General features: G+C 45.9%; 3 protein-coding genes across 17 annotated transcripts in view; all 3 read right to left on the bottom strand.

The window, feature by feature from the left end:
• Positions 1–24,746: 24,746 nt before the first annotated feature.
• Positions 24,747–110,838, bottom strand: LOC118364833 (septin-9-like). Of its 10 annotated transcripts, none has more exons than XM_052490384.1 (11): positions 110,655–110,838; positions 71,259–71,912; positions 39,545–39,721; positions 37,888–38,016; positions 37,702–37,783; positions 37,463–37,600; positions 31,877–31,994; positions 28,348–28,443; positions 28,138–28,234; positions 26,448–26,499; positions 24,747–26,325 (listed from the first exon to the last, which is right to left on the bottom strand). In XM_052490384.1, exons 1-11 carry the CDS (start codon positions 110,677–110,679, stop codon positions 26,142–26,144), a joined length of 1,752 nt encoding a protein of 583 aa, XP_052346344.1. In that variant the 5' UTR covers positions 110,680–110,838; the 3' UTR covers positions 24,747–26,141. The 10 variants fall into 10 exon arrangements, with proteins under 10 accessions (XP_052346344.1, XP_052346345.1, XP_052346342.1 ...); XM_052490385.1 differs by lacking the exon at positions 110,655–110,838 and adding an exon at positions 90,265–90,402; XM_052490382.1 differs by lacking the exon at positions 110,655–110,838 and adding an exon at positions 81,050–81,305.
• On the bottom strand, positions 76,827–78,556 carry LOC127914435 (glycine and tyrosine-rich protein-like). Of its 2 annotated transcripts, none has more exons than XM_052490393.1 (3): positions 77,997–78,556; positions 77,641–77,676; positions 76,827–77,464 (listed from the first exon to the last, which is right to left on the bottom strand). In XM_052490393.1, the coding sequence occupies exons 1-3, from the start codon at positions 78,172–78,174 to the stop codon at positions 76,971–76,973; spliced, it is 708 nt and encodes a 235-aa protein (XP_052346353.1). In that variant the 5' UTR covers positions 78,175–78,556; the 3' UTR covers positions 76,827–76,970. The 2 variants fall into 2 exon arrangements, with proteins under 2 accessions (XP_052346353.1, XP_052346352.1); XM_052490392.1 differs by having other exon boundaries at positions 76,830–77,464; positions 77,641–77,784; positions 78,069–78,554.
• Positions 110,839–121,970: 11,132 nt separating the features above from the next.
• Positions 121,971–144,179, bottom strand: part of LOC118364832 (uncharacterized) — a 24,098-nt gene continuing 1,889 nt past the window's right edge. Inside the window, exons 3-7 of one of the 5 annotated variants that reach the window (XM_035746577.2) lie at positions 139,627–139,760; positions 139,196–139,297; positions 133,632–133,713; positions 133,336–133,487; positions 133,065–133,240 (exon numbers count right to left, since the gene is read on the bottom strand). In XM_035746577.2, the coding sequence (XP_035602470.1) occupies positions 133,642–133,713; positions 139,196–139,297; positions 139,627–139,760 (308 nt within the window). In that variant the 3' untranslated portion in view covers positions 133,065–133,240; positions 133,336–133,487; positions 133,632–133,641. Of the gene's footprint in view, positions 123,170–123,790; positions 123,961–133,064; positions 133,241–133,335; positions 133,488–133,631; positions 133,714–139,195; positions 139,298–139,626; positions 139,791–144,179 lie in introns of those variants that run through there. The other 4 variants (XM_052490379.1, XM_035746576.2, XM_052490381.1 and 1 more) reach the window with 4 other exon arrangements.

Genomic DNA, 144,179 nt, shown 5'->3' with positions numbered 1-144,179 from the left:
TTACAGTGTACACACCCACCCATACATCACCCAGACCCCCTTAGGGGACCCATACACCACCACCTTAGCCCTCAGGGACGGCAAAGAGGACGAACTGAGGAAGACAATACAAGCTCTCCTTAACTTGGCTCAAGGACGGTGAAGCGAAAGCCGCACATTTCACCTGCCAGTGTAACCAAACCTGAGACCTTGCAAAGTGTCTCTGACGTCACAGAACCACTGCATTCTAGCGTCCGTCTGTGTGATTTCACTCTCAATTTGTCTTGCAATCGTCACACAACACATTACTACAGTGTTAGCTTCACCCTCCAACCAATGAGCCAGTGTGGTCCATCACCCCCCAAAGCAGGCCCCGGGCAGCACTTTTGTTCCACTCTTTTAGCTCCCTGTTTCCATCTGAAAACAGCAAACACTCACAACATTCACTAAGCGAAACAACCCTCCACCTCCCTGGAGATGCAGCATGCCTCATCCTTGCTTCCTGTGTGTGTGGTGCCAAGTTGAAACGAATATGCAGCTGTCTTTTAATCAAAACTAGGGTAATTTGTATACCGGCAGGGCGGGGGCGGCAGCCCCTCTTCTCCGAGGGCCGTCTGAGGGCTGGCTATTAGCCAGGAGATGGAAACCAAGGGAGTGTCCTGGCGTGGTTATGAATGCCGGTAATGAGGTGTGTGTGTGCATGTCGAAGGGTGATAACATGGCTGGAAACAAGCAAAATCAGAATTAAGCAAACGAACAGATGGACGATGGGGCATTAACATAGATCAACAACAAACAGGGGTACGGAACGCTCTTCTGTTCGCGGAGCTGGGCTCTCAAGGGTAAAGTGGGCAGAATAAGGGGGCGACTGGGTGTCTGGGGGGGCGGGGTCCCGCTGCCACCAGACGAACCGGGGGTGTCGAAAACCACACAAAACACAGATTTTCAAGCTGCTTATTAACAAACGGCGAGGGACAGAAAAAAACCGAAACATTCATGCTTTAAATGCGATGCCATTAACAATCCCGCAATTAATTAGCGACAAATTACCTTGTGTTGATTATTTGCGTCAGGCGGGGGGAGAGGAGCGGGCGGGGCTGGCGATCTTTTGTTTTGGTGGCGATCGTTTGTTTTGGCTTGAATGGGCTGTTTTTCACAGACGAGGGTGGGGAGTAGTGTCGACAGACTGACTAGACGGACTTCTCCTGTGCTGCGTGTCTGAGCCTCTGGAAGAGAGACTGAGGAGACTCACTGAGGAGGATGTGGGTTAGTTAAACATGGGAGAAAAGAGAAGGAAATGTCCAATACAGACCGCGTATCAGCCTATGAACTCTGCCTAGCAACGACATAGCGAGCAACCAGTACGACTACATGCAGAGTGATTGTAGAGGCACCAGACAGTCAGCACTGTGACTGTATATACGCCATCTTCCCTCTCTACCACCCAAACAACGCTTCCTCTATACGACGACACGTCTGTGTATATACGATGACGGGTTTCAGAAGCGAACCGTCTCGGTGCCAAACGACCATGGCACAATGCCACATTAAAGCAGTGCGTTGTGAATATGGTGTGGCTGGCAGTCTGGCACGCATTGATGCGGTGTATGAGTCCCTATAGACCGAACCCGCTGTTAAACTTGGCATGAGTACCAACGTTGACTCAGCACTGGGGGAAAAAGGTGTGGTTTGGTCAGTTCCCCCTTCCTGAAGGCCACCCTCAGCTCAACATTGGTGCTCAGGACGCCATCCCTCACTTTCCCATTGCATAGTTTCTCATGACAGACTGACTGTTGACATAAACGTTAAACAAAATCTAGATTTAGTTCTGGGTTACCCAAGACTACCCATTGCATTTATGTCGTAACATAAGTATCAATTTCAATGCTTTATTTATGCGCAACGATACTGAATTATCCTACTAACTCCCATCCATTACAAAAGACACAGATTGTCAACCACAGACCACACACTCTGTCAAAAAATAACTGAAACCCTATTGAAACGCTGCCAAATGTGCAATGACGACGTCTGCTGCCCCCAGCCTCCAGCGTGTATACATTAGACTGTGTGATTGTCTCATTAATGCAGACCACCTAGTGTTTCCCAGTGTACCACAGCATGTTGACTCCCCTGGTACCGTGTAACAAACACTGGTACTGCAGCAACATGGGGGCATCGCCCTGACACACACAGCACGCGGGCATACACACAGCACGCGGGCATACACACAGCACATGTGCACACACACAGTGCCAGAGAGAACTGTCTGGGAGAAAAGACTAGGGCTCCCTTGAGCGCTATAAGCTCAATGGGGTTTCTCGCGCTGTCTGACAAGGGTCGCAGAAACATGGTGGAAAAACAAACCAATCTACAGCTGTTTGATTACTAACTAACAAGTATGGCGCTACAATGCCCAGCCTCTCGCGAAGCACACACACACACACACACACAAAACACTCCATCGGGTCTCTGCTCTTTAAAAGTGTCACTGAATGGCAAATTAATAGAATTACACCGTCACACAAAAGCGGTGTTTTGGAAAATAAAAAGTTAGGGGAGGAGGGAGTGTATGTGTTTGGGCACTGAGTGAACACTCTGCTGCTATGGATCTGAGAGCAGCACGTGTCCCTCTCCATCTCTAAGGGATACGCAGGCGGCACTGTGCTGGAAAGAGTGTGAGATAATGAGCTGCTCTTTACCTGGCAGTAGCAGACAGAGCAAAATCCAAAACGTACTAGCCAGAGGAAAGGGTGTGAGGGAGGGAGGGAGCGAGAGCACCCACCCGGCTGGCTGGTTCGGGGGAAAAAGGTGAGAGAAAGAGCCACACATAGCGGGCGCCATTTTGACCCAGACGTCTCGCCATTTTACAAGAGAAGAGAGCGGGTATGAAAAGTCCCTGACCCACACACACTTCTAAACAAAAGCATTTGCATACCAAAACAATAAGCTTCGCTCTTCACTGCCAAGAGGATTCCCTTAATTAGCCAACAGACGACTTGGGTTGAGTACAGAATGTTTTCAAGGTGTCCTTCAACGATGGTTGTGGAGTGGTTGAGATAACTACTAAGTTATTCTGCGTTCATAACAAGTGGGGAACTAAATGTAGACTGGGAGAAACGAGTTGTGTGCGTTCACGTGCTTTGAACTCGTTGAGAATGCCGTTTGGCTAATGGCAAACAGGCTCCGTCAACGAAAAGTACAGCTTTCGTGCTCGTAAACAATTTACAGTGTTTACATACACTATAAATAGATTGTCATACATTTCATAAATAATGTTTTGTTGTTCCATTTAACTGCTGAAAATGCTGTTACCAAGGTAATTTCCTTGGTAGGCTCAGCCTGTGGGAGAAGTTGGAGCTCAGATAGGAGATGAGTTCCCCCTCTAGTAATTACGAGTTGGAGGGGCATATGCTCATATCTGCGAATTTACGAGATGTTTTAAGCACAGCATTTAGGTAACAATCTGTACATATATGTACAAATATATCTACAATATGGCAGGTGTCATTCATATACACAACATTTACACAGCCTGCACACCTTATCAACTTGAACAAAGTTGTGTATAACCCATCACCCACCTCTTTTCCCTAGTAGTAGTCAGCATCTGCATCAATGTCAGCAGAGTAGATGATTAGGCTTATTCAGGCAGGTCTTTCAAAACTAGCCTGGGAGGAGGCAGGGAAAGGCAGAGAGCAACTGTGAGATGAGATAGACTGACCAGCTAGTTAAACATGCCAACATGGATTTAGGAACTGATGGTACTCGGCAGCTGAGAAAAGATGACAGGAGAGGTATGAATGAGTGTACCCAGTGTTGCGTGAACAAGGTGTGATTCGTGAACCTCCGGTTTGATGCGTTGTCACGCCGCAGCTAGTTGCTATTTTCCCACTCTACAGTACCTGCCTGGCGTTGACAAATGTATAGGCTACTGTGAAATTAATACATCCGTTCTAGAAAACAAAAAGTAGCCTATAGACCTACACATTTGCCTTGGAACATTTTGGAATAACATTGTAGCTTCTCTACTGTAGTTTATTATCCAACATTGTTTATTAGGCCTATGAATGCAGGTAAATACAATGACCACCTTCCAATACTAGAATGTTTCCATTAATTATATTCGCCAAAGATGTGACTGCAACGGTACACCTACATCACCAAACTTTAACATATTTACAAGTTGTTGACTTTTTCATTGCAATTTGGTAGGAATATTTTACCCCCATCAGACCACTTCCAGTATCATATTGTTTTCGAAATACCTTGTAACTTGGCTCTCCTCATTTCGACATTGAAAAAATACTTTGTTATGACAATGAAACCCAAACTTCAGTGGTAAAAGCTTTGGCAAAAAGCCTTTTTGGTAGTTTTTCCGAAATGAACACGTGAACTTGTTTCGCAGGGTTTCAGACACGCCAAATTGCGTATGAGGAAAGGGGCTTTTGTGATTGGTTGAGTCAGGTCAATAATTGGCCATCAATACTGAATAAGTGTAAACAATAAAAGTCTTTATTTCTTTGAGGTAGGTTAAGATGCGTCTTTGATATGCTATCATACCATAAATTACACAACAATAAACATTGCAGTAACTTTTGCCATTTATGTTATGCGAGCTACATGGCTGAATGAATAGTACTCTCGGTTTTGACCTCAGTCCATGAGTTTTTAGCTGAGTGATGAACTGTGTTTGGCTGAATGGCACATTTATAACTTTTTGGAATAAATGTTTAGTAGGGAAGATAAGGGAGTTATAGGTCGACTACACCCAGAATGCAAAACTGTCAGGGGAACTAAATATGATTTCAAACTGTGTATACAGGCAACATATTCTTCCTCCCTGTCGTCCTGCATCATGTCCAAAAAGACAGAATATAAATCTAGATTCATACAATTCCCTATAAATAAAGGGGACATAAAGTATGGAGATACTGCTAAATACAACCAAAGAGGGTCTACATAGGTTTTCCTTGCCTGGCTACCCAGACTCAAAGGCTACGCCAACGGATGTTAGTTTCTTCTCCGTAGCGAACGACAGAGCGGGAGAATGTCAGGAGAACAAGGGGTGTGTTTTGAAGCTTATGAGCGTCATCTAACTCAAAAGGGTACATAAGAAGCATAAACAGAAAGGATATTTATTTGGTTTGCAGAAGAGAAAACACATTAGGGAGAAAACAGGTGTGTTCCCTACACCCAAATCTAGCTAAAAAAAACAACGCAATAATATTATAATAACAACAACACAACAATAAATGTCACAAATATGACATTGGCATATTGGTACAGACGGGATCATTTGGCAAGAGGTCTTACTGCTCCACACTGCATTGCTGTTTTACTGTGCAGCGCAGACGTGTCAAAATTGACAAAGAACCTACACCCTACCTCCCAATATCTAGACAACACAACACTACGTAGACCAGGTCATCTCAACCAGGTCTTTCTAGTTTAACTAAATGTTGGTCTGCTATACTTAGATAGCTGGTCTGTACACTTCTTCTGTGTGTTAGAATACAGTGGCATCCCGTCTCCCTTGGGGACATCTTGTACTGTTTACCCAACAGCTCTGACCGACAACGACCTACACTAGAACTTCCAGCTAACAGAAACTCTGTTTTGGCAGTTGATCATGTAAAAATGGTTGTACAACTTGATATTGGTATGTACAGTCCTTTATGTCACGTCAGCCAGTGATGATGGGGAGGTGTCAAAGGAGGTTCAGTGTGAGTGGATGTGTGTGTCACGTGGTGTTTGCATATTTGGGTGTATGTGTGTGTGTGTGTGTGTGTGTGTGTGTGTGTCACATTAGTTGCCAGCCATTAAAGTGATGGGTTGTTCCACAAAATGAGTCCCTTTTGCATCCCTTTGATATTTAAAGTTGAAATTGTGCACCAATTAAAAAACCTGTTTAAATGAATGAAATCAAATTAGATTTTTTAAAATATGAATAAGACTTGACAAAGTGCCAACATTCTGCATTTTGACATGTCTCATAATATTTAGACATTGATCAGCTTCCATACTCATTGCATAGACTACCTAAATAACGTTGAATAGTTGAAAGTAGCCTAACTAACTGTTCTTACACAAGCTGTATGTGAAAGTACATTTGGAGTGAGATTGGGTTTATGTAGGCTATTGACATCTGATTTGCCCAAAGGTATACTATCATTCATCCATGGTTGATTGGAACTTATCATTAGCCCTATGAATAGGATGCCATATTCATTATATTAAAACTAGAATCCGCAGTTGAAACCACAACAAAGCCGCAACCCCGCCTCTGTTTTGATTAAAAGCTGAGGGATGGGCCTCTAGAAATGTAATCACTTTTAAATGCATAGACCGAGCTATGGCTTGCAAGGACCATTATATCCATTATATCAAAAAGATAGTTTTAACCATGTTTTGAGGCTATACAGTGTTGCATACATGTATGTTGTTTACAAATATTGGAGTAAAACAATTTTAGATTTAGGGTTCTGATGGGGTACAACAGTTGAACTAAGCTCATATAAGTTGTATTCTCGAGGAATCAAATTGGTCCAAAAATGTATCAAACAACTGCAGATTGCCACTTTAATATGACACTTTTACATTTAGATAGTATTTTATGTGCATTCAGCAAGTATTAACACCCCAACTTTTTCCTACGATGGAGGTGCAGACGTGCCCAGCAGCTCTCTTCCTCTCACTCACTCTCTCCCGTCATAATAGTTTGTAGCTCAAAGTGTTCAGATTCTACAGACAAAAGTTGCCACAGTCAGTACAGACTTCAGACGAGTCCCGTGAAGCTAGTGGGGTCGTGAAGCTAGTGGGGTCGTGAAGCTAGTGGGGGTCGGGAAGCTAGTGGGGGTCGGGAAGCTAGTGGGGGTCATGAAGCAAAACATGCCCAGACTCTTTGGACTCTGCAGACGTTTTAGTGAGAAAAATAGATTTTCGGGGATGTCTCCTGGTCTGACAAACACCGCTGTAACTCTGACACCATCCAGCGCAGATGCGGAAGGACGATTGAGAAGCAGGCGTCTAGCTTGAATAGAAAGAGTTGTATTGGTATGCTAATTAGATTGAAGCACAGGCACGTCAATCGACTATGGGGTAGGAGACCTTGACAGTTCCAGTACAGCAACTAAGTACCAGAACACTAGAAAGCTATGTATGCTAAGCTCTGGTTGGTTGGTTCTTTGAACAGACCTAACAGAAATAGAGGTCCAGAATAATATAATTGTTCTATACAAGTGTGGAGTGATGAAAGGAGCATTCACCAAGGGCCAAGAGGGGCCCTGAAGGGGCCAGGTGCAATCTGGGAAGGAAACAGTCGGTCCTCCAGTAAACAGGTGCTTTGACATTCCTCTCTTTCCCCCTCCTCTCTCTTTTCAGACCTCCTCCTCATATTTGTTCACCCCCCCCCCCTCCCACCCCCCTATTCCCCCCAGCAGTGAATCAAGGACGCTCACTTGGTACGACCCCGAACTTGGCAGTAAGAATGCTCAGCGCAGTCCAAAAACCATAAACACTACGATAGCTCGTGTGAGCATGCTCTCAACTACAGTATAGTACACCCGTGTCTGTCATAGACATTCAAACCAGTAGATGGTGAATTGCGCTGACGTCATCCACGTATTCCTATGGAAAACTCCCGATGGCACATGAAGCCGGAAATATCAGACTTTGAAGCGCCGCCATATTGCTACATGGGGCTGAACGGCACCAACAACAACATAAATCAGCTAAGGATCACGGTGAAAGTGACCGTAACTAGCAAAGGAACATGGCCAATGTAGTTGTTTTCATCCTGCCTGAGAGAGTCAACCGTAATGTCTACGGCATGGGGGTGCAAGCCTCCTCGTAGCCTGCCGGCCCTTCATTTTGGTCTGTGTCAGCACCTGGTCCTGTGTGGACAAACGTAGTAGTCAGAATGGATCACTACATAAAATATATATCTCGATTTGTAGCAAACTTTAAAATAATTCACAGTGGGGATTGAACTCGATCATAATAAACACATATTAGAGCCCAAAACGATTTTTTTGGGGGGGGGGGGTCGTCCTGGCAGTTGTAATTTACATAGGCTTTCTTCGGCAGACCAGGGCTTTTGGCACCACTAGGTTGCTATGCAGTAGCCGACCAGCAGAGCTCATGACCTCACGCTCCAACCCCATTGTTCCCCGGATTCAGACGGTTCGGTAAATCGTCGTCCTCGCGTCTATTACTCCTAAATCTGTTTAGTCAAAGACAGACCAGAGAAATGTGAATGAGTGAGGCGGCAGATGTTAAAATCAGTTGGCTGGGATTTAAACATGTACTGGCAGGAGTAACATGCATGATTGATCCGCTGTACTGTGCAGTCCAGTCAGGCAATGGCAAATCTGCTTCAACCCATTTGACATGATTCGTTTGACAGGGATAGTAAGGGTTGTGTGTGTGTGTGTGTGTGTGTGTGTGTGTGTGTGTGTGTGTGTGTGTGTTGAATTACCTTCTATGGTTCCCCACTTAGTTTTTCTGCCCAGAAGCCTCTTTCCATTGACCTGGTACTCCTGGTTGCTCTCCAACACAGCAAATGGGATCATCTCCAGACGATAATGAATCCATGTGTCGGTCGGTTGGTGTGTGTGTATTTACAACACTGTAAACTCACCTTTATTCATTCAGTCATCAGAATCCTCGTCAAACACCTTCAGAGGGTAGACGTCGATCCCGTTGGCTCACAGTCCTTCCCTGATCTGCACAAACATAAAAACAGAAACACGTCACAATCTGACACCATGTTGCAGTGTCACATCAAATGTACTGTAGAACAGCAGTCAGGGCAAAACAATGGCTGTTTCCACCTCATGTCATCTACCAAGTCATCCTGGTAGTCCGGGAGGTGGAGGAGTGTGTGTCCTGCCCAGTGCATCACCTTTCACTCACCACCAGGGGAAAGCCCGGGGGAAGGGAAGCTGAGACTTGTATCACGTCAGAATCCATCGACAGTAAATAAGCCTACCGGTACTCATTCTTCCAACTCAACTTTCACTGGCTAACTGCCAACAATAAAAACAGAGGGAGGCTTGGTGACGTCATAAATATTCTTCATGTAGATCTCCAGATACACTGGTCCAAACAATCAGGGTAAGGTCACCATTACTGAAACGATAAATATACAAGTATTTAATCTCAGAGAATATGAAATGATTGACTACATTTCGACCGTACTGTAGCTCACTCGGATTCCACCATAAATACTCTATCATGCTGTTAAGGCTGGTGATGACCTTAAACAATGTGATGTGGAGGTTAACAACCATTAAACAAATATACAGCCGGACACAAAATGGCCGCCTTTTTTATAATGACAAACACAGACAGGCTTCTCCTGCTAGCGGTGATGGCCTTTAAATGAACGAATGTTCCGCTCACAGTTTACACTTGGCCGATGATCAAACAGATTTTCTAAATTTCTCTGTTTATACTTTTTGAAAAGTTTAAACTTGTAACTTTTTTAACTTTCTCAGCCTTCGGCCTACATTATAGGATGAAATGTAAACTGACTACATTTTTTTTTTTAAAGCTACAACAGAGCACGCACCCACACACTGTTGGACACAGATGGCAAAACCATAATAAAAAGCTCTCTAGTTCCCTTTGCTTGCAAGTCAACTGCTGCAGGGAACAAGAAAAAAAACGTCCAAAAAATGTTAATATCACAATCCCAGGGTCGTACATTGCCCAGCCCATGCAGCCAACCAAAACAAGCAGGGTTACAAGCCCCAGAGCTTCCACCTCGCTCGGCCTTGTTCTCATTGGCCGTTGTCGTGGGAACGGTAGTCAAGTCGCCCAATGTGTATCCTCCTCCAGAATTAATAAAGCTGTCGCAGGATGCCAGAGAGTGGAGACTAGCGTCCCTCTAGAGAGTGTGTGCGCGTGTACCTGTGCATGTTCCTTTTCTTCTCTGTGTGTGTGTGTGTGTGTGTGTGTGTGTGTGTGTGTGTGTGTGTGTGTGTGTGTGTGTGTGTGTGTGTGTGTGTGTGTGTGTGTGTGTGTGTGTACATGTTCCTTTTCTTCTGTGTGTGTGTGTGTGTACATGTTCCTTTTCTTCTCTCTGTGTGTGTGTGTGTGTGTGTGTGTGTGTGTGTGTGTGTGTGTGTGTGTGTGTGTGTGTGTGTGTGTGTGTGTGTGTGTGTGTGTGTGTGTGTGTGTGTGTGTGTGTGTGTGTGTGTGTGTGTGTGTGTGTGTGTGTGTGTGTGTGTACATGTTCCTTTTCTTCTCCCAGGCTGACTACTGGCCAACAGAAACAGAGGGACAGAGGTGGGGTGCAGAGGCCTCTTTAGACTGAACTAAGCAGGTAGTTTAGGCCTGTGTATCCTGGTATGGTGTAGAATGGAAGTGACAACAGGAAGAGAAAGCAGCATTTGAGAATTCCAAATAATATAAACTGCATTTAAATCGGCAGAGGGCCTCTCGTCTCTATACCACAAGCATGACTCAGTCATCAACAGAAAGGGTTATGCTTTCTATCGTGGAGGAGTAGCTACTAGACAGCCTTTACCACTAGACAGCCTCTACCAAGTAGCTACTAGACAGCCTCTACCACTAGACAGCCTCTACCAAGTAGCTACTAGACAGCCTCTACCACTAGACAGCCTCTACCAAGTAGCTACTAGACAGCCTCTACCACTAGACAGCCTCTACCACTAGACAGCCTCTACCAGTAGCTACCAGACAGCCAAGTGCTGCATAAACCTTACTCTAAACTCTGGAGGTGAACTCCTCATCTTAGGTCCTGTGTGGTTTCTCCATCTCCTGTACCCAGTAGCTTATTGCTAATAAGAGACTCGCCTGCTACAGTAAACTGGCATCTGTGCAGACGTCAGCTGCCTCTAAGGTTTACAGAAAGCTGCAATACTGTAAATAAATCACTTCTTAAAATGCTCCTTTCTGGCTAAAAACATCCGTTAAGTTTTCCAGAGATTCATACCACTACTCCCCAGACTGGGCAGAGTACAGTAGTTTATCCAGATGGCTGCTGTTTGTAATGCCTGGCATCGCTTCATACCGGCCTGTGTGTGATCTTACCCTCTCGTTAAAAAGCAAATCTACTGATCAATGTCATAGGCTTTTTGTGTACACACACGTGCATGTATACACATCACACACACACACACACACACACACACACACACACACACACACACACACACACACACACACACACACACACACACACCTTACCGTCTGTTTGAAGAAGTCCCTCTCCTCCAGGGTGAGTGTGTCTGCCTTAGCGATGACAGGGACTATGTTGACCACTTTACTCAGACGACTCATAAACTCCACATCCAGGGGCCTCAGACTGGAGAAACTGGAGAGAGAAGAACATGGAGAGAGAGAGAGGGGAGGGAGAGAGAGAGAGAGGGAGAGAGAGAGAAGAGAAACAACATGGAGAGAGAGAAGAGAAGAGAGAACAACATGGAGAGAGAGAAGAGAGAGAGAAGGGAGAGAGAGAGAAAGAGAAAGAGAAAGAGAAAGAGAAAGAGAGAGAGAAAGAGAAAGAGAGGGAGAGAGAGAGAGAGAGAGAGAGAGAGAGAGAGAGAGGGAGAGAGAGAGAGAGAGAGAGAGAGAGAGGGAGAGGGAGAGGGAGAGGGGAGGGAGGGAGAGAGAGAGAGAGAGAGAGAGAGAGGGGAGGGGAGGGGAGGGAGAGGGGGAGGGAGAGGAGAGGGGGGAGGGGAGAGAGAGAGAGAGAGACAAGGGGAGAGAGAGAGAGAGAGAGAGGGGAGGGAGGAGAGAGAGAGAGAGGGAGAGAGAGAGAGAGAGAGAGGGAGAGAGAGAGAGAGAGGGAGGGAGAGAGAGAGAGAGAGAGAGAGAGAGAGGGAGAGGAGAGAGAGAGAGGAGAGAGGGAGAGAGAGAGAGAGAGAGAGAGAGAGAGAGAGAGAGAGAGAGGGAGGGGAGGGGAGGGGAGAGTATGAGAGAGACAACATGGAGGGAGAGAGAGAGAGGGGAGGGGGGAGAAGGAGAGAGAAAGATGTTAATAAGATAACTTCCAGAGAAAAGGAGGTATTTTCTGATTGGTAGGTTATATTGTAATGCAGCACTGTGGTATAATTGAAAACATGTCCAAAACGTGTATTCAATCACAAAGGACATTTCTTTTGAGTATGATAGAGCAGTTGTGGGGCAATGAATGTCACATCCACTGATTACTTTTCAGTCATGGATGTTATGAGACATATATACCACTAGGGGGCAATGATGGTCCATTGTCTATTATTTTCTGATCGATGAGCAGTGTGCCAGTATAATCCTAATTCTCAAATTTAAAAGATGAATCTTTCCAAGGATAAACACAAAATGCACAAAACTGTTAAGTTTTAGGAGGTGAAATGTGGGGATAATGCAACTGAATACATATCTATATTGAGCATCATGTGATGAGAGATATTGTCCTCAACTGTTGCTGAATGTGTAATCCTAAAAGGTGGGATGTGATTGGTTAATGACCTATAATGTTCATTTCTATGTATAAAATGGGTCGTACCAGAGAGCCAACTCTGGAAATGTGATGTGTATGAAGACTATAGTGTCCCACACAATAGGTATAAAATTAAGGGATAAAAGCTAGGTCAAAAACGGTAGTTTGGAGATATTCCTAGTTTTAATGTTGAATAAATGAATGTGAAAATGTGTATTTCAGAATCTGAACATAATCCATGTCAGAGCACACTATAAATTGTATAAATTACTTCAAGATGCCTGTATCATGTACTGTTCACAGATCATTGGTCTTACAGGAGGCATGTATAGGTCTAAATATGGCCTAAAATGGCCACTTTCATCATGATTTCCTAAGAAATAGTTTGTGATTCGAATGTAAAAAGCATTTCAAAGCAGCCATTTTGGATGCAACCATAGTCATGTGTATTTATCTCAAACCGCTCTAGCTGGGCTTTACAGAAGGGTGGCCAAAAAAAGCCATTGCTTAAAGATAAAAATAAAACACTTGGTGTTCACCAAAAGGCATGTGGGAGACTCCCCCAAAATAATATAAGGTACTCTGGTCAGATGAGACTAAAATTGAGCTTTTTGGCCATCAAGGAAAGCTCTATGTATGCTGCCATCCCAACACCTCTCATCATCCCGAGAATACCATCCCCACAGTAAAACATGGTGGTTTCAGTCTTCCAGAGATTTGATACCGGGACGAAGGTTCACCTTCCAGCAGGACAATGACCCTAAGCATACTGCTAAACAACACTCACGTTCTTCAAGGGGAAAGATTTAAATGTCTTGGAATGGCCTAGTCAAAGCCCAGAACTCAATCCAATTGAGAATCTGTAGTATGACATAAAGATTGCTGTACACCAGCGGAACCCATCCAACTTGAAGGAGCTGGAGCAGTTTTGCCTTAAAGAATGGGAAAAAAAATCCCAGTGGCTAGATGTGCCAAGCTTATAGAGACATTTCCCAAGAGACTTGCAGCTGGGATTGCGGCAAAAGGTGGCTCTACAAGGTATTGACTTTGGGAGGGTGAATAGTTATGCACGCTCAAGTTCTGTTTTTTTGTCTTATTTCTTGTTTGTTTCACAATAAAAAAAATATTTTGCGTTTTCAAAGTGGTAGACATGTTGTGTAAATCAAATGTTACAAACCCCCCAAAAATCCATTTTAATTCCAGGTTGTAAGGCAACAAAATAGGAAAAATGCCAAGGAGGGTGAATACTTTCACAACCCACTGTAGTTCACTACTTTTAACCAGATACATAGGGGCTCTGCTCAAAAGCAGTGCACTACAGGGAAAAGGGTGACATTTGGAATGCACAAATGGCTTTGGCATCAAGTCTATGTAATTGATTACAGGCCCTTCTTTCAAACCTCAACCGACTGATGATAATCCATTTGTGAAAGCAATGAATAACGAGGGAAGAAAAAGGGAGAAAGAAGAAATGGGGAGTATTTGGGTTTTGGGGAGAATTTTTTAAATAATTCCAGAGCTTCTCAAGTCTAGACCATAAACCAGGTTCCACCCACAGTAAGATAGTAACACCAAAACACCAGAATTCAGAGTTATACCCTCACATTGCTCTAAAGAGCAGCATCGGCTACTCAACCCATTATTTTAGTGTCTCTCCCCTCATCGCCTGTCATGCCAGCTGTTTTGTGACTAAGTGTTTTGTGACTAAGTGTTGCGTGACTAAGTGTTGCGTGATTAAGTGTTGCGTGACTAAGTGTTGCGTGACTAAGTGTTGCGTGACTAAGTGTTTTGTGACTAAGTGTTGTGTGACTAAGTGTTGTGTGACTAAGTGTTGTGTGACTAAGTGTTGTGTGACTAAGTGTTGTGTGACTAAGTGTTGTGTGACTAAGTGTTGTGTGACTAAGTGTTGCGTGACTAAGTGTTGCGTGACTAAGTGTTGCGTGACTAAGTGTTGCGTGACTAAGTGTTTTGTGACTAAGTGTTGTGTGACTGAGTGTTGCGTGACTGAGTGTTGCGTGACTAAGTGTTGCGTGACTAAGTGTTGTGTGACTAAGTGTTGCGTGACTAAGTGTTGCGTGACTAAGTGTTGTGTGACTAAGTGTTGCGTGACTAAGTGTTGTGTGACTAAGTGTTGTGTGACTAAGTGTTGTGTGACTAAGTGTTGCGTGACTAAGTGTTTCGTAACTAAGTGTTGTGTGACTAAGTGTTGTGTGTTGTTTCTATTCATGTGTGTGCCTCAACACCAGAAAGGCCCAACCACCACTCACCCCTGTCCACACTGCACCAAAATATGTGACTTCCGGCTCAACCTCTACAGCCATCTGAAGACCCACAAATACTAGACCCTACGGGCACGTGTGAGACTAACCGGGGTGCACACAAGGACACTTTCCTCCCGGTTAAATGAATCTAACAAACTGCAGACGTGAGTAATGGGAACATTTGCTAAGTCACTAGCAGAGCGGCATGAGGCAATGTGGTTGGTATTACTGAGACATTAAGAGTGTGTGTCCATGCAAACGTTATGAAAAATTAACAAAATAGCCACCACCCGGGTGTTTAATCTGATTATATTTGCTGCTAGTTGCTCACTAAATTAACTGTGATGATTCACATGCATGCTGATGTTTTGAGGTTTAATGATCCATTCCTGAAATCACAAGAAACAGCACATTTTAAGCATTTAAATGGTTGTGGCCCCGTTCCTAGTCATTTTTAGGCACCTCACACACTATTCCCACCTGAACATATTCCAATGTATTCTAAATGCATTGTCATACTCATTGCCTAATGTTTTCTAGACTGGGTACTATAGTCTACAAAAGTATCTGCAGTCAAAGGGAGTCTTTGTGAAACTTGACTCCTAAAACGATACCTCAGTGTCTCTGTGGACAGAATGAGTTCCACATGTGGTCGAAAGAGACAGGGAAGGAGAGGAAGGGGGAGAGGAGAGTGTAGGAGTGAAGAGGGAGGGGAGGAGAAGGAGGGAGGGTAGGAGAGGGGCAGTTTAAAGGAAGTGGTGAGGTGCATCTCATTTGAAAACATTTCTACGGTATTAAAGTTATAATTTGTTTCAATTCCACAGGGAATTAAGTTCTTCTCTTTCTTGTGATGCAAACGTGTCGACATGATACGTTAAAAGCAACGGAAAGACAATATTTGTTTTTTTTAAAAGTTGATTTTTTTTGTACTTCCTTGAGTGTTTGACAGGTCATTACAAACATTTCCACAGTCGTAGCGTTAACGTGAAGAAAAAAAACTACAGGCACAAGCAAGAGCATGAAAGAGTCGCAGGAGTAAAATTGAAGCAATCAATCCAAGATTTAAGTGACAATTAGATTTTGCACCCCTCAAACACAGGAAATAGATGGCTGAAACATACAGATCCTCAGGTGGGCATGGAATGTGCACTGCTAGTATAAGATTTATGCCATATTTCATTGTCGCCTACAGTATGTATATCTGTATAAACATTTGAGAATACTGTTCAAAATTACCTGATCCATGACTTGGAGGTGGGGAGAGGGTATTCGTAGCAGGGGTGTCTTCGACCCAACTCTATGGTCACGTGAGTACAGAGGGCACTAGTGGCAGGTGTGCCCTCTATATTACTCAGGTATTTATACGGGCAGCCATTGAGGGTGCCTCCTTTTCAATCCGGGTGTTTCGCCCAGACAGAGTTGAGCAGTTGAACATGCCAAACAACTCCTTCACAAGAAACATAAGGTTATTTGCATAACCCCGGTTCTCAGGTATTATGAGTGAGACATCGCAGTGGGATTCACCAGAATCTAAGTAGCTCGAAGGACCAATCCTACACATCTGTCAGAGACAGACAGGTCAAGTGGTGAATGAGGGAGCCCCTCCCCTCATACTAAAGAGCCACTCGCCTTCTCTCTGATCATTCTTGAGCGTGCTGAACTTCCTCACATTCGGGTGAGTAGGGAAATGTGGCTAGATGTCTCTCATCATATCAGACAACCGGGGTTACGCAAAGTAACCCCAAGTTCTCTTTAAGTATTTCTTTTGACATCGCATAGTGGGCTTTGGCCAACTCCCATATCACACATCGTCTCTGGAGCCAAGGAGCACACAACCATTTCTCTTGAGGCAAGCCGAAGTTCGGTAGCCGAAGTCTACGCCCCTACGTTGGTGATTGGTCAACAGTAGGGATTCTTCAATTAAAGTGTTTGTCATTCAACGACAGACGTCTAGTTTAAAACCTCCTCTGCAAAAACGTCAAAATGAATGACATATTTCTTGACTAATCTTTGATTAATTATAACTATTTTGAGGAAGTGTTACTGTATTTTGTTTTGTATGGCGTCTCAAGAGCGACTAACAGTAATGTTGCTGTTTTAATCTTTTTTTAATCGAATGTCTATCTAAACTCAGCAAAAAAAGAAATGTCCTCTCACTGTCAACTGCGTTTATTTTCAACAAACTTAACATGTGTAAAATGTGTATGAACATAAGACTCAACAACTGAGACATAAACTGAACAAGTTCCACAGACATGTGACTAACATAAATGGAATAAAGCGGAGGGGGGTCAAAATCAAAAGTAACACTCAGTATCTGGTGTGGCCACCAGCTGCATTAAGTACTGCACTGCACCAGATTTGCCAGTTCTTGCTGTGAGATGTTACCCCACTCTTCCACCAAGGCACCTGCAAGTTCCCGGACATTTCTTTGGGGAATGGCCCTAGCCCTCACCCTCCGATCCAACAGGTCCCAGATGTGCTCAATGGGATTGAGATACCCCGTCTTCGCTGGCTATGGCAGCAGACTGACATTCCTGTCTTGCAGGAATCACGCACAGAACGAGTAGTATGGCTGGTGACATTGTCATGCTGGAGGGTCATGTCAGGATGAGCCTGCAGGAAGGGTACCACATGAGGGAGGAGGATGCCTTCCCTGTAATGCACAGCGCTGAGATTGCCTGCAATGACAACAAGCTCACTCCGATGATGCTGTGACACACCGCCCCAGACCATGACGGACCTTCCACCTCCAAATCGATCCCGCTCCAGAGTACAGGCCTCGGTGTAACGCTCATTCCATCGACGATAAACGCAAATCTGACCATCACCCCTGGTGAGACAAAACTGTGACTCGTCAGTGAAGAGCACTTTCTGCCAGTCCTGCCAGTCCTGTCTGGTCCAGCGACGGTGGGTTTGTGCGCATAGGCGACGTTGTTGCCGGTGATGTCTGGTGCATTACAACAGGCCTACAAGCCCTCAGTCCTGCCTCTCTCAGCCTATTGCGGACAGTCTGAACATTGATGGAGGGATTGTACGTTCCTGGTGTAACTCGGGCAGTTGTTGTTGCTATCCTGTACTTGTCCCGCAGGTGTGATGTTCGGATGTACCGATCCTGTATAGGTGTTGTTACACGTTGTCTGCCAGCTGTCCGTCCCTGTAGCTGTCCGTCTCCCTGTAGCGCTGTCTTAGGCGTCTCACAGTACGGACATCGCAATTTATTGCCCTGCCCACATCTGCAGTCCTCATGCCTCCTTGCAGCATGCCTAAGGCACGTTCACTCAGATGAGCAGGGACCCTGGGCAGAGACCCTGAGTCAGTAGAAAGGCTTCTTGTGTCCTAAGTCTTCACAACTGTGACCTTAATTGCCTACCATCTGTAAGCTGTTAGTGTCTTAACGACCGTTCCACAGGTGTATGTTCATTAATTGTTCATTGAACAAGCATGGGAAACAGTGTTTAAACCCTTTACAATGAAGATCTGTGAAGTTATTTGTATTTTTATCTTTGGAAGACAGGGTCCTGAAAAAGGGCCGTTTCTTTTTTTGCCGAGTTTATTTAAGTGAGTGTGCGTGGCACAAATCTAATCTCCTTTTAATTGTATTTTCAACCTGTGTCTGTGGATGCCTTGATACAGCAGAGGCTTTATTAGTCAGAAAAAAAAGAGTGAATGCATCAAAATGGGTGGCTGCACAAAGGGAAGGGTTTTAGGAACACAGGTGTGCCCCTCCCCCCATAGTGGGTTGAACTGTTGGTTGTCCCTCTCTGCCGTGTACCCCCAGGTTGGGCACCCATTCCCCCCGGGGGAATCAAATGAGCGGGACCTCGATGTGGCTGCAGGGAAGGAACATTTTCCTCACTGTCAGCCCCTGTTAGGGGATCCGAACGGTCGAAGACCGCTGTGTCGCTGGGGGGCTTCACGCAGAAAGCTCTGGTGCCAGCAAATTTCCCTCTCTCTGGCACGAAGCCTTGGCTTCTGGAGGGGGTTGGCCGGGTAACCACGATTCCCAGATCTACAGAGTTTGCACTTCTTCCCGAATGCTGGCGACAGGTGGTCCAAACAGTCCTTTCATCTCGACAGGAAATGTGCTTTTCTCCTTGTCTGTTAGCCACACCTCTCCCCTACCACGGCAAGGCTCATGGCACAACCACAGGCTTGAATGGCACAACCTGGAGGCTCGGAGGTTGAGGTTTGTGACCACATTTCTGAAAGGTTTGGGTTAGGCTTGCCAATCAATAGGAGATTATGCATCTCCAGCATCAAATTGGCCTGGTAAGCCAGTAGTATGGGGCGTAACGTTCAACGCCCGTAAATAATGTGCAGCAGACACTTACACATTTTGGTAGATAGATGCTGAGACGCTGTTCGTCTTAACTGGGATAGAAGTATCCATCTTTGACAAGGTACTGGGGTTAAAGTGGTTGGCCAGTGACTGCTCAACCACCGGTGGCTTGTCCTTGACATTCATTTTGGCAAAAAGTCTGGTTTGGACATTGCCAGTCAAAGGTTTTCAAAATTGCATTTGGCTTCAGCCATGCAGACTGAGAGGAGTTGTTTTCCTGGGACAGTGCTAGAGGGGAGTTTACTCCTGTCATACCAGTCCCTCTCTGATGCCACCCCCCATGGCTTCAGGCCACTCAATATGCTGCCTGTTTGCTGACATCAATGAGCGAATATCTTATCCGCCATCGATGCCCAGCTAAGCTAGCAGGTTCTATGGCTCCAAAAAACAGCTAAAAAAGTTAAACGTAACTAGCGTTCACCACTTGGGCTAGTAGCCTAGCGAGTTAAGACAGTGTTGGCCGGAAAAGCTAATCCTTTTACAATGTGAACATAGCTAGCGTTTGCCATGAGGGTTAGTAGCCTAGCTAGTCAGCAAAGTTAGCGCTAGCTTTCTTTGGCTATGTTGGTCTTGCAAAGTTATCTCGACCGATAAGCAGTGACGCTAGGATGGTCGGTCTAGCCAATGCCGATGAAGGGTCGACCTAAACGAGAGAGCAAACTAGTAATTCTACCCTTCCAAGTAGAAAAGCTAGTCGTAGGATAGCTAGCCATGTCTCCGCAGTTAGCCGTGTGATGCTAGCTACAAAAGGAGACAAAGGAATAAAGGCACTGAAGCTAATTCTTACCCGAAATGCACATGTGAACAGTTAAACAGGAAAAAGTATCAAGTCGAGGTGAGCTGGGAAGAGCCAAGTAGAACTCTTCTGTTCTAGAGAGAGAGGTGAGAATGAGAAGAGGGAAGGTGAGTGGCTCTTTGGTATGAGGGCTCCCTCACTCGCCACTTGACCGGTCTGATTAGTCCTTCAAGCTACTTATGTCGAAACAAGTAATTGAAAGAGAACCAGTCTTTGTCATTTAAGTACCTGCCCTTTTTTCATGTAGAAGAGGATAAGAAGAGAACTCCCTCACCATTGTTGTTCATAGGCCAAAGAGCTACCTTATATTTTCCTCTCATCCAACAAGTGTAAACAGAGTTTGCATGGAGTTAAACTTGAATTTTCAAAACAACATTGGCATTGAGTAGAACAGGTTAGTCAGATGACATGAAAATAGAGCTCTTTGGCCACACACAACAGTGGTGGGTTTGGCATCAAAATGAGAATGCATGAGCAGAAATGAATCCCATACCAACTTTAAAATATAGTGGTGAATTTGATTGAACTTTTATTTGATCAGGGAGTCATACTGAGACCAAGGCTTCTTTTTACAGAAGAGGCCTGAATTACACAAATTACAGAAAATAAACATCAATATAAATACGAAATGCAAGAAGGAAACCAGGCCACAAAATATAAACACATGAATCAGTAATACTGTCCTCAAATCAGCTTCCTGACTTAGAGGCACCACAACATCACATTTAAGAACATTTTGAAGATTGTTCCAGAAATAAGGTGTAAGAAAACTAAAAGCTGATGTACCTAACTCAGTAGAGACCAAAGGAGTTTCCAGAGTTAACCATCCCGGAGACCGGGTGTTGTAACTTGTATGTCTAAAGTTTAGTAATGATGTTAGGTACAGTGGGACTTTTTGTAAATGAAAACATAGCAATGCATCAACCTACATGTTTGGGCCATTATGCTTCCACTGGTCCTGGGGCCCTTGTTAAGGTCAACAGCATAGGGAACTTCACCATGTACCAGGACATTTTAGCCAAACAGCTGGTTATCTCTGCCAGGAGGTTGAAACTTGGCCACAACTGGCTCGTCCTGCATGACAATAACCCCAAGCACACATCAAAATCCACTTAGAAATGGTTAATTGGCCACACATCAACATTTTGAAATGGCCATGTCAGTCTCTGGACTTGAAACCTATTGAAAACCGGTGGTTTGAATAAAGAGGGCAGTCCATTGGCGCAGACAAAGGATATCAAGGATCTGTAAGGATTCTGTAAGGAGGAATGGTATAAGATCACTCCCAATGTGTTCTTCAACTCATAACATGTTTCCAAAAAAAGCTCAGTGCCATTATTCTCAGTAAAGTAAGGTATTGACAAGGTATTGAAAACAGGGGTGTCAATCACTTTGATCCCTACGTTTTCAGAATAAAATGTATTGTTAAAATAAATTCTCTCTGAGACATTGTATTAGTATAAAACAATATCATTTCCACATTTTTTGAACATACAATATAGCTCAGTATTAGAATTATTTATTTTATAAAGTAATTTTTTGCTCATCTTTATCAAGGGTGTCAATATTTTTGGGCACCACCGTATGTGTGTGTGTGTGTGTGTGTATGTGTGTTACCGTGACTGATGGGCTTGATCTCAATGGTCTTGGGGATCCTCTCCTCGGGGGTGGACACCACACCCAGGGGTTAGTTAGCCCGTCTGCCCGTCTGTCCGGAGCCGCCCGTCTGTCCGGAGCCGCCCGTCTGTCCGGAGCCGCCCGTCTGTCCGGAGCCGCCCGTCTGTCCGGAGCCGCCCGTCTGTCCGGAGCTGACCGTCTGTCCGGAGCTGCCCGTCTGTCCGGAGCCGCCCGTCTGTCCGGAGCTGCCCGTCTGTCCGGAACTACCAGAGCCGCACGTCTGTCCGGAGCCGCCCGTCTGTCCGGAGCTGCCAGCGCCGCCCGTCAGTCAGGAGCTGCCAGAGCCGCCCGTCTGTCCGGAGCTGCCAGAGCCGCCCGTCTGTCCGGAGCTGCCGCCGCCCGTGTCAGGAGCTGCCAGCGCCGCCCGTCTGTCCGGAGCTGCCAGAGCCGCCCGTCTGTCCGGAGCTGCCAGCGCCGCCCGTCTGTCCGGAGCTGCCAGCGCCGCCCGTCAGTCAGGAGCTGCCAGAGCCGCCCGTCTGTCCGGAGCTGCCAGAGCCGCCCGTCAGTCAGGAGCTGCCAGAGCCGCCCGTCAGTCAGGAGCTGCCAGAGCCGCCCGTCAGTCAGGAGCTGCCAGAGTCTCCCACCTGTCAATTGTTGTCTCTGATTGAGAACCATACTTAGGTAGCCTGTTTTTGTTTGTGGGTGGTTGTTTTCTGTTTTGTGTGTATTGCACTTTGCAGAACTGTTCGTTTGTCGTGTTGTTTTTTGTTCAAGTATTCGTATTCATTAAAAGTATTATGAATACTTACGACGCTGCACCTTGGTCCTCTTCTCCTTCTCCCAACGACAATCGTTACCCCACCTAACATCAGGAAAGCAGAGACCCTGCCCATCTTCCCGAAAACATCTGAAACCCTACTTCAAATTGTTAATGTCACTTGCGCCAAACACAACAGTGTAGACTTTACCGTGAAATGCTTACTTATGACCCCTTTCTCAACGACGCAGACTTAAAAAGAAAAATTAACAAAATAAAAATTGAAGTGGTAACAACAAGATAGCAATAACAAGTAGCTACTCGTTCCCTAGCCTCGGGCTCTCCTCTGGCACACAATTAGCTCATACTACAACCAGGGTGCCCCAACTGGGGCATTTTATTTGGCCTCCCAAGTTTGTTATTGGACATAAGACTAAAAACACCAGCAAATCAGCTCCAAGTGATTTTAATTCAGGAAATGTGTTACGAAGTATTCCCAAGCATAATAAAAATAGATATATGCAATCGCATACAAACGTTAGCAAGGTTTGAAATTATGTTTTAGTCAAATATTATATCCGTTTGGGCTTTTTGGGGTCAATTTGCAGTCTACAAAGGATTTGTAATGATGTTCCAGCCCCCTGACCATCCACTTAAAAAAGGTATAATTGGCCCGCGGCTGAATCTAGTTGATGATCCTGGTCATACACACACACACACGCAGACGCCCACACACCCACACACCCACACAAGAAGTGCATGCAACATTTAAAAAAGGCGAAGCTGTAAGAGCCCCTATCATGTGTATGTGAAGGGCACAGATTTGGTGGTGACTTTTAATTGGCCCTTTTGAGCGGTTGATGTTCTCTTAACGAGAGTCTGCTAGAGCTTGTTACAGTATGGGCATCATTACTCCACCATATCTTTGCCTGACAGCTTTCTTTCATCTACTGAAGGATGCATGCCACAATGTGTAGTGTGTACCAATCTCAGGGGCACTCGGGGTAAGGGCTCCATGCGAGTACTGAAAGAACAAACTGGAGTGTGTGTGTGTGTCTACGTGCATATTAAATGCCACTCAGCCACAACCATGTCGAACAAGAATCCAACTGTAGCCACAGGACTAAACACTCATACTCCAACACAAAACATTGAATCAAATGACTCAGACGCCCCCCCCCTCCTTTAACCGACTAAAATGGAAGATTCCAGATCCCCGAGGGATCAAACCGAGCCAACAACCTGTTAAAATGGAAGATTCCAGATCCCCGAGGGATCAAACCGAGCCAACAACCTGCAGAGATCAGTAAATCACACAGAGCAGCTTACGAAACACATCCGCTCCCTAAGCGTCGCATCAATCTGAAGATGTATATTCAACTCGTCATGCCTTACAATAGCCATTCATTTTGTTTGGATTCAGACTGTTGCGTTCCCCAGGAGGACATTTGGTGAACAATGGATGGGAAGCTGTAAAGTGGAGCGTGTGCGTGTGTGTGTAACTGGCTACAATGTGCGTTGTGGGTGTGCGTGTACACACGTGACTCGGCGTGTGGCACTAGGAGGTGGAGCAAGGTCCCCTGCTGCAGTGGTTCTCAAAACCTCTCCTGGGGAACCGCCAGACGTTTCACCATTTTGCTGTAGCCCTGAACTAACTCATCTGATTCACCCACAAGTCAAGGGCTTGATGAGTAGTCAACAAGTTGAATCAGGCGTTAAAGCTCTCGAATAGTTCAGATACATGGAACGGCTGGGGGTCCCCGGGGAGAGGTTTGAGAACCCCTTTGAAAACGGAGAAAGAGACAGGATACAAATAGGCACTAATGATGATAAAGTTCTATCTATAGCCCTGGATACCACGACGGTGCCAGTCAGCTCCCCCTGTGCCATCTGCTGGGTTATGTGACATCTGTGTTCTCCAAGAACACACTTTACACATAACACACAATACTGTATTCCCAGCCCTGAACATTCAACTGTCTATGGCAACATTTCCCAAACTCGGTCCTGGTCGACTCCAAGAGGTACACGTTTTGGCTTATGCCCCAGCACAACATAGCGGATTAAAATAATCTAAGTTTGATGACGAGTTCTTTATTTGAATCAGCGGTGTCGTGCTAGGGGCAAAACAAAAAGTTCATCCCTCTGGGGTCCCAAGGACCAAGTTTTGGAAACGCTGGTCTATGGGCCCTTGGCTATGAGCTTGTAAACATGAAAAACATTGGCATTTAAAGATCCAATCACCTGATTAAAACAGACCAGTGAAAATATGACTACTACTCATTCTAAACTAAGCTCATGCTAATGACCCTAATTTGATTTGATTTTACCTCAATTCACCCACAGATTGTTTAAAATAACTTGCAGCTTGGTCTTCCCCATTATGACTTTGCAAAGATACTTTGACACTAAAACCTAAACTTTGATGGCACACTAAATAAAGGGGTACCCTTCTTCCAAATTGCACTTGCGCAAAGGGTCTTTTGTGATTGGTTAAGAGAGGAGTCACCTGCACAGGTGAAATGAATTGGCAATCAAGACAATTGTAAACAATAAAAATATCAATCTTTATTTCTTTGACATAGCATATCAAAGATAAACCATACTCTCATCATACTATAACAAGTCACACAATAACTATACAACAATAAACATTGCATTAACTTTTGTCATTTATGTTATCGAGCTACATTGCTGAATGAATAGTACTCTCGGTTTTGACCTCTGTCCATGAGATTTTAGCTGAGTGATGAATAGTAGGGAAGATAAGGGAGTTATAGGTCGACTACACCCAGAATGCAAAACTGTCAGGGGAACTAAATATGATTTCAAACTGTGTATACAGGCAACATATTCAACCTCCCTGTCGTCCTGCATCATGTCCAAAAAGACAGAATATAAATCTAGAATCATACAATTCCCTATAAATAAAGGGGACAAAGTATGAGGGCAAGCAAATACAACCAAAGAGAATCTCTGTAGATTTCCCATCTCTGACACAACTACTCTCTGAGAACAATGGGAGTGTGTAGGCTATGTGAATATCAAACTCAATTAAAAAGTGAATACATAACAAGCATAAATACCTATTTATAAATCAATTCTATATATTTGCTTCTCTTTAAAACAGAAAGGACATTTGATTTGGTTTAGAGAAAGGTCTGAGCGCATAGGGATGTCTGTTCCCTGCGTCCCCACCATCCAGACAATAAACAATACAATAATATAACACAACAGTAAATGTAAAATGCACTTTATGCATTAACGTGATACGTCTAACAACATATGACATTGGCATATTGGTACAGACAGGATGGTTTGACAAGAGGTCTTAAACATATGAAAACACAATGGAAAAAGACAAAAGGGATTTCAAAGCTGCTCCACACTACATTGCTGCTTTTCAGGGCAGTGCAGATGTGTCCAAAAATATACAAAGAACCTACCTCCTAATATCTCCAGTATCTAGACAACCTTATACAGCACAACCCAAAACGTAGACCAGGTCATTTCGGCCAGTTATTTCTAGTTAAGCTAATTGATCCGCTATACTTAAGATAGCTGGTCTATACACTTCTTCTGTGTGTTAGAATACAGTGGCATCCCATCTCCCTTGGGGACATCTTGTACTGTTTACCCAACAGCTCTGACCTACAACGAGCTACACTAGACCTTCCAGGTAATAGAAACTCTTTTGGCAGTTGATCATGTAAAAAAATGGTTATACACTTGATAGTGGAATCCTCTTTGGAGTGTGTACAGTCCATATCGGCCAGGTAGGATGGGTGGGTGTGTGTGAGTCATGTGTGTGTCACTTGGTGTGTTTGCAGTTGCCAGCCATTAAAGGTGTGTGTGTGTGTTGTGTATGCGTGTGTGTCTGTGTGTGTTGTGTATGCGTGTGTGTGTGTGTCTGTGTGTGTGCGCAGATGGTCAGATGTCTACATCTCATGGGTCAGGACTTGGTGCTGCGCTGCCACCCCGTTGGCCTGCTGTGGCTGTGGGTTGACCAGTGTGTTGGGTGGCTGGCCGTTGGGCTGGGCGCCGGTCTCGTTTAGCCTGCGGACACGGTACACCTCGTAGTGGATGCTACTGGTGATGTCCTTGATGTTCTGCATGTGGGTCCTGACAGAGAGGAAACACAGATGAAGATTAAGTGAGCAATGTAACCCAGAGAAACGTCACGCGTCATCCAAACACTGCTCAAACACAGTATCGCCATCACTTCAAACCCCGTTAATATTCACCTGATGAGAAGGTCTCGCAGGTGGGCAAACTCACAGTGCGCAATGTTCTCAACTGCAAAAACAGAGTAAAGAAAATGAAATTGCATTCTATGGGATAAACAGCAAGTGTTTTCTATTTATCTATTACACAATAGCCACGTAAGCATATATGTTGTGTATCAGGGTGTGCGTAACAAGTTTAAATGCCACGTGCTATTTTACACTCTGCCACAAGATGGGAGGGTTGCGCCAAAGACAGGTCAAAGGTGTCATCTTAAATCAAGATGACACCTTCCACTACAAGTAATTTAACACATCTCAGCTCCCTCGGCAAGTCAGACATTTTAACATGTTTGAACGATCGATTATGTCAAGTAGACTAAATGAAAAAGGAGCGTTATTTATGTGAAATCGCAGCGCAGGAAATTCCATTCCATTTCATCCCTCTTAGGGAGGGACGGGGGAGAGGAGGGGGGGGGAGAAGAGGGTGCTGCTGTGTGACCACCACAGTCTGTGGGTGGGTGTACTAATTCACGTGGTGGCGAGTCTCCCTCAACCAGGCTGGTTTTTAAATGTTTCTCGGGCTAACACTTTCCTCCACCCATTGCAAACAGGGGACTAACACATCAAACCACACACACAGAGACCGACACGTTGTATATGTTACCGTATTGGGCACCAGCCCTCTCTGACTTAATGGAACGAGAAGGAGCCGGAGGAAGAACGGTCGATAGTGAGAAAGAGAGAATGACATTGGGGCAGTGGTAGAGGAAAAAGAGAACGTAAGAGACGACAGAAAGAAAGGAGGAGAGAGGAGGAGAACGAGGAGAACCAGGTCCTGGCTATGAGAATCCTGGGCCCACAAGCCTCCCTCCTCTTGTGGCCTAATTTATGATATCGGTGCAGACGTGCCCAGCAGCTTCCTCTCCGATTGCTCCCTCCCTCTTCATCCTTTCCTCCCTTACGCCCTCCTTCACTCCGCCTGAGCACACTGACTGCCTGGCTGGGTTAGAGTCATTGTTCCCACAGCCAGGGGACAACCACATTACTCACTCTTATCACACCCGTGCTCGCAAACACACCTTTGTCTTAGAGTTCAATTACAGTCCATGGGTGTTTAAAGAACACATTGACAGTTCCAGAACAGGAACTAAGTACCAGAACACTAGAAAGCTATGTATGCTAAGCTCTGGTTGGTTGGTTCTTTGAACAGACCTAACAGGAATAGAGGTCCAGAATAATATAGTTGTTCTATACAAGTGTGGAGTGATGAAAGGAGCATTCACCAAGGGCCAAGAGGGGCCCTGAAGGGGCCAGGTGCATTCTGGGAAGGAAACAATCAGCCCTCCAGTGAAAAGGAGCTGTGACTCGCTCTCTCTCCTTTCCCCCCCACTGTGTTTTTGATAAAGATGGCTCAGTAAATCCTCCTGGGGTCTGTGATTCAGAAATGTCTTTAGTCACAGACCAGAGAAACGTGGATATGAGAAACGCGTGCTCATAGTCACAAAAGACTCAATCATTTGGCCGGGATTTAAACATGTTCTGGCAGCAGTAACATACGTATGCATGGTTTCTCCACTGTACCGTGCAGTCCAGCCAAGTAAATCTGCTTCAACCCATTTGACATGATTAGTTTGACAGGGATAGTAAGGGTTGTGTGTGTGTGTGTGTGTGTGTGTGTGTGTGTGTGTGTGTGTGTGTGTTGAATTACCTTCTATGGTTCCCCACTTAGTTTTTCTGCCCAGAAGCCTCTTTCCATTGACCTGGTACTCCTGGTTGCTCCCCACCACAGCAAATGGGATCATCTCCTGAACCCACACACACAGTTTAAGACCAACAATTGCTTTGTAATGAATCCATGCGTCAGTGTGTGTGTGGGGGGGGGGGATTCTGCATGCCTATACACACACTGTAAACCCACCCTGATCTTATCATTGATCATCCTGTCATCAGAATCCTCGTCAAACTCTTCCTGAGGGTAGACGTCGATCCCGTTGGCTCGCAGTCCTTCCCTGATCTGCACAAACATAAAAACAGAAAGGCGTCACAATCTGACACCATGTTGCAGTGTCACATCAAATGTACTGTAGAAGCCCGGGGGAAGGGAAGCTGAGACTTGTATCACGTCAGAATCCATCGACAGTAAATAAGCCTACCGGTACTCATTCTTCCAACTCAACTTTCACTGGCTAACTGCCAACAATAAAAAAGATAAATGATTCATGCAGATAGCCAGATTGTTAGACCAGTATGAGGTCAACGTGACTCAAAATATAACAGAACAGGAAATGACTGACCTCAATTCTAGAGGAGCTCACTCCGAGTCCACCGTAAACACTGCTAAGGCTGGTGTTGACGTTAAATGATCTTTAATTATCCTTAACATGGAGAGTTGATGTGGAGGTTAACCACTATTACACAAATATACAGCCAGACACCCAGGATGACAAAATGGACGCCTTCTTCTATGTCTTTATAATGGCTGGAAGACAGACGAGAGAGTGAGAATGACAGGCTTCTCCTGCCAGCGGTGATGGCCTTTAAATGAATGACCGTTCCGCTCACAATTACTATTTTGACAGTTTCCACTTGGTCGACGATGAACAGGTTTTGTAAATTTCTTTGTTTATACTTCTTGGAAAGTTTAAACTTGTAACTTTCTCAGTCTTAGGCCTATATTATAAGCCTACAAAAGTTGGGGGAATGTGACCAGAGCACACACACACACGCCCCCCAACGAACTGTGGACACAGAGGATAAAACAATAAAAAGCTCTCTGGTTCCCTTTGCGTGCCAACTGCTGCAGGGAACAGAGAACAAGGAAGAACCGTCAAAAAATTATAATTAAGATCACAATCCCAGGGTCGTACATGGCCCAGTCCATGCAGCCAACCAAAACAAGCTGGTTACAAGCCCCAGAGCTTCCATCTCGCCTGCCCTTGTTCTCATTGGCCATTGTCGGGGGAAATTGTAGCCAAGTTGCCCAGCGTGTTTCCTCCTCCAGAATTAATAAAGTTCTGTTTCTGGATGCCAGAGAGGAGGAGACTAGCGTCCCTCGAGTGTGTGTGTGTGTGTGTGTTCTTTTCTTCTGCCAGGGAGGGGTGGGTCATTGAGGCCTGTGTATCCTGGTATGGTGCAACTTTCAAGAGAAAGCAGGAAGAGAAAGCAGCAACGGAGAATTCCATCAAATTCTAAATCAGCAGAGATGGCCTCTGTACCATAGACATGAGCCAACAACAGAAAGGGCTGCGCTTTCTTTCACGGAGGAGTAGCTACTGACGGACCTCCACCAGACAGCCTCTACCGCGCAGCTACCAGACAGCCTCTACCGCGCAGCTACCAGACAGCCTCTACCGAGCAGCTACCAGACAGCCTCTACCGAGCAGCTACCAGACAGCCTCTACCGAGCAGCTACCAGACAGCCTCTACCGAGCAGCTACCAGACAGCCTCTACCAGACAGCCTCTACCGAGCAGCTACCAGACAGCCTCTACCGAGCAGCTACCAGACAGCCTCTACCGAGCAGCTACCAGACAGCCTCTACCGAGCAGCTACCAGACAGCCTCTACCGAGCAGCTACCAGACAGCCTCTACCGAGCAGCTACCAGACAGCCTCTACCGAGCAGCTACCAGACAGCCTCTACCAGACAGCCTCTACCGTGCAGCTACCAGACAGCCTCTACCAGACAGCCTCTACCGAGCAGCTACCAGACAGCCTCTACCGTGCAGCTACCAGACAGCCTCTACTAGACAGCCTCTACCGAGCAGCTACCAGACAGCCTCTACCGAGCAGCTACCAGACAGCCTCTACCGAGCAGCTACCAGACAGCCTCTACCGAGCAGCTACCAGACAGCCTCTACCGAGCAGCTACCAGACAGCCTCTACCGAGCAGCTACCAGACAGCCTCTACCGAGCAGCTACCAGACAGCCTCTACCGAGCAGCTACCAGACAGCCTCTACCGTGCAGCTACCAGACAGCCTCTACCGTGCAGCTACCAGACAGCCTCTACTACTAGACAGCCTCTACCGTGCAGCTACCAGACAGCCTCTACCGAGCAGCTACCAGACAGCCTCTACCGAGCAGCTACCAGACAGCCTCTACCGAGCAGCTACCAGACAGCCTCTACCGAGCAGCTACCAGACAGCCTCTACCGAGCAGCTACCAGACAGCCTCTACCGAGCAGCTACCAGACAGCCTCTACCGAGCAGCTACCAGACAGCCTCTACCGAGCAGCTACCAGACAGCCTCTACCGAGCAGCTACCAGACAGCCTCTACCGAGCAGCTACCAGACAGCCTCTACCGTGCAGCTACCAGACAGCCTCTACCGTGCAGCTACCAGACAGCCTCTACCGAGCAGCTACCAGACAGCCTCTACCGAGCAGCTACCAGACAGCCTCTACCGAGCAGCTACCAGACAGCCTCTACCGAGCAGCTACCAGACAGCCTCTACCGAGCAGCTACCAGACAGCCTCTACCGAGCAGCTACCAGACAGCCTCTACCGAGCAGCTACCAGACAGCCTCTACCAGACAGCCTCTACCAGACAGCCTCTACCGAGCAGCTACCAGACAGCCTCTACCGAGCAGCTACCAGACAGCCTCTACCGAGCAGCTACCAGACAGCCTCTACCGAGCAGCTACCAGACAGCCTCTACCGAGCAGCTACCAGACAGCCTCTACCGAGCAGCTACCAGACAGCCTCTACCGAGCAGCTACCAGACAGCCTCTACAGTGCAGCTACCAGACAACCTCTACCGAGCAGCTACCAGACAGCCTCTACCAAGTGCTGCATAAACCTTTACTCTAAACTCTGGAGAGGAACTCCTCATCTGAGGTCCTGTGTGGTTTCTCCATCTCCTGTACCCAGTAGCTTATTGCTAATAAGAGACTCGCCTGCTACAGTAAACTGGCATCTGTGCAGACGTCAGCTGCCTCTAAGGTTTACAGAAAGCTGCAATACTGTAAATAAATCACTTCTTAAAATGCTCCTTTCTGGCTAAAAACATCTGTTAAGTTTTCCAGAGATTCATACCACTACTCCCCAGACTGGGCAGAGTACAGTAGTTTATCCAGATGGCTGCTGTGTGTAATGCCTGGCATCGCTTCATACCGGCCTGTGTGTGATCTTACCCTCTCGTTACCCTGTCTGTGTGTGTGTGTGTGTGTGTGTGTGTGTGATCTTACCCTCTTGTTACCCTGTTTCTACCTTGCTGTAAAGGCCTAACGTCAACCCAGGTCAGGTTGTTGTAGTACAAAAGGGACTAGTTTAAAAGCAAATCTACAGATCAACGTCATAGGCTTTTTGTAATGCCTGGCATCGCTTCATACCGGCCTGTGTGTGATCTTACCCTCTCGTTAAAAAGCAAATCTACAGATCAACGTCATAGGCTTTTTGTGTACACACACGTGCATGTATACACATCACACACACACACACACACACACCTTACCGTCTGTTTGAAGAAGTCCCTCTCCTCCAGGGTGAGTGTGTCTGCCTTAGCGATGACAGGGACTATGTTGACCACTTTGCTCAGACGACTCATAAACTCCACATCCAGGGGCCTCAGACTGGAGAGAAACAACATGGGGGGGGGTATAAAAAGTATAAAAAGTGTTAAGTATAAAATAGATAAGTAGAAAAATTTAAAATAAAAGTAACAAATAATTAAACAGCAGCAGTAAAATAACAATAGTGAGGCTATGTACAGGGGGTACCGGTACAGAGTTAATGTGCGGGAGCACCGGTTAGTCGAGGTAATATGTACATGAAGGAAGAGTTAAAGTGACTATGCATAGATAATAAACAGAGATGAGCAGCAGCGTGAAAGAGGGGTCTGGGTAGCCCTTTGATTAGCTGTTCAGGACTCTTATGGCTTGGGGGTAGAAGCTGTTAAGAAGCGTTTTGGACTTGCACTCCGCTACCTCTTGCTGTGCGGTAGCAGAGAGAACAGTCTATGACTAGGGTTGCTGGCGTCTTTGACAATTTTTAGGGCCTTCCTCTGACACCGCCTGGTATAGAGGTCCTGGATGGCGGGAAGCTTGTCCCCATGCACTACCCTTAGTAGGTGCCTTGTGTTCCGAGGCCGAGTGGTTGCCAAACCAGGCAGTTTTGCTCTCAGGATGCTCTCGATGGTGCAGCTGTTGAACCTTTTGAGATTCTGAGGACACATGCCAAATCTTTTCAGTCTCCTGAGGGGGAATAAGAGTTGTCGTGCCCTCTTCACGACTGTCTTGGTGTGTTTGGACCATGTTAGTTTGTTGGTGATGTGGACACCAAGGAACTTGAAGTTCTCAACCTGCTCCACTGCAGCCCCGTCGAGAATGGGGGCGTGCTCAGTCCTCCTTTTCCTGTAGTCCACAATCATCTCCTTTGTCTTGATCAAGTTGAGGGAGAGGTTGCTGTTCCGGCACCACACGGCCAGGTCTCTGACCTCCTCCCTATAGGCTGTCTCATCGTTGTTGGTGATCAGGCCTACCACTGTTGTATCATCTGCAAACTTGATGATGGTGTTGAAGTCGTGCCTGGCCATGCAGTCATGAGTGAACAGGGAGTACAGGAGGGGACCGAGCATGCACCCATGAGGGGCACACGTGTTGAGGATCAGCATGGCAGATTACCTACCCTTACCACCTGGGGGCAACCTGTCAGGAAGTCCAGGATCCAGTTGCAGATGGAGGTGTTCAGTCCCAGGGTCCTTAGCTTAGCGAGGAGCTTTGAGGGCGCTATGCCACTGAACGCTGAGCTATAGTCTCACATAGGTGTTCCTTTTGTCCAGGTGGGAAAGGGCAGTGTGGAGTGCAATAGAGATTGCGCCATCTGTGGATCTGTTGAGGGGGATATGTGAATTGAAGTGGGTCTAGGGTTTCTTGGATAATGGTATTGATTTGAGCTATGACCAGCCTTTCGCAGGACTTCATGGCTACAGATGTGAGTGCTACGGGTCGGTAGTCATTTAGGCAGGTTACCTTAGTGTTGGGCACAGGGACTATGGTGGTCTGCTTGAAACATGTTGGTATTACAGATTCTGTCAGGGAGAGGTTGAACATGTCAGTGAAGACACTTGCCAGGTGGTCAGCGTATGCTCGGAGTACACGTCCTGGTAATCCGTCTGGCCCTCTGGCCTTGTGAATGTTGACCTGTTTACAGGTCTTACTCACGTCGGTGACGGAGAGTGTGATCACACAGTCGTCCGGAACACTGATGCTCTCATGTTACTTGCCTTGAAGCGAGCATAGAAGTAATTTAGCTTGTTTGGCACGCTCGTGTCACTGGGCAGCTTGTGGCTGCGCTTCCCTTTGTAGTCTGTAATAATTTGCAAGCCCTGCCACATCCGACGAGCGTCGGAGCCGATGTGGTACGATTCAACCTTTGTCCTGTATTGATGCTTTGCCTGTTTGATGGTTCCTTGGAGGGCATAGCAGGATCTCTTATAAGCTTCCGGGTTAGAGTCCCACTCCTTGAAAGCGGCAGCTCTACCCTTTAGCGCAGTGCAGATGTTGCCTGTAATCCATGGCTTCTGGTTGGGGTATGTACGTACAGTCACTGTGGGAACAACGTCATCAATGCACTTATTGATGAATCCAGTGACTGATGTGGTGTACTCCTCAATGACATCATTAGGATCCCGGAACATATTCCAGTCTGTGCTAGCAAAACTTCCTGTAGGTTATATTGTAATGCAGCACTGTGGTATAATTTAAAACATGTCCAAAACGTGTATTCAATCACAAAGGACATTTATTTTCAGACGTATGATAGAGCAGTTGTGGGGCAATGAATGTCACATCCACTGATGACTTTGCAGTCATGGATGTTATGAGACAGATATACCACTAGGGGGCAATGATGGTCCATTGTCTATTATTTTCTGATCGATGACAATGTGATTGTGCAGCAGTGTGCCAGTATAATCCTAATTCTCAAATTTAAAAGACTAATCTTTCCAAGGTTAAACACAAAATGGTTAAGAACTGAAACTGATATAAGCCTGCAAACATATAAAGGTCGTCTCAAGATTTGTCACGGACGGCAGTTTTAGGAGGCGAAACGTGTTGGATAACGCAATTGAATACATATCTATATTGAGCATCATGTGATGAGAGAGATTGTCCTCAACTAACCACTCACACAAAGCTTGTGCATCCTACTCCCAAATGGTCAAGTCTTCAGAGCTTCTCTACTCGTCTGTCCTCCTTATAAACCTTCTCTCTTCCCCATCCTATCTCTTTCTATCCTGTACACACGCTCCTCTCTGTTCTCTATCAGAGGAGAATGCATGGGAATGTTCAGGCAATAGCTAGCCTGGCAGGGCCTCTGGTTGTTTCGTACGTCTAGATTCTGAAATACACATTTTCACATTCATTCATTCAACGTTGAAAATATGAATATGAATATCTAAACACTCCCCTTTTTTGAGATGTTGTTCATTTTAAGACATACCGTGTGGAACAATACTCTATACAAGTACATCACATTTACAGAGTGGGCTCTCTGCTAATTCTGCATTTCTGCTAATTGTATGAGCACCGCCATAGCTCCCTCTCTTTTCCCCCCAAATCTCTTTTCAGTCTCTCTTTCCTATGGCATCACCACTCTCTGCCTGGCTGGCAGTAATGCCTCTGGTTGTTCCCCACTCCAGCTCCTCTCCTTCTGCTCTCCTCTCCCCTCCAATTATCCCAGCCATGCTGGGTCACCCTGGTTCAAAGACCTGGAGCAGCTGGACTATAGAGGGGCCCCCTCAGGAGAGAGGAGAGACAGGCACACTGAAGGGGGGCGGGAACAGAACACAACATGTGTCAATGCACGTCATACTAGGGTGTCCTGAGAGAGACCCGCGTGACACGGGAAGAGAGAGAGAGAGACCCACGTGACACGGGAAGAGAGAGAGAGAGGAGCGACAGAGACAGACAGTCAACACCACTTCATGGTATAGGGAAATAAAAAGAAAGAAGGAGAGTGTGAGAGAGATCCCCTCCCACGTAGGTCAACGATCCCCTGCTGCAGCTCTCCTTGGCTCCGCCTATAATTTGATCTCCTGTCCCCTCAGGAACCGTGACCTCGGCTTTGTGGACTGTAAGTCAGACACACACGTGCTTCATGTGCATCAGTGGTATGTAGGCCTACTGTACACAGTGTAGATGTTCGACTGAGAAAATGTTCACGCGCTCTGGAACAAAAAAGACGAGACCGAGGTTCAAATTGACGCACAGCACGTGTGAATCACATATCGGTCAACACACACACATACCACAGATAGACACGCACATGTCAACACACACACACACACACACATAGACATGCACCATGTGCACACACAATATAGCTAGACTCCAAGTTCTTCACTTAAAATGGGAAATTATCAACAAAAAGGTCAACACACAAAAATCTACACACTAAACATATGTACCGTACATATTTATGCACACAGAGAGATGCCATATGCTCAAATTCTCCACTTCAAAAAGGGAAATAGTCAACTTGGTAGCTGTGTCTGCAGAGGGAGGGCTGAGCTGTCAGTGCTAACTCTGTTCTGTGGTCAAAATGGAGGCAACCATGTAGAGGAAGGGGGGGTGACCGCACCGTAGACTGCTCTCTTCCCTCCACTTTCTCCGATGCCTTTAATAAAAACCCCTCACGGGTCAAGAGAGTCCAAGTGCAACATTGCCTGGCGTAACCGCGGGTTACCCTGGTAGTTCTCAAGGAAGGCATCATTCACGAGGTAACACGAGGACAGCTTAGAGGGGAGGAGTGCCGGTCAACCATTCAGTCAACGGCTGCTATGCACTTCCATTGAAAACAGGTGTGGCCAAAATGGCATCTTATTCCCTATACAGAGCACTACTTTTGGCCATAGCCCATAGACACTCAAAGTACTCTAACTAACCCAAGGGGCAATACCTTCAAATTGAAGTTTGACAATAAAAAGAGCCACCACCATTGGGCTATAAAACTTGATGTCTCTGCTATTATTTGGTGATATGGGATGCCAGGATTACTGAATATTCAGCGTAGTGTCCATTACGGACATAATGGCACCAAAGCATGGAGCTGTCCTAGACACATGGGTTCATTCCCAAATGGCATCCTAATCCCTATGTAGTTCCCTACTTTTGACCAGAGACATAGGGGCCCTGATCAATAGTAGTGGACTAAAATAGGTAACGGGAGGTCATTTGTTACACAACGCAACAACTTTAATGGGGCACTCAAGGTCAAGGGGGTTAGAGAGGGAGGGGACTGGCAGGAGAAGAGAGGCATTTTAGCTTTTGGGACGAGAGAGAACGAGGGAAAAAGCCTTGGCTCGTGCTTTGCGAAAGAGGGTCTGGACAATGCACTGACTGTAGAGCTCACACACACACACACACACACACACACACACACACACACACACACACACACACAACAATGCAGCTGTGGTGTCACAAGGAGGTGAGAGAGTGTGTCAAACAGTGGGATACACACACTCAATACACTCCTGAGAATAACTAATGGGCAAACAGCCACCACCTGGGCGTTTAAAAACTATTCTATTAGTAATGCATACACATCTAGAAGACTGCAGGACCTTGACAGAATCTTCACATGCTCTGAGACAGACTGAAGCCACTTAACGACTTCCCCGCGTCGATTAGAATAAAATGCTTTTAACTTTGCATGAATGTCGAGGATTTTGATGTTTATATTTCAGTTAGTTAATATGAAGTAATTCTCTAAAATTTGCCACGGCCGCGGTTCCTGGTCAAATACACAAATGTATCCTAAACGCTTTGTTGTACATACATGGTCTTAGTCTCCCTGCCACTCATTGTTTTGCTTTCACAGTCTATACGTTTGGGTACTATAGCATCTGAGTCTTTGTGAAAGCTGATTCCCAAAGCGTTACCTCAGAGTCTCGGTGGACAAGATGACGTCTACAAGCGGTCGAGAGAAAAGGGGGGCAGTCTAGAGGAAGTGGTGAAGTCCCAGACAAACAGAGAGTGAGTGAGTGAGTGAGTGAGTGAGTGAGTGAGTGTGTGTGTGTGTGTCCATAACTCACCAGTGTCCAGTAGGTGGTATGAAGTACATGCAGCAGTGAACCCGTGAGTCTGGGATCCTCTTCTTCCTGTTGATGTTGATCTCCTCCTGTAGGTACTGCTCATATTGGTCATTGATGAACTTCATGATTGGCTGCCAGCTGATGGGAGGCGGGGGCGCACATGGGAAATGGAGTTCAGACAGGCGACGACCCAGTCATTCACTCTGTGGTAGGGATTAAAAAAGAAAACTACAGCTCACCAGTTCTCGTTGTTGATGTGGTCCCCAAAGCCGGGAGTGTCGATTACCGTTAGTTTCATCCTCACGCCTTTCTCTTCGATGTCTAGACAGAGAGAGACACAGGAGAAATCCATGACATGTATTACATTGCTAAATGTATACTGATTACCACAGATCCGTATGTGTGTGTGTTTGTGTGTGTGTTACCGTGGCTGATGGACTTGATCTCGATGGTCTTGGGGATCCTCTCCTCGGGGGTGGACACCACAGACTTCCTGCTGACCTTAGACTTGAACAGGGTGTTCATCAGGGTCGACTTCCCCAGACCACTCTGACCTGTTAGAGACCAACACAGGGGGTGAACTATAGGTCTGGACACACAAACAGAGAGGGGCTTCTCCTCAACCATGAGGCTCTTCTCACCTGTCGTGAATGTGCAATAGCTTTCCTGACTCTGAACAGATTGCACACAAATTGTGAAAGACGAGAAAAATTCTAGCCTGCTGTAGGGCCATTCCAGCCTGCTGTAGGGCCATTCCAGCCTGCTGTAGGGTCATTCCAGCCTGCTGTAGGGTCATTCCAGCCTGCTGTAGGGTCATTCCAGCCTGCTGTAGGGTCATTCCAGCCTGCTGTAGGGTCATTCCAGCCTGCTGTAGGGTCATTCCAGCCTGCTGTAGGGTCATTCCAGCCTGCTGTAGGGTCATTCCAGCCTGCTGTAGGGTCATTCCAGCCTGCTGTAGGGTCATTCCGGCCTGCTGTAGGGTCATTCCGGCCTGCTGTAGGGCCATTCCGGCCAGCTGTAGGGTCATTCCAGCCTGCTGTAGGGCCACACACTCCTCACCAAGACCCAGAAGAGGACTGGCCACCCCTCCCTGCCTTTCTAGGGAGTTTTTCCTAGCCACTGTGCTTCTACATCTGCATTGCTTGCTGTTTTACTCTGGGTTTCTGTATAAGCACTTTGTGACAACTGCTGATGTAAAAAGAGCTTTATAAATACATTTGATTGATTCCGCCATCTCCCCATAGGCATCCATTAGCAGCAGGCATCGGCAGCCCAGACGTGCCAGCTTAATTAACCTTTACGCATCGGGGACACTGCTGCGGTCTAAGGGGCTTTAGGGCTGGGATTAGGGTCATACATCTCACAGAGAGGCCTTACGAGTCTGAGTTACATCTCCACTGACCTTTCACACAATGCCTTTAGAGAGGGACAGAGAGTACTGCTGCTGTGTTAAACTCTGTTTGGCCCACTCCTCCATACAGACCTTCTCCAGATCCTTCAGGTTTCGGGGCTGTCGCTGGGCAGTACGGACTTTCAGCTCCCTCCAAAGATTTTCTATTGGGTTCAGGTCTGGAGACTGGCTAGGCCACTCCAGGACCTTGAGATGCTTCTTACGGAGCCACTCCTTAGTTGGCCTGGCTGTGTGTTTCGGGTCGTTGTCATGTTGGAAGACCCAGCCACGACCCATCTCCAATGCTCTTACTGAGGGAAGGAGGTTGTTGGCCAAGATCTCGCGATGCATGGCCCCATCCATCCTCCCCTCAATATAGTGCAGTCGTCCTGTCCCCTTTGCAGAAAAGCATCCCCAAAGAATGATGTTTCCACCTCCATGCTTCAAGGTTGTACTATGTGTAGTGTGTACCAATCTCATTTCAAATGCAGTGTTTAGAAAAGAAAGTCTCTCTCTCTGGGGATGGGTGGATGTAACAGATGTGATGGTGAGGACGTGTGTGTGTGTGTGTGTGTGTGTGTGTGTGTGTGTGTGTGTTTAAAACCATTCACTCACATCCATGATCTCAAAAGGGTGTGTGTTGCACGCGTGTGTGTTTTGCTTGTGTGTATTCACTGTTCAACACCACTCACCGACGATCATGATGTTGAGCTCAAAGCCCTGTTTCATGGCCTTCCTCCTCATCTGCTCCAGGATGGCATCGATGCCCACGTAGCTGAAGTCACCAGCGCCATGTGACGCTCCCTTGGCAGGGGGTTGCGGGTGCGGCGGGGTGGACATGTTGCTGTGGCTCGGCTTGACCTCTGACCCTGATGATGTGAGAGAGAGAGAGACAGAGAGAGATATCAGTGTTCAGCATGGAACATTTTATATAGGGGAGTTCCATCTCACTCATCACTGTAGCTGCTGATCAATGAGTAGATATCACGACAGTTCACTGAATTCCAAGCTGGTTATATCAAACTGTACTGAACCCAAACTACACCGGACAAATGTAACTTATCAAACTGATTCTACACAACGGTAGTGGCATGTTTGGTGAATAACATGCTCTGGGTATGACGGTTAACACCTCACCTCACACAATAACTCAGACTCTTATCAAGAGTCCAACTGTAGCCACAGGAAAATATACTCATACACCAACACTGCATACACCAACACTGCATACACCAACACTGCATACACCAACACTGCATACACCAACACTGCATACACCAACACTGCATACACCAACACTGCATACACCAACACTGCATACACCAACACTGCATACACCAACACTGCATGAAATGACTCAGAACCCACAGGAAAATATACTCATACACCAACACTGCATACACCAACACTGCATACACCAACACTGCATACACCAACACTGCATGAAATGACTCAGAACCCACACCAACACTGGCATAAAACACTGCATACACCAACACTGCATACACCAACACTGCATACACCAACACTGCATACACCAACACTGCATACACCAACACTGTATGAAATGACATAGAACACCCCCTCCACACCCAACTGTGAAACACGGATCCCTGAGGAATTAAACAGAGTGATGCAGCCAACAACCTATAGACTACAGCCCAATAAATTACACACAGAACAGTGGACAAAAACACAACTGCTCCCCTACGTCACATAAATCTGAAGACGTACGTGTGTGTGTGTTACGATAACCATTCATTTTACTGTGTTGTGGTGAACAGTGGTGGCAAGCTGCAGCTGTAAAGTGGATGTAGTGCTCACAATATTTCAAACAACAAAAAAATAGATAAAAAGTACACAGACTCGTGTTGTAGAATAGTAGCAGTTACAACTCACCTGAGTGAGTGACTGGGAGGCAGGTAGATGAAAAGTACAGTGAAGGTGACCTCAGATAATCCAAAGTCGTTGAAGAGAAGGTATGACTGCCTATCGTAGCAAGGCTAACTGCCAAAGCAGTGTCTGGACGAGCCTAATGAACAGACAACAAGCTACTTTCAACTGTTACGCACGCGCACACACACACACACACACACACACACACACACACACTTAGCCCCGGCATGGTGGGAGGAGACAGTTGGGTGTTTTTCCCTTTTGACAGCGTGCTCTGGTATCATCTACTGCTCGAGGTTTACAGACACTCCAAAACCACAGACAGAGGCGTAATCACAGCCAGCAAAATAGCTGTGAATAAATTCAAACATGTGATCAGAAGATCCACAGACAAACCTCAAGACAAAATGTCCATATCCTGTAAACACGGACCACTCTCAACGTGCTCCAGATAAGGGGGTTACTGTGGCTGTCGTTTCCAGTGCTTCACATTCTAGTTTGTGTCCATGCACTCACAGTAGGAGAGAAAGTGGGACTCCCTTTCGAGTTTGACAACGTCAGCTCTAGCGGCCTGTGACAGGTCATTGTAACCACCTCACCCTGCCCCTGGTCGCGGTGTGCCCGTTGACCTGATGAATATGGGTTGAGCATCAACAGCCACGTCTGTCTTTACAGCGGAATCTTCAGCGCAGTCTCTGGGTTTCCTGTTCATCACACGAGCATCCACATCCTCTCGCTTTAGCTCGCCGGGCCTGATGATTCAAGCCTTGCGTTTTGTTCCACCTTGCACACCGGAAGTCATTGTCACACTGCGCCTCATGTCCTGTCCATGTCTGATAACGACAATTGTGAGCGTGCCCATAAAACACGCCGCCTCCGATCTGACACTAAATTCAATGTCACGTGTAGAAACTTCTCCAATGTCTTTCTGCACAATGCGTAAGCATGTTGTGGAACCATAACAGCAGGAGCTTTCGTTTATTTGGATTGGGAACTACTAGACTTTCCACATGGAAGCCCTGGGAAAAGTGCTGCTAATAAACTTTTAATAAACAGTGTTCCCAACTGGTCTATCGGAGCTAGAATTTCAGTGCCAAACGGGACCCTCGCCCAGTAACTACCACACACGCATACGTCACCTACACACACTTCCCACCCACACACCCTTCAAAAACCCACACCCCAGAATGTAGGACTCCCAGTAGAATAATCGGAACGCCTGGGAATCTCTGAACGGAATGCCCGTTTCTTCTCCACTAATAGTCAGAGCGAGACGACACAATAGAAGGGAATGAGTAGGTGGTGCCGGTGAGGATGGACCACACCTTCACTAGCCGGCATCTGTGTGGAGCTGCAGTCTCGACCTTCGGTTTCCCAGACCCTGTGATGATTGATGGAGGCTAAGACACCGCAGAGCGGCTTGGCTGAAACGTCCTGGGAGCATGAACTTCATAGACGAAAAAGCCGCGCCTCTTTACCGTCATCAATCAACACACACCACCGTCAGAGTACTGGGTTTGGTTTTTATGTTCCCTCAACACTCAGCACTCTTCAACTTCTTTACGCGCCTTCATTAAGCTCACATTAAACATTCGATCAAATGGGGAAATGTGAACCCTTTGGTCGGATGAAACCGCCCCTACTGTATGTAAGAGCAGATGTGCGGTGCTGCTATCCCTGTTGAACAGACAATCCCCTGTAGTGGGAATAAGATGTAGAAGTACACACAGAGTGCTCATTTGATGTTAAAGGGGGAGGAAAAGCATGACACAGTGGCATGTACGGGGCCTTTGTTGATGTTGTGGCGCCTCCCTGCCTCCCTGCCTCCCTGCCTGCCTGCCTGCCTCCCTGCCTGCCTCCCTGCCTACCATTGCTGGTTTGCCTCTGAAGCTAAACAGGGTTGGTTCTGGTCGGGACCTGGATGGGAGACCAGATGCTGCTGGAAGTGGTGTTGGAGGGCCAGTAGGAGGCCCTCTTTCCTCTGGTCCCCCCAAAAATGTATATCCCAATACCCCAGGGAAGTGTTTGGAGAGATTGACCTGTGTAGGGTGCTGTCTTAAATAAAGACTCTCTGTGGTCACTAAAGATCCCATGGTACTTATCGTAAGAGTAGGGGTGTTCACCCCGGTGTCCTGGCTAAATTCACAATCTGGCCCTCATACCATCATGGCCACCTAATCATCCCTAGCTTCCAATTGGCTCATTCATCCCCCTCCTCTCCCCTGTAACTATTCCCCAGGTCATTGCCATAAATTAGATGTGTACAGTCAACTTATCTGGTAAAATAAGAGTTAACTAAAATACATTTTTTTAAAGAGTAAGGAAGTGCAGGAAGCAGCCTCTCTAAGAAAGAGACAGGATACAAACTGGCACTGGTGGCATATTAAGGGTCTATGAGCCATCCCACCCCTGGGTACCACAATGCCAGCTCCCCCTGTGCCATCTGGTGGGTAACTTCTGTACACACACACACACACACACACACACACACACACACACACACACACACACACACACACACACACACACACACAGAGAGAGTAAGGAGAAAATGGGTGCTGAAGGCAGTTACATTACTCAGGCCTGAGAATCTGCTGCCTGAATTCTTTGTTCCTGTTTGACTGACACAACAGATGAGAACGATCAGTTTCACTCTCAGTGACAGTGACCACTGATCAAATCTCATTTTATTGGGTCAAATATACATGTTATTGTGGGTGTCGCGAAATGCTTGTGTTTCGAGCTCTAGCAGTGCGGTATTATCTAACAAGGCAATATCTAACAATTTCCCAACAATACACACAAATCTAAAGTAAAGGAATGGAATTAATGTCCGCTTCTCGTCTCTAGCCTAGTCAGGCCATAGGCCTAGTCAGAAACATTTCACCTTCCAAGGACCCTTCCTCCTCATTCATGAGCTACCAGAAAAACAACATTGGGGTTTGAGGATCCAGGCTTTTATAGAAAGCCTTTGCCTTCCTTTTATGAGTCAGAATAGCGGCCAGGCGTAAACATTGTTCTACAGAGCACTGGCAGCCTTCTGAAGCCTGCTGGGCCTCTGGCTGAGTCACCTGATTAAAACGGACCAGTGAAACTATGACTACTACACATTCTAAACTTAACTCGCGCTAATGACCCTAATTTGATGCGAAAGCCCCTTCAACACACGTTGCATCCAAACTGAAGACGAAGGGCCCCAAAGCCCAACAAAGCAGCTGTTGCTTATCCAAACACAATGAGATGTTTGACCTGTAAAAACACGTGCCTAGCTGACCCCAGAATGAACCCCTCAAACACAACATCAAAGTATTTGTTCCACGTATTAACACTTCAAACTGACTATCAAACACAGCGTTTACCAGAACTCTGAAAACAGACAACTGTTATGACTGGGGTTGAAAAAAAGGCTAACTGACATTTCTGACTTGAGTGTGACAAGAGATTTAAGTACTAAGGGAAAGCATGTGGAGCTGCTTTCCTTGCATGGATGAATGAATCAAATGGATGGATGAGACCCTAACAGCTGCTGTTTCCAGACTCCACATCTAGATTTGCTCCATTGGGAACCACTGGTTCGTTACACTCATCCTAGATCAATGGGGACCATGTGGACACTCATCCTAGATCAATGGGGACCATGTGGACACTCATCCTAGATCAATGGGGACCATGTGGACACTCCTCCTAGATCAATGGGGACCATGTGGACACTCCTCCTAGATCAATGGGGACCATGTGGACACTCCTCCTAGATCAATGGGGACCATGTGGACTCCCAGCACATTGGTCAAATGAGGAGGATTTGATTTAAAAAGACATGAACGAACAAGGGTGGAAATAAGATGTTTAGAAGTTGAATTATCTTGTGTAACGAAAGCTGTTGAGATCTAAATTCTGAAGGCTAGTTACGCTACACGGTCTCATAGGAGACTGCATTGGTGGCGATTATGGTATGGGATAGCACCCGTGTCTGCGTGCCACATCTAACCTCTCTACTGCCATGTAGAATGAATGCGGGCTCATAGAGAGATACGTAAATCAGTGATCTCTAGTAAAGATTGAGCACGAGCTACATCGCTCCACCCCACACGTGAGGTTTCAGGCTCGGCGGTAGATTGACGGTTTCCTGTTTGTCAGTGGAGACACAACGGAAGAGGCCTAGACGAGAGAGCGAAAGAGACATCAATGAGAAATGTATCAACTCGTACGCCACCTGAAGACTATAAAAGTCAACATGTTAAAAAAGAAGAGAAGAAAGAAGAGAAAAGCACTTCTGATTCATTTCAAATGACAGCTACACGGACCATTTCAAGACCTTTGACAGGGAATTTGGGGGTTTGTGTTAATCATGCCAGCTGACAGCAGTGTTGCACTAGTACTACTATATAGCGTATCAAACCACAAACCATCTTAAAAAGCATAGCCACCACATTCCCCACTTTCCCCAAGGATTGGAGTCAATTCCGATTCAGTCAGTAAACTGAAATTCGAATTCTCCTCGTTGAAAAGCAATCCCCTTACCCAACATGCACCCTGTGCCCACCCGGTGCTCCTGGCCAGCCTACACGGCGTTCTCAAAGGAATGTTCCCCCTCTCTCTCTCCAGGAATCTCTCCCACATCCCATTCGGATACAATCCGCCCAGTCTGCACCGGAGGATCCCTTACTGATTTACATGCAGCCATAACCAAACACTGTTCTGCTTTCATTCTGACATTCATAATATCAGGCACATCCTGACCCAAATACAATATTCAAGGACTGTAATTCATATTATGAATTTCATTCAAACATGTTTGTAGAGTTATGAGACAATAGGTTGGTTGTCTGCGGAGAGATGTGCTTTCGGTTTGTTTTGGTTTCGATATATTAAATAATGCAATTTGGCGGAACCTTATTCAAAACGTGTTAACTGTCAGAACCTTTCCAATTTAAACCACAACCTCTTTAGTTGCCTTTCTGTTGTGTTTTTCTTCCTCTCCGTTCTTTGAGGCACGATACCAGAACTCCGGACACCACAGAGAAGGGAAACATGGGTGAGTGAGACCATGACAATCATTCATCTCCTGCACAACGAGTAACTTGGCCTGATGTTGGGCCACGCGGTTTGAATTGTGCGGTCAATGATTGAGCTGGTCCATCCGGGACTGGTCTGGTCCTCGTTTCTTCACAAGACAACGGGTCATAAAGAATGAGAACTCCAGCACCAGTCATCCAATCCAGTTTCAAGGTCTCTGGACTTCTGAGGAGATAACACCAGTTAAGCTGCTTCCTCATAATTGGTGCAACACACATTGTGACAGATCCTATTTGCATGGCTGGGATAAGAGACAGTCTTCTCTTCAACCCTTTAGCACATGGATGCCAAGGATGTCATGCCTCTCCGTTTGGGCTTTGGGAGGAAGCATCGGCATCCTCTGCTTCTTGGTCACACACCGTTACTGATCCACTTAACAACACGGTCTGCTCTTTTTAAAGTCCCAGTTCCTAGGGGGTGACCTTGTGTCCCAGTAGCCTGGTCCCAGATCTGTTTGTTCCGTCTCGCCAACTCCATTTGTGTCAATTGTCACACCAGGACTTGGAGTTGGCAAGACTACACAAACAGATCTTTGATCAGGCTAGGGTCTCAGCCCAGCACCAACCAAATGGTCACCCCCCATCTCTCTCACTCACTCCCTCTTCCCCCTCTTTTACAGGAGACGAAGAGATCGTTAAGTTTCATGCCTTCTGCTCTCTTGAGCGGATATGTGGATGGTAGGATTACAAGGGGCAATGTGGGAGAGGGCTGACGGACGGGCACGGCAGGATGGCACCGGATCCTACTATTGGACATAGAGCAATAGTGACTACTGCAATGAGAGCAACTCCTCCTCTGTATAGCTTACAGTACAAGACACGCATGCAAGAGGCATTCTAGAATACATAGAGTACAGTATTGTAAAGTAATTCTAGAATACATAGAGTACAGTATTGTAAAGTCATTCTAGAATACATAGAGTACAGTCTTGTAGAGTCATTCTAGAATACAGTATTGTAAAGTCATTCTAGAATGCATAGAGTACAGTCTTGTAAAGTCATTCTAGAATACATAGAGTACAGTATTGTAAAGTCATTCTAGAATACATAGAGTACAGTCTTGTAAAGTCATTCTAGAATGCATAGTACAGTATTGTAAAGTCATTCTAGAATACATAGTACAGTCTTGTAAAGTAATTCTAGAATACATAGAGTACAGTCTTATAAAGTAATTCTAGAATACATAGAGTACAGTATTGTAAAGTCATTCTAGAATGCATAGAGTACAGTATTGTAAAGTCATTCTAGAATACATAGAGTACAGTATTGTAAAGTCATTCTAGAATACATAGAGTACAGTCTTGTAAAGTCATTCTAGAATGCATAGAGTACAGTATTGTAAAGTCATTCTAGAATACATAGTACAGTCTTGTAAAGTAATTCTAGAATACATAGAGTACAGTCTTGTAAAGTAATTCTAGAATACATAGAGTACAGTCTTGTAGAGTCATTCTAGAATACATAGAGTACAGTATTGTAAAGTCATTCTAAAATACATAGAGTACAGTATTGTAAAGTCATTCTAGAATACATAGTACAGTCTTGTAGTAATTTACAAAAGTTCAATCAGGAAGGCTGGTCTGAATGCTGGTTTAACTTCAAGCAGCATAACACAATTCACTCTGTTTCCCATTATTCGGGCATAGTGGGAATGGATACAAATATATCATCATCATAGCGTTTTGTTCTGCTCTTCCTGTGTGGAATATCATTCGCCTGCTTACCTTATAACCTATAAGTGTGGCACAATAATGCTCATTCCACATGTTTGCAAATTTAACCTACAGGTTCACTCTTGGGCAATTTAACCTACGAGCTGGGCTCAATCTAGGGCAATTTAACCTATGAGCTGGGCTCAATCTAGGGCAATTTAACCTATGAGCTGGGCTCACTCTTGGGCAATTATCACTTTCCTCTCTCTCAACCAAGGGGTGTAAATCTTGGGATGCATTTATGCCAACTTACCAATGTTCTCTCAGTCCCTGTTTTTCAGCATCAGTTTGACAGCCATCCGCCTCCCCACCACCAGCTATAATAACCTCCAGGCTCGTCATTGCAACTCCTTTCTGGGTTCCCGCTGCACAGCAAAGGGCTACCTGTCATCGGCATGTGGCTCGGAGACGAGGCCATACCCCAAACTATTTAATAAACACTCCACCCTCGGCTGTTGTGTCAGTTAGACCTGTACTTGATTGAACTCGGGTATGAAGAAACATTCCGATTGTAAAGGTCGGAGATTATCTGGTCACTCGTCCTGTTTGGTTAAACCCATGCTGGGTACTGTAAAAGTCCTCAAGCAGAAACAAAAGAGTGGAGAGCAATGCTGGACGCCCTGTTTCCCAAGAGGACCAAGTCAAGTGCTGGTGGTATGTACAGGATAAACATGGAATACGCCGTCCAACGTAAGGCTGACGTGCAGGTTCCGCCGACAACGCAGCAATAACAACTAACACAACATGGGAATAAAGTAAATGGCCCAGTAGAATAGAAGAAACATTTGAGCAGTAAGTATAATACAGGAAGGGTGAACTGTTTTGATTGAGATAAATGTGGTCATTTTTTCCCGGTTGGTCAACAACTTGGGGGTCAATGGAAGGCTGGAACAGTCCGTTGAGGTGAAGCTAGGTACAGTAGGGGGACATACGTAACTGCCCTGTAGTGTACATCCAAGAGGATATCCCACTCACTCGATCTCTCATCCGTCCTTTGAACCAAAGGGAACCAGCTGATTAAGGAAGGTCAACGTGCCACTTCACTGCAATAACACCATAGCATGCGATACAGTGGGCTTGAAGAATAGAACACACACACACACACACACACAGAAGCACTCCCCCCCTGCCTCCTCACACACGCTTCAGATGGCGGTGGGTGACGAATGCTACTGGCTCACTTCATCTTTCACTACAGCCGTCGCTCGTCAAGCCCCCTGAGAATGTGACCTTTGGCCCTGCGCGGCCCAAAGCAGATGGTGTTAAAAGACAGCTTTCCAAACGGGAACTTCTGGAACACAAAGATAATGACCTGCCCCCTTTACCCACCACAGAGACAGCGGCAGAGAGAGAGAGAGTGAGGGATGGAGAGAAAGAGAGAGAGAACATGAGGCAGGCTGTAAATACAGCGACAGAGTGAGAAATACGGAGAGAAGGAAACACAGTTGAGGATGATATAAGGGAGGAGAGAGGCCCACGCTACAAAGACAAGGTGAAAGACAGAGAGCGAGAGAGAGAGAGCAAGATGGAGTATATGAGAGAGGAGAGGAAGGCCCAGCATAGGTGCGGCCATTATTGTGTTGTTGAGTGCCATGTCGGACACTGTGTGCGAACCAGCTGCTTTAAGTCATATACCTACCACAACAATATAAAACCCTCCAGGCCTCTGAGAAAAAGGGAAGAGAGACTGAAAGGAAGTCATTCAGAGCAGCATTATAGGGAACTGGGGGAACTGGGGGAACTGGTGTATGGCAGTCACACGACCACCAAGTATGAAGTGGGAAGTTGGGTGGTTTAAAAAAATATATTGGATCCTTACTGAAAACTGTTACTCTTCCTTATGAGAGGAAAATGTAATTACGTTGAGAGTGGAGGCCTCAGACAATACGGTGCCCTGAGAAGATACGGTGGGGAATATCATTCCGAGATATTTGTTTCATTTCGTGCCTGCGTGTGCTGCAATTAGCTACACATAAAAATGTTTCCAATTAGTTGTATTAGCCAGTTACCCCCTTTATATATTTCCACACATTGTGTTATTGGAAGATATGCAATTATGAGCCAAGAACAACCACAAGAACAAAGAAGTCAAATAAATGTTCCTTTGCGCATTAATAGGGGGCTTCAATAGACTTAAGAGAAAAGGGTTTACAGATGTCTGGGCATTAATCAAGTTGTTTTGCTCACATCTCCTAAGTAGTGTTTTCTACAGGGCCAGAAACATTGATCTCATTTCCCTGTTAACGACCTGACCGTGCTCCTCTACGTGAGAGTCATCACACAACAAGGTTCAAACAGGCTGGTACCCTTCAGGCAGCACAAACAGGCTGGTACCCTTCAGGCAGCACAAACAGGCTGGTACCCTTCAGGCAGCACAAACAGGCTGGTACCCTTCAGGCAGCACAAACAGGCTGGTACCCTTCAGGCAGCACAAACAGGCTGGTACCCTTCAGGCAGCACAAACAGGCTGGTACCCTTCAGGCAGCACAAACAGGCTGGTACCCTTCAGGCAGCACAAACAGGCTGGTACCCTTCAGGCAGCACAAACAGGCTGGTACCCTTCAGGCAGCACAAACAGGCTGGTACCCTTCAGGCAGCACAAACAGGCTGGTACCCTTCAGGCAGCACAAACAGGCTGGTACCCTTCAGGCAGCACAAACAGGCTGGTACCCTTCAGGCAGCACAAACAGGCTGGTACCCTTCAGGCAGCACAAACAGGCTGGTACCCTTCAGGCAGCACAAACAGGCTGGTACCCTTCAGGCAGCACAAACAGGCTGGTACCCTTCAGGCAGCACAAACAGGCTGGTACCCTTCAGGCAGCACAAACAGGCTGGTACCCTTCAGGCAGCACAAACAGGCTGGTACCCTTCAGGCAGCACAAACAGGCTGGTACCCTTCAGGCAGCACAAACAGACTGGTACCCTTCAGGCAGCACAAACAGACTGGTACCCTTCAGGCAGCACAAACAGGCTGGTACCCTTCAGGCAGCACAAACAGGCTGGTACCCTTCAGGCAGCACAAACAGGCCGGTACCCTTCAGGCAGCACAAACAGGCCGGTACCCTTCAGGCAGCACAAACAGGCCGGTACCCTTCAGGCAGCACAAACAGGCCGGTACCCTTCAGGCAGCACAAACAGGCCGGTACCCTTCAGGCAGCACAAACAGGCCGGTACCCTTCAGGCAGCACAAACAGGCCGGTACCCTTCAGGCAGCACAAACAGACCGGTACCCTTCAGGCAGCACAAACAGACCGGTACCCTTCAGGCAGCACAAACAGACCGGTACCCTTCAGGCAGCACAAACAGGCCGGTACCCTTCAGGCAGCACAAACAGGCCGGTACCCTTCAGGCAGCACAAACAGGCCGGTACCCTTCAGGCAGCACAAACAGACTGGTACCCTTCAGGCAGCACAAACAGACTGGTACCCTTCAGGCAGCACAAACAGGCTGGTACCCTTCAGGCAGCACAAACAGGCTGGTACCCTTCAGGCAGCACAAACAGACTGGTACCCTTCAGGCAGCACAAACAGGCTGGTACCCTTCAGGCAGCACAAACAGACTGGTACCCTTCAGGCAGCACAAACAGGCTGGTACCCTTCAGGCAGCACAAACAGGCTGGTACCCTTCAGGCAGCACAAACAGGCTGGTACCCTTCAGGCAGCACAAACAGGCTGGTACCCTTCAGGCAGCACAAACAGGCTGGTACCCTTCAGGCAGCACAAACAGGCTGGTACCCTTCAGGCAGCACAAACAGACTGGTACCCTTCAGGCAGCACAAACAGACTGGTACCCTTCAGGCAGCACAAACAGACTGGTACCCTTCAGGCAGCACAAACAGGCTGGTACCCTTCAGGCAGCACAAACAGGCTGGTACCCTTCAGGCAGCACAAACAGACTGGTACCCTTCAGGCAGCACAAACAGACTGGTACCCTTCAGGCAGCACAAACAGGCTGGTACCCTTCAGGCAGCACAAACAGGCTGGTACCCTTCAGGCAGCACAAACAGGCTGGTACCCTTCAGGCAGCACAAACAGACTGGTACCCTTCAGGCAGCACAAACAGACTGGTACCCTTCAGGCAGCACAAACAGACTGGTACCCTTCAGGCAGCACAAACAGGCTGGTACCCTTCAGGCAGCACAAACAGACTGGTACCCTTCAGGCAGCACAAACAGACTGGTACCCTTCAGGCAGCACAAACAGACTGGTACCCTTCAGGCAGCACAAACAGACTGGTACCCTTCAGGCAGCACAAACAGGCTGGTACCCTTCAGGCAGCACAAACAGGCTGGTACCCTTCAGGCAGCACAAACAGGCTGGTACCCTTCAGGCAGCACAAACAGACTGGTACCCTTCAGGCAGCACAAACAGGCTGGTACCCTTCAGGCAGCACAAACAGGCTGGTACCCTTCAGGCAGCACAAACAGGCTGGTACCCTTCAGGCAGCACAAACAGGCTGGTACCCTTCAGGCAGCACAAACAGGCTGGTACCCTTCAGGCAGCACAAACAGACTGGTACCCTTCAGGCAGCACAAACAGGCTGGTACCCTTCAGGCAGCACAAACAGGCTGGTACCCTTCAGGCAGCACAAACAGGCTGGTACCCTTCAGGCAGCACAAACAGAGGAGGTCAGCAAAGAGGACGTACGGGAATCAAAGAAAGAAATACTCTCCAAATCCGATCTAGAGACAGAACTGCGAAATGAATGACGGCTGCAACGGCTGGCTAATCCCGACCGATGTTAGTTTAAAACGCCAGGCAACGGTGACACGTAAACCCAGAAGCTATTCCTCTAACAATCATTCGGATTGATACTGTAAACGGACGTCAATCATGACGGACGTCCTGTCATGTCGTCGTGACTCTGTGTAGCTGTCATACGGCCGACGGGCCCATAGCCGGCTGTGCACATGCTGCCACGGGCCCCTCGCCGGCACACCAACAACAACCATCACCTCTAACAGGAAGTGACACGTCTGCTGTTCCTCCCTGCTCACGTCCTCCCTTCCCCAGTCTCGTCCTCCTTCCATCCTCCTCTCATATACACTCTACAGTTAACCTCCCAGTGTGGTCTGGTAGATAGAGGACTAGAGGAGTCTGTCATTGGATGAGAAAAGGAAAGGCTTCGGAATACGATTCGTTATGGTGTTTATGGCATAACAGACCACAGATCCACCTCTTAAGAGCGCTCTACCTCCAGGATTATTAGGATAGTCACCTGAACAGGGTCGGTCTCAGTAGGGAGAAAACACTTAAGAAATAGAGTGAAATGGGACAGATATTTGCTTTCCCGAAGTGTTTCGCCACAGAGTGTGACCCACGTTCAGTCCTGCCATCTGGCCTGTGAGCGGAGAAGTAACTAAAAGCATGAAACAAATGATGGACGCAGTAGCGAACAGCTACACTGTGATCACAATGCATCTACTCCCTTGTGGGCTAATGTAGCTAATTAGCGGTCGGTTTCTTGTGTTGATGGTTAACAACTGTAGCCCAGCAGCTGTAAAAACGTTACAGCTTAATATTCTTTAATATAACGTCAGTGTCTGTTACTCTGAAAACGGTGGTGAAATAATGAATGATGGACTAAACACCTGTAACAGAGTTGGTTATGTTTCCTCTTGACACTGCAGAAATATGTAGTCAATGTTTACGTATTCCTATTGGTTGGTTGAATTTACATGTCAATGAGGTGTTATGACATTGGTCAGGGGGAGATCGTGAACGTAAATTCTTCCCGGTAGTGACACGCAAGCGGTAGGTCAAGTTCTGAAATGCTATTTTTTAAATGTTATATTTACAATGTGTACGAGTTCATTATGTACATATCCTGACGTGTATATACACCGAGTTTACAAAACATTAAGAGCACCAGCTCCTTCCATGACATAGACTGACCAGGTGAAAGCTATGACCCCTTATTGATGTCACTTGTTAAATCCACATCAAATCAGCGTAGACGAAGACAGGTTAAAGAAGGATTTTGATTCATGGATTGTGTGTGGGTGTGTGCGCCATTCAGAGGGTGAAGGGGCAAGACAGAAATAACGTAAGTGCCTTTGTACAGGGCTTGGTAGCACTGGTTTGTGTCAAGAACTGCAACGCTGCTGGGTTTCTCACACTCAACAGTTTCCCGTGTGTATCGAGAATGGTCCACCACCCAAAGGACATCCAGCCAACTTGACAAGTTTGGGAAGCATTGGAGTCAACATGGGCCAGAATCCCTGTGGAACGCTTTCGACACTTTGTAGAGTCCATGCCTCCGACGAATTGAGGCTGTTCTGAGGGCAAAAAGGGTGCAACTCAATATTCCTAACGTGTGGTGTACTCAGTGCGTACGTGTACGTTACCTGTTCGATACTGGCCCGAAGTGTGGGATGTGCTTTCGTATGTTATTGCGTGTAAGAGTGAGTTAGCTCGCTCGAGAAAGGCCCCTGCTAATTCACAATTATTTCCATGCCAAGAGCGGAATCACGAATCTACAGCCATCAACAGACTGTTGTCCTGCACGTCTGATGTGCTTCCTTGTATCCAACGTCAGAATAAACACCAATCGACTGGGGCCTCCGGCTGGACAGTCCTTTCTTTAAAAACACTAAACGCAAGAGAGCTAGAAGTACGGTCACATCTGTTACACTGGTGCTGAGACTGGTGCACACACACACACACACACACACACACACACACACACACACACACACACACACACACACACACTGCAGTTTAAGCTAACAGTATCCCTCCTTGGCCGTATAGGGATACAGTGTGGCGGACACTCCGAGGCAAGGACATCTAGAACATCTGACGTGTACTATGGTGTGACGACTGGAGCAGAAAGCTACACTGCTGCGTCTTGTTCATCTGTCTTCAACGGTCGCTGTCTATTGGTGGATTGTGTACAATTACAACCTGTCGAACGCTGGGTAAAATGGAGGTCGTGTGGCCAAGAACTGGAACTACTGCAACTAGAAGCCATATGGCTGATATGTTCAGCAGCAGAAACAGGGAACGGAACATGGTCAGTCACATGAGACGGGGCACAAACGTGGTTCTTTCTTGAGAGGCAGGTGAAGCGGAGGGGCTGGGGGTGGGTTGGGGGCTGGGGGTGGGTTGTAAAGGAATGGGCCGCTCTTCCATTGAAGAAAGTCTCATGCAGAAAATGTGGCCTGACGCTTCGCCTTGAACTTGCAACAGCAACCCACCAGAGAGCAGATGCATGGGGTTGCCAAAATTAAATCATACTTACTAATCCACTGCAATTGATCAAAGTCAAGCTAGAACATTCGACACAGGGAGCAATTAGGACTAACATGATTGGTCAATAAATACTCCCCACCCATTTAAGCAGATTGATTATTCAAGCTGAATGGGGCCGAGCACAAAGGAAAGAGGGGGTAGAGAGAGGGGGATGAGAAACAGATAGAGCGAGGGGGGTAACCTAAAAGAGAGGGAGCAGTAACCCCCCAAACTCTCCCAGAGAGCACAATGGAACAAGAGAAAGACCGATTGAAAAAAAAAGGTCTGGTCTGAATATTATTATGACACCGTTCCAATCCCTGACAAATACAGCTGTCACACACACACACACACTACACGGTTCAGCTCCAAAACCCCATCCAGACAGGACACACACACACACACACACACACACACACACACACACACACACACACACACACACACACACACACACACACACACACACACACACACACACACACACTGAACAACCCCACCAGCCCTCTCTTTCCTTTCTATCACTCCTCCAGCCTTTCTACAATAGGAAATCACACACACAAATCAGAGAAACAAGAAGCCGTAGCATGTTATGAATGAACAGAAAACCAGAGACACTCACCCTAGCCTCTCTCTCGTCCCTCTCAGCCACCCTGATCTCTGCTCCAGCTGGGCAGGCTCTGCTGCTGCTCCCAGGCCCCGCCCCCACAGCCTGGACACATGACCCACCACTCTACACCCAAGCAGGCCAGCCAGGCGGGCCAGCAGCAGGCATGCCACACCCCTCATTCAGGGAGAGTTGAATGGGGAGCATTGTGAATGTGCTGGACACATTGTGTGTGTGTGTGTGTGTGTGTGTGTGTGTGTGTGTGTGTGCAGGGGAGGGGGGCAGTTGGAAATGGGAGGAAAGGAGTGTGTTATAAGAGTACATATGTTTAAGGAATGGAGAGAAAAGGGTGTATGTGTTTGACAGGAAAAGGAAAAGTGAGTGTGTGTAAGAGGTGGAAACGGAAAGATTAAAGAACATGTGACAGTTTGTACGAGCTTAAAAAGGAGAAAAAATATGTGTAACAAATGTGTATTCAGTGAAAGAGAGTGTGTGTGTGTTGATGTCCATCTGCCCCTTCCCTCCCAATGCTCAGCGTCTCTCCCTGTATGTGTGTGTGTGTGTGTGTGTGTTGATGTCCATCTGTCCCTTCCCTCCCAATGCTCAGCGTCTCTCCCTGTATGTTTGTTTGTGTGTGTGTGTGTGTGTGTGTGTGTGTGTGTGTGTGTGTGTGTGTGTGTGTGTGTGTGTGTGTGTGTGTGTGTGTGCACACTGTGTGTGTACAGTGAGGAGGCCACTGGCTCTTTTCCTCCTGGGCTACAATGAGTCTCCATCCATCACATTAATGCCTCATACAGCCCCATGACTAAAGGAATATGTCCCAGATAACAAATGAATACCATCCCACAGTCATCAGACTCCGCATGAAACATTCTATGGGAAACAGCTCTGTCGACTCTACTTCAAAACACTCTGAACGGTATAAGAGTACAATGTGTGACTTCCTTTTGGTCTCATACGTTCCCTTGTTGCCTGCAATAACTGCGGAGCTCGGTCATGTCTACATACAGTGAAATAAGTCAGCGTGGTCTTTTCCTTGGGTTTCCTAACTGCAGTCACCTGCTACGTGGGCGTCTCCATGCAACGTCTGTGGAACTGTGTCTATCATAAATCTGTATTCATACGTCTGAAAATCACAATCCTTTCAATGCCGAAAACACTCTTCCTTCTTATCCGATTACTGGAATTAAGAGAGAAGTGTGTTTTTATCACAAGCGGGTGGAAAGTTGGAAAGAGAAACATCTCAGTACTGCACTTACCTAATCAAGCTTTTCCCACCACATTTGCAAGCTGATGCGAGGCCCAAGAGACGTTTTCTCATATTCAGCACAAACGCTTCCTTCCTGTCATGGTGTTGGTGGTTTGTGCACCTGGTCCTATAGGCATCCGGTCTCAGTGAGAGATAGATATGAGCGAGCAGGTCGTCTTCTCCTGAACTAATACAGATCGTCACCCGCAGGCTCGTCGGGTTGAGGCTGTATTTGGAATACATTGGTAGCATGTCTGTTTATTCCCACCCCCCCACCAAAAAAAAAGTAATATTGAAGCCAGACAAGCTGCATGTGGTTTCTGATTCAATGTAGGGCAGGTTATGCAGTATTCCCTGCATTGTCAATGATTTGTTCATCTGCAGCATAAAAACACTGCAGAACAAACGTTTGTTTGTTTGTTGATCTCCCTCGTCTTGTGAGAACCCAGAGATCAACTGGGACTGAATCAATGACCGCCATACATTTAGCTGGTCCTGTGGAATAGCAGCTAGTTCGGAAGGATCATCCTTGTCACGATGAGCGAATTCTAAATTGAAACTCAAGCTTTGCTCATTGACTGAGTCTATTTCAGTGCTCCAAATGGTCGCAAAATGACTAAGTCGCCGGCCCATAGAAATAGAAGTCCTAGAACAGGCATCCTCCGATTACTACTGTACGCTCATGACCATAGCAACTGATCTGAGTCCAGCCCTTCAGCCCTTTAGCTAATAGACCTCAGAAGACTTTTTTGGCAAAGAGAAGTCTGTGGGTGAGAGATCACATTCAGACTTCCTTCCTTATCTTGATTGCATGCCACGATAACGAGATGGGACCCTGGAGCCACGTCGTTGTTTTGCAGTTGCAAACAAACATTTGAATTATTGTGCCAGAACCTTATTAAATGACCCAGTTGTTAGGCGGCTGTTGCTCTGTTGGCTGAACGTCTCGCCAGAGCTTTGTTTGTCATTCTGTTTGTTTTGTCATTTACCCCACTTCTGGAGGCCATTTTGAGGCCAGCTTCGTATAATCACATCAAACTGTGTGGGCCGAACAGGCAACTGGAGACCCATGCAGGCACAACCCCAGAGGGGAGCTCTCTGATTGGACTAGAGGTCAGATCTGATTGGAGGAGGCCCACACAGTGATTAGAACACATGGAGCTGATTAACCAAGTCACCTCAATGACTCAGCAGAGAGAGTGACTCACACAGACATTCAGCCTCCCACCCAGAGAGATGGAAGAAGGGATAAAGAAGGGATGAAGAAGGACAGCGGAGGAGGAGGGAGAGAACATCTGGCCGAGCTTATCTGGGAAGGAGAGAAACAAGCGACTTCCTGTTGAGCTGTAGCCGAGGCTGCTCTGCTCCCCTGTGGTGCAGATGGAGACAGCATGTGAGGATGCATGCAACCAGATGAAAACAGCTGAGGCCTGGGTGCATCTCTCTAGTCCAAAGGGGCTTCCTCTCCTCGTCTCCTTCTCGTCGTCCACACTCATCCGATAGCAAATTCCCACCAGGATTAGATCAGTGCAGGTGAAGGAAAGCAGACGGAGAGAGGTAGCCCCTTTACACTATTGAGATGAACCCATAATCTCATGGCACCACATGGGAGACATGGTATAGACAGAAAAAGGCCCGTTTTAGAGTTAGGGACCGACTTCTGACTGTGTGACCAGACCAGGATAAACTCTGACCTTAGTCACATGGTCAGGAAAACCCCCTAGCCCTACTTGCTCTTCTCTCTCCACCCTGAAGACATGATGTTTGTGCAGTCCATTTCTAATCCTCCTCCATATACACACACTGTACTACTCCCTCGGGGACTGTGCTGCACTCCAGCAACGCTACACGATCCCTCCAACTCTGCTGCTGACTCATCGCAGACCTCCGCTTGTATGTTGCTCTTCAAGGTTACAGTAAACCTGGCCTAGTTTGCTTTCATCTGCACTTTTCTGCACTCGAGGCACACACACGCGCTCTCTCTCTCTTTTGAAAGACCCATGCGCCTGTTGTTTGAACAGCGGCCGCAAAGTAGATTAACTGTCGGAATTTGTATTCAGAGGTTTGTTTTAGCCACGGTGTTTATCTAATGGATTGTTTCCTCTCAGTTTTACAGTGACACTTCCCAACTGCGTTACATAACAGAGCCAAATAACTCCCAGATATATACATACATACAGTTCAAGATTACATACACCTGAGCCAAATACATTTAAACTCAGTTTTTCCACAATTCCTGACATTTAATCCTAGTAAATATTCCATGTCTTAGGTCAGTTAGGATCACCACTTTATTTTAAGAAGGTGAAATGTCAGAATAACAGTAGAGAGAATGATTTATTTCAGATTTTATTTCTTTCATCACATTCCAAGTAGGTCAGAAGTTTACATACACTCATTTAGTATTTGGTAGCATTGCCTTTAAATGGTTTGACATGGGTCAAACGTTTTGGGTAGCCTTCCACAAGCTTCCCACAATAAGTTGGGTGAATTTTGGCCCATTCCTCCTGACAGAGCTGGTGTAACGGAGTCAGTTTTGTAGGCCTCCTTGCTCACACATGCTTTTTCAGTTCTGCCCACAAATTGTCTATAGGATTGAGGTCAGGGCTTTGTGATGGCCACTCCAATACCTTGACTTTGTTGTCCTTAAGACATTTTGCAACAACTTTGAAAATATGCTTGGGGTCATTGTCCATTTGGAAGACCCGTTTGTGACCAAGCTTTAATTTCCTGACTGAAGTCTTGAGATGTTTCTTCAATATATCCACATAATTTTGAGCGGCCTTTCAGGTTATGTTGATATAGGACTCATTTTACTGTGGATATAAAAACTGTTGTACCTGATGGCTGGTATGACGGCTGTGTGGTCCCATGGTGTTTATACTTGCGTACTATTGTTTGTACAGATGAATGTGGTACCTTCAGGCATTTGGAAATTGCTCCCAAGGATGAACCATAATTGTGGAGGTCTTGGCTGATTTCTTTTGATTTTTCCATGATGTCAAGAGGCACTGAGTTTGAAGGTAGGCCTTGAAATACATCCACAGGTAAAACTCCAATTGACTCAAATGATGTGGTTGAAAAATGAGTTTTAATGACTCCAACATAAGTGTATGTAAACTTCCGACTTCAACTGTCCATACAGTAGATAGAGAGAGCGTGCTAGAGAGCACTAGAGAGAGGGAGAGAGAGCTAGAGGGGAGAGAGAGCTAGAGTGAGAGAGAGCGCAAGAGCGAGCGAGAGCGAGAGAGAGCGCAAGAGCGAGCGAGAGAGAGCGCAAGAGCGAGCGAGAGAGAGCGCAAAAGCGAGCTAGAGCGTGAGAGAGCGAGCTAGAGTGAGAGAGAGCGCAAGAGCGAGAGAGAGCGCGAGAGCGAGCTAGGGTGCGAGAGCACACTAGAGCGAGAGAGCACGCGCGCTAGAGCGAGAGAGCGAGAGAAGGAGAGAGCTAGAGAGAGCGAGAGCTAGAACTAGAGGGAGCCAGAGCTAGAGAGAGAGCTAGAGAGAGAGCTATAGCGAGAGCTAGAGCGAGAGCTAGAGAGCGAGAGCTAGAGAGCTAGAGAGAGATCTAGAGAGAGAGCTAGAGCTAGAGAGAGCTTGAGAGAGAGCTAGAGAGCTCGAGAGAGCTCGAGAGAGCTAGAGAGAGCTCAAGAGAGAGAGAGAGCTAGAGAGAGAGCTAGAGCGAGAGCTAGAGAGAGAGCTTGAGAGAGAGCTTGAGAGAGAGCTTGAGAGAGAGCTTGAGAGAGCTAGAGAGAGCTAGAGAGAGCTAGAGAGAGCGAGAGCTAGAACTAGAGGGAGCCAGAGCTAGAGCGAGAGCTAGAGCGAGAGCTAGAGAGCTAGAGCGAGAGCTAGAGAGCTAGAGCTAGAGAGAGCTAGAGAGAGCTTGAGAGACAGAGCTAGAGAGAGTTCGAGAGCGAGAGAGAGCTAGAGAGAGCTCAAGAGAGAGAGAGAGCTAGAGAGAGAGCTAGAGAGAGAGCTAGAGTGAGAGCTAGAGAGAGAGCTCATTGAAAAATGAGTTTTAATGACTCCAACATAAGTGTATGTAAACTTCCGACTTCAACTGTCCATACAGTAGATAGAGAGAGCGTGCTAGAGAGCACTAGAGAGGGGAGAGAGAGCTAGAGGGGAGAGAGAGCTAGAGTGAGAGAGAGCGCAAGAGCGAGAGCGAGCAAGAGCGAGAGAGAGTGCAAGAGCGAGCTAGAGCGTGAGAGAGCGAGCTAGAGTGAGAGAGAGCGCAAGAGCGAGAGAGAGAGCTAGGGTGCGAGAGCACGCTAGAGCGAGAGAGCACGTGCGCTAGAGTGAGAGAGCGAGATAAGGAGAGAGAACGAGAGAGCTAGAGAGAGCTAGAGAGAGCGAGAGCTAGAACTAGAGGGAGCCAGAGCTAGAGAGAGAGCTAGAGAGAGAGCTAGAGCGAGAGCTAGAGAGCTAGAGAGAGCGAGAGCTAGAGAGCTAGAGCGAGAGCTAGAGCGAGAGCTAGAGCGAGAGAGAGCTTGAGAGAGAGAGCTAGAGAGAGCTCGAGAGCGAGAGCTAGAGAGAGAGAGAGAGAGAGAGCTAGAGAGAGCTCAAGAGAGAGATAGAGCTAGAGAGAGCTCAAGAGAGAGAGAGAGCTAGAGCGAGAGCTAGAGAGAGCTTGAGAGAGAGCTTGAGAGAGCTAGAGAGAGCTAGAGAGAGCGAGAGCTAGAACTAGAGGGAGCCAGAGCTAGAGAGAGAGCTAGAGCGAGAGCTAGAGCTAGAGCGAGAGCTAGAGAGAGCTTGAGAGAGCTAGAGCTAGAGCTAGAGCGAGAGCGAGAGCTAGAGAGAGTTCGAGAGCGAGAGCTAGAGAGAGAGAGCGAGAGCGAGAGCGAGAGCGAGAGCGAGAGCTAGAGCGAGAGCTAGAGCGCTAGAGAGAGCTAGAGCTAGAGAGAGAGCTAGAGCTAGAGAGAGCTAGAACTAGAGAGAGTTAGAGAGAGAGCTAGAACTAGAGAGAGCTAGAGAGAGAGCAAGAGAGAGAGCTAGAGAGAGAGCTAGAGCTAGAGAGAGAGCCAGAGAGAGAGCTAGAGTCAGAGAGAGCTAGAGCGAGAGAGAGAGATAGAGAGAGCGCTAGAGAGAGATAGAGAGAGCGCTAGAGAGAGATAGAGAGAGCGCTAGAGAGAGAGTTAGAGCGAGAGCTAGAAAAAGAGGGAGCTAGAGCGAGAGAGCCTAGCATGCACAAGGATTCCATCAAACCCACATTAGAAGCATGCAGACTCAGACATAACACATACTGTGTATATGCAAACTATTCAAGTCCACTTTCGAATCAAGGAAATTCTTAGTGATACATAACTCAACTGTGGACATGGAGCCTTAATGCAACATACAAGAGTAGCACGAAACAGCACAGATGATAAAACAAAACTTCAGGGAGAGAGAAGTCAATGTAGACCCTATGCGGCCTTACCTCATCTAAACTGAGGTTTTAGGGGGAGAAGAGGAACTTATTAAAAAGCATCTTGGGATGTCCCTGATTGCCTTTCCATTTCCTCAGCGTCTAAAGTAGAGTTAAACATCATGTAGCCCCCTGATTGGCCTTAATAGAAACCAGTTGTCTCAGTCACACCAGTTGTCTCAACAGCCCTCCCCCTTCCTTCAAGTTTGCATCTCAAATGACACCCTATTCCCGACATAGTGCACTACTTTTGACCAGAACCCTATGGACCCTGGTCAAAAGTAGTGCACTATAAAGGGAATATGGTGCCATTTGTGACATAGCCCATCAGCCATACTCACAGAAGACCTCCATCTCAGGGTTAATGTGCATCTCTGCACCACATGCAGCCATGTCTTCCAATCAAAGTCCCAGTCGAAGCACCACAGGACAAACTATTCCGACGTGGAAGTAAAAATAAATCCCAAATAAAATTCCCAACTGCTTCCCAAACCTAAACTCTTCACAGTGACAGCTGGGAGCGACTGGGATCTAACGTACAGTTTCTGTAACGCTCCCTCTTCCCGATGTTCCCAACTCGGCGTTCCTTACCCGGAGCCTCAAGACTGAACAATAAACAGAGCTCCACCGATCGGATTGCGCTTCCGGGGGAATCCCTGCCCCTAATTCCAGCTGGAATTCTAGGGGGGAGCCGGATGACTCAGCTTGGAATGGAGGAGAAGAAAGAGAGGAAGACGGGACCCTGATTACATACTTTCTCCCAGTGCGGTCGTTCCAGAAAACTTCCCAGAGTTATGATGATAATTATCCTTAATAGAAACTTTGCCGTGTGCTGAACTGGGAGAGACAGAGTGCTTATCAGTGTTACAGTAAATGAACACCAAAAGATCTAGTCGTAACGTAAGTAGTCAACGGTTTTTCCCCAATTATAGCTTTACTGTAAGTTGGATGATTTAAATGGTGTATCCTGTTCCTAAAAGATATGTCAGTACAGTCCAGAAAGGGAGAATAGGACTAACCGTAGACGTGTGTACTACTGTACAACACCACATACTGTCAGAGACAGTACCGTTGCCCTTTCCCCTACATCTTCAGCTACTCTTGCTTGTTCCGTCTTCTGAATAATGAATAATCAAAAATATATTTCATTCATAATGATGTATTTTCTCATGATATTTGAATAGCAATATACAAATATTTTGTATTTTATATTAACAAACCTTTTTATTGATTCATGTCTCATCACTGAGCACAAAGCTCCAACGCTTCGCACATCGTGAAGGTGAAAGTTCACGCAGAGTTCCCCGGAGCCGAGCTACTTTAGCTAAATTGACAAAGCTAGCTACTTCCACCGGATAATGACTCCCAATGTAGCGGTGTTAGCTGTGTTTAGGCAATAGAGGACTCCGTGGAGGTGAGAAGCCAGTCGGGCAAGAAAGCAGTGCTAACCAGTGTTGTTTGATCTAAGGCTGTTCAGAGGGGATTAGGGTTTAAGTCTAGTCATATTACCCCTGTCAAACACACCTCCAGGCACTGTGCCGTGCGTCAATGGGTGCGATGATGACTCCATTACGAAGAGTGGTCTCATTCACCTCAATGTAAAGTGAGCATCAGCTCGGAAGCAGTTGCCGCAGCTATAATCAGCATGGGGCCCCAGCCTGTGCAACTGGACACCATTTTGTGTCAAAAGCCCTACAGTACTTGCATTTTGTCCTGAGGAAATGTATTGAATGACAGGTCAAAATCACGTAAACCTGGGAGGGGCCTATACGACCAAATCGATGAGGTCTGCCAGTGAGACATTTAATTAACATGGAATCATGTCTTTACAAAAAATATATGATTGAAGATGAATTAACAATTGATCATAAAAAGTAACCATCTTCCTCTTCTATTGAACATCTAAGGGTCAATAACTCCCTGCAGTACTGTGCCTCTAACACCCCCCCAATTGACTGGTGGCTGATAGAAATAGAATCACAGAACATTGACGCCGTTCTAGTAATTCTATTTCTATGGTGACTGATTACTATTATTTAGGTACCTCCTTAGGAGAGGTCCAGCAGGGAGAGGGTGTGTACTGACCCCACACATACCCTGCCCTGCCTCCCATCTGCCCACTGCCCGGCCTAGCAGATGGCACAACAGTGGTACGTATGGCCATCTGTCCAGTGCCCCCTCACAATTCGTGTGCACTCACTGAATCTTTGGCCACACAGCAACAACTGTTGGTTGCGAGGCACTGCACTCGACAAAGACCTGTACATGACGTCAATATCTGGGAACCTCGTATTGTTATGGTGAAAGAGAGAGTTTAATTACAGCAAAACACCATTATCATTCCAAACATGGCCCTTATCAGCCAGGGATGAGGAAAACCTCATTAGCAGAGGGTGTTGAGAGCTGAGGCACTGACAAAGTGGACCTTCTCTTTGTTAACCAGCTGTACAGTTGGCAAAACTAAGAAATAGTGAGCTCATCCTGGTCAGCCCGTAGCAGCTGGGTGCAGTCTATAAGCAGGATCAGACAGGACCAGACAGGACCAGACAGACACCTCTTCAAGATAAACCACAATAAACCAGATAAAAGACTGTGGTAGAGTCAGGGGAGGGTCCAGACACTGGTAGTGATGATAGTCGTTGGCTGGTGGTCAGGAAAAGGTCCTGGCCCTACCTATTTTGTACGGTTGTGACTAGTGTCAGGCCAGCTTGACCAGCATTCAGAGAACTCACTAAGGAAGAAAAGGGTGGGGACTGGGAGATAGCAGCTCGGGGAGACTGGAAATAGGAGGAAGGGGGAACTGGAGTTGCTTTAGTGTAGTGTGTGCGTGTGTGTGTGTGCTGCATGGGAACCTTGTTTAACCCCTGACTTCCACCAGGCGGAGCAGAGTAAACAGAAGCTTCCGGAAACCTTATCTGGGGGACCCTGTCCGGTTTCCACTTCACTCAGCTCAGCTCTCCCTCAGTGGAAGCGCTCAATACACACAGACAGACACAGGCTTTCCACTGACCCAGTCAGAGTCCACAGCCTCCAAAAACACTTTAAATCACATCAGGGATAAATCCCACATAACACAACCAGACACATTTATTCAGTTTGAGTGAGATACAGAACAATGTGTGAGTGAGAGAAGAGAAAGGGGTGAGAGAAATGAAAGAAACACCGAGTGGATAAGAGAACAAGAGATGTACTTCGAGATGCACCTTTACTGTCTATATGCCCTCAGCAACGTCCTGTATAAGATGCAATCAGTACCTGCAAGCCAGGTCCCACAGCCATCTCCCCTAAGCCAAACCCTCCACATGTGATACTGCACCTCCTGCTGGCCTCTCTGAGCTCTGCACCCACAGACATGATGATGAGCTAACACCGCTTGCCCTCAGGGGAGCTGAAAGCGAGTGGCCGACACTGCAGTCGAATGACCTCACTCTGTAGTCTTCCTAGCCCGCTAACGCTAACCCTGAGAGGTTTGGAACCTGTCAACAGTTTAAGATGAGCCACGATGATATGCTCCAGCAGACGGCCTCCTCTACTCAATTCAAGGGCTTCATTGGCATAGGAAACGCATGTTGTTGTTGCCAAAGCAAGTGAAGTAGATAATAAACAAAAGTGAAATAAACAAAAAATGAACAGTAAACATTGCACTCACAAAAGTTCCAAAAGAATAAAGACATTTCTACTCTCTCTTTCTACTCGCTCTCATAATGACACAGCAGGTCACGCCGAGTGCAATTAAACTGGGAGACGCCTGACCACTGTCTGAGGTGGTGTGTGTGTGTGTGCGTACATGCATGAGTGTGTCATAGTCCTCCCTTGCCATCAAGTCCCTGCTTGCTGGCTGTGTAAAAGCTAAATGTACACCAGCCCAAACCCTGCAGCGCTCCCTTCTCCCCTAAGGTGTTGCCCCATTCCTAGTCCTGTCCACAAACTGAAAACAAATGTGGCTTGAAGTGTCAGAACTGATGGCATAACCAACCACCCCCCAGGACAGAGTGGTCGATTTGAATCTCAATGGGAATTCCTGTCTGTATTGTGACAGTATAATATAACAGTCATTTACAGTATAATGGACCTCTGGTTGTAGTGAGGTCAAAGGGCGGCAGGTAGCCTAGTGGTTAGAGCGCTTGGTTGCTCTAAGGTTGCTAGATCGAATCCCCGAGCCGACAAAAGGTTTTAAAAAATCTGTCGTTCTGCCCCTGAACAAGACAGTGTTCAGGGGCACTGTTCCTAGGTTGTCATTGTAAACAATAATTTGTTCTTAACTGACTTGCCTAGTTAAATAAATGTTATAGGGAAAAAATTACAAGGGCAGTCAACCGAGGCAAATCATAAACATGTCAATCTGAATGGGAGCAACACTGATTCTGCCTCCGGGTGGCGCAGTGGTTAAGCTGTGCCACCAGAGACTCTGGGTTCGTGCCCAGGCTCTGTCGCGACCGGGAGGTCCGTGGGGCGGCGCACAATTGGCCTAGCGTCGTTAGGGAAGGGTTGGCTGGTAGGGATTTCCTTGTCTCATCGCGCACCAGCGACTCCTGTGGCGGGCCGGGTGCTGCGGGCCGGGCGCTGTGGCGGGCCGGGCGCTGCGCCCTTAACCACTGCGCCACCCGAGAGGCAGAGACTGACATTTTGATCCCAGAAATGAACTAAAATACTTGGCAATGTCACTAATAGCGACACTGTGTGTGATCTCACCACAATAGAGTACAACTGTCTGGAAGGGCCACTGACTCTTATCCCATGACCCAGGCTGAGAGAGGAAGAGAGGCGAGGTCAGGACGAGGGGAAACAATCGCCCTGACGGACAGCACACGGAAGGAAGGAAGCCCGGGAAACCAGAGTGTGTGTCTCTGATGTCATTACCTGTTTGAAAAACTGAATGGACAGGAAAACGGCTTATCACTCACAAAAAACACAGCTGAGAGTAACTTGGAAAACTTCACACGAGGCACGGAGTCAACAATCTGTACGCCAATGTAAAGAGTTTCACATCCACCAGTATCTAGGTAATATCTTGTCATGAAAGAGAATCAATATCACTTTTAAGTCACTTGTGAAACCATCACATCTATCACTCATAGTCACCTATTGAAATGAATTAGGGCCTACTTGTGTGTTATGTTGGAGCCAATTTCTCCTACTTGACACAAAATCTGATGGAAACAACCCACTAGCAGTCCACTACAGTGCTGTGTTCACGTTTCTGCTCCACTGACGCCATCTCCCCACATTGACAGACGGAGCAGGGGTCAGAGTCACTCAGTCAGTCAGGGTGGGCCCCGGCCTCAGGCCCTCCAGACAGGTCACCCTTCATTGAGAGCCCTAATAAGGCCCTCTCCCTCTGGGCAAATAACGAGCCCAGACCTCCGTGGCCTGAGTAGGAACCAGACTACAAGACTCCCAGCTCCAGAGCAGGAAAGAAAACACTCACTCGCTCTCTATACCGTCCCATCAAATCTGAGCTCTTAATATTGGAATATAGCCGACAAACTCGTACCGAATGATAAAGTATGTTCATTTATACCAATACGGTTCCAATCCATGAACACCTAATGCTAAAATGGTCTGTGTCCACAGGGGGAAAAGCCTACAGAATTATAGCTAATTAAAGGCCAAGTAAGCCATGAAATACTTGGCAATGTCACTAATAGCGTCACTGGAACATTCTGGCTTATTAAATACTGAAAGCCGTGAGTCAGTTGATAACTGCGGAGTTGGAGTTTTGAGGAAGCGAAACAAGCAAAAAGTGGAATGCTTTTCTGCATGTGGCTGTGTCCAAAATGGGAATTACCCTATTCCCTATGGCACTAGCTTTGACTAGAGCCATAGTTCCAATATATAGGGAATAGGGTACCATCTGAGATGCAGAATGTGTGCCTTTGTCCACCTGATAAACAAAAACCAACGCGTCTAGCAGCTGCAGTTTCCCTGCAGCTGGCCCCATGCTGTGGGCTCCCTCAGTCTCAGGTCTGAAACGTTGTCGAAACGTTATTTATACATTCTCTAAAACGCTCTCTAAACATGGCGTGAATGCTGTCTAAAGACTGTAAATGCTGACACATTAGGTCATATTTGGCTCCGGGTTTTATCCCTCAGTTTACAGGAATCTAACTTGGCTCGTGTCGGGCGCCCTATGGGGGCCTGAGACACGCTCAATCTGCAGAGGGAGGAAAGAAGAGGAGTGTCTGTGCGCGTGTTGTAAGAAAGAGAGAAGAGGAAAGAAGAGGAGTGTCTGTGCGTGTGTTGTAAGAAAGAGAGAGTAGGAAAGAAGAGTAGTGTCTGTGCGTGTTGTAAGAAAGAGAGAGGAGGAAAGAAGAGGAGTGTCTGTGCGTGTGTTGTAAGAAAGAGAGAGGAGGAAAGAAGAGGAGTGTCTGTGCGTGTGTTGTAAGAAAGAGAGAGGAGGAAAGAAGAGGAGTGTCTGTGCGTGTGTTGTAAGAAAGAGAGAGGAGGAAAGAAGAGTAGTGTCTGTGCGTGTTGTAAGAAAGAGAGAGGAGGAAAGAAGAGTAGTGTCTGTGCGTGTTGAAAGAGAGAGGAGGAAAGAAGAGGAGTGTCTGTGTGTGTTGTAAGAAAGAGAGAGGAGGAAAGAAGAGGAGTGTCTGTGCGTGTGTTGTAAGAAAGGGAGAGGAGGAAAGAAGAGGAGTGTCTGTGCGTGTTGTAAGAAAGAGAGAGGAGGAAAGAAGAGTAGTGTCTGTGCGTGTTGAAAGAGAGAGGAGGAAAGAAGAGGAGTGTCTGTGTGTGTTGTAAGAAAGAGAGAGGAGGAAAGAAGAGGAGTGTCTGTGCGTGTGTTGTAAGAAAGGGAGAGGAGGAAAGAAGAGGAGTGTCTGTGCGTGTGTTGTAAGAAAGAGAGAGGAGGAAAGAAGAGGAGTGTCTGTGCGTGTGTTGTAAGAAAGAGAGAGGAGGAAAGAAGAGGAGTGTCTGTGCGTGTGTTGTAAGAAAGAGAGAGGAGGAAAGAAGAGGAGTGTCTGTGCGTGTGTTGTAAGAAAGGGAGAGGAGGAAAGAAGAGGAGTGTCTGTGCGTGTGTTGTAAGAAAGAGAGAGGAGGAAAGAAGAGGAGTGTCTGTGCGTGTGTTGTAAGAAAGAGAGCGGAGGAAAGAAGAGGAGTGTCTGTGCGTGTGTTGTAAGAAAGAGAGCGGAGGAAAGAAGAGGAGTGTCTGTGCGTGTGTTGTAAGAAAGAGAGCGGAGGAAAGAAGAGGAGTGTCTGTGCGTGTGTTGTAAGAAAGGGAGAGGAGGAAAGAAGAGGAGTGTCTGTGCGTGTGTTGTAAGAAAGAGAGCGGAGGAAAGAAGAGGAGTGTCTGTGCGTGTGTTGTAAGAAAGAGAGCGGAGGAAAGAAGAGGAGTGTCTGTGCGTGTGTTGTAAGAAAGAGAGCGGAGGAAAGAAGAGGAGTGTCTGTGCGTGTGTTGTAAGAAAGGGAGAGGAGGAAAGAAGAGGAGTGTCTGTGCGTGTGTTGTAAGAAAGAGAGAGGAGGAAAGAAGAGGAGTGTCTGTGCGTGTTGTAAGAAAGAGAGCGGAGGAAAGAAGGGGAGTGTCTGTGCGTGTGTTGTAAGAAAGGGAGAGGAGGAAAGAAGAGGAGTGTCTGTGCGTGTGTTGTAAGAAAGAGAGCGGAGGAAAGAAGAGGAGTGTCTGTGCGTGTGTTGTAAGAAAGAGAGCTGAGGAAGAAAGAAGAGGAAAGAAGTCTGTGCGTGTGTTGTAAGAAAGAGAGCGGAGGAAAGAAGAGGAGTGTCTGTGCGTGTGTTGTAAGAAAGAGAGCGGAGGAAAGAAGAGGAGTGTCTGTGCGTGTGTTGTAAGAAAGAGAGAGGAGGAAAGAAGAGGAGTGTCTGTGCGTGTGTTGTAAGAAAGAGAGAGGAGGAAAGAAGAGGAGTGTCTGTGCGTGTGTTGTAAGAAAGAGAGAGGAGGAAAGAAGAGGAGTGTCTGTGCGTGTGTTGTAAGAAAGAGAGAGGAGGAAAGAAGAGGAGTGTCTGTGCGTGTGTTGTAAGAAAGAGAGAGGAGGAAAGAAGAGGCATAGACAAAGAAGGAGAGCGATGTGTCAGATGCTGTCGACTGCTAAAACACGCTGGTTTGCTTTAGGACAGGGATGAAGAGAACCATTTATACATTCGTCTTTTGCCTATGTAGGAGAATAAAACAAAATATTGTTGTTATCTAACAGTCTACCAAGAGTGCATGAGTTGAAGAACAAATTGGCTGAATATTTTTTGTACAGTCAGCGATAGGGGACTGAGTTGAGAGGGAATTGAAGAACAATGCAGCTGAGCATTCATTGGTAGGGGACTGAGACGCTGGGCTCCAGACAGAGCAGAGGGAGGGACAGGAGAGACAGGCCGTAGTGACAGACAGGCCCAGGCTGGGCTTTAATCAAACCGACCTCTCCTCTTGCAGTCCCACTCCGGGGACCCAGTTTGCTCCACTGTGTGTGTGATTGCATCTTCCAGTCCCTCTGTGAGGTAGTAGAGGAGGGCAACTGGAGGGGGATGATGTGTTGTGGAAAATGTACTGTACCTCCGCCAGTGGAGGTTTGAAAACGAAAAGTGTATCCAAAATGTGGATACCTACACTACCGTGTACTGTGGAGGTATGTGCATATTGCCAATAGTCTTAAAAACTGTCTGTATCAGACTGGAGGCACTCAGCCTCAGCGTTGGAGGCCACTCCTAGAAACAGGCCCCAGATCAGTGGAGTGAGCCCATTACTGCCTCCACGCCTCATTGGGCCTCTTTGCTTTAACACACCAAAGCTTCTGATCAGCAGCCTGTGTAATGCCAGAGGGAACTCTAGCCCAGATCAAACACACACACACACACACACACACACACACACACACACACACACACACACACACACACACACACACACACACACACACACACACACACACACACACACACACACACACACACACACACACACACACACACACACACACACACACACACACACCAGATCCTATGATCGGTGGTTAGCAGCACACACAGCAGGCCCAAAGCCTCAAAACACTGCTTTACTCTCCCTTGTTTATACATATATATACTGGTCATCTCCATAGCAACTTCACAGTGACACAATTGAAAGACAATGGAAAGTTGGGGCCTTCCTACAAACCCAAGCATCTCCATGGCTGTTTGTGTTCTCCCCTACTTGAAGGCTCTCACTCTGTTAGAGTGACTACATCCAGGATCACATGAGGAACCTAAGGAGTTAGAGGGTTCAGGAGAAGAAACCTAGGGTCAGAGGTTACTTACTGTCAGGGTTGGGGGACTTGGTGCGGTTGGGCGAGGAGCAGCGGATGGTGGTGACGATGGTGTTGTGGTGGGGGTTGGGGTGGTGCGGGTGGTGGACTGGTGCATGATGACCATGGTTCTCGTGGTTGTTCTTTCCATTCCCCGTTGTCTCGGGTGCCTTGGTGACGCTGATCCCTGGTGTGGTCCTAGCGGCCGGGCCGTCCCCCAGATTGGGGGGCTCGAACCTCCGGGCATGGCTGGGGGGCTCGGGGGTCCGGGCCCCTCCGCGAATCACCACATCCTGGGGTGTTTTAGCGAAGGTCACCTCCCGTTTGTGGCCCACCTCGGGGGTCTTGGAGTGGCCTAGGACCTCGGGTCGTTTCGTGCCGAATCGGAGGGAACCAGGGCTGGTTGGATCCACCTGCTTGGAGGAAATGTCGATGGAGAGCTCCGTGCGCCCCCGGGATATGGGTTCAGGAGGCTTGGAGCCGCCCCCTCCCATGATGGTCTTGGAGATGGAGCCGTTGTTGTTATTGCTGGCGCCCAGTTCACGGTAGTAGATGCTGGTGGGGGACATGACGGGGCGGTGGTTGGGGTTGCTGGGCGCCCGGCGGGAGCCTGGCGAGGAGTTGACTGAGGTGTCCACATCCTCCACCTCAAACGACCTCTTTAGAGCTGCATGGAGGGTGAGATGAGACAGACACACACAGTCAATGAGTCATCCATTCTTGACCATTTCTGACATTGCTGATAATCAGAGTGCACTTAGGGCCGGTTTCCTAAACAAACATTGCGGCTAGTCCTGGACCAAACATATACGTCAGCAAATATATGAACAGTGTATTCTAGTTCCAGAGGAGCAACATGAACTGTTTCGACGTCCCTGGCATCATAGCTGCTCGAGGTTAGTGGGTAGAGAGAAGCTGGAAAAGCAATCTCGGAAAGAAGAAAAGAAAAAAGAAAAATGGCAGCAACAAGCAATTAAGCCAAGGTCAAATCATTTCAATAACTCTTTCTCAGTGGTGCCAATCTGTCACTACATACGACTGCATATGGCACTCTATACGTTTATATGGTGCCAGTTGTATGACACAGTGTGGTACTTACTGTATGTTATAAAATGTGATCCAATTTATACACCCACTTGCACAGCCTCAAATGGCCTTATACTTGCATGGCCTTATATTCTCTACATGCATTCTTTAATATTGTATGAGATATGGATGAGTTACGGAGGAGTAGTAGTGGTAGTAACTGATGCATAGTCTATATAAAATGCATTAATACCAAATGAACAAAAAGGAGCCACGCTTCTCCCAGGTTACTGGTGGCTTTGTGAGAAAATCAAAATAAGTTTAAACCAAAACATAAGGCTAGTTTGGCCTTGTAGGCATTGCCTCTTGGAAGTCAACTTGAATCCCATGGGGAACATGATAAGCTAGTCACTGTGGTTACGAGCTGGTTATGACATCACAGTCACACACATCCATGTCCTCTCTGTACCACTCAATACAACTCCAAGCTAATGATCAGTTCTGTTATGGCCTAAAGAGTGTGTGTGTGTGTGTGTGTGTGTGTGTGTGTGTGTGTGTGTGTGTGTGTGTGTGTGTGTGTGTGTGTGTGTGTGTGTGTGTGTGTGTGTGTGTGTGTGTGTGTGTGTGTGTGTGTGTGTGTGTGTGTGTGTGTGTGTGTCTCTACACGCGCGTATGTATGTACACCCACAGAGGGGGTACTCAGCCCCTATCCCATTGCCCTCTCCGTAAACCCAGTCCGAGCAGTGAAGGGACTCAGGGAGCTGGAGGCAATCACACCAAAGCCTTTCCTCAAAACATCAGTTACGGGCCTAATCTAATTTTACTGCTATAAACCTCTTCATTTTATGACAGCGATACTCTTTCTCCCCCTAAGACAAATCCTCTTCTTGCCAAACTATAATCTAGCGTTGCTCTTCTCTGACTGTCCAATGGCAATTGTCCAGTTCAAGAACCTTTTTATGGCCTCATAAGTGTCCATGATGTCTATATTCTGTTGTTCGATTGGTGTTGCTAGCACCCCTTCCCTCTGTAGCTCTCTATTTAAAACACGCACTCCTGCTATGGCTACTATGGCTACCGTACGTCTCCGTGTTCTTGCATTCCCTGCGCATTGAAAAGCTAGCTAACCAACGTTAGCATAGCAGCATTAGCAAACGGCTAAATCGCCCAACTGCACTTGAAGGGTCTCGTGTGTACATACTGTAGCTGTTAAATGCTCTTAACAACCCCCCCCCCAAAACACCTTCTGAAAAGGTTGTTAACTTAAACATGTATTTCCAACGACTAACTGTTATTCTCTCATGCTTCCTCCATTACGCTCTCGTGATTTGGGGAATATTGCCGTTAAATTCTACGAGTCTACGAGGCATTATTAAAAAAAAACGTTTTAGTCCTCCATTTTAAGAATGGGTGTTGCTATGGCTGTTACTAAAAACACATCCCATCTCCCATATCTTCAATTAGAACGGGAGACCCAATCCCATATATAATACTAGAAGATAATAATAATAATAATAGAAGACGGTTATAAGTCATTTCCATATCCAAACCCCTTTGCCACTCTACTCCATCCCCCATAACCCCCCTTTCCTCCCTATTGTGTTTTATGATTGTGCTGAACAACTCCAAGGTTCCGGCTACTTTCAACTCGGTCCAGGACTAGGACTTGACTGCCAAATCAGTCCGCTGCTTAGTGCTAAGCAAACAGTGAGCTGGGAGGCCATTAGTGCATTCAGTGATCGGAAACGTTCTGAACGTTGCAGACAGAAATTGAATGAACAGAGCTGACACGATTCCCTATTCTATCTTTTCTACCACATACATTTCCATCTGAATGAGTTGCAATGAATGAGTTGCAATGCATAGAGAGACAGTTGGTATAAGCCTAACACTGATAGGACGTAAGTGTTACCATCAGGGAGAAACGGTACAATGTATGATTAAATGCTCAATGCTTAAAAAGTTAGGACTTAAGTGTTATCATAACATCCAAGATGGCTGCATATGATTTAATATGACCTACAAATGCAACTTTCTTAACAGACACCATATGCCTCAGAATGACTTGGAAAGAGAGAGACATTACGGGAATTGCTATAGCAAATAGGAACGTTCCGCGACTCAGTTCCACCATGCGGTTTCCCACGGTTTTCTATACACTCAGAGGTCACTCTTTCCAACGTCACTCCATTAGAAGACAGAGAAGAAGGATCACGTGTTTCCGAGGAAGCATCCAAGGATATCCCAGTCATGGATTTCACACGTGCTGGATTGACCTGGGACGATACCAGGCGGTAGGCCAGGCGGACGATACCGTCTCATCCCCCTCCCCAAGTGAAATGGCATTCCCAGACAATGAGCTGGAAATACAGAACGTCTCTGCGGAATCTCCTTAACAAACAGAGCCTACTTCTCTCTCTCCCAGTGTAGCCTACCTCTTGGTGTTCTGTGTCCCATAGTCTCCTGTGAGGGGATGACCATAACAGTGGTCATAGGGCCAGGCATTTTTCCTGACCAAGAACAAATCTGGGCCCATAGTCCAAGGCCTATAACTGGGCCAACAGAGTTTTTCCTGGCCAGATGTTGTGGTCAGAAAAACACACTAAGATGGAGGCTCTCTTCCCACCTGGCCTAAATAGTAGGGCCGGGTAGATACCAGCATCGCAAAAAAAAATGTCCATAGCAAAAATGAAAACACGAAGCAAACTCAACTCTTTGGTCCTTTAAAAAAAACAGCTATGTAAAATATTGTGCTGTAGCTTGGAAAATAAATGCATGTGACTCTGGATGACAACATAATGATGTTTGTTTTCTAACATTAGAACCTGTTTTCCTAAAGAAGTTAAATCTGCTTCGTGTTTTGTTTCCCTGCCACGACACCAACGAGTATCGCACTACTGGTATCGTCCTGGGCGATTTAAATAGAGGAGAAATACCCTGCTAGGCCCAGGTGTTAGCCTTGACTTCCTGTCCCTGTGTGCATTACTGGCGTTAGCTCATCTCCTCAAGGACACACAGAGTAATGGACAATAGATACTGTACAGCTCTGATGCAGCTAGAAAGAGATAGGCTTAGGATAATTATACAGCTATCCAGGTGCTTTCATCTAATGGTTTGAGTTAACACAGTCAGTGTGCATTTCACTGCTAGTGTACACCTGTTATTCACGAAGCATGTGACAAATAACATTCGATTTTTATGGAGCTGGGAAATGTAATTATGCTCCAACCAAAACGAGCCATCGGAACCATAACGTATAGTTTCCTGTTTACAGTCTCACGGTAGATATAGAAAGAGACCGACTTCCTGGTTGTGTTGGGTTCTGACTGAGGTCAGAAAGATCAAAGTCATCGCCGCATCCTGTTGTGGGGTTTAGTGAGGCTAGAGAAAAGACTGAACACTGAGGAAAGAGAGGGCGAGAGAGAGGGACCATCGACGTATACTAAAACTGACTAAAAAGGTCAAGACGTGAGGTTGTGTTCTCTATGGTCCACTGTTGCACTACAGCTCATCCACATCAGCACACTATCCTACTAAACAAGGCCAACGGACATCATGGTGGCCTTCATGTTAGAGTCCCAGGCCTTAATCAATACTCCTTCTCTGAGATGCTTTGTGAGTATGGGCCCTGAGCTCCATGGCATGTCGTCTGAGTCCTGATGTGACCGGCTGGATCAGCTTCCTCAAAGAAATGGGTCTAGACGGGGGCCAGACGGCCTTCAGACCGGCCTCTTAGAACTGAAGAGTGAAGGGAGCTCTCCTGGGGACCGCAACTCTGAGGCCCAAATGCTAGAGTTTCATCTGTGTGTATGTGTGTGTGTGTGTGTCTGTCTGTGTGTGTGTCTGTGTGTGTGTGTCTGTGTGTGTGTGTGTGTGTGTGTGTCTGTCTAGTCTAATTTATGTCTATTGGGCCAGATGTGCAAGTGTGTGTTTTGAGGGTTCTTTAGGGCAGAAAAGGCCAACTGTACTGTAGCAAATATATAGTATTACACACTATCTATGGGATAATGGAGAAGATATTGCCGAATAATATTGCTGACCTTTCTCTGCTCATATAACACCATGGTATTAAGTCTGTAGTCAATGGTTGTCTCACTGAACAATCTCTTACATTCCCGACTCGCTCACTTCCTGATCCGTATCACATGACGGTGGAACAATGAGGACGCTGACAGTTACTGTAAAACTGCCAGATTATGGTCTATGAAACATAAGAGGCATGATGATATAATGCTAGCATTTAAAACTGTGCCGTTTCAGACACATACATACATACATACATACATACATACATACATACATACATACATACATACATACATACATACATACATACATACATACATACATACCACTGTACACACAATGCCAAACCCACTGACAAAACAGTGATTCTGACTTGAACAGAATGTCTATTCAAGTTTGACAACACTTTATCTTGATACGCTAACACAAACTATAATGGTGAAGTTTAACTTCGGGGCGCTTACATACCCACGCGTACGCACACAGCGGTCCTGCCAGTGTCAACAGAAGCGGGCTGCAACATTATGCAGCGGAATTATAATATTATAGAAATCTTTCAAAACCAAGTCTGACAAGGCAAGGCCATCGAATGACCGATAACGTTACACAAATCCTCCCCCGATGATATTTCACTTGATCAGTCCAAAGCTTAGCCACCGCTAATGTCAGGGTGTCAAATATACACTTCCTCATGTCTTCTCTGGACACGGTTGGGTTTACGCTGACACACAGTGTGACAAAGAGAAAGAAAGAAAGAACTCAAAGTGAACGCAGCTGTTGGTAGTTCAGTAGTGCTTGGCTCCAAACCTTTCAGTCTGAACCCCTGGGTGCTTGGCTCCAAACCTTTCAGTCTGAACCCCTGGGTGCTTGGCTCCAAACCTTTCAGTCTGAACCCCTGGGTGCTTGGCTCCAAACCTTTCAGTCTGAACCCCTGGGTGCTTGGCTCCAAACCTTTCAGTCTGAACCCCTGGGTGCTTGGCTCCAAACCTTTCAGTCTGAACCCCTGGGTGCTTGGCTCCAAACCTTTCAGTCTGAACCCCTGGGTGCTTGGCTCCAAACCTTTCAGTCTGAACCCCTGGGTGCTTGGCTCCAAACCTTTCAGTCTGAACCCCTGGGTGCTTGGCTCCAAACCTTTCAGTCTGAACCCCTGGGTGCTTGGCTCCAAACCTTTCAGTCTGAACCCCTGGGTGCCGCTCCAAACCTTTCAGTCTGAACCCCTGGGTGCTTGGCTCAAACCTTTCAGTCTGAACCCCTGGGTGCTTGGCTCCATACCTTCAGTCTGAACCCCTGGGTGCTTGGCTCCATACCTTTCAGTCTGAACCCCTGGGTGCTTGGCTCCATACCTTTCAGTCTGAACCCCTGGGTGCTTGGCTCCAAACCTTTCAGTCTGAACCCCTGGGTGCTTGGCTCCATACCTTTCAGTCTGAACCCCTGGGTGCTTGGCTCCATACCTTTCAGTCTGAACCCCTGGGTGCTTGGCTCCAAACCTTTCAGTCTGAACCCTGGGTGCTTGGCTCCAAACCTTTCAGTCTGAACCCCTGAGTGCTTGGCTCCAAACCTTTCAGTCTGAACCCCTGGGTGCTTGGCTAAACCTTCAGTCTGAACCCCTGGGTGCTTGGCTCCAAACCTTTCAGTCTGAACCCCTGGGTGCTTGGCTCCAAACCTTTCAGTCTGAACACCTGGGTGCTTGGCTCCAAACCTTTCAGTCTGAACCCCTGGGTGCTTGGCTCCAAACCTTTCAGTCTGAACCCCTGGGTGCTTGGCTCCATACCTTTCAGTCTGAACCCCTGGGTGCTTGGCTCCATACCTTTCAGTCTGAACCCCTGGGTGCTTGGCTCCAAACCTTTCAGTCTGAACCCCTGGGTGCTTGGCTCCATACCTTTCAGTCTGAACCCCTGGGTGCTTGGCAGGTAAGGCCTAGTTCAGTCCTTTGAACAAGCAACAGCCACAGGTTAACGACTAGAAAGCCTTCTGTACTGCAGGCCACTGCCACCCTGATTTACATCCCTTGTTGACCACTGGCGCCGTTTCCAATGTTAGAAGTAGCGAGAGCGGATGGATTCCAGACAACACCTGCAGCTATTTCAAACTCCACCATAGCAAACAGACCCCGAGAGGATCATTCCCTATTTAGTTGACTCTCTATTGAGTTGATTCAATTCATCAGAGAGCAATAATAGACCAAGGCTTCTGATTTGATGGTGCTCTCAGAAATAAGAAATTCAAATCCATACCGACGCACTAACATAAACCACACCATCTAAACACACACACACACTGTCCACAAACAATAAGCCTCTGGAAAATCCCCACACTTCTAGTTTGAGACAGACATAACACGGACCAGACTGGATTTGCAAGTACATGGCAGAGTAGTCCGACGTCAGCTGTGTTTCAGCAGCAGCGCATGTGACCAATAGTGACGTTTCTACACGGCCCCAGATCAGATTCAAGCAGAATCCACAACTGCCTGAGAGGACAGGCTGAGTGACAGGGTGGCTGACACCATCCTGTTACCATGGCACTGATATGGTATTTTTCATCCATTTGATCACATAGTACTGCTAATGGAAAGTTAACAGCACACTGTACCTAAACTGAGTTTACAAAAGAAAGTGGTGCACAAGCCCCCAAAGATGGTCATAAAAGTGCACGGACACTCCACCAAATATACATAAACACATGCCACTTTAAAAGAGAGCCCAGGCAATAGAACACATGTTTACTTTACCTATTTTTTGGCAGGGTAACACACACACACACACACACACACACACACACACACACACACACACACACACACACACACACACACACACACACACACACACACACACACACACACACACACACACACACACACACACACACACACACACACACACACACACCACACAGTGGAATTTCCTCTCCCTGCCCAAACAGCGGCACACTCCCTCAGAACACATAATCACTCACTAAACAAAACTACCTGGACATAAACCTACAGATGTGGGAGATAGAGTCTGGTCTGTCCAATATGGAGAGATCACCACAGTCCTTTCTGTCAAAGAACAAGGTCTTTTACCCTCATGAACAGACTGATATAGTTTTGAGGTTCTCACTGGCTCAAAACTACTTTCTGAAGCAGGACCACACAACCAGACGTGTAATTCTAAGGGAGTGAATGCACATATACCGATCTGACCAAGAGAGCGAGAACTCAACGCTCATCAAGTTCTGGACTGTGTCCATGTGACCCTAAAGAAATGAAATGAACAATACCGACATGTTTAACTGTGTTCAGTCACACATTCAGATTCTCAGATCTGACGGAGGAAACACACTTTCAGTTCAAAGTGTGTGGGTTTTGTTTTTTTACAATCGCTGTGGGGATAAAAATAAGAAACCCGCACACTGCTCTCGATAGTATCACTGCTCTTTAATAAGCTTTACGTATCGGCCTCCAGAGACCTCACAGGGATAGTAAAACAAGGAAAACTCAGACAAATGGGTACATTTTGTCAAGACCACAAAGGGATAAGGCTTTTTTTTTTTTAGCTTCAGCGGTTAGGTTTAGGCTTACAATTAGGGTTAGAGTTAGGTTTAGTTTTAGGATTAAGGTTAGATTAAGGAATAGGGGTTTAGGGCAGGGTTTCCCCAACTGGTTCCTTGGGACCCCAAGGGGTGCATGTTTTGTTTTATGCCCTAGCACTACACAGCTGATTCAAATAAATCAACTAATCATCTAGCTTTTATCATTTTAAATCAGCTGTTAAGTTAGGCCAAAACCCAAAATGGGCACCCCTTGGGGTCCGAGGACTGAGTTTGGGAAACGCTGGGTTAGGGAAAATAGGATTTTGAATGGGAATCAATTGGTTTGTTCCCCACAAGGATAGCAAAACAAACGTGTGTGTGTGGCACCTGTCAGACCTCTCACAGCTGGAGGGAAGGACACACTCGGACCGGAGGAGGAAGAGGACAACAAAGGAAGTCAATGCTAGCTTCACAGGACAGCTAGGAAAACAAAGGAGAGAGACAGAGGACACACTGAGGAGTTGTGAATGAATGGGGATTTGATGCGGTGGCCAGATGTGAGGCTTTACTATGAGTCCCTTCAATGCTTTCAGCTGGAAGGTTTCCTGTGGTGGAGTAGCACTGTCAATACTGACAGTGACGTAACTAGGATATTTTGTATTTACCTATATTGAACTAGGCAAGTCAGTTAAGAACAAATTCTTATTTTCAATGACAGCCTAGGAACAGTGGGTTAACTGCCTTGTTCAGGGGCAGAACGACAGATTTGTACCTTGTCAGCTCAGGGATTCGAACTTGGCCAACGCTCTAACCACTAGGCTACCCTGCCGCCCTCTTAATCCAAGTCTGCTATTGATTATATGGGGTTGCAGGTAGCCTAGTGGTTAGAGCGTTGGCCAAGTTCGAATCCCTGAGCTGACAAGGTACAAATCTGTAGTTCTGCCCCTGAACAAGGCAGTTAACCCACTGTTCCTAGGCTGTCATTGAAAATAAGAATTTGTTCTTAACTGACTTGCCTAGTTCAATATAGGTCAAATAAAGAAGAGACTGAGGGGAACACATGCCCAATGTGTGTGCAAGAAACAAAAACAGAGTGAGAGAGACCAGTGCTGTTAAGTGGAAAAGGCTAGTGACTCAATTGTAAATTCGATCTAGAAATAGTAGTTTTTAGTCACCACTGGCTGTCGATAGGAACGTCTGTGACAAATAAAAGAGGGTGATCAAAACAAGACAAACCTTCAAAGTCAGAGATAATTCCGTCCAAGTGAGCAGTAACCTTGGAGTCAGACATCTTGCTGGTTTGATATCCAAGTAAACAGAATTCCCAAATCCCTTCCCAATCAAGGTAACGTTCCAGAGTCCCCCTATTGATTCTAAACAAATCCCAAATTAGGAGCCAGTGTAAAAAACCAGAGTGCTGAGTAGTAGATCTGATCCAAGCCCACAGCTTTCTTAAAGGAGCAACGTATTTTTTTCTCTGCTTCCTCCTATGCCTGGCACTGCATCGCAGCACTCAGTCTTCAGAGAGTGAAAATCAAGCCCTCCTCTCCTCCCCTCAGAGAGAAACTCCCTCCCTTTATTTTGTGCATCTCCCTGCCTGCTGCCTCCCTCTCAAGGAGGGGCGGCAGGGTAGCCTATTGGTTAGAGTGTTGGACTAGTAACCGAAAGGTTCCAAGTTCAAATCCCCGAGCTGACAAGGTACAAATCTGTTGTTCTTCCCCTGAACAGGCACTGTTCCTAGGCTGTCATTGTAAATAAGAATTTGTTCTTAATAACTGATTTGCCTGATTACATTTAGTTTTAATATAAAAATGACTGTGTGTCAAGTCTGTAAAAAGACATGAGCCAACAGGGGAATCGTCACACAGCCACTTAATCAACTTCCTGGCTTCATCTAATCAACCAGAAAGCTCAGGCCCTCAAAAATGGCCTTCATAAAACTCAAGCCACTCAGTCCCACTCCAATCGAGCTAACATGAACTAAGTACCTCAGTAGTTATTAATAAACATGTAATTCTGCCTCTCTAGCACTAACTTCGAACACTCACTTCTCTGGTGCTTTCCTGACACAAAGTCTGACTGCATCTGCAAATGGCACCCTTTTCCCTCTATAGGGTCAAAAAGGTATATGAGCCCTGGTCAAAAAGGTATATGAGCCCTGGTCAAAAAGGTATATGAGCCCTGGTCAAAAAGGTATATGAGCCCTGGTCAAAAAGGTATATGAGCCCTGGTCAAAAAGGTAGAGCACTATATGAGCCCTGGTCAAAAAGGTAGAGCACTATATGAGCCCTGGTCAAAAAGGTAGAGCACTATATGAGCCCTGGTCAAAAAGGTAGAGCACTATATGAGCCCTGGTCAAAAAGGTAGAGCACTATATGAGCCCTGGTCAAAAAGGTAGAGCACTATATGAGCCCTGGTCAAAAAGGTAGAGCACTATATGAGCCCTGGTCAAAAAGGTAGAGCACTATATGAGCCCTGGTCAAAAAGGTAGAGCACTATATGAGCCCTGGTCAAAAGGTAGATCACTATATGAGCCCTGGTCAAAAAGGTAGAGCACTATATGAGCCCTGGTCAAAAAGGTAGAGCACTATATGAGCCCTAGTCAAAAAGGTAGAGCACTATATGAGCCCTAGTCAAAAGGTAGAGCACTATATGAGCCCTGGTCAAAAAGGTAGAGCACTATATGAGCCCTGGTCAAAAGGTAGAGCACTATATGAGCCCTAGTCAAAAAGGTAGAGCACTATATGAGCCCTGGTCAAAAAGGTACCGCACTATATGAGCCCTGGTCAAAAAGGTAGAGCACTATATGAGCCCTGGTCAAAAAGGTAGAGCACTATAGGAGCCCTAGTCAAAAAGGTAGAGCACTATATGAGCCCTAGTCAAAAAGGTAGAGCACTATAGGAGCCCTGGTCAAAAGGTAGAGCACTATAGGAGCCCTGGTCAAAAAGGTAGAGCACTATAGGAGCCCTGGTCAAAAAGGTAGAGCACTATATGAGCCCTAGTCAAAAGGTAGAGCACTATAGGAGCCCTGGTCAAAAAGGTAGAGCACTATAGGAGCCCTAGTCAAAAAGGTAGAGCACTATATGAGCCCTAGTCAAAAGGTAGAGCACTATATGAGCCCTAGTCAAAAGGTAGAGCACTATATGAGCCCTAGTCAAAAGGTAGAGCACTATAGGAGCCCTAGTCAAAAGGTAGAGCACTATAGGAGCCCTAGTCAAAAAGGTAGAGCACTATAGGAGCCCTAGTCAAAAAGGTAGAGCACTATAGGAGCCCTAGTCAAAAAGGTAGAGCACTATATGAGCCCTAGTCAAAAAGGTAGAGCACTATAGGAGCCCTAGTCAAAAGGTAGAGCACTATATGAGCCCTAGTCAAAAAGGTAGAGCACTATAGGAGCCCTGGTCAAAAAGGTAGAGCACTATATGAGCCCTGGTCAAAAAGGTAGAGCACTATATGAGCCCTAGTCAAAAAGGTAGAGCACTATAGGAGCCCTGGTCAAAAGGTAGAGCACTATAGGAGCCCTGGTCAAAAAGGTAGAGCACTATAGGAGCCCTGGTCAAAAAGGTAGAGCACTATAGGAGCCCTGGTCAAAAAGGTACTGCACTATAGGAGCCCTGGTCAAAAAGGTAGAGCACTATAGGAGCCCTGGTCAAAAAGGTAGAGCACTATAGGAGCCCTGGTCAAAAAGGTAGAGCACTATAGGAGCCCTGGTCAAAAAGGTAGAGCACTATAGGAGCCCTGGTCAAAAAGGTAGAGCACTATAGGAGCCCTGGTCAAAAAGGTAGAGCACTATAGGAGCCCTGGTCAAAAAGGTAGAGCACTATAGGAGCCCTGGTCAAAAAGGTAGAGCACTATAGGAGCCCTGGTCAAAAAGGTAGTGCACTATAGGAGCCCTGGTCAAAAAGGTAGTGCACTATAGGAGCCCTGGTCAAAAAGGTAGTGCACTATATAGTACAGTCCAGGCTGCATCACATCAGGTCATGATAGGAGTCCCATAGAGAAAGGCACAATTGTCCCAGCGTGGTCCAGGTTTGGCCGGGGTAGGATGTAATTTTAAATAAGAATTGACTTGCCTAGTTAAATAAAAGGTTAAATAAAAATATATATATGTTTTTTGGGAACAGGGGTCCATTTCAGACTCATCCTTAGACTCACTACCCCTCTAATTAAAGAACACTCACTTCTCTAGAAGTGGGCCCACCTGGTGACTGGCGTCGCCTCACCCTAACAGCTTCAGGTCAAGGAGCGGTCCTGCTGTGTTTTATTGTGTGTTCTGGTTCCTCTGTATGGCGTGTGTCTAGGGACCAGGGCCAGAGGCTGCCAGGTAGAGAGTGTGTGTGTGTGTGTCCAAGGACTATGGAGTGTGTGTGTTTATGATATATACCAGTTATAGGACTGGAATAACTCTTCTAGACTGCTACCATGTTTTTTTTTTTACCACTTGTGCTGTGTTGGAAAGGTTACAGTCTTCTATGGATTGTGTAGGCTGCCTCAGTGCTGAAAGCAACCATGGGTTGAGTCCGCCTCATAAGTACTCACATACCCACATTCTGTGTATCACACATCCAGTAAAACCTGAAAGCTGTGTATAGGCGTGTGGTGTGTGTGCCTGCGTGGATGTGTGTTACATCCTCACTAACCCATGCCTGTGCATTCGTGTACGTATCTTCGGTCAAACGTAGCAGTGTGTGGCCCCCTGGTACTCAGACTCAGTGGCAGTACTGTAAACCATATGCCACACAGCCCCAGTCCTCAATTAAACCTAAAAACACACAGTGCGAAATACACACCTCCCCAGCCAGCATATATTTATCTAAACACGCACGCAAACACACACGCACACCCAGATGATGGCTCCCTCCCAGGCATAGAGAGACGGATTTTCAAAACAACATCTGGAGCGCGTGTGTGTGTGTTTCAGTACCCCTGAAATAGCCCAGTAAACAGTGTTTGAAGGCTCAGGGCTAAACTGTAGAAAAATCCCCACCAAAACAATACAGCCGGGTTCTGGATAATGGCAGAGAGAGAGCGAGAGAGACAGAGAGAGAGCGAGAGAGACAGAGAGAGACAGAGAGAGAGACAGAGAGAGAGCGAGAGAGAGAGAGACAGAGAGAGAGAGAGAGAGAAGAGCTGTGGTGTAGATGCATATTGTTTGTGTAAAAGGGTGCCGGTTTGGGTCAGTACAATGTACTTATAGGATAGGCTGGTCTAGGACTCTCATCATATTCACACTTCTTACTTCACATCATCTCGCTCCAGTATGATGTGGGTTAGCTTTGTCACTTACTGTGTGGGCCTCCTAATACTTCCCTGGTTGTACCTGCAGACTTGGTCGTCAGGCCAATTTCAGACGAATAGGAACACAACCACAGACGTTTATCATGAGGAAGTGACAAAACCAGTCGCCCCACATCAACTCCATTTATGAGTGTGTGTGTGTGTGTGTGTGTGTGTGCGAGAGGTTAGACAGTTCCTCTAAAATGTCACCTTTTAAAAACGGCATTGTCCTGACCTTTCAGTCCAGACAGCGTGGCAACAGTGCACTGATGACTGCTGATGGAATTAACAGAGCTAAATAAACGTGGCTTCAATAAAAATCTTGAGTAGAAAAACTACTCAATTAAACGGGATAATAACACACACAGAAACAGACAGAGACAGAGGAGAGAGAGAGAGAGAGAGAGAGAGAGAACAAGGGCACGAGAGAGCTGTCCAACTAGAACTTGTAAACACGCCAGGCCTCCTAGCCTGACTGGATAATTTCACACTTTGCCCATCAGGCATAAAAAAAAAAAACACACTGTGCGATGAAGTGTGCCTTTTCACAAGTCATGTTATGCTGCGTTTAGACGAGGGACGCAAAAAACATCATACCAGTTGTCATCAAATCACATTTTATTTGTCACAGGCGCCGAATACAACTGGTGTAGACTTTACTGTGAAATGCTTACAAGCCCTTCCCAACAAGCAGAGTTAACACAAAAAATACAAAAAATAGTAACACAAGAGAAATAAAATACACAAGAATGTAGCTATATACAGGGAGTACCAGTACAATGTGCAGTAGTGCTAGGTATTTGAGGTAGATATGTACATGAAGGCAGGGTAAAGTGACTAGGCATCAGGATAGATAATAATAAGGTATTTGAGGTAGATATGTACATGAAGGCAGGGTAAAGTGACTAGGCATCAGGATAAATAATAATAAGGTATTTGAGGTAGATATGTACATGAAGGCAGGGTAAAGTGACTAGGCATCAGGATAAATAATAATAAGGTATTTGAGGTAGATATGTACATGAAGGCAGGGTAAAGTGACTGGGCATCAGGATAGATAATAATAAGGTATTTGAGGTAGATATGTACATGAAGGCAGGGTAAAGTGACTAGGCATCAGGATAGATAATAATAAGGTATTTGAGGTAGATATGTACATGAAGGCAGGGTAAAGTGACTGGGCATCAGGATAGATAATAATAAGGTATTTGAGGTAGATATGTACATGAAGGCAGGGTAAAGTGACTAGGCATCAGGATAGATAATAATAAGGTATTTGAGGTAGATATGTACATGAAGGCAGGGTAAAGTGACTAGACATCAGGATAGATAATAATAAGGTATTTGAGGTAGATATGTACATGAAGGCAGGGTAAAGTGACTAGGCATCAGGATAGATAATAATAAGGTATTTGAGGTAGATATGTACATGAAGGCAGGGTAAAGTGACTAGACATCAGGATAGATAATAATAAGGTATTTGAGGTAGATATGTACATGAAGGCAGGGTAAAGTGACTAGGCATCAGGATAGATAATAATAAGGTATTTGAGGTAGATATGTACATGAAGGCAGGGTAAAGTGACTAGGCATCAGGATAGATAATAATAAGGTATTTGAGGTAGATATGTACATGAAGGCAGGGTAAAGTGACTAGGCATCAGGATAGATAATAATAAGGTATTTGAGGTAGATATGTACATGAGGGCAGGGTAAAGTGACTAGGCATCAGGATAGATAATAATAAGGTATTTGAGGTAGATATGTACATGAAGGCAGGGTAAAGTGACTGGGCATCAGGATAGATAATAATAAGGTATTTGAGGTAGATATGTACATGAGGGCAGGGTAAAGTGACTAGGCATCAGGATAGATAATAATAAGGTATTTGAGGTAGATATGTACATGAGGGCAGGGTAAAGTGACTAGGCATCAGGATAGATAATAATAAGGTATTTGAGGTAGATATGTACATGAAGGCAGGGTAAAGTGACTGGGCATCAGGATAGATAATAATAAGGTATTTGAGGTAGATATGTACATGAGGGCAGGGTAAAGTGACCAGGCATCAGGATAGATAATAATAAGACAAACATAAAGAACAGAACATAGCGAGACATGGCAGAAGGCAAAAGTTTAAATATTTGAACTCTGGCGGCAAGTCCCATCTACCGTGGCGGCTGACGGCATTCACCGCCAACCTCAACGGCGTTTACTGTCGTGCTCTCATTGAAAACAATGACATCTGGTTTGCCATCTACCGTCTACCCTGTAACATCTAAAAGTACCATTATTTTAACATTCCCTACAGGTGACATTAGCATTTTCCACACCTTCAATGAATGTTCCACTGGTGCAAGGCCCAGTCAGACCCGTAGATCATACAAGGGCCACACGAGAGCAGGCCCTTGCCGTGATACACCTTATCCATCGACGAATAGATCATGACTAAGCTAACACCATGATTTGACCCCTGTTCCATCATTTCCATGTGATAGCCTAGTACCAGCCAAACTCCCAACACCAAAAGGCGGGGCTTCCATAGAGCCTGCCCGCCCAGTTTTCGACTTTCCTGTTCTCAATGTCCAGGGCCATGTTCTTTGTGCCCGGTCTTATCCTAGTGGAGAAATAATAATATTAGCAGACAATAAAAAGGTAGTGTGCAGAGAGGTGGGAAGGTAGAAGTGTCGACAGCTGACTCATGGAGGAAATCCTGTACACTGCTTGTATGGAACACAAAGAGCCTTGCAACTTCCTCGACAGGGGGTTCGCCACTGGGTAGTGTGCATGTGTGTGTGAGTGGGGTCTTGCATGCGTTTGTTGTGCTGTGTCTCAAAGGTACTGCATTGGCTATCGTTAGCATTCACTGCACTGTGTACATTGTGCAAAACCCAAACGAATGCAAAGGAATATTCACACACAGCAGCCGAAGGATGAGTAAGCTGACGTGACACACTGCACAGGCCTTGTGTTGATCCAGAGCATGTAAGTGTTCAGAGCGACGCCCCATCGCCACCTCCCTCCCTCCGCATTGACCTCAACAGGTCTATCAACTCACACCTCGGCCACCAATAGCCTGCCATGGCTGTGATGAGAGCGTCACTCAACAGGATATCCTGTACTGATCATCTCTATTTAAAATGTCACAATACAGACATGGACATGGCATTTCTGATTTCCTCTGATTTCCACTATTAAACATAGATTTGGAATTTTATCACTGAAGCAGCAGCCAAACACAATGAGGGAGTCAACTATCTGACATTATAGCCCAATGTGCTGCCCATACTTAGAGATGAATAATAAGACATCACATTGAACATATTATCTGAAATCCAGCACAGCCGAGGGTAGAGAGGCTCCACCACGGCCGTACCGTTGAGGTCTGATGCTACGGTTTATAGCAGAGGTTTGAAACACTGCAGAGCCAAAACGGAGAGTGGCGACAGAGGCTCATAGCACGGGTCCAAAATGTCCCGCTAAGACAATACTGTAGCTCATATAGCGCTCAAAACAAGTTACGTGTTGCTGTTGGGTTTTTTTTTGGGGGGGTGTCATAGCAACATATCTAAAAACAACCCTATAAAGACAAAATAAAGAGGAAGTTGCTCAACCCAGGGCTTCCTGGATGAAAGGCGACTGCTGCCACCAAACGCTCGAGCTGTGGAAAAACCTCACACTTCTCCTCAACCCCACCACCGTCCGACTTTGCTATATTCTTCCAAATCACACAAGAAAGAAATCCCTGTCTGCAAAATATGAATCATCCACATGGAACTTTTCACAGAACTCAGTGAAATGGTGGTGCAGTCCACTGACTGCCTGCAGAAACAGATGGCTCAGGGAAAACTCACATAGCAACACTGCCTCCCTGTGGTCTAATCTAGAACTATACAGAGTCTGCACAGCAGATCAGACTCACAGAGCTGAAGCGGAGCCATCTCGTTAGCAGCTGAATGAAGGTTCATTTTCAGAGTGACGCTCGGCTTGATGTCCGACGCTAATCTCCACAAGCCTGTTGGATTAGTGTTATCGTTTTAATCCAGACTGAGCCCATATGGGCCAGTTTAGAAGCCCCTCTACAACTCAAAACTTACCAGAAAACAGAAAATCCAATGAAAGACCTGATAAGGCAGATCTATGGATCAGAGATCGCTTCAGTCATAGCAGTGTGTAAACAGAGAGAGTGACATGAACAGGGGAAGTGGAGGAATATCAACCCTGAAGCTGAGAGCAACAGTGGGGAGGACACAGCATGACAAGACACGCAGTCGGACAGGACACAGTGTGTGGGACGTGCCAGGCTTTCCTGAGAAGACGCTGGCGGAGGCCACAACCGGGAAAAAAAAGCATATTAGCGACGACATGAGACATGAGCTCATGCCTCATCCCATAACTAAAAATAGAGGCTTTCCCATCAATCCTAGTTTATCCAGATGACTGAAATCAAGCATAAACTCCCTCGTATGCATGGCTATGACATTATTCAGAGTTAATCATGTCTATCTATAGTCCAGCTCCCACATCAAGGTCAACTGTAGTGAGTCATTATTCCATCCTATCCAATGCAATCCTACTGCAATGCCTCAGTCACAAATTGCACGTTTGGTTTTGTGGCTTTTCCACATTTCTTTCCATAGTAGTGTCCAGGATACCTTGTAGTCATGGTGATTTAGACACTTCTTCACATGATGCCCCCCTCTCACGCACACACGCATGCAGACCAGCACATTCAGTAAAGACAGCATCTCACAGCTGACCGTGTCAGAAAGAGAGACAAAGACGACCACCAGCTGTAGAGTAAAACTATTACAAGTCAACCCTTAAAAATGGAGTGAATTCAACAACAACAAAAATAAATCCAAAGTGAAAAGACTGAAATCATCATTAGAGCCGATGATCATATTCTTGTCGAATTTACTAGCAAGATGAATGAGTTAGTCCTGCACTCTTTCAAACAGTAGTGAGGCAAGCGGACTAGACAGACAGGGTGCCCCAGCGTCTACCGTATTGGCCGACGAAGCAAACAGAACCCCGAATGACTCGTGGCTTCCTCTACACAGGCGAGGCAGCAAAGTTACCAAGTGAGTTAGAACAGAGTAAATTAAGCAGCTTTTCTTCAATGAAAAAGGCTCCAAACTATGCCGAAGAAAAAAGTTTGAGAGCCCAGAACTTACCGGCTATTCTGTCTCGCTCCATTACTTGCTCGCAGCCTCAGATAGCCACATGTAATGTCTGTCTTTTTTCTCTCCCTCCCTTTTTTTTTTTACTGGAGACTTCCCCCTTTTTCTGTCTGACTTAGTCACCTCTCTCCCCCCTCCCTCTGTAGTGCTAATGTCTTCAATCTGCCGTGATAATGCAGTGTCAGAACGGATCATATGGAAGTTCTCGCTCTTTTAATTAGTTTTTTCTCTAGGGTCCTGGAACTCAAGCGTCCCGCTACCTCCATTCAACAGCCCCCAATCACACACACACACTCTGATACTGTACGTGTTGGGACCTTCGACACCATTCTAAGACGCCGTATGTACAAGGTAAATGTGGGGTAAGCGGACAAAGAACACTCTCAAAACCTTACACTCAACTGAGTGAGTTAGAGAGGAACTTCAACATTTCCTGAGCGGAGACGATGTATTCTATCCTCCCGGAGTATCTCCAGTTCTATTGACTTGGGTTTAATCAGGAAAAACAAACACTGGAGCCACTTAACAGACCTGGAACATTCCATAGTGCCCACCCCTAACCCCACTCCCGTTCCAACCGCTCCCCTGACGCCAGGAGAGCAGGACGCACTCTGACCTCTGACCCCCCACCTTGCTCTCCAGGCGAGGTCAAGGGTCACTTCGCGAGCCGCCGTCTGGGCGAGAAAACGGTCAAACAAACACACCCATGTGTGTGTGTGAGTGAAAGGGAGAGGGCGGCCCAAGTTACAAGCACTTCCCTGCCCTTTCCATTTGTTCTCAAAGGGACATCCGATCCCTCCCTAGATACTGCAGAGTTAGCGACTTTAGCTAGCCAGAGTTAGCGACTTAGCTATCTAGATAGCTTTAGTGTAAACATGACTGAGACAAACCATTTGGCTCTTTCAGGTGAATGTGACCTGTCCTGGGCTATTTTAGTTTAGTCTACAAGAACCGCGGCTGGGTGAGGACAGTGATATGCTACAGTTGCGTTAGGGCAAGTTGCTTCTCTTGGCTCGCCCCGATGACAAGCGCCAGGCTTTATCGAAGGTGAGGTGTTGATACAAGAGACGGGGCTGGGGATGGTGTACGTGTCAACAGGGATTTCTTGTACGTTGTCAAAAACGTCAACCGGAGCCAAACTTTACAGTCTCTCTGCCAAAGAGTGTGATCAGAAGTGAGTTCACAAACATCCATAATAACCTTCTCTGGGTTTTCCCTCATTGTAAGATCCTCTTTTAAAAAATGCTGCATCAACTGTATGAGGGACCCAAGGAAGTTGGAACCAGTCATAAAAAGGGAGCCCCATGGCCAATAGATCACGGGGTTGTGGCACACACACACACACCCCACTCTACACACACACTGGATCCTAGTGGGAATGAGACCGGCATGGATGAGCAGTGGGGTTATCTGTATCTACATAACGGGGTTCTGCTAAAAAGGGCGATCTAGGGTCCCTCTTCTGACCTAAACCAGCTCTGTGGAGACGTACTGTATGTCTCTCCCCCTCCGCTGCACCTCCTTGCTCATGTCATATGGCCCTGTGTCTGTGTGGGGGAGTAGAGGGACTGGATGGAGGGATAGGGGTGTGTGTGGATTTTGTAGGTGTGTGTCTATGTGTGTGTGTGTTGGTGTGTCCATGCGTGTGCGCGCACACACACACACACACACACACACACACACACACACACACACACACACACGTGTACTGTGTGGTTACTAAAGGTCACACAAAGAAACAGATCAGATCTAAATTCTCACTTTTTTATGCTGAATTAAAGAGGAACTCAGTCATAAGGAAGAGGCCAACTTCCATCCACATGGTGTTTGTCAATGTTACCCAAGTCTGTCAAAAATAGAGGCCCGGTTTTAAGGCCCCTGGCTGATTCCACCAAATCCTGCACTGTGCACGAGTGTTTTAGCATGTGTGTGTGTGTGTGTGTGCGTGTGTGTGTTTTAGCATGTGTGTGTGTGTGGTGTTGGGGGGGGTCTCATGCTGCTTAGTCCTCAGACATTTAAAGCAGAGCTAATCTGGGCCAATACTAGCAATATATATAAAAAGATCCCTTTTCTGTTAAAGCTGTTGCGCAATAACAAAGTTAGTAGAATGCAATGAATGCTTATGACATGTTTTAATTAAGGAGAAGTCTTTAGGGCAGCCAAATGGCAGCACTAACCCGGTCTACCCTGGACCTAGTCAGTGCTCAGCTGGTCAGGCGAGATCGAGTCAGACCCTTGGCCTGAGCCCAAAAGCATTGTGGCCTCTCACACAGACTCATGCAAGCAGGCACGCATGCGGCCACATGCACAAACACACAAGTGACAATCTGTGACTTCCTATTTGTGACACTCAGACAGCTAACAAAACAGCAGTATCTTTTGGTGACACACTTTTTCATGTATGATATGTGTACGGTATTTAAACAGTGGTGCTGCGGTAAGCCAGCTCTGACTCAACGTTGGTTTACTATAAGCCTCAACAGGGCTGTACTGTACTGGCTCCATGCTGAGACCAGCTCCAATCTGTAGAGAAAGGAGAGCGAGACCAGCTCCAGCGTCCATCTGTAGAGAAAGGAGAGAGAGAGAGAGAGAGAGAGCAGCGTCCATCTGTAGAGGGATGGTCTCACTCATACGTTTCACCATCTCCCCTCTAAATCATCCCAACCTGCCTGCTGGAGGAGAACCTCCCACCACATTGTCTTATGCTTTAAGCTCACTGTTTGATGAAATAAGACACAAATGACTCAAGAGGGAGCCAGAGAACAAGATAACCAGAAGAAAAAAACCTTAACCTGTCCCGACCATCCAGCTCTCGCTGGCTTTCGCAGATTCTGCTATTACTCTCCTGAAGTTGCCGGTAATAGGTAGTAGGCCACCTTTCTCACGTGGAATGCCAATTTATCTTACAATTTCTACTGATCTGCGTACCAGTTGTGGTTTTCATATGCACATTTATGTGGAACAATTATTTTATTTATAATAATGTCTCCGTATAGCAAATCATTGTCATGAGGTTAATCAAAATTCTATCCAATTCTAAATGCAAAATGATAAACCTAAAAAGTAACTGTAATTGCCATGTAAAAATAGCCTATAAAGCAAACAACTAAAAATATTTCAGCCGGCAGCAATGAACTTGAAACACTGTATCGGCTATTAACTTGGGTCTGGCCTGATGCTCCTTGCAACACTGTATCGGCTATTAACTTGGGTCTGGCCTGATGCTCCTTGCAACATTGTATAAAATATTCTGTGCCGTCAGCTGTTGGCTATTTGCGCAAGGGATAAGTCGTAGTCAGGTAGGCCCATTTTATGATGTTGGCCATTTTTCATTTCACACCGAGTGGTTATGAAAAAGGGAGAGAGCTGGAAAGACTTTTCAAATACATTGAGGAACTATTGTTAGTCTGAATGGATGTAGAAACAGACTTTGCTTCCTCGCTGTTTGAGGTGAAGAAAACATGACTTTGAGAAGCCTATAGGCCGGCCTACTTCTATGCGTAACCAGGTGCTCTTCCTTACTCAACATCTTTTGTTTGGAGTGCTCCTGACAATGGCTAAATTGACAGAATTCGTAAACGGAATGAAATAAACCAAAACGTGTTTCTTTCAAGTGTAGTATAGGTTATGCGCTCTGCAAACAACGTGTCCACTCCGACAATGAGAAACGGGCAAACGACTGGAATAATAATATATTGAATGCATTAACAGACATTACCGTAACCAAATAAATGTTTTAGATTAGAAATTGTAGGAATTAACTGTAAAATGTACTTCTGGTGAGCTACTGTATGTAATGGGGAATTGATAGACACTAGCAATGAAACTCAAACAATTCAAAAAATGAAGTTATGAAACAATGAATGTGCACAAATTGCCAGGAGAGAGCTCATTCTGGAGAGAGAAGTGCATTGTGCAGCCACACTGCCCTTCTTGGACTGTGCCATCCCCACGGCCTCCGCAATGGATTAGTTCACTGAGATGATTAGTTCACCGTTATGATTAGTTCACTGAGATGATTAGTTCACTGAGATGATTAGTTCACCGATATGATTAGTTCACCGATATGATTAGTTCACCGAGATGATTAGTTCACCGAGATGATTAGTTCACCGAGATGATTAGTTCACCGATATGATTAGTTCACCGATATGATTAGTTCACTGAGATGATTAGTTCACCGATATGATTAGTTCACCGATATGATTAGTTCACCGATATGATTAGTTCACCGAGATGATTAGTTCACCGAGATGATTAGTTCACCGAGATGATTAGTTCACCGAGATGGGCGTGTGCCAGAAATCTTTTTTAGATATTTACTACTGCTTGACATAAAAATATCGACCAGTCTAATAATTGAGGTCAATCATACACCACGCATACACTAGAGGTCAAACGATTATGATTTTAACGACGATACCGATTATTGGAGGACCAAAAAAAAGCAGATACCGATTAAAATCGGCCGATTGTTTTACTATATATATGGTGTGTAATAATGATAATTACAATTACAGTGTTGGAGTAGAAAGTAAAAGGTGCAATATGTACCATGTAAAAAAGCTCATGTTTAAGTTCCTTGCTCAGAACATGAGAACATATGAAAGCTGGAGGTTCAATATTCCCAGTTCTTCAATATTCCCCGTTAAGAAGTTTTAGGTTGTAGTTATTATAGGAATTATGACGCATCGACTATTTCCGGAAACTATAATTTCGAAAACAAAATGTTTATTCTTTCAGTGAAATACGGAACCGTTTTGTATTTTATCGAACGGGTGGCATCCCTAAGTCTAAATATTGCTGTTACATTGCACAACCTTCAATGTTATGTCATAATTATGTAAAATTCTGGCTAATTAGTTCGCAATGAGCCAGGTGACACAAACTGTTGCATATACCCTGACTCTGCGTGCAATGAACGCAAGAGAAGTGACACAATTTCCCTAGTTAATATTGCCTGCTAACATGAATTTCTTTTAACTAAATATGCAGGTTTAAAAAAAAATCTACTTCTGTCTATTGATTTTAAGAAATGCATTGATGTTTATGGTTAGGTACATTCGTTAATTTAAATCATCCCCCATTTGGCGAAGTAGGCTGTGATTCGATGATAATCAATGCGGTGCCTGTTAATTTATATGCAATGCAGGACAAGCTAGTTAACCTAGTAATATCATCAACCATGTGTATTAACGAGTGATTATGTTTATTTCTTTATTTAACCTCTGTACCTTGTCAGCTCGGGGGTTTGAACTTGCAACCTTCCGGTTGCAGTCTACCCTGCCTCCCCATGTGAAAATTGATTGTTTTTTATAAGATAAGTGTAATGCTAGCTAGCAACTTACCTTGGCTCCTTGCTGCATTTGTGTAACAGGTGGTCAGCCTGCCACACAGTTTCCTCGTGGAATGCAATCGGCATCCAAAAATGCCGATTACCGATTGTTATGAAAACTTGAAATCGGCCCTAATTTGGCCATGCCGTTTAATCGGTTGACCTCTAGCATACACACACGTACATGTGCCTGCATACACACACTCATGTGCATACACACACACTCATGTGCATACACACACACAAATGGGCATACACACACACAAATGGGCACACACACACAAATGGGCACACACACACACACACACACACACACACACACACACACACACACACACACACACACACACACACACACACACACACACACACACACACACACACACACACACACACACACACACACAGCCTGCGGAGGAAGGCTGTTATTCAGAAGAGGGCTGTTATTTCTCTCGCATGACCGTACATCCTGTAAACACACAAGCACACGTTGTGCAGTAGGGCAGATGGGCATAGAACGCGGACAGCCATGTACACAGAAGCACCCATGCAAGACCAATCACACAAGCCCCAAAAAAGGGTTCACATTAAATGGAAGCCGTCACTTTAGTACATGACCTATGGCCAAACGCCTGACCCCCAACATGTTACATTTAGTTACATAAGAGTCAAGCACTGGACCAGCACACAGCGGGCCACTAGTATAGACATGCCTATGGGGCGGTGATGCACTATGAAGGAGAAAGAACAGTCAGAAGGAGATTAAAGAGGAGGGGGGAGAGAAAAGAGAGATATAAGAGAGGAGGAGGTAGTGAAAGGACTGAATGTAAATGGACAGGAAGAAGAGAAGAGTGAAGGTAAAAGGGAGGAGAGATGAGGAGGTTCCCTCTGCAGGAGCATGTCTTCTGCACATCTGGTGAAGGGCCTCAGGGGGCCGATGATATACACACAGGCATAATCACACACACACACACACACACACACACACACACACACACACACACACACACACACACACACAATTTTAGAGCGCCTTCCTAAACATACAGACAGAGCTGATGATGCAGAATAAAAGGGGAGCGAGGGAGAGAGAGAAAATAAAACAGACTGTGCCCGATTCGTCGCTGCAGCCACAATCTATGACCTCATCTCAGCGCTACGCAGCGCAGCTCCCTTATTCTCTGTCAGACACAGACAGGCCTGTCCTTCTCATGTGTCTCCTGCCCTGCTCCTACAACCAGACCTGCTGGCCTGGGGATCATGCACTTACAACATTCAGGAATCGATAAGCTCTACATATTCATTTCTATCTGCAATGTTCTAAAAAGTGTCACCATCTTAAATAAAAACCGTGCTACGACACATACAGCAGCTGCTAATCTAGAGCCTATGACACACACACACACACAGCCTGATTGAGGGACCTTGATTTGATCCAATCACCCGATTCTCTCTGCTCCCGATGGCAGCCACATGCTCCTCCCCAATCCCCATATTCCCCACTGATGGTGTCCAAATGCTGGGGGAGAGGGGATGCGTGAGTGGGGCTCACTGGGGCTCTGGGGGAATCTAAGGACTCTCTCACACATGCACTAATTCCCACTCGCTAGATTGGCATTTCCTGCCACGGGGCAGATAGAAGGCAATTGACCCGATGTAAAGACGCGGATTGAGATTATGTGGAGTCAGTGTGGTTGAGTTAATGAGCAAGGCCTGCTTTCAATAAGACAGTGATTAGACTTGGTATTTGACGGTTCTGTTTGCCAGAAATCTCTCAATGGTTTTCATTGGTTAAAGCTGATCTGGTGTAAACCAGTCAGTGAGAGAAGTTACACTTCCCAGTTCATAACCAAATAGAGAATGAATTTCATGGCCAATATACAGCGGAATAAGCAAGGCCCCGAAGGCTGAGGAACCACTCTTGGAACGGCTGATCACAGGACAAAACAGACACAAACTAGTATCTACAATCTAACCCATTCCACAGGACAATCATTTCTCAACTCTAACTCAAAGACAGACTTTTTGCTTTCCAAAAGTCCCCCCCACCCCAATTCCAGGTCAGTAAGAAGTTAAATCAAAGTGTTGTAAAAGTGCTTGGACTGCAGTCCGCCTGTCTGTCCCTCCCCAGCGTGGCTGTGGTGGTACTGGGTTTATCTGCTGGATATTTCCTCACCATAAGTTAGTAATTAGAGCCTGGAGGAAGCTGGCAGCAGACAGACCAGAATGGGATCTATCCTCACAGTGTCGGGTCCAGGCCCGGGAGTCTCCGGCTCTACCTAGCCCAGACCTAGCCTGAGTGTCTGATCTGTTTGTGTTCCAACTTGTTTGGCGTGTCACTCATAGCAAGGGAGTTGGCGAGACAGCACAAACAGATCTTGGGCTCAGGCTATCAGAACCACACTTAGCATTTTGAATGGCTGATAGAGTTGATAGAACTGACAGATGGAGTTAAATACTGACAGATGGAGTTAAATACTGACAACTGTTGACACTGAGAAAACAAATCAACAGTGGCTTGGGTTCCTTATCAATTCACTAAGTACTGCCTAACACATAGCAGGGTACAGAGTGTATGGACAAATAAGAATGAGGGCTAGGTAGTCCACAATAATTCCACCCATGCACACACCTCTGTCCTGTCTCTGCGAATTAGACTAAACGGAGTCATGGTGAGGGAGTGAGAGAACGAGAGGGAGAAATGGAGAGGCAGAGAGAGAGAGAAAGAGTTCCTGTGGTTCCTTGTGGCTTGTGCCCCTGTAATCAGCATGGCAGGCTCCTGATGTCTAAATCTGCTGCACTGACCCAAACAGTCTCCACACACACACACACACACACACACACACACTGTGGTAGTGTCTGTGCATGTGGAGTGTGGTCACAGAGCTCTCCCAGATAAATACAAGACCTCAGAGCGTTAAATATGCCCTACGTGGCTTCTACTGGGACATTATGTAACTATTAATTGACATGGCCATCCACATTACCTACCATAGTACTTTTAAAATCGACTATTTTTAAAACACACGCCATTACTCAGACAATTACTGTTTTTAATGCATCTGCGGAAATGCAATAAACAGTTTTGGTGAAAAATCTGTTCTTTTGATTAGATGACTGACCCAGTCTATATTACCCTCTAATATGACTGTCCGCATTATGTTTACAAGCTAATCTGCTTGGCAATAATGACTAGCTCATTAGTCATGCCATGTTTTTTTATTTTACCTTTATTTCACTAGGCAAGTCAGTTAAGAACACATTCTTATTTTCAATGACGGCCTGGGAACAGTGGGTTAACTGCCTGTTCAGGGGCAGAACGACCTTGTCAGCTTGGGGGTTTGAACTCACAACCTTCTGGTTACTAGTCCAACACTCTAACCACTAGGCTACGCTGCCGCCCCAAGATGTTAATGACATCTGCTCTCAACAGAAGGTGTGTGTTTTATATAAGTTATATAACTAAATAATGATTAACACTAGCCCATCACCCAAAGCCATAGTGGCATGGCCCTGTTTTCAGTGTCCTGTTTTAAGTATGTGTGTGTGTGTGTGTGGAGGGGGGTTTTGGGGGTCTAGGCTTTAAGCTAAAATGTCATGCGTGCTACACAAATCAACATCCTTATATAGAGTTGAACTCTGACACACTGGCTCATGACGTCACAGAGCGCACCACAGTATTTCCGGCGGTTTTGACGGCATTCCGAAACAAAACGTCAGTGGGCATTCCTGCACAGCGAGGCTAATCATAGAGGCATCTGGACCTGGGGAGACTGGAGACAAATGAGCCATAATAAGTAATGGGTTACTTCCTATGAGGGCGGGGCTTAAGATTAGGCTAATGAAAGCTTAAAGCTTCTCCAGCAGGAAATGGAGATGGAACCGTTTGAGCGGATACGCAAATTCACAGAACACAAAGTCCCTTGGGAGGTCTGGGTGGGAGTTCTGGTGTGATACTCATCAACGAGAGAGGTTAATACGTCACTTAGCAGACACTTTATTCTAAAGAGACAGAATAGTCAACATTATTAACAATGACACAGGACGCACATTAACAACCAATGGCCCGTGTGGGAAGTCTAATCCACAACCCTTGTGTTGCCAGCACCATGCTCGAACTCTGTGAACCATTGGAAGCACGATCCACAGTTGGGTTTGGTCCAGTACAGAGTGTCTCAGACTCAGGCAACAAGCTGGCTTCACTGTAAGGCAACATTGTTAAGGAGATGTAAAAGAGGGGACCTGGATCTGCCGTTGTGCTACTGAGTAGGAGGATGGCTGAGACACTGGAGCCCAATGAGAAAAACTAGATACAAAGTTCCTTATTACATGCAGGGTCGCTCAACTCGATAAACAGCATCCCTTTACTATGGTGTTGCGCAATTCTGGTCCAGGGACACTCACACAGTATGCAGGCATTTGTCCCAGGCCAGCACTAATCTGATTCAGCACTTACACACCTGATGCAACTGGGCCAACAGCCTCCTTAAGCCAAATACTGTACACAGGACTGAGATAATTTAGTCACTTCCTCACATCAATGACATCACCGGGAGTGCTGCCCCCCTTAGGGACGACTACATCACACACAAACAATCTGACAAACAAAAACACTGTTACTGATTAGTAACTCAAACACACTAACAATACATTTATTTCTGGTCTCTCTTTCCTGTTAGTACTAATTTAGCTGAAGACTAGAATATAAAACGCTGAGGGTCAGGATAACGATTTTCCTGATGACAAATCATGCAGATGGGGACGTTACGCTTCACCAAGCCATTTTATTTGCTATTAAGTCGTTGAAAGGCTTGCTGCTAATGCACATTAGAGACCTGACACCCACTTCATTATTGAGGCCAGTTTTAAAAAATGGCAAGTGCAACACGTTCATAACACTCCCTTAAGCAACTCCTGAGCACAAAAGGTCCATTCAGTGTGCGGACGAATCCTGAGAGGAGTCAGTGTACAGTGCAGCTGACTGGGTTCACTCATGTGTACAGAGAGAGAGAGAGAGAGAGATGGGGAGTGAATTTACTCTGCTGAGGCCCCACCACACTTTCATTTGGAGATTGTTACTGGAAAATAGGCAACAGCATGGGTACATCCAGCCCATTAGTAGAAAGACAGAGACACAGAGACACAGAGACATCAGACACAAAACATGTCTTGCTCTGTGAGGAAATAAATATCTAATAATATCTACAGTTGACGTAGAAAGTTTACATTTAGGTTGGAGTCATTGTTTTTAAACCACTCCACAAATTTATTGTTAACAAACTATAGTTTTGGCAAGTCGGTTAGGACATCTACTTTGTGCATGACAAGTAATTTTTCCAACAATTGTTTACAGACAGATTATTTAACTTAAAATTCACTGTATCACAATTCCAATGGGTCGGAAGTTTACATATACTAAGTTGACTGTGCCTTCACACAGCTTGGAAAATTCCAGAAAATGATGTCATGGCTTTAGAAGCTTCTTATTGGCTAATTGACATCATTTGAGTAAATTGGAGGTGTACCTGCAGATGTATTTCAAGGCCTACCTTCAAACTCAGTGCTTCGTTGCTTGGACCAAAATTCACCCAACTTATTGTGGGAAGCTTGTGGAAGGCTACCCGAAACGTGTGACCCAAGTTAAACTATTTAAAGGCAATGCTACCAAATACTAATTGAGTGTTTGTAAACTTCTGACCCACTGGGAATGTGATGAAATAAATAAAATAATAAAAATAAATCACTCTCTCTACTATTATTCTGACATTTCACATTCTTAAAATGAAGTGATCGTACAGGAATTGATCGTAAAAACTTTGTTTAAATGTATTTGGCTAAGGTGTATGTAAACTTCTGACTTCAACTGTATGTCCACTGGTTGTTAGTAATTGAAGACTGAGGAGGAGAGTAGATGAGGGAGAAGGAACCCCCACTGTTACACAGTGACGCGAAATAGATTAGAGCAAACCACAGGGATGGGAAATAGACCAGCGCCAACCACAGGGATGGAAAATAGACCAGCGCCAACCACAGGGATGGAAAATAGACCAGCGCCAACCACAGGGATGGAAAATAGACCAGCGCCAACCACAGGGATGGGGAATAGACCAGCGCCAACCACAGGGATGGGGAATAGACCAGCGCCAACCACAGGGATGGGGAATAGACCAGCGCCAACCACAGGGATGGAAAATAGACCAGCGCCAACCACAGGGATGGGGAATAGACCAGCGCCAACCACAGGGATGGGGAATAGACCAGCGCCAACCACAGGGATGGGGAATAGACCAGCGCCAACCACAGGGATGGGGAATAGACCAGCGCCAACCACAGGGATGGGGAATAGACCAGCGCCAACCACAGGGATGGGGAATAGACCAGCGCCAACCACAGGGATGGGGAATAGACCAGCGCCAACCACAGGGATGGGGAATAGACCAGCGCCAACCACAGGGATGGGGAATAGACCAGCGCCAACCACAGGGATGGGGAATAGACCAGCGCCAACCATAGGGATGGGGAATAGACCAGCGCCAACCATAGGGATGGGGAATAGACCAGCGCCAACCACAGGGATGGGGAATAGACCAGCGCCAACCACAGGGATGGAAAATAGACCAGCGCCAACCACAGGGATGGGGAATAGACCAGCGCCAACCACAGGGATGGGGAATAGACCAGCGCCAACCATAGGGATGGGGAATAGACCAGCGCCAACCACAGGGATGGGGAATAGACCAGCGCCAACCACAGGGATGGGGAATAGACCAGCGCCAACCATAGGGATGGGGAATAGACCAGCGCCAACCACAGGGATGGGGAATAGACCAGCGCCAACCACAGGGATGGGGAATAGACCAGCGCCAACCACAGGGATGGGGAATAGACCAGCGCCAACCACAGGGATGGGGAATAGACCAGCGCCAACCACAGGGATGGGGAATAGACCAGCGCCAACCACAGGGATGGGGAATAGACCAGCGCCAACCTTAGGGATGGGGAATAGACCAGCGCCAACCACAGGGATGGGGAATAGACCAGCGCCAACCACAGGGATGGGGAATAGACCAGCGCCAACCACAGGGATGGGGAATAGACCAGCGCCAACCATAGGGATGGGGAATAGACCAGCGCCAACCACAGGGATGGGGAATAGACCAGCGCCAACCATAGGGATGGGGAATAGACCAGCGCCAACCACAGGGATGGGGAATAGACCAGCGCCAACCATAGGGATGGGGAATAGACCAGCGCCAACCACAGGGATAGAAACTAGACCAGCGCCAACCACAGGGATGGAAACTAGACCAGCGCCAACCACAGGGATGGGGAATAGACCAGCGCCAACCACAGGGATGGGGAATAGACCAGCGCCAACCATAGGGATGGGGAATAGACCAGCGCCAACCACAGGGATGGGGAATAGACCAGCGCCAACCACAGGGATGGGGAATAGACCAGCGCCAACCACAGGGATGGGGAATAGACCAGCGCCAACCACAGGGATGGGGAATAGACCAGCGCCAACCACAGGGATGGGGAATAGACCAGCGCCAACCATAGGGATGGGGAATAGACCAGCGCCAACCACAGGGATGGGGAATAGACCAGCGCCAACCATAGGGATGGGGAATAGACCAGCGCCAACCACAGGGATGGGGAATAGACCAGCGCCAACCACAGGGATGGGGAATAGACCAGCGCCAACCACAGGGATGGGGAATAGACCAGCGCCAACCACAGGGATGGGGAATAGACCAGCGCCAACCACAGGGATGGGGAATAGACCAGCGCCAACCTTAGGGATGGGGAATAGACCAGCGCCAACCACAGGGATGGGGAATAGACCAGCGCCAACCACAGGGATGGGGAATAGACCAGCGCCAACCACAGGGATGGGGAATAGACCAGCGCCAACCATAGGGATGGGGAATAGACCAGCGCCAACCATAGGGATGGGGAATAGACCAGCGCCAACCACAGGGATGGGGAATAGACCAGCGCCAACCACAGGGATGGGGAATAGACCAGCGCCAACCATAGGGATGGGGAATAGACCAGCGCCAACCACAGGGATGGGGAATAGACCAGCGCCAACCATAGGGATGGGGAATAGACCAGCGCCAACCATAGGGATGGGGAATAGACCAGCGCCAACCACAGGGATGGGGAATAGACCAGCGCCAACCACAGGGATGGGGAATAGACCAGCGCCAACCACAGGGATGGGGAATAGACCAGCGCCAACCACAGGGATGGGGAATAGACCAGCGCCAACCACAGGGATGGGGAATAGACCAGCGCCAACCACAGGGATGGGGAATAGACCAGCGCCAACCACAGGGATGGGGAATAGACCAGCGCCAACCTTAGGGATGGGGAATAGACCAGCGCCAACCACAGGGATGGGGAATAGACCAGCGCCAACCACAGGGATGGGGAATAGACCAGCGCCAACCACAGGGATGGGGAATAGACCAGCGCCAACCATAGGGATGGGGAATAGACCAGCGCCAACCACAGGGATGGGGAATAGACCAGCACCAACCATAGGGATGGGGAATAGACCAGCGCCAACCACAGGGATGGGGAATAGACCAGCGCCAACCATAGGGATCGGGAATAGACCAGCGCCAACCACAGGGATAGAAACTAGACCAGCGCCAACCACAGGGATAGAAACTAGACCAGCGCCAACCACAGGGATGGGGAATAGACCAGCGCCAACCACAGGGATGGGGAATAGACCAGCGCCAACCACAGGGATGGGGAATAGACCAGCGCCAACCACAGGGATGGGGAATAGACCAGCGCCAACCACAGGGATGGGGAATAGACCAGCGCCAACCACAGGGATGGGGAATAGACCAGCGCCAACCTTAGGGATGGGGAATAGACCAGCGCCAACCACAGGGATGGGGAATAGACCAGCGCCAACCACAGGGATGGGGAATAGACCAGCGCCAACCACAGGGATGGGGAATAGACCAGCGCCAACCACAGGGATGGGGAATAGACCAGCGCCAACCATAGGGATGGGGAATAGACCAGCGCCAACCATAGGGATGGGGAATAGACCAGCGCCAAACACAGGGATGGGGAATAGACCAGCGCCAACCATAGGGATGGGGAATAGACCAGCGCCAACCATAGGGATGGGGAATAGACCAGCGCCAACCATAGGGATGGAAAATAGACCAGCGCCAACCACAGGGATGGGGAATAGACCAGCGCCAACCACAGGGATGGGGAATAGACCAGCGCCAACCATAGGGATGGGGAATAGACCAGCGCCAACCACAGGGATAGAAACTAGACCAGCGCCAACCACAGGGATAGAAACTAGACCAGCGCCAACCACAGGGATGGGGAATAGACCAGCGCCAACCACAGGGATGGGGAATAGACCAGCGCCAACCATAGGGATGGGGAATAGACCAGCGCCAACCACAGGGATGGGGAATAGACCAGCGCCAACCACAGGGATGGGGAATAGACCAGCGCCAACCACAGGGATGGAAAATAGACCAGCGCCAACCACAGGGATGGGGAATAGACCAGCGCCAACCACAGGGATGGGGAATAGACCAGCGCCAACCATAGGGATGGGGAATAGACCAGCGCCAACCACAGGGATGGGGAATAGACCAGCGCCAACCATAGGGATGGGGAATAGACCAGCGCCAACCACAGGGATGGGGAATAGACCAGCGCCAACCACAGGGATGGGGAATAGCCCAGCGCCAACCACAGGGATGGGGAATAGACCAGCGCCAACCACAGGGATGGGGAATAGACCAGCGCCAACCATAGGGATGGGGAATAGACCAGCGTCAACCATAGGGATGGGGAATAGACCAGCGCCAACCATAGGGATGGGGAATAGACCAGCGCCAAACACAGGGATGGGGAATAGACCAGCGCCAACCATAGGGATGGGGAATAGACCAGCGCCAACCATAGGGATGGGGAATAGACCAGCGCCAACCATAGGGATGGAAAATAGACCAGCGCCAACCACAGGGATGGGGAATAGACCAGCGCCAACCACAGGGATGGGGAATAGACCAGCGCCAACCATAGGGATGGGGAATAGACCAGCGCCAACCACAGGGATGGGGAATAGACCAGCGCCAACCACAGGGATGGGGAATAGACCAGCGCCAACCACAGGGATGGGGAATAGACCAGCGCCAACCACAGGGATGGGGAATAGACCAGCGCCAACCATAGGGATGGGGAATAGACCAGCGCCAACCATAGGGATGGGGAATAGACCAGCGCCAACCATAGGGATGGGGAATAGACCAGCGCCAACCATAGGGATGGGGAATAGACCAGCGCCAACCATAGGGATGGGGAATAGACCAGCGCCAACCACAGGGATGGGGAATAGACCAGCGCCAACCACAGGGATGGGGAATAGACCAGCGCCAACCATAGGGATGGGGAATAGACCAGCGCCAACCACAGGGATGGGGAATAGACCAGCGCCAACCATAGGGATGGGGAATAGACCAGCGCCAACCATAGGGATGGGGAATAGACCAGCGCCAACCATAGGGATGGGGAATAGACCAGCGCCAACCATAGGGATGGGGAATAGACCAGCGCCAACCATAGGGATGGGGAATAGACCAGCGCCAACCATATGGATGGGGAATAGACCAGCGCCAACCATAGGGATGGGGAATAGACCAGCGCCAACCATAGGGATGGAAAATAGACCAGCGCCAACCACAGGGATGGGGAATAGACCAGCGCCAACCACAGGGATGGGGAATAGACCAGCGCCAACCATAGGGATGGGGAATAGACCAGCGCCAACCATAGGGATGGGGAATAGACCAGCGCCAACCACAGGGATGGGGAATAGACCAGCGCCAACCATAGGGATGGGGAATAGACCAGCGCCAACCATAGGGATGGGGAATAGACCAGCGCCAACCATAGGGATGGGGAATAGACCAGCGCCAACCACAGGGATGGGGAATAGACCAGCGCCAACCACAGGGATGGGGAATAGACCAGCGCCAACCACAGGGATGGGGAATAGACCAGCGCCAACCATAGGGATGGGGAATAGACCAGCGCCAACCACAGGGATGGGGAATAGACCAGCGCCAACCATAGGGATGGGGAATAGACCAGCGCCAACCATAGGGATGGGGAATAGACCAGCGCCAACCATAGGGATGGGGAATAGACCAGCGCCAACCATAGGGATGGGGAATAGACCAGCGCCAACCATAGGGATGGGGAATAGACCAGCGCCAACCATATGGATGGGGAATAGACGAGTGCTAACCACAGGGATGGGGAATAGACCAGAGCTAACCACAGGGATGGGGAATAGACCAGCGCCAACCATAGGGATGGGGAATAGACCAGCGCCAACCATAGGGATGGGGAATAGACCAGCGCCAACCACAGGGATGGGAAATAGATCAGAGCTAACTACAGGGATGGGAAATAGACCAGCGCCAACCATAGGGATGGGGAATAGACCAGCGCCAACCATAGGGATGGGGAATAGACCAGCGCCAACCATAGGGATGGGGAATAGACCAGCGCCAACCATAGGGATGGGGAATAGACCAGCGCCAACCATAGGGATGGGGAATAGACCAGCGCCAACCATAGGGATGGGGAATAGACCAGCGCCAACCATATGGATGGGGAATAGACGAGTGCTAACCACAGGGATGGGGAATAGACCAGAGCTAACCACAGGGATGGGGAATAGACCAGCGCCAACCATAGGGATGGGGAATAGACCAGCGCCAACCATAGGGATGGGGAATAGACCAGCGCCAACCACAGGGATGGGAAATAGATCAGAGCTAACTACAGGGATGGGAAATAGACCCGCGCTAACCACAGGGACGGGAAATAGACGAGTGCTAACCACAGGGATGGGGAATAGACCAGAGCTAACCACAGGGATGGGGAATAGACCAGAGCTAACCACAGCAACACGAAATACACCAGCGCTAACCACAGCAACGCGAAATAGACCAACGCTAACCACAGCAATGCGAAATAGACCTGGGCTAACCACAGCAACGCGAAATAGACCAACGCTAACCACAGCAACGCAAAATAGACCAACGCTAACCACAGCAACGCGAAATAGACCAACGCTAATCACAGCAACGCGAAATAGACCACTGCAAATCTGAGGCAGGTGCTTTTTTTTTGCCTTTTTGGTGCTTTTTCACATTTCTCCCCATTTCTCTCAACATCTCCACTTGTGACAACTACACAAGCCCAGAATTGCCGCTAGAACAGAGCATCATCATAACTCATGAAGAATCAGCTCAGAAATATAGGCAACCGAGCCGGTGGCGGTCCTTTAATCAAGACGCAGCCATGCAAAGCTTGAACTAAGCAGAGAAGCCCCTGGGTACGTTTCCCTTCAGAGTGGGCCTCTGTTTCGCCTCATCCTCACTAACAGAGCACTGGTATCAGTATAAGCAGATCCGAAGGGCTTGGATAGGTTAAAGCAGCGCAGTGGGGGACCTTCCACCATATTGCTAACAACTTACAGATTTAATATTGAAAGGATAGGCCCAAGGAGAAGGGTTAGGGAGTGTTTTGGGACAGGCTGTCTGGTTTGTCTCAACACCACCACTAAGAGAGGGCTGGTATCAGTATCAGAGCTCTCCCAGGTCTCTGGGATGATAAACAGAGATAGGAGCCGACATACAGTGATAATCACTGATAGCACTCCATAAACTGCTGAGGATAATGCTATGTAAGAAAAGGTCCTGCTTTAAAGGCCATTCTCCTTCCATCTGAAAGGTCACACACTGACTTAATGATGCTTAGCCTGTTCCCTGATCTATTTGTGGTGTATTGCCAACTGTGACCTGAGCATGAATCCCAACACACTAAAACAAAACACTTTGGCATCAGCATGTGTTCTTTTCCGATTCTCTGATCCACTTGATCCCAGGAGCCCGTCCTGTGGTCCTGAACGTTGGGAACGAGTGGGAAGCACAGATGGGGTCTGAGAGGAGCTAGTGAGCAGAGGTATGCTGTGACACACACACACACACCACTGTGTGTATTAATAGAGTGCAGTCTAGCGAGAGACCGGAACATCACATCCACAGAGAGGGCCAGCACATCACAGCCACAGAGAGGGCCAGCACAGGGCCAGCACATCACAGCCACAGAGAGGGCCAGCACATGGCCAGCACATCACAGCCACAGAGAGGGCCAGCACATCACAGCCACAGAGAGGGCCAGCACATCACAGCTACAGAGAGGGCCAGCACATCACAGCCACAGAGAGGGCCAGCACATCACAGCCACAGAGAGGGCCAGCACATCACAGCCACAGAGAGGGCCAGCACATCACAGCCACAGAGAGGGCCAGCACATCACAGCCACAGAGAGGGCCAGCACATCACAGCCACAGAGAGGGCCAGCACATCACAGCCACAGAGAGGGCCAGCACAGGGCCAGCACATCACAGCCACAGAGAGGGCCAGCACATCACAGCCACAGAGAGGGCCAGCACATCACAGCCACAGAGAGGGCCAGCACATCACAGCTACAGAGAGGGCCAGCACATCACAGCCACAGAGAGGGCCAGCACATCACAGCCACAGAGAGGGCCAGCACATCACAGCCACAGAGAGGGCCAGCACATCACAGCCACAGAGAGGGCCAGCACATCACAGCCACAGAGAGGGCCAGCACATCACAGCCACAGAGAGGGCCAGCACATCACAGCCACAGAGAGGGCCAGCACATCACAGCCATAGAGAGGGCCAGAACATCACAGTCACAGAGAGGGCCAGCACATCACAGCCACAGAGAGGGCCAGCACATCACAGCCACAGAGAGGGCCAGAACATCACAGCCACAGAGAGGGCCAGAACATCACAGCCACAGAGAGGGCCAGAACATCACAGCCATAGAGAGGGCCAGAACATCACAGCCACAGAGAGGGCCAGCACATCACAGCCACAGAGAGGGCCAGCACATCACAGCCACAGAGAGGGCCAGCACATCACAGCCACAGAGAGGGCCAGAACATCACAGCCACAGAGAGGGCCAGAACATCACAGCCATAGAGAGGGCCAGAACATCACAGCCACAGAGAGGGCCAGCACATCACAGCCACAGAGAGGGCCAGCACATCACAGCCACAGAGAGGGCCAGCACATCACAGCCACAGAGAGGGCCAGAACATCACAGCCACAGAGAGGGCCAGAACATCACAGCCATAGAGAGGGCCAGAACATCACAGCCACAGAGAGGGCCAGCACATCACAGCCACAGAGAGGGCCAGAACATCACAGCCACAGAGAGGGCCAGAACATCACAGCCATAGAGAGGGCCAGAACATCACAGCCACAGAGAGGGCCAGAACATCACAGCCACAGAGAGGGCCAGAACATCACAGCCATAGAGAGGGCCAGCACATCACAGCCATAGAGAGCAGGAAGGAGAAGGACAAAGGGATGATGCATAATGAGACAGAGGCTTTAATGGCTAGAGAAGTCCAGGGGGCTCTCCTCTAGGTAGAGTACACTCAGTCTGCATACACACATTGATCAGAGGGAGAGAAGAAAATGAAAACAGAGAGAGAGAGAATGATAAAATAAATCAAAGTAAATAGTCTGATAATAAAAAGGAGAGAAAGGGAGTAGAGGCAACTGACCTGTACTGTTCCCTGTGTTTAAGTGTAGGCTCTTTGATTTGTCTAATGACAAGTCATGCAAGTAATGAAAATCCAGGGTAATCCAGGGATATAGTTGGTACATATGCAGACATGTAGGGAAAAACACTAGCCGATAGATCATTAAACTAAAATATATTCAGAAATGTATATAAAATGAGGTTCATATTAAAATAATTAAAATACAAAGGAATCAAACTAAGTGCTGAAAATACACAGTAGACAGACATGTACTCAAACATATCACATCATCTGCAACAAGCCTTCAAGATCATTTGGAAATAAAGCAACTTGGAATTGAGGGTTGGGCGCACAATAGTGTATTCCACAATAATAACACATTTCCCAACATACCTGAATTCGCAGGACCTTTCTTCATGTTCTGGTCGTTTGGGAGACAATTTAGTCAACGTTTTCTCCAAAAAATGTATTGAGTATTCGTCCAAGTATTCTTGTAGTAGATCCCGCTGGTCCTTTCACTGTTCGCACTGTTGCCGCGGCTCATGGGTAACCGTTCACCGTATCCCAATTCAAACCGAGTAGACAACTCTAATGTATCGTAGCCTAGACTGTATTATTTATTGTCGCTGGATGTTTCACAAAGCCTGATGTGCACTTCGTGGGATGCTCCCAAGTTTCAGACCACGAGCGTGCATATGGAATCAAGCGTGCATCAGCGGCAGGAATGGATGTTGATGTGCCTTTTACGCACGTCCCACCTATGACCATGCTGTTATTTTAGTGTTGCGCTTTCCATGCATGACATCATCCGTACGTAAGCATCCAGTCAATCCATATGAAGAGAGAGGTCACAGAGACGACGTCATGTGTTGTTGCCCTATGGAATACATTTGTTTGAGCTCATTGGCGTCCCCAAAATGTCGCTCTACTGACCATCACATGGAAGATCGAGGAGGTTCTATTCGTAAATTAGAACACATCCATTGCATTTTATTGTGGTGTGAAATGTCGCAAACACCCTATTTAGACCTATAAATATTAATGGCTCAGATGCTTTTATTACTGAACGAAAATATAAACGCAACATGCAACAATTTAACGGTTTACTGTTACAGTTAATTTAAGGAAATCAGTCAATTGAAATAATTATATTATGCCCTAATCTATAGATTTCACATGACTGGGCAGGGGCGCAGCCAAGAGTGGGCCTGAGAGGTCATAGACCCACCAAATTGAGAACCAGGCCCAGCCAATCAGAATGGGTTTTACCCCACAAAAGGGCTTTATTACAGACAGAAATATTCCTCTGTTTCATCAGCTGTCCTGGTGGCTGGTCATAGATGATCCCACAGATGAAGAAGCCGGATCTGGAGGTCCTGGGCTGACTTGGTTACACGTGGTCTGCGGTTGTGAGGCTGGTTGAACTTACTGCCAAATTCTCTAAAATGACATTGGAGGTGGGTTATGGTAGAGACATGAACATTCAAGTCTCTGGCCACTGCTCTGGTGTACATTCTTGCAGTCAGCAAGCCAAGTGCATGCTCCCTCAAAATGTGAGACATCTGTGGCATTGTTATGTGACAAAACTGCGTATGTCAGCGGCCTTTATTGTCCCCAGCACAAGGCGCACCTATGTAACAAGCATGCTGTTTCATTTGCCACACCTGTCAGGTGTGTTGGACTTGTAACCGAAAGGTTGCGAAATAAAATCCCTGAGCTGAAAAGGTAAAAATCAGTCGCTTTGCAGGCAATTAACCCACTGTTCCTAGGCTGTCATTGAAAATAAGAATTTGTTCTTAACTGACTTGCCTAGTTAAATAAATAACATGGGAAAGAGGAGAATTCAAAATGGATGAGATTAGTCACTCACGTAATCTTTTATACTCATAGCTTAAGTTTCATATTTAACTTGAAATAGGCAGGTTAGCTCCTATTGTCTGGGCCTTATCTAAATCCACACTATCTCTCGAGAACCCAAGGGGGCTTATAGCCTTTTGGGTTGTAAACTGAAGGTATGGGTCACAACTGGCTCTATGTGAACTACAATCCCGACGCTCTGTTTTAACGTTTAGAAACGTCCATAATCCTAGTTTGCAATACAGTTTTGGAAACCTCTAACTTAACTTTTATATCAGTGAGTAAGAATCTCTCAAATACAAAAGATACTCTTACTGTAAGCAGTTTAGAAAGTTGCACCCAGCTGTAACAGCCTTCAGCCATGGAATGACACATCCTCTCACTCTGGACTCACATTTCCATTGGACCATTCCATTCCACATTTCCGGTCAGGTAAGAAGCAGGTGTCACTCAAAACACAGCTAGCTGCAACTTTGCTATACGGTGTAATGTCTACAGTAAGTTTTGTGTTTGAAAATTTTTGTAATTCACATTTAAAGTTAAGTTACAAATGTTTCCAAACCTGTTTTGCGTGCGAGGCGTATTTGCGATTAGACAGAGCATTTGGGCAGTGCCTAAGAGTCGGGGCATTTCCCTGACAAGGCTAAAGGGGACATCCAATGACCCAATGTAGTGCAATTGATTTGGAGTCATGATAAGGGCAAAATCCACACAAGCTTAAGACATTATTTTGGCTCCTCTTGTGAAGCCTAAAGGAAACGCTTACCTTGTTGAAATACAGTACGTATTCATTTAAAATGGTTAGTTCCAACTCTGACCTTTTTAAAACAACAACATTTTGATCCAGGCTGCCTATACTTGGTCTGCAGAGGAGGCTGGTGAGAGGAGCTATAGGAGGACAGGCTCATTTTAATTGCTGGAATGGAATTAATGGAAGGGAGTCAAACGTTTTTTTCCCCCATATGTTTGTGTTTGATACCCTTCCATTTATTCAATTCAAGCCATTACAATGAGCCCAGCCTCCTATAACTCATCCCACCTGCCTTCTCTGGTGGTCAGTTTTTGCTATGAATGATGTTGACATAACTGCTGCCTCAATGTGCAAAAAACAACAACAATTGCCAATTGTTTAAAACAAAATGCTGTGAAAATACCCACTGGGCACAGACGTCTATTCAACTTCATTAGACTGTGACAAAATACCCACTGGGCACAGACGTCTATTCAACTTCATTAGACTGTGACAAAATACCCACTGGGCACAGACGTCTATTCAACTTCATTAGACTGTGACAAAATACCCACTGGGCACAGACGTCTATTCAACTTCATTAGATTGAAAGGACGTGGAAACAACGTTGATTCAACCAGTGTGTGCCCAGTGGGTAGACTTCTGTTGGCCATTTTAGTTTACAAGCTGTGACTACATTTTTAGAAGTCTTCTTTAAAATTGTATTCAAATTATTATTAGCTGTTTTTTTTCACAGCAAACGTGAATACCAAATGAGCCCATTGAATGCATAGACATTTCTGTGTTCCTGAGCTAAGACGTTTGACACCTGACAGATCTTACAACGCCTGGATAGATATTTTAAGTATCTGCTTACCACATGTTGTAGCAATATGTCAGTTGATGACAGTCGATGACGTGGCATTCAACCATTGGTTAATGCAAGCAACGTCTGAGCAGAACGTGACCATTTGGCTTGTTCGACATTGCAGCCGACTGCCGAATGACTGATCGACAAAATCACCTTGCATCATAAATAACAACTCTTGAATATTAGTAGATTAGTCAGTCGGTCACCATTTACCCACAATGCACCATGGATTTGATGCTCTCGAACATGGCATCTCCTCATACACTTATATAGGTCTACATGATCAGGGTTTTGCTGCCCTCTAGTGAGCATACATTTAACTACTACAGTTTCCGGTACTGTCTGAAAAATGACTGTCTTTTCTGGTTTACAAGGGAGAGGCCACAGCAGAGCATCTGTCACTGTTTTCATAGTATTGCCTGGTGTAATTAACAAAGTAAAGTTCAGCTAATTAAATGTACACATTGGTTAATTGATATGGGAATGGTTTAGGTGTTAAGGTAGAAAGGCTGTCCTTTTCTCTCAGCTCAGGGTTAAACACCATTTTACAACGTGCTCCAAAGCAGTTTGTTGTGTCCGATATGTACAGGCAGTTGATTTAGGCTGTCCTGGTAGACTCTCTTTAGTCCCAGTAAAGGGGAGAGTTAGGCTCTGTTCAGAGCTGATGAAGGGGTAATCCCTAATATGCTGTTTAGCGTAGACGGGTTGGTTGTTTAGCAACAACTGACTCTAGCGCAACTGGCGGGGCAAAACAGACGGGACTGGTTTACGTCAGAGTTTCCCAAACTCCGTCCTGCCCTAGCACTACACAGCTGATTCAAATAATCAAAACTTGATGAGGAGTTGGTTATTTGAATCAGCCGTGTAGTGTTAGGGCAAAAAACAAAATGTGGGGGGGAAAGCCGGGATCGAGTTTTTGAAATCCTGGACTAGATCATGTTAAACTCATTCCACGTTGTGTCTGTGAGCTTTCGCTCCTCTCTTTTACTTGATGAATTATGGTCACTAATTAGTGAAGAACTTCCCTCACCTGTTTGTCTAGGTCTAAACTGAAAGTTTAAAAAAAACTGCAGACACTAGGCCCTCCATGGAATGATTTAGGCATAGTCTTAGCTGAAGTAGGAACCCTATTGAGGGGCTGAACTTTAGACTCACTGTAATTTTTGTGAGTTTTTGGATACTGATTGTTACTGCTACGGACAACGGTTTTTCAAGACAAGCCATGTATCCTGAAAATCTTCACCTGCAATAAATTCAAGTATTGCTTTTCTGCAACCACGGGTCCTCATTCCTACCTACCACGTCCCTTGGCTACTATGGATCTGCTATTCTACAACCTGTCATTTTCTAGCACTCACTGCTTTGCTCTATTTCCTGTCTCTCGTTAATCAGGCCAACAACAATCTCTCCAAAACATTTTAGGTGTTAGTTTCACTCAGCTGCATGTGCTCTCGGGGTTGAGAGAGAGACTAGCAGTAGGTGAATATTTAGATTTGATGCCTTTCTAACTATGTATAGATGAATAAATGTATTCATAAGTACTGTATGTTCAGCTGAATGGGAAATCTTTTTTTGTATAGATAATTTTTATTCCATACCCTGAAAGTGGAAAGGAAATGGGAGCTGAATTCCAAGTGTTTCTGCCCTACCCTTCCTGTCCTCTTACTGTACGGAACACCTGCTCCCAGTATCACCTCCTACCTTACCCAGTGCATTCTAAATAACAAACCTGCCTTTTAAGTTTCTCACCTCCTTATTTACATATAGGTTGAAGTTAATGGGTATCTTCAACCTATATTAACAAAAGGGTACGTGACAAGGTAACAGAATGAACAGGAAGACGTAAAGTCTCACAAACGACAGCTTCACCACACTTTTCACACATGATAGAAACATACTTTATGACTGCATTAACACATGCGTCAGGGGTAGGCAAATAGATTCAGCTGCAGGGCAATTTTTGTCGGAGCGAATGGCAGTGCGGCCGGAAAATAATTAGAATAATTTATACATTGCTAAATGTAGGCTTCAGTTTAATCTTGATTTCACCCAAGACGTTTACAAGCTTGAGTGATGCAGCTAAACTTGAATGCAGATATATATATATATATATATACACACACAGTTGAAGTCGGAAGTTTACATACACTAAGGTTGGAGTCATTAAAACTAGTTTTTCAACCCCTCCACAAATTTCTTGTTAACAAACTACAGTTTTGGCAAGTCGGGTAAGACATCTACTTTGTGCTTGACACAAGTCATTTTACCAACAGTTGTTTACAGACAGATTATTTCACTTATTTCACTGCATCACAATTCCAGTGGGTCAGAAGTTTACATACACTAAGTTGACTGTGCCTTTAAACAGCTTGGAAAATTCCAGAAAATGATGTTATGGATTTAGAAGCTTCTGCTAATTGACACGTTCATCTGTACAAACAATAATACGCAAGTATAAACACCATGGGACCAGACAGCCGGCATTCTGCTCAGGAAGGAGATGCGTTCTGTCTCCCAGAGATGAACGTTCTTTGGTGCGAAAAGTGCAAATCAATCCCAGAACAACAGCAAAGGATCTTGTGAAGATGCTGGAGGAAACAGGTACAAAAGTACCGATATCCACAGTAAAACGAGTCCTATATCGACATAACCTGAAAGGCCGCTCAGCAAGGAAGATGCCACTGCTCCAAAAACGCCATAAAAAAGACAGATTACGGTTTGCAACTGCACATGGGGACAAAGATCGTACTTTTTTGTAGAAATGTCGCCTGGTCTGATGAAACAAAAATAGAACTGTTTGACCATCTTTATGTTTGGAGGAAAAAGTGGGAGGCTTGCAAGCCGAAGGCCTACACCAGCTCTGTCAGGACGAATGGGCCAAAGTTCACCCAACTTATTGTGGGAAGATTGTGGAAGGCTACCCAAAACATTTGACCCAAGTTAAACCATTTAAAGGCAATACTACCAAATACTAATTGAGTGTATGTAAACTTCTGACCCACTGGGATTGTGATGAATGAAATAAAAGCTGAAATAATATAATAATAATAATATATGCCATTTAGCAGACGCTTTTATCCAAAGCGTGTGCATACATTCTACGTATGGGTGGTCCCGGGGATCGAACCCACTACCCTGGCGTTACAAGCGCCATGCTCTACCAACTGAAATAATTCTCTCTACTATTATTCTGACATTTCACATTCTTAAAATAAAATGGTGATCGTAACTGACCTAAAACAGGGAATATTTACTAGGATTAAATGTCAGGAATTGTGAAAAACTGAGTTTAAATGTATTTGGCTAAGGTGTATGTAAACTTCCGACTTCAACTGTGTGTGTGTGTGTGTGTGTGTGTGTGTGTGTGTGTGTGTGTGTGTGTGTGTGTGTGTGTGTGTGTGTGTGTGTGTGTGTGTGTGTGTGTGTGTGTGTGTGTGTGTGTGTGTGTGTGTGTGTGTGTGTGTATATATTTATGTGTGTATATATATATATATATATACACACAGTGCCTTTGGAAAGTATTCAGACCCCTTTACTTTTTCCAATTTTTTTACATTACATCCTTATCCTTATCAGCAATCTACACATAATGCACCATAATGACATAGCAAAACAAGGATTTTTGGAAATGTATTAAAAAAATAAAAAACAGAAATACCATATTTACATAAGTATTCAGACCCTTTGCTATGAGACTCAAAACTGAGCTCAGGCGTATCCTGTTTCCATTTATCATTCTTGAGATATTTCCACAACTTGATTGGAGTCCACCTGTCTATCTAAGGTCCCATCGTGGACTTTGTATGCCAGAACAAAAACCAAGCCATGAGGTTGAAGGAAATGTCAGTAGAGCTTCGAAGCAGGATTGTGTCAAGGCACAGATCTGGGGAAGGGTACCAAAAAATGTCAGCAGCATTGGATGTCCCCAAGAACACAGTGGCCTCCATCATTTTTAAATGGAAGAAGTTTGTAACCACCAAGACTTTTCCTAGAACTGGCCACCTGGCCAAAGTGAGCTATCGGGGGAGAAGTGCTTTGGTCAGGGAGGTGACCAAGAACCCGATGATCACTCTGACAAAGCTCTAGAGTTCCTCTGTGGAGATGGGAGAACATTCTAGAAGGACAACCATCTCTGCAGCATACCACCCATCAGGCCTTTATGGTAGAGTGTCAGACAGAAACCACTCAGTAAAAGAACATGACAGCCTGTTTGGAGTTTGCCAAAAGGCACCTAAAGACTCTCAGATCCTGAGAAACAAGATACTCTGGTCTGATGAAACCAAGATGAAACTCTTTGGTCTGAATGCCAAGCGTAACGTCTGGAGGAAACCTGGCACAATCCCTACGGTGAAGCAAGATGGCGGCAGCATCATGCTGTGAGGATGTTGTTCAGCAGCAGGGACTGGGAGACTAGTCAGGATCGAGGCAATGATGAAAGAGAAAAGTACACAGGAATTCTTGATGAAAACTTGTTCCAGAGTGCTCAGGACCTTAGACTGGGGGCGAAGGTACACCTACCAACAGGACAACGACACTAAGCACACAGCCAAGACAATGCAGGAGTGGCTTCGTGACAAGTCCCTGAATATCCTTGAGTGGCCCAACCAGAGCCCAGACTTGAACAAACATCTCTGAAGAGACCAGAAAATAGCTGTGCAGTAACGCTCCCCATCCAACCTGACAGAGCTTGATAGGATCTGCAGAGAAGAATGGGAGAAACTCCCCCAAATACAGGAGCCCGACCTCACTAATGCTCTTGTGGCTAAATGGAAGCAAGTCCTCGCAGCAATTTCCCAACATCTAGTGGAAAGCCTCCACAGAAGAGTGGAGGTTGTTATAGCAGCAAAAGGGGGACCAACTCCATATTAATGCCCATGATTCTGGAATGAGATGTTCGATGAGCAGGTGTCCACATACTTTTGGTCATGTGGTGAGCTTTCATGAAATTACAAGTGTAACACATAAAAATAACGCTTTTCTTCTTGTTAATCCAGCCACCATGTCAGATTTCAAAATGGGTTTACTGTGAAAGCAAACCATGCGATTATCTGGACAGCGCCCCATCATACAAATGCATGACAAACATTTTTCAACCAGGGAGGTGTGACACGAAAGTCAGAAATAACGATATAATTCATGCCTTACCTTTGAAGATCTTCTTCTGTTGGCACTCCAATATGTCCCAGAAACATCACAAATGGTCCTTTTGTTCGATAAATTCCATCGTTATATCCCCAAAATGTCCATTTATTTGGCGTGTTTGATTCAGAAAAACATTGGTTCCAACTCGCCCAACATGATTACAAAGTATCTAATAAGTTACCTGTAAACTTGGTCCAAACATTTCAAACAACTTTCCTAATCCAGCTTTAGGTATTTTAAAATGTAAATAATCGATCAAATTTAAGACGAATATACTGTGTTCAATAGCGGATAAAATGAAAGTGGAGCGAGTTCCAGGTCGCGCGCACCAAACAAAAAAGTACACTTGACTTGACACTCAGAAAGGAAAGGGCTACTTCTTCACTTCTCTCCAGGAAAAACATCAGGGACAGACTGATATTCTGCAAAGGGTACAGGGATTGGACTGCTGAGGATTGGGGTAAAGTCATTTTCTCAGATGAATCCCCTTTCCGATTGATTAGGGTACCCGGAAAAAAGCTTGTCAGGAGAAGACAAGGTGATCGCTACCATCAGTCCTGTGTCATGCCAACAGTAAAGCATCCTGAGACCATTAATGTGTGGGGTTGCTTCTCAACCAAGGGAGTGGGCTCACTCACAATTTTGCCTATGAACACAACCATGAATAAAGAATGGTACCAACACATCCTCCGAGAGCAACTTCTCCCAACCACCCAGGAACAGTTTTCTGCCTTTTCCAGCATGATGGAGCACTATGCCATAAGGCAAAAGTGATAAATAAGTGGCTCGGGGAACAAAACATCGATATTTTGGGTTCATGGCCAGGAATTAAAGACACTGAAGCAGCAGACTTTTGTGTCATTCTCAAAACTTTTGGCCACAACTGTACAGTATTTTTGGAGGATGGAGCTGGAGGCAAATAGCCAAAGAAGAAAAAGAACGCCGTTAGGACTTCTTCAGCCGCCTCTGGAGGATCACAACGTGTTCCTCTGGATCTCCAGAGGAATACTATACTATTATAACTATGAGTTATAAAACATTTTTTTTTAAATCAGAAGAGAGTACCACTTAGGCCTTGAGCATTCTGATTAAGAGCAAGAGTCTTTACACAATGACAAAGTAGTAGTGAGTGAGAATAGGGATACAGCCTGTGCTCCATATTCATATGCAATGCAGGGTGTGCTTTGTGTGTTTGGTCGTTGAGTTATTGTTACAGGAATTACATTCCTTTATGTTTTATTTAACCAATTCAATGAAACACTCTTCCCACTCCTAAGAATTCGAGCTGTATTTAGACCCTCTGCCTGTTGCTTATCTGCCTTGTCTCCCCTCACCCTATTTATTTGTTTAATCATTTAAACGTTCATCAAATTCATACTTACTCCTCCATGTCTGGCTAAAATACGTGTTCCTCTTATCTTCTTCCTGCATAGATTTCTCATCTCCCGTTAATTTCGGGAGCCCCTTTGAGGATTTACTACCAATGTTTAATAAATCCTTGCCGCTCCTAGTAGCAATGTTCGTACTTACTATCTATGTGTATGTATTTATATGATCTATGTATGTGCTGTTTACCATTACCTAGTTCTCTCCTTCGTTTTCTCCTTTGTGGAAACGTTGTCTATAGCGTTGACTCTCGACCAGATACCATGTCTCACCCTTACAGCTATAAGCTATTACCCAGGGGTCCTAAATCCCTAGTTAACCTCCTATTTCATGTTACGTCATAGGACTTTTAAAGTACACCAATATCTTGTCTCACTTCGCTATATTAGGCTTCCCTCTCTCCTGGAACCTCTTGTCTATAGATTTGGCTTTTATCCCATTCCTCTAGATTTTGGCTTCCCTCTCCTCCTCATTTGCACTGCATGCCCCATCTTAATAACCCCTCTGGCCTCCAAGGCACCCGGATCTATCAAGCTAGTTTATTTAAGTTGTGCACGGTACTGCAGGTTGTCGCGAACCTGCCAGTGTATATACAAAACCCAGTGTATATTGGTCATACACAACCCAATGGATCTGTTTGGAATAGCAAAGCTCCTATTCTTGATAAATTCTAAACCTTTTAGAACATCAAATCAAAGTTAACTTAAAATCATTCCCCCCAGAATCGAGAATATAGTCTACTGACCTTGTCGCCGACTGGGAAAAGCAATGTTTGTTGGAATCTAGTCACCGTCCCTGTCGGTCTGGGGTGTATACCGGCCTGGTCTTTAACCTCAATTCAGAAACCAGGTCTTAAAATAACGGGACTAGACCCGCTCGTGCACGATTTTCGGCATACTACCTTCAGATGGCAGAGACGGGTATTTAGATCCGGCTCGAAGGACCAATTGTTACAGGAATTAAATTCCTGTATGTTTTATTTAACCAATTCACAATGCCCACTCCTAAGAATTGGTAAGACCCTTATTTGCATAAAATGGACAGAGACCAGTCTCAAAATCAATCAGTAGCGTTTATTCTCGAGAGTACTGAACACGATACAATTTACCACAGGTTATAAACTGAAAATGACGTCATTAGTTTACGAACTGTCCCGTCTCTTCTCCACTCCGATACAATGGCAGTATAGTTCTCAAGCCTTCCCACATCGTCTCTCATCAATTTAGATAATTTATGATCGAGCCAATGTCTTCCTGAGTAGATAAGCATTCTAGCCAGTCTGACGATAAGTTAATTCATTTCTACCAAGGAACAGACAGTCATTGTTCTAATTCTTGATTATAATAACACACATTATATTCAGTACTAGGAATAAAATAAAATTCATACATCTATACACTAACATAATAGTATTCTGATTAGTCAGTCCTGATTGAAATGTATACATAATTAGTCATTATTGATTCAAAAAAATCCCTTAACAGTTATTCACTCGTTGAGTTATTCACTCACTGTGGGTGGTTTCTAAAAATGATGGGCGTGTAAAAGACACCCTGAGGTGTTGGGTATAGTTTCACATGGGTCTGCTGCCACCACATCAGAAGCCACCTTTCACCAGCAGCACACGGAGGTCTGGCTTACAGGATATGTGTATGTGTGACTTTAATAGAGTACTTGACTTATGGTTATGAATTTGGATATGATTCATGATAATGATGCTGCTCATGGATATTGACATATAAATTGGACGTTTATTTGAAAATATTAAAATGCATTCAATATGTTACTCTTGGCGTTAGGCTCTGCTCCTTTGGGGTGGCTCACTGTCAGAGCATGCATAATGATAACATAATAGTAACAATAATAAAGAGTGAAAAAGGTATGCTATACCAATCCCCCTGACTGGAACAAAAGCAGTGCCCAAACAGGTGGAGTCTGGGGTGGGTGATCAGAAAGCAGACATGCAGGGCGAGTACCGCATGTTACAGAATAGCATGTCACCAAGAACATCAGTGTATAGCTTGCACGCAGCAGCTATCATGGAATCATGGAGTGTGCATTACCTGGTTGATGAAATAGACCGCCATATTATGGTAGAGTGAATCTAATTGGTTCAAGATCAGCTGATACAAATACCCTGGTTTCCTGTCTGAACTTGTCTTTGATTTATTTAGATAGAAAGCTTTAAAAATGTAAAAATGGCTTATATCCTGATGTACCTGATGAAGTTTAGGCAGCTAAAATATTTGTACCTGTGATGAAATATAATACAAGTCTTAACAAACTTTTAATCGTTAAAATGGTGAGCAAGCATTGAGCCTTTTCCTTTTCAACGAGGAGCACATTGTTTGGTTGCACCTCAACTCACATTGATCGAGCACTTTTCACTTCTTCCCTAACTACTATTAGCAACATTTCATTAGAAGAAAAGTGCTTTATTGGTGTGTGTGCGTCGCATGTGGAAAATGTCCGCCCCCCCCCCTGAAATGAACCTTTTTTACATCTGGCCCTCGTAAGAATATAGTTCAATAGCCCTGGAATATAACATTGGCTGTTCCCTCCTTCCCGCTGGTCTTCTGTTGAAATACGAATACTTTCCATATAGAGATTTTATTCACACACATAAGCATGTTATGGTGCGACACACACAAACAATTTACCACTAAGACTTGCATTGAGGTTAGAACTGTGAAATACAGCAGAACAGGCGTTTCAATCCTGAGAAAGCAAAGAAGCAATATTCAGAAAAAGCATTTGAAGAAGCTACTCAGTGGTCCTACTTCCTCCTTTGGAAGACACAGAATAGAGGTTCGATTCTACCTGTGTGTCAGGTGGACAAGTGTGATTCCTGGCCATGTCTTCATAGACACTCACAGGAATGACCTGGGGTGTGGATCCTCCCTGGTTACGGCACCTCTTCACCTGTGAAACAGGAATGTTGCTTCAGTCATAGCTAATCAAATGGCTACCGAGACTATTTGAACCGGTACTCCCTGTAAATAACCTTGCTATTGTTATTTACTTCTGCTCTTTAATTATTTGTTTTTCTTACTTCTTTTGGTTTCTGGGTATTTTCTTAAAACTTCATTGTTGGTTAAGGGCTTGTAAGTAAGCATTTCACTGTAAGGTCCACGCCTGTTGTACTCGGCGCACGTGACAAATAGAATTTGATTTGATATCTTATAATGCGCCACAAGCAATCAATCATTTTTACAAATTCAACCACTTTTTAATTATTCTTGGACATTGATAAAAACAATTGAATTGCATCCGAATTGGCCTTTGCCCATTTCAGTCACTACAATGATTTAGCTGGCATTAAAACTTACAGTCATGATACATTCTAGTGTATTGGCGTTAGAGTCTCAGAGCCACAAAAGGACATAGTGTATTGGCAGAGTTCAGAACAAAAAGCAGATCTGTATACTGGTATTATGCTCCCAATGTGTTTAGTAGGACTAGGACAACTTGTTATTAATAAAGGACAATGTTTTGAGATGCATGAGATTGACCCATCACCCGGGCAACCATCAGCACACTCACCTGTGGAGGGAGCCAGATGAGGAAGATGACAGCACACATCAGGATGGTCAAGAGGCAGGTGATGGTGATGATGTTTACCACGCCAGATGGGCACGGCTTCTCATTGGCTGGGTGAAAGGGGGCCAGTGTTACTGCAGTAGCTGTAGGACATGGCAGCTGTAAGACATCGTCTAAGGAAGACATCACCAAATGGGAAAATCTCATCAGTATGCTGCAGCACTCACACAAAATAACTATCAGAGACAGAGTTGTACAAAAGAAAAGCCACTGAAGAACAGTGTTTCTCAACTTGTTTGTATCAGTTTGTATCAGCAAGCTATGGTTGTTTATAATGAAACAAACACTCGAGAGCTGACTAAATTGGCCTGAAACACCTCAGGGACAGCTGCCAGTCCATGAACCACAGATTGAGAAACACTAGTCTGGATTCTACACACATTTTTTTCTACATGTGAAATTGACTGTTCATGATAAGAGTAAAACACATCACATCTAGAGTTTAATTATCTAGGCAAGTCAGTTAAGAACAAATTCTTGTTTTCAATGACGGCCTAGGAACAGTGGGTTACCTGCCTTATTCAGAGGCAGAACAACAGATTTGTACCTTCTCAGTTTAGGGATTTGAACTTGCAACCTTTCAGTTACCAGTCCAATGCTCTAACCACTAGGCTACACTGCCAGTCCACTAGTGTGTAAAGATACACCTACCATTCACCACGACCAGAGTGGAGCCATTTCCTTGGTTCATATCATTTTCATACGTGGCTTCATTGAATGTTGTGTAAACACAGCAGTAGACTCCTGTGTCCTCTATGGTCAGGTTACTGATGGTGATGGTCAGTTGGTCCACAGGTCCCTCAGTCTTCACTCTGTCCCAGTAGCCTTTCCTGGGGGTCAGCTTGGAGTCACGCTGGTGGTAATACAACACCTCCCTGTCCAGCCTAACATACAGGTACATTCCATCCTGGTCTTTTAGAGTGGTGGATCACTTCATGGTAAACTTCTCCCCTGTCTTCACCCAGACAATGGCTTCTATAGAAAAGAGAGGGAAGAAAGAGAAACCATGGTTGTTAGATTCAAAGATACATATGTACCATACTGATGATTTAACACAGAATCAACCTTGATTGGCTGGGAATAAACAGCTTGCCTTACCTGCTGCTGTGGTCAATTCATTGAATGAGAAGAAGAACAGAAAACACTTCAGCAGTGACATCACCATCACCACAGCTGCCTGTATACTGCTGTCTGTCTCTGTCTGACATCTACTTAGAAAGACAGGAAATACGATACATCTGACATCACAGTCCCTCACAGTCAACCACACCTTCATGTATTACTGCAGTGGTTCCCAACCTTTTGCGGTCACTGTACCACCAACTAAATGTTGCCCTGCCCGGCATACCCCCTCGTGCATTTTACCAGTAAGCCTATGGTCTAATCATGAGTCTTCTTAAGTTCCCACTGTGGATAGGCCAAGTACCTCCATGGGTCATAGTACCCCTGGTTAAGAACCACTGTGTTACTGAACATGATACACAATCTAATTTAGATTTCTTTATTGAATCAAATTCTCTATATATGTTATTACAATTTCAATGGTTTATTGTGTTAAGTGTGTTGGACATAAAACATGGTGAGTGGAGAGTTCAGATGGATTGCATTGTTATAAAAACATGGTGAGTGGAGAGTTCAGATGGATTGCATTGTTATAAAAACATGGTGAGTGGAGAGTTCAGATGGATTGCATTGTTATAAAAACACAACCGATCCATCTGTAAGTTAACTTTGTTGCATTCACATAACTACAGGCATGTTAAAGCATATCAAAGTTACATCATGTTGTGTTGTGTTTTCTCAATGTTAATCAAACTCAGCTCTTTCGTGCCATTTACTAAACCTTCCATGTAACAATTTTCACACGGCCCTACAGCAGTTCCTGCTTAGTACTGTATAGAGAAGTAGAGAAGAGAAGTCTAGTAGTAGAGATGTAGCTCTGACGCAGCCTTTACCTCTAAACCAAGCAAAAATCAAATAGTGAACTGAACACACAGAAATAATCCCTCCTATAACTGTACGTAATACCCTCAACAGCCTCATTTCTGGTTTACACCAATTAGTAGATTGCATTTCGATTGCATGGTTGGTCCTTTTGCGTCTGGTATTTGGTCAGTTTAGTGATAATTCACGTAGAATGTAAACAATAGGCCCATATGATCCCCGATGATTTCTTCAAATCATAACGAGCGTCTGTGAGCATTGACGCATTTCCAACACATTGTTTCTTCTAAAAATAAGCAGTGACTCAGTCAGTGTTTCCTCAACTCTTCGCCAAGCGAGACTGGCATGCACAGTACTAATATTAGCTCTCTAATTACAGTAAAGAGCTCAACGCTTTGTTCTGGGCCAGCTGCATCTTAACTCGGTCTTTCTTTCCAGCATTTGACCATATAACTGGACAATAATCAAGATAAAATAAAACTAGAGCCTGCAGGACTTGTTCTGTGGAGTGTGGTGTCAAAAAAGCAGAGCGTCTCTTTATTACAGACAGACCTCTCCCCATCTTTTCAACCTATGGATCTACACTGAATAAAAACATAAACGCAACATGTAAAGTGTTGGTCCCATGTCTCATGAGCTGAAATAAAAGATCACAGAAATGTTCCATATGCCCCAAAAATGTTTTGCACAAATCTGTTTATATTGCTGTTAGTGAGCATTTCTCCTTTACCAAGATAATCCATCCACATGACAGTAGTGGCATATAAAGAAGCTAATCAAACAGCATGATCATTACACGGGTGCACCTTGTGCTGGGAACAATAAAAGGCCACTCTAAAATTTGCAGTTTTGTCACACCACACAATGCCAAGTTGTCTCAAGTTTTGAGGGATTGTGCAATTGGAATGCTGAATGCATTGGGTATAGTTTGCGTCCAGACAGTGACTATACTCGGCCTTGTCTCAGGATGGTAAGTTGGTGGTTGAAGATATCCCTCTAGTGATGTGGGGGCTGTGCTTTGGCAAAGGGGGTGGGTTTCTATCCTGCCTGTTTGGCCCTGTCCAGGGGTATCGTTGGATGGGGCCACAGTGTCTCCCGACCCCTCCTGTCTCAGCCTTCAGGATTCATGCTGCAGTAGTTTATGTGTCGAGGGGCTAGGGTCAGTCTGTTATATCTGGAGTATTTCTCCTTTCTTAACCAGTGTCCTGTGTGAATTTAAGCTCTCTCTCTCTCTCTCTCTCTCTCTCTCTCTCTCAGACCCCCAGACGTGAGAGATAGAGTAATGGAATAATAATGGAACACTGGTCACTTTAATAATGGAACACTGGTCACTTTAATTTTTACATAATATTTTACCCATTTCATATGTATATACTGTATTATAGTCCATCCTATTCAACTATTGTTGTACATATACTATTCTATCCACGTATTCTTCAGATATACAAAATATTCTATCCGCATACTGTCCATAATGTTTATACATCCCACATTGCTCGTCCTAATATTTCAATTTCTTAATTCCATTCTTTTACTTTTAGATTGGTGTGAATTGTTGTTTATCGTTAGATTTTACTGCACTGTTAGAGCTAGGAACACAAGCATTTCACCACACATGTAATAACGTCTGCTAAACATGTGTATGCGACCAATAAAATGTAAAACAGTAGTGGTTGTGTCACACCCTGGCCGAGGGGTTAAATTCAATTCGGTATCAGAGGCGTCAATAGCTCAATACAAACTATTTGATATAGACTAAAATCATCCAAATCCAGAGTAAAAGGAAAATGCAGTTAGCAGAATTAAAGGCTGACTTTAGGACCATGTGGACACCTGGGAGAAGGAGGGAAGGCTGTTTGTATGGATGGCTGAATTTAGGGAGAGCAGAGATCTGTATTTAATGACGAGAAGCTCATGTCTCCACCCTAACAATGGGAGTAGTTGGCAGGAAGGCAGGCGACAAAATAAACCCATAGAAAAGCATTGGGCTTATTTTGGCAAGATTTTGGCAAGAGGGGAACCTCTCGCTTCGCCTGTTCCTCTCTGTGAAGACCACAGGAGGTTGTCGAGGGGTACTAATGGCAGGAACGAAGGTAACTACTGTTTAACTTGACATGAAACTAAACTAGCGTTTTAATCCCAGTGCTGAGCTTGTAGTATCAGGCAGCTAATTGTTGAATGACCTGTTTGTAGAATGTTGAGTCAATTCAAGTAAAATTGTATTGGTTGCGCGCACACATCTTATTGCAGGTGCAGCCAAATGCTCCAACAGCGCAGTATTAGATAACAATACACATATGTATATGATGGTGTGTATAGACAGTATATGAATATAAAGTGTGTACAGCAGAGGAGGCTGGTGGGAGGAGCTATAGGAGGACAGGCTCATTGTATAGGCTTGAATGGATTGGAGTCAAACACATTTACATGTGTTTGGTACCATTCCATTGATTACATTCCAGCCATTACAATGAGCCTGTCCTATAGCCCTTCCCACCAGTCTCCTCTGCTGTACAGCAGTAGTTAAGCTGAACACATAACTATTAGAATACAGTATGGAGTCAATTAAGTTGTTTTCCAAATTGCATTTTATAGTTTATTTTTAATTGTGTAGAAATTCAGTAAATTAACTCATTTAAAAAAAAAATAAAAAAAATGTTTATCCTTGTTGGGCCAACCTTCTCACCTGCACCTTCCCCTGGGCCACACATCAAATAAAGAACAATGGTTATAAACAGAGCCAATCACATAGAAAGCCAATCACATTGCTTCATGAATCAATCAATTAGGAGCACTCAATTATGGTAAAACCATGTACAGTAATTAAGGGAATTCGTCACACCTGTGACAGTTGGTCATGTTGCATCTGCTTATTGGTCTATTTGGTGATTTTTTTTTGTTATGGGGAAAGTTAGGCCCATACAACCCCAACAATATCTGGGCTGCATTCAGTAGGTTTTTATGTTCTGGAACGTAAAATGAAATGGAAACGATGCAGTACTGAATGACCAGTTGAAAAACGGGGAGGGGTTGGGTTGTAGGGTGGGGAACGCTGTCAGCATGGCCACTGACTTAAAATACGTCACTCATTTCTTCAAGTCACACCCACCAATTGGGCGCAAACGTACAGTACCTTAAAGTTTGTTCAAGAACATATAAGAACGTTTTGGGAAACATGTTGTTCAGTACAAACCGTTCCGCAAACGAACTGAACTTACCTATGACTGTGCGTCTGTACATGTGCATCATTATGATGACAAAATGTATAACAACATAGTCTTGCACTTAATAATTACAGTAATCAACAGTTGCAGTAACTTGGTCTCGCCTCAGTGAAGATTTCAGTACAATTGTCACGTTGGAAGTCCATAATTTGCTACCTTTGTTGTCAGTAAGGTATGTAATTCTTATCATTTAAATAACTGAATGTGTTTTTTGTCATGCAAAACTGACAATGATATTCCACGAGGAGAAAGATAGTGACACAATTCATGATCCTTAAGGATGAACAGGAGGTGCCGTACTACCTCACCATGAGACATGTCACCGATTGGCTGATGGCAAAGAGGCACTTCATGGAGGAGTGAGTGAAGCTTTGAATGTGAATGGCTATATAAAAAAAAAAAAGTTTAATGTTATGATACACAAGACTTGACACATCAGTAAAGTGTATCAAATGTATAGTTGTTCCGTGGTTTTGATAGGCCGACATGATTGTTTGATGGATTCTCCCCTCACACTAGGCCCCTCCCTGAGTATGACACCCCTGGCCTAGTGTCTGCTGGTTTTTGATTTTTCCTTTCAATTAAGACATAGACAACCAGGTGTGGGGAGTTCTTTACTAATTAGTGACCTTAATTCATCAAACAAGCGCAAGGGAGGCCGAAAACACGCAGACACTCACCCTTCTGTGGAATGAGTTTGACACGTGCATTCATTTAAAAGCTACTGAGTGGCGTAGTGGTCAAAAGCTCTGCAACGCAGAAAAACAATCTTTCTGACCCTTGGGTCAGAACCTCGAACACACTGGTTATGAATTTAAGTAAGGCGACGACTTACGGCGCAGATATACTCCAGTTGTCAGAATCCATCTGAGCCTGGTGCCATTGTGATGGATACCCACGACAGTCCTTTCACTCAGATCCCAGATGTTCCTGAAGGCATTGCTGCAATAAAATACAGGATTTTGTTACGTAGCCCTTTACACTCATACCCGGAACTTCTGCAAATGTTTTGTCGGAGTGAGAAATGCTGTAAATTTAAGAGCACTATGTATTTTTAAAGATGAGACGTTGAGGATTATAATAAATATCACGTTGATGTCATACAAGCAAGCAAAACACCTGTGAGTCCAAATATGCATTCCACATTTCCATATCATAAAACTCACGTCATACACAGTGTCTGTCACTTTCTGACCTTAGTTCCTTTGTTTTAGTATGGTCAGGGTGTGAGTTGGGGTGGGCAGTCTGTTTGTTTTAGTATGGTCAGGGTGTGAGTTGGGGTGGGCAGTCTGTTTGTTTTAGTATGGTCAGGGCGTGAGTTGGGGTGGGCAGTCTGTTTGTTTTTCTGTGTTGGTTTTTGTGTTCGGCCTAGTATGGTTCTCAATCAGAGGCAGCTGTCAATTGTTGTCCCTGATTGAGAATCATACTTAGGTAGCCTGGGTTTCACTTTTGGGTTGTGGGTGTTTGTCTTCCGTGTTAGTGTTCGTACCACACGGGACTGTTTCGTTCATTTCACGTTTATTGTTTTGTATTTCGTAGTGTTCAGTTTATGTATTAAAATAAACATTATGGACACTTACCACGCTGCAAATTGGTCCTCTGATCCTTCTCGCTACTCCTCCTCAGAAGAGGAGGACGAGATCCCTTACAGTGTCACTGTTTAAGATCACTTTGATGTACAGTTACAAGATGGCATGGCCCCATACCCTGGGTTATTCTGTTTGTCTATTGTCAAGAATATTCACTGCGGCACTCATGACTATGCATATATATATATATATATTATACATATATACAAAATACAAATTAACAGTAAACATTACACTCATAGAAGTTCCAAAATAATAGACATTTAAAATGTCATTATGTCTATATAGTGTTGTAGCAATGTGCAAATAGTGAAAGTACAAAAGGGGAAATAAATAAAGATAAATATGGGTAGTATTTACGATACTCTCTTACCCTGAATTGCATTGACAGGTTCTGTACATGTGACATTGACTGGTACTGTACATGTGGCATTGACTGGTACTGTACATGTGACATTGACTGGTTCTATACATGTGACATTGACTGGTACTGTACATGTGGCATTGACTGGTACTGTACATGTGACATTGACTGGTTCTATACATGTGACATTGACTGGTACTGTACATGTGACATTGACTGGTACTGTACATGTGGCATTGACTGGTACTGTACATGTGACATTGACTGGTTCTGTACATGTGACATTGACTGGTTCTGTACATGTGGCATTGACTGGTACTGTACATGTGACATTGACTGGTTCTGTACATGTGACATTGACTGGTACTGTACATGTGACATTGACTGGTTCTGTACATGTGACATTGACTGGTTCTGTACATGTGACATTGACTGGTTCTGTACATGTGACATTGACTGGTTCTGTACATGTGACATTGACTGGTACTGTACATGTGACATTGACTGGTTCTGTACATGTGACATTGACTGGTACTGTACATGTGGCATTGACTGGTACTGTACATGTGACATTGACTGGTTCTATACATGTGACATTGACTGGTACTGTACATGTGGCATTGACTGGTACTGTACATGTGACATTGACTGGTTGATATAACGTAACATTTTAAGGCAGCAGAGTAACATGAAACTATAACTCAGGAAATCAAGTTAAGGTATTAACCCTAATATCATATTTTATAACTTCGCTAGTTTGTTGGCAATAGAACATGCTTTCAAATGATGCCCACCTGACCCAGACTGTGACTTATAATGGACCGTTTCTGGATGGCGTAAACAATAACAGTAATTGTGTGACGGCGAGGATGCAAAGTGTTGCAAACAAAACAACTACAAGTGTGTTTGCTCTTGTTCCTCAGCGGCACAACTAGGAGAGCTCGACAAAACACCTTATAGTTGAAGACTCTTCTTTGAGTCATAAAAATGCGTAGAAATGACTTAGGAACTGTGCACACTTTAGAGAGGTGTGTGGCCACTTGGAGACACCAGTTAGTCCTCTAATTGTTTTTGTTTGTGTTACACCTACACCATATTTTCCAGGAATATTCTTATGTTACTGATGGTATTCAGAGTATTTTCAGATTTAATTCATATTTCTGCTTTTGCTATAGTTGTGTCCTCACCTTTGGTCTAACAATTTTCCCATAATCTACAAACTGTTTCCTTTCAATTGCTACCATGTTTATGCATATGCGTTTCATATTTCTTCTGTAAGAAACATTTCAATTCAGCCCAATTCATATAGGCCAATTCCCACGAGTGTAAAGGCTTAATATACCCCAACCACAAGTTCCCATGTGTTATGAAGTATGAAGAGGGTTAAGGTACCTCAGCAAGTCCAGACCCGATGCCTTTTGGCGGAGGCCCTTTGAGGCGTATACTCTGATCGACTTGGACGCACCATCGAAGACTTGTCCAATATATTAAATACATGCGTATCTCACGAGACCTCATGCACCAGCCATTTTGAATGACGTGGAGATGAGTCTTAGGTCTTCAACCGTGTCACATATATCATTAAGTGGACACGCACACAAAGGATGTAAGGGTCTCTTTATCCCCTTACACTTATTACTGCATTGTCGGAACTAGAAGCACAAGCATTTCGCGACACTCGCATTAACATCTGCTAACCATGTGTATGTGACAAATAAAATCTGATTTGATTTGGTCACCTTTCTCAGGATCAGCTCTCACACACCGAGGAAGAAGGACCTTGGCTGTTTGCCTGGACATCCTTTTTGGGTTTAGAGTTTATAAGACTGTAAATACCTTCGCAAATAAAGCACTAAATATGAATCAGGAGAGGGCAGTCACTTGAAAAGCTGATAAAGTAATAACGTTTTGTCAATCCGCATTTCATGCCTTCAGTTAACAAGACCGGACACGTTCATGGATATGTCTGCTTTTTGTCTCACTGCCCAACCAGGATATGAATGCACACACGGGAAGTGTTTTCACCTATTGAGAGACATTGTTACTGTCACGTTCTTTCAAAAATCGAACCCAGAAGCAGACCAGGACAAGGAGAGTAGGAAGAAGGTGAGTATTTATTTACAAGTGAATGTGAATGGGTAGATATATCCAGGTGGCGTAGCGGGCAGCGGTGGTGAGTTGATGGGAGTAAATAGGTGGATCCAATGGGGTAGCGGAATCCTCCGACGACCAGGCGGGAATGGGGTAAATGATCCGGGTGAGTAACTGAAGACTGAACAAACGGAGGTAAGTTTAAGGCAAGCAATACGTACAAAACAACAAAACAAATTCTATCCAACTTGAGGCTGATACTATGGCACAACATACTGTTCATGGCTAACGATCCGGCAGGGAATGGATGTCAGGTCCGGGCTTATAAAGAGGAGAGATGATGATCAGGACCAGGCGTGCAGATAGCTGATGGGATACAGGTGCGGGTAATCAGAACTCCCAACATTCCAGGACACCGGAAAAAAACACTCCAGGACAGAACACATGGAAAAAAACAGACTCAGGAAACGGGATTCGTGACAGTTACATTGTTAATACATGGTGTACGAGGGGAGATGTGTGCGTTAGACATTACATTAATTACCACACTTCTACTACATTTGTATACTCACATCCTTGGTCTCAATTTCTGCTGCCATCTCCGTTTCTGCTTCTAGCTGGGCAAACCTTGTGTCTATATATGGATCTGTTGAGCTGAAAAATAAAAAGAGACACACATAGCACTTGCATGGTTATGATTTGAAAGTGTGAAATACTTTTTCATGACCCATGTTTGACATCAGTGACATTAAGACCACATTTATCGTTTGCAAACTCCCCTCCCTGGTCAGTGATGATGTGGTTGACAAGTCCAAAATCAAAAAGTTTGTTGATGACTTTTGAAGCGATCGCTGTTCCTGATTTACCCCCCAAGGGTTCAGCAATTACCCATTTGCTGAAGAGGTCAGTATTGGTTAGGGCGTACTGTTTACCAGACACTGTTCTCTTCTCAATGAGGGCCAATGAGATCGATGCCCAGGACAGACAATAACTGTCTAACATTGATAGGAAGCGTCATAGCCTAGCATTTGGTTTGGTACAGCGGCGGTTAATATAAGCCTCGCTGTGTGCCTAACCGACCGATGCAACATGTTGCAGTTTTGTTGTTTGTCACCTCCTCCTGCCATGCATATTATTACAATGGATATATCCAACTAATTGGCAATAGAAACTAAGGTAAAACAAATGAAAATGCACATAGTTTGCTGACATTTCAGCTGCTTGATGTGATTGCTGTAACGCTGAATTGCCAAGATACGGATTGAATTGGTTAGCTAGCAAAGCATAAGTAATGTCAGTCACAAAGTTAGCACTTACCTAGTAGATAGTTTCTTCCTGCAGATGTTTCCAGGTACTGTTTAGAGATAACTGTCTTGAACAAATACATGCACTATCCATCGAAAAAGTAGTGCCAAGACCTTGCAATCGCATACAAAACTCCTCACATAAACCCTCAGCACTTTGAAGCGTGAATCCGGATTGGCAGACGTAGCAAATGCACGCACCCACAGAAAATATTTTAGTGGTCAAGGGAAGGTGTGAGAGAGAGACATCTGCAGAAGCTCAGCCATCCACACAAAGAGACGCACGTGCTGCGATACATTTTACATGACGTCACGATCAGAACGACACTTAAACAAAGCTTAAAGAGAGGGTGAAGAGCTTCAACCTCATTGGGTTCGACAGCTCTTTGTTTGAGTCCAAGGCCACTGTCCTTGATGCCCTGATGGACAGAGGTGAAGCTCCGGATGGCCAACCTACCAGTGATCCCAGACTCTCAGCACGCTTATAGGTAAGGGCACTCAACATGTACTGCGCTGATACAAATGACTGATGATTGGTTGAAATAAATTGATATTAAGATGATTGTGGGAACTGTGCTGTTAGATTTCCGCGTAGCCTTTGATAGTATTGACCATAACATGCTGTATAGGGAAAACTTGCGTTATGGCTTTTCAACCATATTGTGGATTCTGAGCTATCGATCTAATAGGTTTTCTTTCATGAACGCTTCTCTAATGTCAAAGTGTGGTGTACCGCAGGGTAGTTATTTAGGCCCTCTCTTTTCTATTTTTACAAATGACCTGCCACTGGCATTAAACAAAGCATGTTTTTCCATGTAAGCTGATGATTCAACCATATACGCATCAGCAACCACAGCTAATGATGTCACTGAAACCCTTAACAAATAGTTGCAGACAGTTTTGGAATAGGTGGTCAGAAATAAATGCAACATGCAACAATTTAAATGATTTTACTGAGTTACAGTTCATATAAGGAATTCAGTCAATTGAAATAAATTAATTGGGCATTAATCTATGGATTTCGCAGGAATGTGAATACAGATCCATCTGTTGGTCACAGATAACATCAAATAAAAATGTAGAGGTTTGTGGCTAGTGGAATGTTATTCCCGCTCCTCTTTAATGGCTGTGCGAAGTTGCTGGATATTGTCGTGAATTGGATCATGCTGTCATATCTGTCGATCCAGAGCATCCCAAACATGCTCAGTGGGTGACATGTGTGAGTATGCAGGCCATGGAAGAACTGTGACATTTTCAGCATCCATGAATTGTGTACAGATCCTTAAAACATGGGACTGTGCACTATCATGCTGAAACATGGGGTGATGGTGACGGATTAATGGAATGGCAATGGGCCTCAAGATCTCCTAATGGTATCTCTGTGTTTTCAAATTGCGATTGATAAAATGCACTTGTGTGTGTTGTACTTAGCTTATGCCTGCCCATATCATGACCCCACCGCCACCATGGGAGATTCTGTTCACAACGTTGACATCAGCAAACCGCTCGCCCACACAACGCCATACAGGTCTGTGGTTGTGAAGCCGGTTGAACGTACTGCCAAATTCTCTAAAACGATGTTGGAGGTGGCTTATGCTAGAGAAATGTATCTAAAATTATCTGGCAACAGCTCTGGTGGACATTCCTGCAGTCAGCATTCCAATTGCACAATCCCTCAAAACTTGAGACAACTTGGCAAAACTGCACATTTTTAGAGTGGCCTTTTATTGTTCCCAGCATAAGGTGCATCCGTGTAATGATCATGCTGTTTAATTATCTTCTTTATATGCCACTACTGTCATGTGGATGGATTATCTTGGTAAAGGAGAAATGCTCACTAACAGCAATATAAACAAATTTGTGCAAAACATTTTTGGGGCATATGGAACATTTCTGTGATCTTTTATTTCAGCTCACACACAACACACTTACCCCAACAGACATGCCACCAGGGGTCTTTTCACAGTCCCCAGGTCCAGAACAAGGAAGCGTACAGTATTATACAGAACCATGAGTGCATGGAACTTCCTTCCATCTTATATAGCACAAGTGAACAGCAAACCTTTTTTAAGAAAACAAATAAAGCAACACCTCACAGCACAATGCCTCTCCCTCATGTGACCTACTTGTTGTGTTTATGTACTGACATGTATGTGTAAGTGATAGATGAACACATACACATACATACATAGGTCTACACGGGCTAAACTGGTTCTTTGTATGGCTTAGAGTGCGTCTCAACCAATCACAATGCTTGTTTTGACCAACCCATTGTAGAATACACAAAACCACCTCAGCCTTAAGTATTCTGATTTAAGAATAAGATTTATACGTTTAGAAAAACTTTGACTTCTAAGACACACATGTCTCTCCAAAATAAACAACTAGTAGAGTGTGTGAGAGTGGGGATACAGCCTGCGCTCCGTATTCGTATGCCATGCAGGGTTGGTGTCGAGTTATTCACTCACTGTGGTGGGTTTCTGAAAATGAGTGGCGTGTAAAAGAGAAGCATCCATGTTCCCCTGAGGTGTTGGGTATAGTTTCTCATCTGTCTGCTGCCACCACATCAGAAGCCACCTGTCACCAGCAGCACACGGAGGTCTGGCTTACAGGATATGTGTCAGTGTGACATTAATGGAGTACTTGACTTATGGTTATGATTTTGGATATGATTGTAGAATACAGTATGTTGAAAAAACAACTTAATGATGCTGATCATGGATATTGACATATAAATTGGACATTTAGTTGAAAATATTAAAATGCATTCAATATGTTACTCTTGGCGTTAGGCTCTGCTCCTTCGGGGTGGCTCACTGTCAGAGCATGCATAATGATAACATAATAGTAACAATAATAAAGAGTGAAAAAGGTATGCTATACCAATCCCCCTGACTGGAACAAAAGCAGTGCCCAAACAGGTGGAGTCTGGGGTGGGTGTTCAGAAAGCAGACATGCAGGGCGAGTACCGCATGTTACAGAATAGCATGTCACCAAGAACATCAGTGTATAGCTTGCACGCAGCAGCCATCATGGAATGACTGTTTGACTAAACAGACTGCCATATTACAGTAGAGTGAATCTAATTGGTTCAAGATTAGCTGATACAAATACTCTGGTTTCCTGTTTGTTGGCAATGACAGAGGTCAAACGTTTTCTGTAAGTCTTCACAAGGTTTTCACACAGTTGCTGGTATTTTGGCCCATTCCTCCATGGAGATCTCCTATAGAGCAGTGATGTTTTGGGGACTTTCCGTGTTGCCAAAATACCAGCAACAGTGTGTGAAAACCTTGTGAAGACTTACAGAAAACGTTTGACCTCTGTCATTGCCAACAAAGGGTATATAACAAAGTATTGAGATAAACGTTTGTTATTGACCAAATACTTATTTTCCACCATAATTTGCAAATAAATTCATAAAAAATCCTACAATGTGATTTTCTGGATTTTTTTTCTCATTTTGTCTGTCATAGTTGAAGTGTACCTATGATGAAAATTACAGGCCTCTCTCATCTTTTTAAGTGGGAGAACTTGCACAATTGTTGGCTGACTAAATACTTTTTTGCCCCACTGTACTTGCATACTACAGATGAACCTGGTACCTTCAGGTGTTTGGAAATTGCTCCCAAGGATGAACCAGACTTGTGGATGTCTACAATTTGTTTTCTGAGGTCTTGGCTGATTTCTTCTGATTTTCCCATGATGTCAAGCAAAGAGGCACTGAGTTTGAAGGTAGGCCTTGAAATACATCGACAGGTACACCTCCAATTGACTCAAATGATGTCAATTAGCCTATCAGAAGCTTCTATAGCCATGACATTTTCTGGAATTTTCCAAGCTGTTTAAAGGCACTGTCAACTAAGTGTATGTAAACTTCTGACCCACTGGAATTGTGATACAGTGAATTATAAGTGAAATAATCTGTCTGTAAACAATTGTTGGAAAAATTAATTGTGTCATGCACAAAGTAGATGTCCTAACCGACTTGCCAAAACTATCGTTTGTTAACAAGAAATTTGTGGAGTGGTTGAAAAATGAGTTTTAATCATTCCAACATAAGTGTATGTAAACTTCCGACTTCAACTGTATACAAATACAACATAAACATGAATACACAAGTTGAATATCACATGACTATTAATTATGTATCAATATTTTGATTAAAAGGCAATAAACGGTGTGAATATGTTTCTCACCCCAAATCATATTTTACACGTCAACTGGTATTCAAAGTGGAAATAATTTTTAGGAAGTTGAAACTGACTCGTAGGCTTATATCCTGATGTACCTGATGAAGTTTAGGCAGCTAAAATAGTTGTACCTGTGATCAAATATAATAAAGGTTTTAACAAACTGTTCTCATTTTAACGTTGAAGCTCTTTTGACTGTGTGGCAGACCGCAACAGCTTCCTGAGTGGTCCAGTGACAGTGACCTAAAAACATGACTCACCACAGCACTGTTTCAAACTAAAAACCAATGTAAAACTTATGACCTGATGTATTGAAAAAAAGGTATAGGTAGGCCTCCATCGCTATCAACTTTACACCTTATGGACTAAAACAGGGATATTCAACTGGCGGCCCAAAATGTGACATTTAGTGCCAAAGTGAAAAGCACTATAGTTGTCTTATTTATTGAAAAAAAAAAAAAAAATGGTGAGCGAGCGTTGAGCCTTTACTTTTATTTGTGTGTGTGCGTCACAGGTGGAAAATGTCCAATGTTTCAATTCTGAGAAAGTAAAGAAGCAATACTCAGAAAAAAACATTTGAAGAAGCTACTCAGTGGTCCTACTTCCTCCTTTGGAAGACACAGAATAGAGGTTCGATTCTACCTGTGTGTCAGGTGGAGAAGTGTGATTCCTGGCCATGTCTTCATAGACACTCACAGGAATGACCTGGGGTGTGGATCCTCCCTGGTTACGGCACCTCTTCACCTGTGAAACAGGAATGTTGCTTCATTCATATATTATGCGTTACAATCAAGACAATCAAATTGTCTTATTCAACCACTTTTTAATTATTCTTGTACATTGATTTAAAAAATGATGCACCCGAATTGCCCTTTGTCCATTTCAGTCACTACAATGACTGGCATTGAAAGGACATTGTGTTTTGACAGAGTTTAGAACAAAATATAAATCTGCACACTAGTGTTATGCTCTGAACATGTTTAGCAGGACGAGGACAACTTTTTGATAAAGGACAACGTTTTGACAGATACACGTGATTGACCCATCACCAAGGCAACCTTCAGCACACTCACCAGTGGAGCAACCCAGATAAGGAAGATGACACACAGCAGGATGGTCAAGATGCTAATGATGATGATGTTTACCACGCCAGATGGGCACGGCTTCTCATTGGCTGGGTGAAAGGGGGTCAGCGTTACTGCAGTAGCTGTAGGACATGGCAGCTGTAAGACATCGTCTATGGAAGACATCACCAAATGGGAAAATCTCATCAGTATGCTGCAGTGTAACGGATGTGAAACGGCTAGCTTAGTTAGCAGTGTGCGCTAAATAGCGTTTCAATCGGTTACGTCACTTGCTCTGAGACCTTGAAGTAGTAGTTGTAAGACATCGTCTATGGAAGACATCACCAAATGGGAAAATCTCTCCAACTTCCGGGTTGGAGCGAGCGGTCGCATCCGCACTTCGGTCCGCAGGTAGTATAACTTTTCATTACATTTCATTACATTTCATTATAGTACAACGGTTTGATTTGTCTAATCTTAGCAATTTCTTCTTAGCTAGCTACATAGCCGTCTTTGTATCAAAGATAATTGCGTAATTATCGTATTTCGTCGTCCTAACGTAGTCTACACTGCTATCTGCCCAGCAGCTAGCCAGCTAGCAAACGTCCACCGTCTACCGAATAGCAGCACTGTAGAAACTATTACACTCAACTGAACAACTTGATTAGTGTAGTGTTAGCTAGCTACATAGTTGTCTTTGCTGTCTTCGTATCCAAGATAATTGTGTAGTTTAGAGTGTGTAGTCTTAGAGTGATTATCTTAATTTACCGAGGTTAGCTAGCCAGCTATTTGTCGTCCTTAACGTAGGAGACACTGCTAGCTAGCCAACAGCTACGTCTACTGAATAGAACTTCCGCACTCAACAACCCGGTCGCATTCCGCTTCGCTCCACAGGTAGTATCACATTTTCATTTCATTTCATTACAGCACAACGGTTTGATTTGTTTGATCGTAGCTAGCTACATAGCTAGCTACATAGCCGTCTTTGTATCAATGATAATTGTGTAGTCTAGAGCGATTTTCTAGGTTAGCTAGCCAGCTATTGTCGTTCTTTTAACGCAACGTAACGTAATCAACACTGCTAGCTAGCCAGCTAGCCCCGAATAGCAGCACTGTAGAAACTATTACACTCAACGGAACGACTTGATTAGTGTAGTGTCAACAACGCAGCCACTGCCAGCTAGCCTAAAAAGTCAACAACGCAGCCACTGCCAGCTAGCCTACTTCAGCAGTACTGTATCATTTTAATCATTTTAGTCAATAAGATTCTTGCTACGTAAGCTTAACTTTCTGAACATTCGAGACGTGTAGTCCACTTGTCATTCCAATCTCCTTGCATTAGCGTAGCCTCTTCTGTAGCCTGTCAACTATGTGTCTGTCTATCCCTGTTCTCTCCTCTCTGCACAGACCATACAAACGCTCCACACCGCGTGGCCGCGGCCACCCTAATCTGGTGGTCCCAGCGCGCACGACCCACGTGGAGTTCCAGGTCTCCGGTAGCCTCTGGAACTGCCGATCTGCGACCAACAAGGCAGAGTTCATCTCAGCCTATGCCTCCCTCCAGTCCCTCGACTTCTTGGCACTGACGGAAACATGGATCACCACAGATAACACTGCTACTCCTACTGCTCTCTCTTCGTCCGCCCACGTGTTCTCGCACACCCCGAGAGCTTCTGGTCAGCGGGGTGGTGGCACCGGGATCCTCATCTCTCCCAAGTGGTCATTCTCGCTTTCTCCCCTTACCCATCTGTCTATCGCCTCCTTTGAATTCCATGCTGTCACAGTTACCAGCCCTTTCAAGCTTAACATCCTTATCATTTATCGCCCTCCAGGTCCCCTCGGAGAGTTCATCAATGAGCTTGATGCCTTGATAAGCTCCTTTCCTGAGGACGGCTCACCTCTCACAGTTCTGGGCGACTTTAACCTCCCCACGTCTACTTTGACTCATTCCTCTCTGCCTCCTTCTTCCCACTCCTCTCCTCTTTTGACCTCACCCTCTCACCTTCCCACCCTACTCACAAGGCAGGCAATACGCTCGACCTCATCTTTACTAGATGCTGTTCTTCCACTAACCTCATTGCAACTCCCCTCCAAGTCTCCGACCACTACCTTGTATCCTTTTCCCTCTCGCTCTCATCCAACACTTCCCACACTGCCCCTACTCGGATGGTATCGCGCCGTCCCAACCTTCGCTCTCTCTCCCCGCTACTCTCTCCTCTTCCATCCTATCATCTCTTCCCTCTGCTCTAACCTTCTCCAACCTATCTCCTGATTCTGCCTCCTCAACCCTCCTCTCCTCCCTTTCTGCATCCTTTGAATCTCTATGTCCCCTATCCTCCAGGCCGGCTCGGTCCTCCCCTCCCCGCTCCGTGGTTCGACGACTCATTGCGAGCTCACAGAACAGGGCTCCGGGCAGCCGAGCGGAAATGGAGGAAAACTCGCCTCCCTGCGGACCTGGCATCCTTTCACTCCCTCCTCTCTACATTTTCCTCCTCTGTCTCTGCTGCTAAAGCCACTTTCTACCACTCTAAATTCCAAGCATCTGCCTCTAACCCTAGGAAGCTCTTTGCCACCTTCTCCTCCCTCCTGAATCCTCCTCCCCTCCCCCTCCTCCTCTCTGCAGATGACTTCGTCAACCATTTTGAAAAGAAGGTCGACGACATCCGATCCTCGTTTGCTAAGTCAAACGACACCGCTGGTTCTGCTCACACTGCCCTACCCTGTGCTCTGACCTCTTTCTCCCCTCTCGCTCCAGATGAAATCTCGCGTCTTGTGACGGCCGGCCGCCCAACAACCTGCACGCTTGACCCTATCCCCTCCTCTCTTCTCCAGACCATTTCCGGAGACCTTCTCCCTTACCTCACCTCGCTCATCAACTCATCCCTGACCGCTGGCTACGTCCCTTCCGTCTTCAAGAGAGCGAGAGTTGCACCCCTTCTGAAAACCTACACTCGATCCCTCCGATGTCAACAACTACAGACCAGTATCCCTTCTTTCTTTTCTCTCCAAAACTCTTGAACGTGCCGTCCTTGGCCAGCTCTCCCGCCATCTCTCTCAGAATGACCTTCTTGATCCAAATCAGTCAGGTTTCAAGACTAGTCATTCAACTGAGACTGCTCTTCTCTGTATCACGGAGGCGCTCCACACCGCTAAAGCTAACTCTCTCTCCTCTGCTCTCATCCTTCTAGACCTATCGGCTGCCTTCGATACTGTGAACCATCAGATCCTCCTCTCCACCCTCTCCGAGTTGGGCATCTCCGGCGCGGCCCACGCTTGATTGCGTCCTACCTGACAGGTCGCTCCTACCAGGTGGCGTGGCAGGAATCTGTCTCCTCACCACGCGCTCTCACCACTGGTGTCCCCCAGGGCTCTGTTCTAGGCCCTCTCCTATTCTCGCTATACACCAAGTCACTTGGCTCTGTCATAACCTCACATGGTCTCTCCTATCATTGCTATGCAGACGACACACAATTAATCTTCTCCTTTCCCCTTCTGATGACCAGGTGGCGAATCGCATCTCTGCATGTCTGGCAGACATATCAGTGTGGATGACGGATCACCACCTCAAGCTGAACCTCGGCAAGACGGAGCTGCACTTCCTCCCGGGGAAGGACTGCCCGTTCCATGATCTCGCCATCACGGTTGACAACTCCATTGTGTCCTCCTCCCAGAGCGCTAAGAACCTTGGCGTGATCCTGGACAACACCCTGTCGTTCTCAACTAACATCAAGGGGGTGGCCCGTTCCTGTAGGTTCATGCTCTACAACATCCGCAGAGTACGACCCTGCCTCACACAGGAAGCGGCGCAGGTCCTAATCCAGGCACTTGTCATCTCCCGTCTGGATTACTGCAACTCGCTGTTGGCTGGGCTCCCTGCCTGTGCCATTAAACCCCTACAACTCATCCAGAACGCCGCAGCCCGTCTGGTGTTCAACCTTCCCAAGTTCTCTCACGTCACCCCGCTCCTCCGCTCTCTCCACTGGCTTCCAGTTGAAGCTCGCATCCGCTACAAGACCATGGTGCTTGCCTACGGAGCTGTGAGGGGAACGGCACCTCAGTACCTCCAGGCTCTGATCAGGCCCTACACCCAAACAAGGGCACTGCGTTCATCCACCTCTGGCCTGCTCGCCTCCCTACCACTGAGGAAGTACAGTTCCCGTTCAGCCCAGTCAAAACTGTTCGCTGCTCTGGCCCCCCAATGGTGGAACAAACTCCCTCACGACGCCAGGACAGCGGAGTCAATCACCACCTTCCGGAGACACCTGAAACCCCACCTCTTTAAGGAATACCTAGGATAGGATAAAGTAATCCTTCTCACCCCCCCCCCTTAAAAGATTTAGATGCACTATTGTAAAGTGGCTGTTCCACTGGATGTCAGAAGGTGAATGCACCAATTTGTAAGTCGCTCTGGATAAGAGCGTCTGCTAAATGACTTAAAAAAATGTCTGTGTAACGGATGTGAAACGGCTAGCTTAGTTAGCGGTGTGCGCTAAATAGCGTTTCAATTGGTGACGTCACTTGCTTTGAGACCTTGAAGTAGTAGTTCCCCTTGCTCTGCAAGG

The sequence above is a fragment of the Oncorhynchus keta genome, chromosome 32 (assembly GCF_023373465.1).
Source record: "Oncorhynchus keta strain PuntledgeMale-10-30-2019 chromosome 32, Oket_V2, whole genome shotgun sequence".
Classification (NCBI taxonomy): domain Eukaryota; kingdom Metazoa; phylum Chordata; class Actinopteri; order Salmoniformes; family Salmonidae; genus Oncorhynchus; species Oncorhynchus keta.
This window is presented reverse-complemented; position numbering and strand designations above follow the sequence as displayed.

Bases quoted from the DNA above. Each gene is read 5' to 3' on its own strand.
- LOC127914435 (XM_052490392.1), bottom strand. From the start codon at position 78,174: ATGGAGCCAAGCACCCAGGGGTTCAGACTGAAAGGTTTGGAGCCAAGC. The intron at 77,785-78,068 runs GTATGGAGCCAA...TCAGACTGAAAG, and splicing joins CCAGGGGTTCAGACTGAAAG to GTTTGGAGCCAAGCACCCAG. The intron at 77,465-77,640 runs GTATGGAGCCAA...TCAGACTGAAAG, and splicing joins CCAGGGGTTCAGACTGAAAG to GTTTGGAGCCAAGCACCCAG.
- LOC118364833 (XM_052490382.1), bottom strand. From the start codon at position 81,104: ATGTCTGACTCCAAGGTTACTGCTCACTTGGACGGAATTATCTCTGAC. The intron at 37,784-37,887 runs GTAACACACACA...CTCTCTGTCTAG, and splicing joins GATCAAGTCCATCAGCCACG to ACATCGAAGAGAAAGGCGTG. The intron at 37,601-37,701 runs GTGAGCTGTAGT...GCCTCCCATCAG, and splicing joins CACATCAACAACGAGAACTG to CTGGCAGCCAATCATGAAGT.